The sequence below is a fragment of the Phacochoerus africanus genome, chromosome 13 (assembly GCF_016906955.1).
Source record: "Phacochoerus africanus isolate WHEZ1 chromosome 13, ROS_Pafr_v1, whole genome shotgun sequence".
Lineage (NCBI taxonomy): Eukaryota > Metazoa > Chordata > Mammalia > Artiodactyla > Suidae > Phacochoerus > Phacochoerus africanus.
This window is the reverse complement of record NC_062556.1, coordinates 16,727,389-16,860,163: the sequence shown is the minus strand read 5'-3', so window position 1 is coordinate 16,860,163 and position 132,775 is coordinate 16,727,389. Positions and strand designations below refer to the sequence as shown.

General features: G+C 49.3%; 2 protein-coding genes across 2 annotated transcripts; both read right to left on the bottom strand.

Moving 5' to 3' along the window:
• Positions 1–17,992: 17,992 nt before the first annotated feature.
• On the bottom strand, positions 17,993–76,836 carry LOC125113610 (guanylate cyclase soluble subunit beta-2-like). The gene is made up of 15 exons (XM_047756424.1): positions 76,768–76,836; positions 64,077–64,171; positions 52,077–52,237; positions 48,616–48,715; positions 47,610–47,788; positions 46,583–46,694; positions 45,294–45,397; positions 43,633–43,849; positions 39,522–39,842; positions 37,496–37,644; positions 36,824–36,970; positions 31,544–31,698; positions 29,034–29,185; positions 27,723–27,812; positions 17,993–18,291 (listed from the first exon to the last, which is right to left on the bottom strand). Exons 2-15 carry the CDS (start codon positions 64,141–64,143, stop codon positions 18,143–18,145), a joined length of 2,103 nt encoding a protein of 700 aa, XP_047612380.1. The 5' UTR covers positions 64,144–64,171; positions 76,768–76,836; the 3' UTR covers positions 17,993–18,142.
• A 12,741-nt stretch (positions 76,837–89,577) lies between these two features.
• C13H13orf42 (chromosome 13 C13orf42 homolog) lies at positions 89,578–109,341 on the bottom strand. Its single transcript, XM_047755813.1, has 6 exons — positions 108,934–109,341; positions 106,221–106,334; positions 105,630–105,875; positions 93,773–93,923; positions 91,573–91,804; positions 89,578–90,353 (listed from the first exon to the last, which is right to left on the bottom strand). The coding sequence occupies exons 1-6, from the start codon at positions 109,339–109,341 to the stop codon at positions 90,179–90,181; spliced, it is 1,326 nt and encodes a 441-aa protein (XP_047611769.1). The 3' UTR covers positions 89,578–90,178.
• Positions 109,342–132,775: the final 23,434 nt, after the last annotated feature.

Here is a 132,775-nt window from a genome sequence, read left to right as displayed (position 1 = left end):
GACACACCTCCGTTCCCACTGTGACACTGTCATGACCCTGCAGGGCCTTTCGCGTTCCCGCACCTCAGCGGCTGACGGGGTGGTGAGGTTGTGGGGCCTCCTGTCTCCAGACCCCAGGTCGGGGGGTCCGTTGTGGAAATCCGGATGCGAGCCACTCAAGAGGGAGCTCCGCAGAGATGACCTGTTTGAAAGCCAGGCCATGGGGACGGGTCAAGAGCCTGACCCGGTTCAGCATACAGTTGTGGAGTTCACATCTGGCTTGTTCTGCCTCCCCCTGCACAATCCCAGACGCTGTCTGTGGAGGTCCGTGTACATATATTTTGGACCAAAGCAACTGCTGATGCTGGAGTGCTATGAGCGTGTTCCGTGTCCTCCAGTAAATCCGTTCTCCATCCAGGACCACATCCCGGGACCCCCGTCTCCTCCTCCAGGAAGGCTTAGCCCGGGAAACCTGCACGGGCGCCCTGCTCCCGCCTGAGCTCCCCCCGCCACCGCCGCCTTGAGAAGGGCTTGGAGCAGCTCCGTGTCTTCGCGTGGCTCACCCACCACTCGCTCTGGCCCTGGCTCCCCCTTCCTCCCCCACTCGACACACACACACACACACACACACATGTGCTCATTGCGTCAAATTTAATCCAGCCCTTGGTGGCCTAAGCTTCGGGATACCGATGACACCTCAGTTGTCGCTAGAAGCCCCCTCTACCTGTGCCCCAGCTCCATAGTCCACTGGCCTCTGAATGTTGAACAAATACGAACATTTAAAATGTAACACACCTGAAATGACACAAATGTATTATTTTTTTCCTTACGCAAGTCATTCATGATGCTTCCTCCAAAAGTTAAAAAGGCAAAGTCAAGGCTGTCCCCACCGCCACCAGGGCTCCTCTAGGTAACTGTAGCCCCGGCCCTGAAGGAGGCCCTGGTCACAGTTGCCCAGGTTCCAACATCGGGTCCCGATCCTTCCTCTCGCCGGCAGCCCCAGGTCGCTGTTCATGCACTCGACCTCCTTGTTTTATCCAAGAATCCAATCCTATTGGTTCGCCCTTTAGAAACGCTTCCCGGGACAGGGATGCCCCCCAGGCCTTTCCCACCTGATGGTCCAGGGCAGCACTGCATGGCCCGGGTCTCTCCGCAGAGCCGCCCGCGCCTCCGTGTTGCACACTCAGCCCGCGCGTCCCTGATCCACAGATGAAATGAGATGCTCCTTCGCTACCAAATGGTCAAGGACTTTTAGAAACAGCCCTGCTGGCAGCCAGGAGCAGAGGCTGGAGGTGGGAGCTGCTGATGAGCATATAAAAAGGTGCTGCTTCCAGGGAGGCCAGCTTGGAACAAATGCCAAAAGCTTTCAACGTCCGCACTGCCTTTGCTTCAGCAACTCCCACTGTTAGAAACACAGGCCTAGGAAGTCACCCTGAGGGTGCACCCAGATCTGGCCAAGAGTGTTGGCTGTGGAAGCCCTATGCATGGGAAAAGACTGGGAAAAACCATTTTGGAGAGCTGAGGGAAATGATTTTTAAAAATTGGTATTCAACGTATTAAGTAATTTTATCTCTCTCTTTTATCTTTTTTTTCGTGTTTGTCTCTTTATGTTAGAAATATTCAATGACAAACATATTACTATTAACGCAAACATAATAATCTTAAAAAAACTCCATTAATTTAAACCATGAGCTCCTTAAGATTTTTTTCTTTCACGATTATAATTTTTTTAAATGTTTGAAATTAAGTGTCTTGGAGGAAGAACATAGATTCTTACTGTTGCGTGCTTAGTATTCAAGGGTATGTGTTTAGCAGATTCTCTAGGTAACCATACAGTTGCTCCTCTGTCCTCAAACCTTTAAGGATTTCGGCTCCTTACTATTGATTCCTTGGCTTCGTTCACCCAGTCAAAAATATATGTTTTGGAGTTCCCGTCGTGGCGCAGTGGTTAACGAATCCGACTAGGAACCATGAGGTTGCGGGTTCGGTCCCTGCCCTTGCTCAGTGGGTTAACGATCCGGCGTTGCCGTGAGCTGTGGTGTAGGTTGCAGACGCGGCTCGGATCCTGCGTTGCTGTGGCTCTGGCGTAGGCCGGCGGCTGCAGCTCCAATTCGACCCCTAGCCTGGGAACCTCCATATGCCGCGGGAGCGGCCCAAGAAATAGCAACAACAACAACAACAGTAACAACAACAACAACAAAAAAGACCAAAAAATATATATATATGTTTTGCTTTAAATTGTGTGCATTGGACATGTACACAGATGGTGAAATTCATTTTGCTTTAAGATTTACTAAGAGCCCCAGAAATTCGATGCAAATGCTCTGTGGTGTTTCACAACCAGATCTGAGAATGACCGCGTCTGTCTACAAAACTGAGGTGAGTAAAAACAACAAAAACAACAACCATAACTTTAGTCTCTCTGACGAGAGAGCGCAGAGGCGATAATCTCACAGTTGCTGCTATTCAGCCTTCTCTGCAGAAAGTAACCAAATTACCCTGCTCCGTGGTTCGAATGCAAGTCCTGTCCATTGGCCCCCACACAAGTCCCTGCTTCAGTTCAGAGGGTGTTTTTGCTTTTCTGCTTTGCTCGTTATGGCTGAACCTGCGGCATATGGAAGTTCCCAGGCTGAGGGTCAAATCGGAGCCACACCACAGCCACAGCAACACCAGATCCAAGCCATGTCCTTGTGGATTCTAGTCAGGTTTGTTCCCTCTGAGCCACAGCCGGAGCTCCTCAGTCCAGACTCGCTGTGCTTTCTCGCTGCTCTTGGGAGGAAGCCCCACATCCTCCCCGTGACGGGCAAGGCCTTTCCAGCCACAGCCCAACCCTTCCATCTCGGTTACAGCCACACTTCTGGCTCCACGGCCATTAGACCTGCTGTTTCCTCACCTGGAATGTTCTGCAAGCCCCTGCTAATTACCTAAGTGTTGATCTTCCCAAGGCGACTACGGTGGCCATTGGACAGCCCTAGGGCGGCTCCTTGACCTTCCAGGCCAGGTCAGACCTCTCTGCGGCAGCTTTTCCGGCACCCGGTCCCTTTCCCGGAACTTTCACAGAGACGTGCTGATATCTGCAGGCATGATGATCAGACAGTGTCTCCCTCTGTGATGACACAGCTTCAGGAAGGCAACAACCCATGCAGCTTAGCCTTTCTGCAGGAAAGAGTTCACAGCAGGCCCGAGACCCCCGTCCTGGCCTTGCTAGGTCAAGGTTGTCCCTTGGCTGGTGTCTGGGAACCGGCTGGTGAACAGCTCCTTACGCTGAGATGCTCAGAGCAGCCACGGAACCCAAACCGCACAAACACTGTGGTTTATGCTGAACGCCTGCTTTGCCTCCCGGGCTCTGGAATTTCAGGACGCACTGGCCAAGGCGTGCCCAGGTGACCGGCCCCCAGTAAGACCTTGGGTGAGGTCTCAGATGGGCTCCCCGAGCAGAAGCTGCGTGCACGGGGCCTTGTCTTCACTGCGGGGTGCAGGTTGTGTGACCCCTCTCGGGAGTAAGCCAAGCAGGAGCTCGAGGAGGCCAGCCCCTGAGGCCTGCCCGCTCCGCCTGCTGCCTTCCCCTCGCCACTCAGCAGTGTCCCTGCTACACGGGCATCATAAATCCTGGCTGTGAACACAGCTCATGCCGACTCCTGTGAGGCCTTGCAGCAAATATCCAATGGGCGAGGGGCCTTGCTCAACACGCCACTGTAGCCCCAGAACCTTGCACAGCATCTGACATTTCATAAATGATTTACTGCCTATTTTTGGAAATGCAAATGACCTCAGAGGACGAGGGCTAAGTCTATCCTGTAGAAATTCTCAAAAGAACTAAGAAATATGACTTAACTACATTCTAATGACCCAGATAAAGAATGTGCATACATCTGAAAAAGCCAGAATAAAAAATGATTCCGGAAATGTAGCAACGTCAAAGGCTGTCCAGAGTTCTTTCTCAGGAATGTGGGGGGTGGAGGGGTGGGAAGCGGGGGGGGCAGGACCTTCACCCCGATGCCGTTTCCCACTTTCCTGCCCCCTCCCTCCCTCTCCACGCTGTACCTTGACAGCCAGTTGGATCGGCCGGAGGGATGCTCAGTATTGGGAGCTGAGCAACTTTAGAATCATCTGGAAGCTTTAAAAAAGACTGATGATAGGCCCACCCCTAGAGATTCTGATATCATTGAGATTTGAGTGTGCAGCCCCTCCTGATACCCCCACTCCCCTTCCCCCCCCCCATCTCCACCTCAACAATCATTTTTCACAAAGTCCAGGCTCCCACACAAGGCCCATCTTTCTTGGTTTTGGAAGATTTCCTAAAATTTGCTTTCTTCCCTCATGGCCTCTAGGCAGGCGCACTGATTGGAGGAAAGAAGGGACACCTTTTATCTCAGCAGCACAGGAGGGGAGCCACTCAGACAAGCAGGCGGAACTGAAAACCATCAAAATCAGAGCAGGTCACCAAGACCATCCCGATGGTGCAGAGGCAAGTCGTTCCTGAGAATGTTTTGAACAGCGATTGGCTGTCTGTCCCCCCCACCCCTCAGCTGCCTGCTCCCCCCACGCATGCCAGACTGACCGTAAAATGAAGTTCATTCATTTTACTTGGACTCTTTGGTGAGAGCTCATTATCCGCAATGAGCGCACGTGTCATTTGCTGTCTGGGGACGTCTCTCCTCCAGTACATGCCAACCCATGCATGGCCATCTTTTTGACTCTTCTCTGGGGAAGGCATCCGGCTGAGATGCATCAGCGTTCACTGGCGGAGCTGTGGTTTCTGCCTCCGCGGCCGCACCCAGCAGCGCTGCTCTGGGAATTCGGGCGCGGTGGGTGGCACATTGGGTGAGGAAGTTTATCCAGGTCTCGAAAGCCAGCAGAGGGGTTTGGCTTTGAAGCGCACGCAAACGCAGGCTCTCACACCCAGCACAGGAGCCGGAGAGCGAGGGTGGGCTCCGTGGGGGCGGCCTGGGCTGCAGTGTTTGGTCAGGCAGGTGTGGCCTGAGGCAAGGCCCAAAGAAGCAAGAGAATTAACGGTGCGCTCCTACTGTGGCCCTTTGCTCCGAAGGGAAAGTAGAGAGAACTCCTGAGGCAGCCTCAGCTCTTCAGAGGATCTCTTTGGGAGAGAATTTCCCTTGTCCTCTGCTCAGGGCTGTGGCCCAGAGATGGCCATGGAAATGCCAAGATAGATTGGGGTTAGAAGCTCCACCCCCTGGGGGAGCCCACCAGGGGTGGCCAAGAGGCCGGGGAGGATGTGGCCTGTCCAGGGGCCCTGGGGTGGGGAGGCCCCGGCGGCCAGGAGCCAAGGCAGGAGACCTCACCTTCCCAGGTGCTGAGAGAGGCCTCGACTTTCAAAGCCCTCAGGTGGGTTTTCCGTGGCAGCCCCGCAGAGGTAACTAATCACTGAATAGACACGAATCATGGTGTGGTTCATTTATCTTCCCAGTGAATACTTTTCAACACAGGCGTGTTCATTTCCAAAGAATAAAGACTTGTAAAAAGGCTAGTGGAGTTTATGGCTGCAGGAAACTGGCTCCCAGGTTGCTCTGCTGACAGGTTTATAAGGCCAAGGAAGTTCATAAGGTAAAATGAATTTTAAGGAAATGTATTTTTAGGAAATGAACTTTTGACCTTTTTTAAAAAGAACAAGTACCAAGGTTATTTGCATCAGTTTCATTAGTGAACAATAAAAAATGGTCAAAGTGCCATATATATATATATATTTTTTTTAATGCAAGCAAAACACCTAAGGGTTTCGTTTGTCTTGTTTTTCAGACACGATCTGGGCAAAAGATGCCTGGGATCTTCAAAGATAGCGATTTGGTCTATTTTTACAGTGGATGACGTGCCCGCATAGCTTTGTTGAGGTCTTAGTCAATGAGCGCAGTGCCCAGAGCATGGCTGGGCGGGCCGGGTTGTGGTCCCCTTCACACAGCCTGGATTTGCCCGTCGAGGGGCTGAGAACCAAGGGGACCCCTGTTATTTTGGTTGCATTCAGGATTAGGCACTAAACCAGTACGTATTAAAAGTATCCAAAGGCCTGGTTTTTAAGTAATTGCCGTGGAGACGGGAAGGGAGGGGACGGGAAGTATTAGGGCAGCCCCCGCCTGGGAGGCAGGACAGGCCTCCACGCCTGCAAGAGGTGCTCTGGGAAGGCCAGGCGTTCCAGTGAGGCTCTGTCACCCCGAGTAAGGGCTCCACCTCGAGCCCCTTTACCGTGCCTCTAACGTGGGGCTGGTAATGAAGAGGTAGGAGGTCGATGGGCCCCTGGGCTGAGAACAGCTAGGCCTTGTTAGGCCAAGTAAACCGGACTTTGTTTCTCTGACACGACAGGAAATAGTTGAAGGAGCTGAGCTCATTGGGCGTAGAGATAAGATGACCGCTTCAGTCACTCCTGGGCTCAAGGAGACAGACCTCCCTACTTAGACATGCGCAGCAAGACTCCTAGGGTCAGAACAGGAGGGGGTGCCAGGCCGTACTAAGCCCTAATACCTTCCCGGCACCCTTTGCTCTGGAAGCCATCTTTGCCAAAAGATGCGCACGCTTATTGGGGAGGGTCCCATGGCCAGGAGGTGTGAGAATTCAAACAAGATAATTGGCTGGAGGTCCTGTCATGGTGCAGCGGAAACGAATCTGACTAGAAACCATGGGGTTTCAGGTTCCATCCCTGGCCTCGCTCAGTGGGTTAAGGATCTGGCGTTGCTGTGAGCTGTGGTGTAGGTCGCAGATGTAGCTTGGATCTGGTGTTGCTGTGGCTGTGGTGTAGGCCAGCAGCTATAGCTCTGATGGGACCTCTAGCCTGGGAAATTCCTTATGCCCGGGGCGGCCCTAAAGAGAAAAGACAAAAAAAAAATGAAAACAAAAAAAACAAGATAATTGGCTACAGGTCAACACAGACCCGGAAGAATTGTCCTATATGGGTGATTTAAGTCGCCTCTCTGGCACACTCCTCACTGAGGGGGACGCCCACACCCACAGTCCTCTTTAGGGTGTGTATTTCTTCTTTGCTTCTGACTTAAAACTACTCACTCCTCTGAGTGGTCTCCCACGTGTTGTATCCTGACGCTAACAATAAAGTTTATACGTCTTTTCACAATCTTTGCCTCCTTGACACATCTTGCTTTCAGTAAGAGCAAGAGTCAGGGCAATTCTGCGTCTACCCTCCAGTTCGTCTAGTGGCTAAGAGTCCTGGTTTTCATCCAGGCTGCCCAGGTTCATTGCCTGAGCAGAAAAGATCTCACTCCAGGCCATCACCCACTGCTGTCGCTCCGAGATCAATAACATCTGCAAAGTTCCCCGCACGGAGCCAGGCACAGGTCATTTCTCTCGGTTCTGCACTTCCCACGGCAGGGCCCCAAACTGTTCCCCCATCCAAGTATCCTCAGGTATCCGCCTATTCATCCCTCAGAAGTAAACCCTGCGTCGTCCACTCTGCCTTCAGGCTTTAGAGAGCCTTTCCCTTCATGGAAAATAGGAGGTCCAGAGAGACAAGATGACTTGCTCAAAAGATAAACCAAGAAAATACCCAGAATAGCGCAAATCCGAAACCATGGCCGATCATCCGTGAAATCCATTGCACCCTAACCTGTCTTCACCCATCAAGGTCATTTCAGTTGCTACTACCAGAGACACGTGCGTGTCCTACAAGAAGCACAGAGCCTAAACAAGATGTTTGCTCAAGTCATCTTCTAGAAACGTGGCGTCACCTATGTCTCGTTCCAGCCGAGCCACTTAAGGCTGGGTAGGACCCCAGGCCCTCCAACCGGGCCTGCGCGAGTGTCCTCCAGGCCACCTCTTGACGTCAGAGGGCCGTCAACTCCACCCTCAGGCCAGGCCAAGGGCCTGCATTTTGAAAGCCCAGAGGCCTGTGGCTGGTTAGCTTGTGCGGAAGGACAATTAGCGCAGCTTTTCTCAATCGCCTTTCCCCGCGCCGCCCACGCCCGGACCGCCCTCCGGCTTTGGTCTTTTTCCCATAAATACCCGCGGCGCCGGCCTCCGGGGCCCTATGTCTGAGCTCGCGGTTCTGTGCGCTCCCCGCTGCTCAACCTTCCTGCCTCCGCTTCCAGCTTGCAGAGTGTCGGATAGCACAGGCCTGGCTCTGTGGCCAAGCTGCCTAGCGCTTCAAGATTTCTTCTCTGTTCTATCCTTTGCTCTTTTTCTTAAAAAGATTTTTAGGATGAGCTATTTCGGTGTTAGGCTCTTTCAGAAAACCTCACGTCTTAAGGTAGTTAGGAAATTTGAAGACTTAACGTCAGTTTGTGGGATGAAGATGAAAATGGGGTGGGGGGAGGAATCTGTCTTTCCTTTTCAACTCTTTGAAGTGGTAGAGAACAAGAGGAAAATAAGGAATGAAGATGAAATTCCCGTTTATCAGCTAAACGTAGGAAGGCGTTAAAACCCAGAAAGACAAAGTGGGTGGAAAAACTTCAAGAAGGGGGGGGGGGTAACTGCGGAAATGGGACTCGGGCATTTGCGACGGGCGAGGGGAGAAAGAGTGTCTGGATCTCACGTTTACCACAGAGGGGAACGTACTACTGGGGGCAGCAAAAAATTCTGGGTGTAGTTTAGCTGCAGAAAGTAAAAGAGGATTTTCTAAAGAGTTCATGCTTGTAAGGAACATGCTACCTATCGGGAGCAGAGAAAAGATGCTCTTTAAAAACCTCTTTAGGCTGCTTCTCTTTTTTGACTGGCAAGAATATATCTAGAACCATCTGAAGACCCTAGTTCATAAGGAGAACTTCTACTAGGTTGGGAGGTGGCCCTGCAGACATGTGGTCCAAGAATAAACCTACCTGCCTCAAAGGTGAGAGGCCAAAAACTGAAGTTACTTCAAAGACTCGAGAAATAAACTAGAAGATTAGGGAAGGTAAATGGCAGATAACATGTCGCCAGAAAGCAGCTGAAAGCAGTTTAGTGTTTACTACAAACGTCAATTACTTGCCTCTACAAAGCAGAGATGCAGTAATTGGTTGGCCGCGGTAATAAGACAAAGAGACTACATGTGAGCTGGGGAGGCCCAGGGGTAGAAGTGGGAGGAAAGAAACTCGAAGATGAACCAGGAAAAGAAACAAAACTTAAGTGAGGAACTTGGGTGACCAAAGTGAGAAAAGCCAGCCGAACAAAGTAGATATGGGAAAGGCCTAATAAACAGATGAAAAGCGAGCAAAACATACAGAGACCTGGTAACAATCGTACAGTTCAACTTAAATACTGATGCAGAAATACGGAACAAAATCTCAGAGGCAAGCAACTCAATACAATGTGACAAAGCAGGGTTTATTCAATGCAAGAGGTTCAATAGCAAGTCTAATATGCGAGTTCACCGTATTGATCAAAGAAATATGTACTTTAGATGCTTAAAACTGAAAATACATTGATGTAAACAATTCAGTGGACTAGGAACAGATGTGTAGTTCTCCCACGTAAACCAAGTTGAAAGCCAACATTACGTTTAAAGGAGAGAGACCAATGGCATTCCTACTAAAGTCAGGAGTAAGATTAAAATGTTATAAACAAATGAGAGTTGCAGAAACTGCAAAGTTAGAATTTGTATGCTTGGATAACCCAAAAGGATCATCTGAAAAAGCTCACGAAAATATTTCAGGCTTAACAGAAAATCACTTTCAAGAGCTCTCCTGAATCTAAACTCGTTAAATACAATGCAAGAGAAGGCTCTTTGACACTTAACAATGAAAAATGCTGAAGTAACCCAGGCTGAATCTAAGCAATGTTGCAGGTCAATATGTAAACTTTGATTCTGAAACACTTAAAAGCCTTAGATGCAAAAGTAATACCATCTTCTTGCATAAACTGAACTTCATAAAGATGGCAAATCTCTCCTAATGAAATATCCCTGTGTGTAATTCCACTTAGATGCTACGAAGATAATTTGTTGCTAGTAACTGTATCCATCAGAACAAGTGAATCAAAGATTAAATGAATTTGACTTAATTCTTTAGAGCAAAAGTCAACAGAGCAAAATCCAAAGATAAGTAGGGGGAAAAAGGAGTTGTGCCTCCTATGACGTAGAATGACTTTCTAGAAACTGATACGTAAAAGAATAGAAAAACGGGCAAGGAAACGTACGCTTGACATGAACGGGAATCAGGTGGCAAATCCACTTCTCCTGTGACGATTTTCAGCTCTGGGAACTTTACTTGCAACTGCATAAAACGATATATAGGCAAGACTATTCATTACATCTTTTTAAGTCAAAGTTCGAAACGACCTACAAGGGGCTAACTAAATCGTGTAGCTGCAAAACGTGTTAGGGTTATTATCAGTTGCTATGTAACAACCTCAAAATATAGAAGTTAAAACACTGTATTCTCTCCCTCTGGTCCATGCCATGGGGTGATGGAGGTCAGCTGGGCGCTTAGGAGTTCTCAGGGCGAAACAGTTGTTGATACCAAATCCTCTGAAGTCCCTACTGTCGTCATTGGCTATGTCTGGGGTGTGAGCTGGAATGGAAGTAGCTGGGGACCCCCAAGGATCTCTCTGCAAGGTCTCTCTACATGACTGCTTTGGGCTACCTCCTAGAGCGGAGGTTTCCTGAACATCAGACCTCCCTCCAAGCACCTGCTCTCCCCACTTCCCCCGGCGGGGGCGGGGGGGGGGGGGGAAATGGCAGGAGGTGGGAACAGACCGTTTCTTCACCCCTGCAAGCCAAGCCTCGCTTGCTTTGTACTGTTGGCCAAACCAAGGCACAAAGGTCCCCACACAGTGAAGAATCCATCCACCTTTCAGTAGGCAGAGGAGTGCATGGAATTGGGGCCGTTCTTAATGTGCCACGTAAAGAAAACATGCAATTGTGAAAAACGAGGATACTCCCTATTACATGGGGAGAAACTCGAGTTCTATTAAGTTAAAAAGGCTTTACACTGGTTTCCTCTAAGCCTGTCTTCTGAGTAACACAGGAAGTGGGGAAATAGAAACATGTGTTGACTTTAATAGAAAACAAGCAAAAATGACAATGGAAGCGATGAGTGTACAGGTGCAGACGTGACACCATAATTTACACCTTTTTTGATCTTTAAGGTGAATTGAAGAAAAGATACTTGAATCTTATAAAAAAAAAAAAGTCCTCAGGTTGCTCAGCCTCGCTCCTTTCCTCAGCGCTGGAGCTGCTTGGGAAGTAATGGTCCTATTTGTTAGAACCCTACAGGTTTACCAAGGAATCTTTAGATTTTACCTCCACAATAAGAGAAATCAACCCCAAAAACCAGTCCAACCAGAAAACGAACCATGTACAGCTGATGGCCCCCACTGGTAATACAGCCTAATTAACTCGTTAGCACTGGCCTGAGGCTATGAACGGGCTTCACCCCCCCCCCCACCCCTTCTGGTCCCCACCCATCATTGTCAAACACAAACTGCTATTTAAAATGCAACTTAAAGTGTAAAATTTCAGAGAGGCTAGCCAGCAGTGTGCTGACTCATGAATGGAATTGTTAAATATTTGGGAGTGTCGCAGGCCATTCGTGAAGCCATTGGTAGCTTAAAATGAACACAGTGGCTGATAAATTAACTTGAGGTTGCCCTGAGTGTTAAACACTGGGACCCACGGCAGAGAAGGAATCTCAGATGCTTCTTGCTTTATACCAGGTGATCAGGCACTGTGGCACGTGAAAGTAGTGTTGGCCTCATCCGTGAGATGGGATTCCCACTTGTTGCCTATTTCTCTAAGAAGCCATACAGCGGTATAAGGGTTTTGTAACAGTTAACACTGATTGCCCCGCTAATGGGCAAGGCACTGCGTGCTTCGGAACGTCATCTCACTAATCATTGTAGCCTTTTTGAGGAAGGCACTGTGAGGTTTGCCTCGACAGAAAATTGAGTCAGAAATAGACGACGATTTGTACCAGCCGATAAGCTGCAGAGCCAGCCTCCGAACCCGGTGGCTCAGCTCCAGTGCCTGGTCGTGTAAACAGCTTGCTGGAAATGCACTGCATCATTAGGGTAAAACCAACCACATGAAGGAGGAAAAGTCGCCCAAAACTCCAGTTCCCCAGGATGACCATTATTAAGGTTTTGATGGAAGCCAGCGGCTTTCAGCTGTGCTCTCACCTCAACCCATCTGAGGCCTGTGGCTCAGTCTGAAGGTTTTCTCAAGGGTATGGCGATGGACATCTGAGAAATCCCACGTGGTTTTCATGTGGTCTGCCCACTGTCTCCTCTTAATAAAGGAGGTGGCTTTTCAAAGTTCCTGCCGCCCATGGTCAAGTGGAAAGAAGTTCAGTGCTTTATTGGAGTGGTTCTTGGGCACTTTCCTGCCCTGTGGCATCCCTGCTGATGTATCCACACCTCATTGGCCGGCAACTTGCTTTACTTGGCCTAAAACGCTTAGGCGTTAGGGATCTAGGGTCGGAGTCAGTCACAATCTGCTGAGGGCCTGGTTAATAGTCAAGTACCAAACACATCTTTCTGGAAGCACTGGGCCAAAATCAATTGATTATGGCAATCACCGTTGACTTCAAAAAAGTTGCGATCCTAAGATTATTTTCAAGTAAATGTGGTAAGAGGGGGAAAAGTAGAAGCCATTCCTTTTTAATCAGAGGGTGTTCTTAAAATCTTTTTTCCATCGTAAGTTGATGGCCACAAAGATTGTTGAGTGGCTTGCTAAGCGTGATTCTGTTTTGAGGAGGTTAAACTGACTAATGGCTGTATTTCTGATGCTCATTACTGGTCATGGTCAAATGAGTTGACAAGCTCAGGTTTAATGAATTATCTCTGCAAATTTGGGCATCTTGAACTTTGCAAAATGACATTTGAATCTAGGCAAGTGTTAGAAATTTCTCAAACCGACTTTTCTTTTGACCAAATGCTTAATTTAAAACTTTGTGGAATCACAACTTTATTTTGTGGAATGGATATGGTAGGCCAGTAACTGACCATGGACATTGGCCAGTTGAATCACGTTAGCTATGACTTGTATTTTCAGGCTATTAACCTCCACTTTTAGTTCTTGATCTAAAATTTTTTATGCAGTCCTCATTTTTAATTGGTTTCCCACTTTCTCCACTGATTTTTTTCATCTGAGTCATTAATTCTCAGCATCTACGGAACGAGGCCTTGCTGTGATGGCAGGTGACTCTGCCTGGCTCGTTCTGTGCGTGGGATGTGGCTGAGTAGTCCATTCTTAGGTCTCCTTTGTGCTTGTCACTTAGGTTTTCAGTCCTTTTTTTAACTCGGGTTTTTTGTTTTTCTTTTTGCTATTTCTTTGGGCCAGAGGTTCCCAGGCTAGGGGTTGAATCGGAGCTGTAGCCACCGGCCTACGCCAGAGCCACAGCAACACGGGATGTGAGCTGCGTCTGCAATCTACAGACGGCAACGCTACATCCTTAACCCGCTGAGCAAGGCCAGGAATTGAACCCACAACCTCATGGTTCCTAGTTGGATTCGTTAACCACTGTGCCATGATGGGAACTCCTTAACTCAGGTTTTTATTGAAGAAACATGAATAACACTTTTCTTCAATGCAAGTTTAATACTTTGAAACGGAACGGGTTCAATAGAGATGGGAAAAAGTCCAAATAATTTTTCCATGTGCAGAAACTTTCTTCCTTAACGTAAGACAAACTGATGCTCTAAAAGCTTTTGACTCTCCTGAAGGTTTCCAGCCCTTGAATAAGATAAAATGAGTCGTGATGGGACGGGGCTCCACTTGCCAAGCTGCCGGTGGACGTTTTCCTCGGCCCTGCTTTGGTTGGGGTATTCTCTGCAGGGGGGGGGGCCTCAGGGACCCTACACATTAGCAGTTTTTGAGACCGCATTAGAGATGCCTACATAAACCTATGATCATTTGCTGAAATTTTCTAAGAAAAATCTCTTCCCTTTTTCTCAGTTCCAAGTGGAACCAGCTTTCGTCTAGTCCAAGGGAGTGACGTCCAGAGTTATGGACCAAAGCCTGCTCTGGTGTTTTCTTCCATGAGCGATAAGAGCAATGGCCAGGATTTGGGAGCGCTTTTTGGTAATATAGATGGATTTCAATCCAGTTTGGGACACATCAAGTAAACCTTGCATGTTTCAGGCGCCAAATGAACCATTTGATTAAACAACTGGGTATTGGCGGCGGCAGTGGGGCGGGGGGCGGAATTCAGTCCTGAGCTTTTATTTCACGTTTCTCCTGTCCACTCTAACCCTGTGCATCTGACGTAGGTGCTTTCTAAGGGTGCTTTGAGTATCTCCCTGTTGAAACAGTAGGAGGGTACAACCTAGCGGCTGAGCACTAAGCCCAGAGTTGGGTGGGGGCCAGACCTGAAGCCCAGTTTTTCCACTTAACCCCTGTGCTCATTTTCGCATCTGTAAAGTGTGGGTAGTCATGGCACTTAACAGGCTAGAGCCTGTGGCTGGCGCCTGGCACATAGATACTGGACCAGTGGCAGCCACGGTAATACCACCACCCAAGTTGCCAGCTGAGCGCCTATGTGTTCAACACAGAATGACCAGAAGCTGCTCCACAGTGGGCACCAGGCTGTGACCAACCCCTCTTCTGGAGCCCTCTGGCGGCGGGGGGAAGCGAAACAGGAGAAAATGCCCTGCGTTTGAAAAAGACGCTTTGCAGTGGGAAGCGGGAAAGCACGCGCAGAGTGGCACCCACCTCTTTGCACACTGATGGGTTTTCTGATGCCGCTTTTTTTGCTTTTTCAAGGATGAGTTAAGCAGTTCGTTGACATATCATTATCACATTTTGAAGTTAAACAGCCACAGGATCTATGAACTCTCATCACGCAGTTAATTATTCCTGGATTTCTCTGAGCTCTTGAAACATATTCTATTTATTTAACCATCCCCTGGGAGCGCTGGCTGCCTTTGTCCCTGTGACACCGCCAGTAGTGTCAAACCTCTGCCTCTGTCAGGTTTCTCCATGTGGAGCGTAATTGCCTGATTTCCATTTGAAAGTACAGCCCTGACATTACAACCACAGAGACCCACCAATGAGCACAATGCTGTCCTGACACCTACAGGGGGACAGGGGCGAGGGGGGGGGGCCTGGTGCCATAATAAATGTGCTCCAGATGAATGCTCGCCTTCAGAGGGACCAGGTCTGAGTTTACAGCTGCAGATGAAGTGTTCCTCGGGAACAAAAAAAAGAATAAAGAAAAAGCAACAGATTAGCATCAGCGTGAGTCTGGTGGAGCCAGATGGCTCCGTGGAAGCGGCGCTTTGCCGCTTTCTCCCAGTCACCCTGACCGGCAGACAGCGAGTGTGCTCAGGGGGGAGAAAAATGATCTCATGCCTCAGCCGGGCACGTGATTCGCCTCTTTCTCTCACAGCTTGAGCTGCAGGGAAGCTGGAAAAGAAGGGGCGAAGGGGCCGGGGAAGTCACCTTGTCCTAAAGAAAAAGCTGGCCAGGCTGGTGACGGGAAAGCCAGGCAGGGAGCCACGCCTGGGGGGGGGAGGGGCAGATGGCAGGGAAGGGACGCCTGGCGCCTGTCAGTCCTCACTTACAGCCACCAACTTCTCTACAGCAGCTGGGAGTGTAAGAGGCTGGGAGGGGGTTGCAGAAGCCCTGGATTAAGTTCTGCCCTCTCTTGGAAGGACGGTGTGTTCAAATTCTTAGTAATGAAAATCGCCACCTCTCTTTCTGGGCTGGAGGCCAGGGCGCGTCTGTAATCATCCTTGGGCATCTGGGCCAGGTCCGGAGCCGGAGCAGCCACCTGCTTGAGCCCAGTCTGCCGTGTCCCCTGGGGACGGGGCAGGGTTACCTGGATCTAACAGGTTGGAGGTGTAGGCAGGGTCAGCCCAGAGGCACCCCTCCCTCCCTGCCGAGGATTTGCTGCTCGTAAACAAAAATCTAATCTGGAAGTGATGGCAAGACACTCAGCTGATGGATATCGGGCAGGCCACCAGATGTTGGTGTCAGCGCCCAGCACTGGCAGAGGCCCACGGGCTGCAGGGCCCCATGAGCCAATCTGCCCTCCGAGCGAGTGTCCACACACCCCAGCTTGGCACGGAGGCTCCCGGGCACTCCAACCCAGAAGGGTGCGACCAGGAAAGAATGGTCCCTCGAGCGTGCTGGGCTCTTGCAGCACGTTGTCCGCCTGGCGAGGTCTCCCCTGGCACCTGACCTTGCTCCCCAGTGTTTACGCCAAAGAATAAAAAGCAGGCTCCGGGGTGGGAGGGAGGGGGGGAGGCGCCAAAATGCAGGGTGTGGGCCTTCCGTTCCAGCTGGAAAAGCCGTAGGCGACCATGATAATCATGGCGTGAAACCCTCTCTGTTGTCAACCAGGGGCTGGGGCACCTGCTCCACCGTTGCTGGAGATCTTAGAGCTGGGCACTAACTGGCGGATTCCGGTGGGGCCAAAGAAGCAAAGGAAAGTGGCAGCTAGGGCTGCCGGCTCCTGCTTTTCTCCTTCCAAAGACAAAAAGCCATGGCACCCAGCCACATTCTGCCCTTCATCTCTCGGGCAGTGCCACCACCGCACAGTGTTCAGTTCTGGGTTGGCTTCTCGCCCTCAAAACTGAGCTAAAAGATTTGTTGGTAGGGGGGAGACAGCACACAGGGACCATCACAAGTGTGAACTGGGTAATTTTCCTTGGCCCCACTTTGGCCAGGAAGGTCACGATTATGTAAAAGAAAAACCCTCTAAATGCTGTGTGGTGAGCGCCTCAATCAAGGTCAGCTGCATAATCCTCGGGACACGCCTCGGAGGCAGATCCTCTGATCCCCATGTTACACGAGGAAATTGAGGTGCAGAGACATAAAGCAACTTTCCCCAACACACACAGCTGCCAAGGGGTAGAGCCCGGGATTCAGACAGGCTCTGCCTGGCAGCAGGTTCCATACATGCAGGTATCTGCTATTTCAGATGTTGCCCTAACACGGAACGGTATGTGTCCTGCTTAAGGCTCTTCTCCAGAGCCACTGGTGTGATCTTTGGGCAGCTGAACCTCCAGGTTTGTTTCCTCATCTGTCAGTCAGGGGCTGGAAGAGCGGTCTTCTTCCAGGGCTGTTGCCGGGAGTAGAGGTGGCATCACACACGTGAGGCCAGTGCCCAGCGTTTAGATAATTGATAAATGATAGTTGTTCCTGTGAAGATCTGCCCGATCGGGCACCCTTGTCCTCGCTGTTCCCTGAATCCTTACCCCCCAAAATAAATAAAACCCTGTGAGGCAGGTGGGGCCGCTGTCACTGACATCTTACAGGTAGAGATACCAAGACAGCGAGCAGTGGAGTCTGGACCAGAACCCACCCCTCTTGAGTCTGCGTTCGGTCTAACCCTGGCTTGCTCCGGGCCACACCACCTATGTCTAGACACAAGACACAGGTGCTATCTTGCAAGGACGGTGGAGCAAGGAATTCAACTCTTGGCACCTGCCCTTCCTGCTCCTGGGATTGACTGCACAGTGAATCACAATTACGTGTGCCTTTAAGAATTTAAGGAAGTTATTTTTTTTTTTTCACCAGAGCCATAGCCCTTAGGCCACTTCTCTGCCTCCCTTGTCCTCACCTCGGGCCTCTGAGCACATCCAGCAACCCCACCCCACACGGTGTCCCCAAGCCCACAGCGAGCAGCAGCAGCGGAGCCTCCCGAGTTCTGAGGGCAGCGGCCTGGGGACCTGGCGGCTCTTTGCCTTGTTGCCTTCTCTCCTGACTCTGCTCCTCCTGTGACTTTCACCTCTTCTCCACTTTCCTGGGGTGGGGGGAACCTCTGGGGATGGCAGCCTTTGTTCTGGTGCCTCAGGTAATTCCCAGGACTAGGAATGCAATCGACCTCCTCTCACGCCCCTGGCTGAGTGCCCTCGGCGGCCTGGCTGGGCTGTGGGGTGACAGACTGCAGGGCTCCCCCTCCTGTCATCCCTCTAGAACCAGACGCTGCCCACGACCAGCCTGGGGTCAGTGGGGCCTCTGAAGTCGGCTGCTGGGGGCTTCTGCTCCTCGGCCCCACAGTGAGGAGCAGGGCGGCCGCCCACTCCTGTTAGAAGGACACCCCACGGCCAGAACCTCTCATTCGAGAGAATGAGACACACAGGCCTCCCAGTGCCAGGGTTGGCCTCAAACTGAGAATGTAAAAGCACGTTTCCAAGCTTGTTAGGGTTGGATTTCACTTCTAGAATTTTATTCTCACGGGGACCACGAGGAAGAGATGCAGCCTCAGTCGAGCTGAGAAATGAAGTTGCTTTTCTTGGCCACCAGTAAGCTGAACAGGAGAAAAACTGACCCGAGGGGTCTGTTTCCCCATTACAACAGAGCACAGAAACCGGACGGCAGGGGCTCCCGGGCAAGGCGCTCTGTCTTTGTCTCATCTGAAGACCGCTGTCCATGAGCCGCCTCCACGGAGTCCTGTCCCGATGCTGCCGGACTCTCTCTGGGGGCTGACTGGTCAGGAGCTGAAACAAGACAGAGCCGTGAGCCCCACAGTCAGGTCAGGAGTTCTGGCTGCGCCCTGCCCCGAGGGACGGTGGAGACACGAGGGGCTGGCTTCCCTACCTCCTGAGCAGGACATCCTCACAGCTGAGGCCAGAAAGGGCCATTCCGACCTCTGCCTTGTTCCTCTGCCACAACTTCTGTCCAGGGTTGTCACTCCCAAATCTTTACTTGCACCTGCAGCCCTGTGACTCTGGTCTGAGCATCTGCACACAGGGGTCCCACCCAGTGCTGCCAACACTCATGACGAACCTCTCGGGGCCTCGTCTGCCTTCATCTAAAAGATGGGGAGATGATTTTACCTCCCAGGGCGGTTATGCTAAGTTAGATGCTTAATTATATAAAAAGAATGTATACATAATTACGCAAAATTATTACAAAGAACTTAGGTATGAAGGTTGAGTTACAAAGTTGAGTACACAAAACTCCACAAAGATGCCAATTGTAAGTGTGGGAAGGAGCCCATGGTGGAGACGTCAGAAAAGGCTGGTCCTGGGACTGTGAGCTTCGGCAGCGAGGGAGGGAGCAGGGCTCAGAGGAAGGGAGACCGAAGGGGAGGCCAGACGCAGCTCCTCCTGCCCTCCCTGAGGTTTCATTTGGGAGAGTCGGGGAAACTGTCCTCAGGCTTCTGTTCCCAAATGAGTGAATGGCTTCCTTCACGACCAGGGGCTGTTAGGGCCTCACTTCCTCTGGAACCTGGATTGGGGATGACCTCTGTTGTAAGATCCTAAAAGCAGTGGGTAATTTTCAGCTCCAAGCGTCAGACGGAGGCCCGTTGAATTTGCTAATGGACCGGTCAGGTGTGAACATGTGTGGTGACACTGATTGGGGAAGAGGGGGGCCCAGGAGCAGGTGAGAGTTTGGCAGAACCATGTCCCTGGGGCAGCTCTGGGTGAGGATGCCTATGGGGTGTCTAGCTCATGCAGGAGTTGGGGCTCATCTGACAAAAGGGAGCAAGGTTCATAGAGCCCTCGACTGTGGCTCTTTTTTTATATATAAGGTACGGTTTTAAACCAGAGCGGCCAAGTGAGGTATCATGAGCTACGGGTTCACTAGAGCATGTCCCACCCCCACACACATGTAAAGACTGACTCACGCTCGGCTTTATGCTCTTGGGAAATTATTCCAAAATGGGGTGGCTTTGTGATTTGTGTGTGTGAATTCTCTACTAGTTTGACTATTCCAAATACTCTTCAGCCCTTTCACTTTGGATTAAGAGTTTACTGCACTATTGTTTTTGAGATGTAAACACTATAAGAAGTTGGAAAGGAATTTTTTCAAAAATGGCAACATTCAGGGTAAACGATAAGGACAGTGTGTTTGAAAAGTCTGAGTTCAGTTTGGTTTTGGCATCAGTGCAAATAAAGGAGGAAGGAACTGGTTAGACAGGCGGGTAACTTTGCTATTACAGACATGGCTGGCTGCCTCCAGGTTGCCCATCAGCCCCAGAAAAGACGACTGACCCTCCCCCCTGTCCATTTCCCTGAGCCTCAGCTTCTCCAGATGGAACAAGGTACTAAGGAGACCACGCGTCCTTCAGGCTCCTACTCGACTCATAGGAACGCCATCACCTATGGGAGTCTCCCCGACATAGTACTGTAATCTCAGAACTGATCTGCTCTGCACCTTTGGGCCCAAAGTCGGGGTTACCCTAACAAAAATGAAAACTGAACAAGGAGTTGCCGGGGGCGGCGGGAAAAGAGTAAAAAAGAACGGTTGGTCAGCAGTCAGGTTCTGCTTCTGATGTGCTCCCCTCAAGGCGGCACCATGGTTTCTTTGTAACCAAGATGCATCATCTATTCTCTTCCCTAGCTTCTCACACCAAATTTTTGGACGTAAAGTCAACACTAGGAAAGATGTGTTCCCATCATGGTGCAGCGGAAACGAATCTGACGAGGAACCATGAGGTTGCAGGTTCGATCCCTGGCCTTGCTCAGCGGGTTAAGGATCCGGTGTTGCTGTGAGCTCTGCTGCAGGTCGCAGACATGGCTTGGATCTGGCATGGCTGTGGCGTAGGCTGGTAGCAACAGCTCCGATTCTACCTGTAGCCTGGGAACCTTCATAGGCCTCAGGTGCAGCCCTGGCGGGGAGGAGAAAAAGCCCACTAGAAAATGTCATAAATCTTAGTCTTGCATTTATGCAACACATTTTCATGCTTCTTTCTCATTTCCAAGTTTTCGACTTAGCTTTTCACTGCTGACTCACATCTCCGGCAGCCACAGCAGTTGCCCCTCTTCTAACCTGGCCACTGCTTTTTTTTTTTTGTCTTTTTGCTATTTCTTGGGCCGCTCCCGCAGCATATGGAGGTTCCCAGGCTAGGGGTCAAATCGGAGCTGTAGCCACCGGCCTACGCCAGAGCCACAGCAACGCGGGATCCGAGCCGCATCTGCAACCTACACCACAGCTCACGGCAACGCCAGATCCTTAACCCGCTGAGCAAGGGCAGGGACCGAACCCGCAACCTCATGGTTCCTAGTCGGATTCGTTAACCACTGCGCCACGACGGGAACTCCTGGCCACAGCTCTTAAGTGCACTCCCCCCACCCTTCCTTTTTAGGGTCACAATGCAGCCTGTGGAGGTTCCTAGGCTAGGGGCCAAACTGGAGCTGCAGCTGCCAGCCTACACCATCCGCATCCTCATGGGTACTAGTCGGGCGCAGCTCCTTACTGCTGAGCCACAATGGGAACTCTCAAGTGTATCTTAACTGTAGTTTTTCTCCTCTGCTTCTATTCCCATCTCCCTGCGCCTCTCTGAAACTCCCGTTCCCCTCTCCCTTTTTGTCTCCTTGAAGAAAAAGTCCCTGATGAACAGTCAGAAAAGGACAACCAGGTAGGATTTGTTGGGAAAAGAACTGAGACGGCCTGTTAAAAGCTGGACAGGCCAAACAGGACTCAATGAATCTGAAGCTGTCAGGACAACTCAAACAAGATGTCATCAGTATAGAATTGCGAGACTCTTGGAATTTCTACACATACGCCCTGCTTCACCCCAATCCAATTCCACAATCCAGATGGTGGAAGAATTTCCTTGTTAGATTCACATCCAACATCTTTTGCTCCCATGAGACGGTTGCTCAAGCCCCAGAGGGCTGCCTTTGAAGACCATTTTGCTACAGTTTAATGCTCATCATCAGAGTTGGAAAATGTAGCATTATGGTGAAGTCTTTTCTGATTGAGAATCACAATGTACCTCTTCCGTGGGTGGGTGACATCCAGACTCCAGGAATAATCTAAATCCCAAAACTAAATTGAACTAAGTTGGCCTTGAAAAATTCAGAGGCAGCATCAGGACTCACAGAATATCAGGGTCATCACAGGGTGCAAATGTACAAAAATGGGAGAATTGAGGGTTTCAATTTAGTGTAAATACGGCTTTTGTTGGAACAGTGCAAATTACAGGAGAGAAACGTACTGTGTCAAGCCCATTAGGTCTGTTGAAAAATTGGAGTGTTTAAAATGTTTAAATAGTCAGAGGAAAGAAACTCATGACCCACCAAGTTACAAAACTGTATGTGTGATCATCCCAATTCTGCAAGGGAAAGTATATATTACACACACAACACACACACAGGTGTATTTATCCACCCCCACACACGTTTGGGAAGATAGGCACTATTTTAACAATAGTTTCTCTGGGTGATGGAATTATAGATGCTTCTGATTCCTTTCAGTCTTACTGCTTTCTGGTTATAAAAAATATTCTATGATATAAATAAATAAACCAGTAATCCTTAGTTGAGCAAACCACAGCTCAATAATAGCACAGAAACACATTTCAATGTAGATTAAGAATGGATCCCATGGAAAGAATGGGAGCAGAAGAAATCTCCTGTTTGGAAAGGAGAAAACCACCACCGCACTAGCCACGGTGTCCAACTGGGGGTGGCGGGGGGTGGGGGGCAGAGAGTGTGTGTTGGGGCCCGGGGGTGGCGGGGGGTGGGGGGCAGAGAGTGTGTGTTGGGGCCCAGGGGTGACAGCAAGGTGGAGCCAGGAGAATGCTGTTGCCCTGGGGAACATACGTGGGATGTGGGTCATTGCCGGGTCGTTACAGGCTGGGCTCTGAGAGCCGTAGAGGATGGGATTGGGGGCTACAGGAAAGGATTCTTCATTAACAGAATTCCTTAGCTGCCTTTCTGCATCTGTTTGGAACCTCCCAGAGAGAAGCAAATGATGAGAAACCACACCTTGGTTTCAATACTGGTTCTCCATGACTGGGGCGGGGTTTGGCTTGAGCCTGACGTCGACGGTAGGATCTTAGCATCCTGCGTGGTCCTTCTCGGCACAAAGATAACTGCTGGCTGTCCTGCCCCTCGCTGGCCTTTACTCTTCAGGGTCTCCTTGTGTGTGGAGCCCTTCGGCTCCCACTTGGTTCCATGGGGGTTAATTTGCCAATGAATCCACCTGCTCTGGGAGAAGGACAGCGGACCACCCCATGCTGTTCATAGGTGTGAAAAGAGGAGCCACAGATTCTAGAAATACTTGTGGAGGGAAACTCCATCAGTAAGAGAATCTTGTCTTCGTAATAAAAAGGTGCAACGGGGTCGCTATTCTAGGATCCTCCTGCCCACTGGCTTCCTATCTCCCGATGGGCAAAGGAGGGACATGCCCCAAAGGAACTAGAGCTCCAGCTTCCAGAGCCCCCTCTGTAGTCTCTGGGAATCGGAGCAGAGGCCACATCACCTTGCAGTGCCCCTTCCTGCTATCACGTGCGCCTCCTTGAAGAGGCTTTCAAGTCATGTCTCCAGCCTCACCTGTGCTCACTGTCAGCCTATAACCCCCGGCACTGGGCAGGGGTCCTGCCCTCTGTGTGGCTTCCTGTGTGCAGCAGATCATTCGCATTTTGGGGGGGGTGCACCCTCAGCATATGAAGATTCCCAGGCCTAGGGGTCAGAGCTGTAGCTGCCGGCCTCCACCACAGCCACATGGGATCTGAGCTGCATCTGCAACCTAACACCACAGCTCATGACAGTGCTGGAGCCCTAACCCACTGAGCGAGGCCAGGGATCGAACATGCGTCCTCATGGATGCCAGGTGTGGTTAACCAGGGAGCCACGATGGGGACTCCCATTCTCATTTTTTAACACCTGTTGTACCTCTTACAGTTCTGTCCTAGACTCGCATTAAGCGAACAAATTCCCAACAACTGGGTCCGTAAGTGAACAGTTGGCCTGTCTGACCCGCCTTGAGTTTTCAGATATACGGGATCTCCTGTTCAAGTCAACCCTGCAAAGCAGGCACGTATCAGCCCTGCTTTCCGGATGAGAATGAAGCAAAGAATCTCACCCAGAGTGACACCGCTCGTTGCCAGGTGTCGGGACCACAGGCAGACCCAGGGATTCGGATGAGCTCATGTTCTTTCCGCGGGGATGGTGGTTCCAGAGCCCAGCAGTCATCAGACTGCCCTGCGGAGATGCTGAACAAACCCCCCTCTGGACCCGCTGAGTCGCTCTCAGCACGAGGCCCGGCCATCTGTGTTGTCACCCACCGGGGATTCTCGTGTCCTCCTGCCCACGACTCTGATGCCGCATCCCCGTGTGATACCGAAGCTGACGGCCGGTGACTTTGCATGCTGGCCCTGATCCAAAGTCCTCCGTTCCTCCCTAAGTAGCCTCATTCTTAGAGTTCACGTCCCCCTTCCAGGATTCTCCTTCTACAGAACATGGTGGGGTTAACGGCTCAATGCCAGAAAGCCTCAAAACTCTGCGGGCATCAGCCGGAAGTAGAAGAGGAACTTGGACCGCCCCGTCTATGAAGGTCTCAGGAAAGCTGCTGAGAAGCCCTTGGGGCTGAGAAGGGCCCAGGTTCCTCAGTCTGGTCTTCAGCCAGCTGGACCCCAGCTCCTTGGACAACTCTGGGGAAGGCACTTGTATCGTCAAGGAGCTGTAAAGCCAGAGGCAAGGACTCTGGCAACGAAGTGGCCACAAACCCATCCAAGAGTTAGCCACGGGCGTGGGGGCGTTGATGGGCTGGGAAAGTTCTTTTGGGAAGCGCGCATCCCACAGACCTGGACGGGAATCCGCCAACTCCCCGGGAGGGGGGCGTCCTGCTTAATCGAAAAGAGGGACCTTCACCGGGAACATTCTCCAGAGTGACGAGGGATTGGTGTAAGAAGCCCTGGGAGCTTGAACCCAGCAAGTGGACGCCTGGGACTGTGACTGAGGGCGGGGAGGGGCCGCCGCCCACAAGGAGCCCGGCTCCCTGCCTGAGCGCCTGTTCGGGTCAGCCTGGAACCCATTATGATAATTGCCGGGAGAATCGCGAGGGAGACAAGCCGAAATTTGAAAAACACATTAACAGGGGTCTGAAGAGATGCCAGAAGAGCCTGCCAGCAGGGACAGCTGGAAGGCCAATTTTTTAGTCAATACTGAAAGGTGGTTGCTTAAATATCCGAGTCAAACACACACTGATTTCTCTCCGGCTCAATACTCCCGTTTAATTGCGCTGGGAGCCTCTCCACCGACACCTCTGACGCCCAAATACGGCGGGGAGGGAAAGAAAGCGCCCTATTGACGTGCAAATGAGGTCCTGGCTGCAGTCGGCAGGCCGTCCCGCTGGAGTGTTCTCTGCGACCTGGCCGGTGGGGCTGCGCCTCCTGGCGGCGGGTCAACGGGGCCCCTCTGTAGGGAGGGCTGGGGACGGGGCCCTTGGGGGTCTGTGGGCTCTCCCCTCACCTCTGAGCTCAGTGGGCTGCCAGGAAGTTTTCGGGCGTGGGATCTCTCCCGAGGGAGAGGGAGGCAGGCGCACCTGCTCCCCCAGCCCGGAGCCAAGTCAGAAGGAGATGCGGGTCCCCAGAGAGTGATCTGTAAGCTCAGCAACCCAGTGAGGTGGGTGGCAGAGGTGCTCAGTGAGGGAAGCCCTGAACTGGGCAACAGGCAGGTGCCTGAGGCGGTGAGCTGCCACAGCCAGACCTTCTGAGCGAGTCCTGACGACAGATGGGAACGCTGTACTGTGACGGGGGTGGGGGTGCAGCCTCATCTCCCATGCAGCCCAGCAGGACGTTATCAGAGGGGGCTGCAAACCCGGGAGAACTGGGCCCTAAAATGCTGAAAAGGAAGACGCAGGCCCTGGGGGCAGGTGGCAGGAATCCTTCAGGGCAGAATTCTTTGTCAGCTGCCAACCATCGGGAAAGAGGCAGGAGCCTGGTGAAACTCCTAAGCCCCCAGGGAAGCTGTTAAATGCGCTTTCTGACTGGCTTAGGTCTGGGTTTGAGTAGCTAGAGGGAGGCCCACAGCTTTGTCACTTCTCCTTGGCTCACACCATGCAGTTTCCTATTCAGCCACAGCAAGTGAGCTGTTCACACCCAACAGTCAGAAATTGTAGAGATGAGGCCCCGAGGACCTGACAGAAACGTGGCTGGACCATCCTGAAGCCAAGAAGTCCAAGGAAGCTATGAATTGATTTGACCCGTTACCAAAGGGGGCTCACGTGCACGTGGTCTGCCCCAGACAGCCTGAGGGGCAGCACTTGCAGGCTGTGGGAGCTTAGATAAACTAGACAACCTAACCTTTCTGAAGGTCGAGTTGCTTACCCCTTAAGGGACTAGTCACGTGACTGATGTATCACATGATTTGGATGAGCTCAGGCAGGTAAAATGCTCAGTGCGACGAAGGTCAGTGCTCTAGTTTTCTCATTTCACCCCCCCCCCCCAAGAATGAGGGGGCCTCAATTTCCCCTCTTGTTGGGCGTTGCTTTTGTCCAGGAAAGCAACCGTTAGAGGAGGTACTGCATCAGGGGCCCAGCTGAGAAATTTTTGTCTCCCACCTCTAAGCAAGATGTCCAGTGCTGTTGGTCTCTGCTGTGAAACGACCCCTGCCCCGCCCCTTGCAGCATAAGTGTGATAAATGAATCTCCTGCAGCAGGAGGAGTTCTTAGGGCTCCCCTTCTGAGCTGCCTGTGGAGCAGCCACTGAAGAAGGCAAATGGCAGAGAGCTCCTGCTTTTGGGTGTCTCCATGGAGCCCTAGCAGGTCCTCAGACTGGCCTTAAATGCTGCCCCTCCAAGAAGCCTTCACTGGCCCTCTTCATTACTCAGCTTTCTCTCTTCTAAGGCTTACCACTTCTTGAAATCATCTCATTTTTGTTACTTGGTGTCCGTCTCTTTGTACTAAAAACCTGTGTGAAGTCAGGGACCTCACACATTTGGTTCAAGGACTATCACAGATCCCACGAGACTGCCTGGCCTCAAGAAATGTCAAATGTGGCAGCATCAAAAAAAAAAGTGTTGAACAAATCCATGAACGTTACCTTCTAGGCTACACTAGCCCGAGAGGACTATTCAGGGCTTGAGTACTGTCAGAAGCCCCTATAAGTGGGGAGGGCTGGAAAATGCCTATGGTGGGAAATCCACTTTGAGCCTCTCAGGTCCCAGAGTCCAAGGTGCCACCTGCCCCCTGATCAGAGCGAGGGAAGTTGTGCTCTGTCTCCTCTGGCTTGAACAGAAGGGAGCTGGTCATTCCCTCAACCTCAGGTTCCAGCATCAAACGAAGGGCCCATCCACAGGCCGTGGGGCAGCCAATGCCAAGGGCTCAAGCAACACCCGGCCTGAGAGATGTCGTCTAACAGGAATAACGACAGCTACCTCTTCATAGGGATCCCCAGGCTGTCCTGACTCCCTACACGAACTGTCTCCTCTGACAGGCTCAGTGACCAGGGATGGCTTTTGCAAAGTCCCTGGGTCCTGAACCTCTGTAAATACTGCTGCTTTGCCTCAAAAGCTGAACTCCATCTGGGTGGCCTAACCCTAAATGGGGTTTCCAGGCAAGGGGAGGGTGGCAGTGGCTGTGCAAAGCCGGGACGGGGAGGGGCTGCCGCTACTTGGTTGGGTTCTGCAGGCCCATCCCTGGCTGCTCTGGGTTTTGAGTGTGGGGTCCCGGCTGTGTCAGTCCCGAGACAGGCTCAGGGGGCAGTTGAGAGGAAGCAGCAATGGAGAGAAGCCCTCCTCCCCACCGCCTTCAGAGCCCAAGTGGAGAAGCGGGTCCCTGGGCCACACTGTGTGTGTGGGGGGTGGGGTGTCAGTGCCCTGGGGTGTCTAGGGAGCACCATGTGCTGGGAACAGAGTGGGGGGGTCTCCAGCTCTCCTGGTAACAGGCCGCACACTGCGGAGGGCACCATGTCCAGAAAAACGCAATTTTTGTGGATTTATGGACTAAGACGTTTTTCTGAATATTGCAGGTCATTTTGAAGGGGGGCGTGCAGCACCCTTTCAGAGTGAGGGAACACTTGGAGTGGGAAGGTGAGTCAGGGGACCATTAAAAAAAAAAACCATCAAAAACCTGCCCCAGGGGCCCAGGCTGCACCTGAGCCATCCCTGGCCGGCTCTTCCCACCCTCCCCCATCCCCGTAAGCCGGGTCTCTGAGCCGTCAGTGCCCCAAATCTGTGCCATCTGGGGTACTCACCTCGGGCTGCGTCACTCTCGGGGAGCCGCTGCCAGCTGTCTGCGTACCTCATGACAGCCAGAGTTCTGTCTTGACTTCCTGGAGCACTTGCTTCGGCAAAAACAAGAAGGGAAGGAAAAGTGAGAAGGGGTGTGAGCAGCGTCAAGCTGGGGCATGCCTTTGATGCCTCAAAGAAGAGGGCAAACACTTCATCCTCTAGCGGTCCCCCCCTCCTGCAGGGAGGCCCGGGGGATGGCAGTGGGCGAGGCGCCCGGAGCCTGGGCATTCAGGAACTCTAAGGAGGTTGGCTCCTGGTCTTTTATTAGCTAAAGTTATTGCTACTTTTAGATTGTTCTACCTCTAGTGTTTCCAGCAATAAGATGTGGCTCACACCAGTCGCAGCTCCCAGGCCGCCTATGGTGAGCCGATGTTAGAACGACGGGCCACCAAAGCCACTTAAGTTCCTCAAATTTCCTTCATTCATGTAGCCCCACTTTTACAAACAGGAACCATAATTCCTGTGTCCCAAGGAGACATCCTGCCAGTCAAACTACGGAAAAGGGGAGCCTCTGGGTTTCGATTTTCTTCTTCTGCCCCAGGAGCAGCTCAAAGATTAGCTCCTGTCAGAACCAATCCGTTTCCTTCTCTAGTTTGCTACCGAGGTTCTCAAAGGCTTGCCTTCTACTGGGCCTCCCCTTCAGGTCAGAATTTCCCAGGATCCATCAGGGTGGTGGTTAAGGAACCCCGATGGTATGGGGGCGATCTGCCCTGGGGCAGAAGGAGGCCTCCTTGGTGGATTCCAGCTGCCTTTTTTTTTTTTTTTTTAAATGTACTGTGATGCATTTAAATCAAAGTGGTGCTCTCTGAACTGGCTTAGCACTGGATTGTTTGAACATGAACTCACTCTTGTCATTCCTGGAGGCAGGTGAATCACAGAGTCTGTCCTTTGCCGTTTTGGACACCAACAGTGAGGAAGGTGGGAATTTGCAGTGTGTGAAGAAAGCCTGTTCTGGAGCCTCCCCTGAGGTTCAGGGGCAGAGGGGGAGGCTCTGAGATCATCCCCAGCCGCAGCAGAGGCTGATGGGAAACGCCCTCTGGACAGGGAAGGGCCAAGGGACCTGCAGGCTGGGCCCATGAAGCCAGCTCAGGGGACACTCTACCATCCGGGAGGCGAGAGAAGAGTGTTCAGGGCCACAGGAACTGTCACCAAAGGCTTGGGGGTGGACGGGTGTGATACCCACGCTGGCCTCCAGCCCAAGGACCTCAGTAAACGCCACCGAAATTGTTAGGAAAACCTTTGGGCCCGAATGACAAGGCTGCTTTTTCGCTCACCCTCGGGATAGAGCGGAGTCCGAGGTCTCCCCATGAGCTCATCCTCCGAGGCGTTCACGTTCCGGATCAGAAAGTACGTGGTCATTTTCCCTTTGCCTTTCACTTCGATTTCGCCCCTCTCCGTTATTTCGAAGCCTTGGTTTTCCAGGGCTCTGCACAGAGAAAAGAAAAATGCCCAGGGAGCGGAGGGCGAGGTCTGTCCCTGGGGCGTCAGCTGCAACGGGAAGGGTGACACGGCAGAAGGAGTCAGGGACCCAAAGAAAAGCCTAAAGGGCGGGGGGACCGTGCAGAGACAGGGCTGAGTGTCCCTGGGAAACGCTGACGTGTGGATGCATGTGCCGGCTGCTGAGGGACACTGCAGGCTGGTGACACCGGGGCTCAGCACGCAACCTCCCCTTGTCCTTGGCCAGTTCCATGGGGACTTCAGACCTTCATCGCCCTCCCGACTCCCAGGCTGCTGACTGCGCCTCCTGCTTTGTGAGCTGATCCATCCGCAAAACTCTCACCCTGGAGCTGAGAGCTGGCACCTTCATCATCCGGCACCCATTGACCCCCCCCACCCCAGCCTCAAGGGGGATGTGACCCCCACCCTGCTCCTGGCCCCCTGGCCACCTCGCCCCTTTAGCCTCCGCTCCCTCTCCATCTGCGTCCTCCCCCAGCCTGCCAGCATGCCAAGGGCTCTTCCCTCCTAAATAGAAAGAAGCAGCTTCTCACTCGATTTATCATCCTCTTTGATATGAATGCTGTCTTCCTTTTATCCTTCAACCCGCCATCCAGGCTCTATCCCCTGCCCCCGTTCAACCACAACCACTCCTGAAGATGTCCTAAAACGTCTGGCTTTTTTTCTGGTCCTTGTCACGATATTTTTATTCAATTCTTCCTCCTTAAAAATATCCACAACGGTGCTTCTCAGCCTGAACTCTACTCCCCCAGCCTCTTGCGTGGGCTTCTCTTCCTCCCCCTCCACCAAATTCTTTTACACCACATCCCTCCCCGGGGGATCTCGTCAACTCGCCCGGCCCAGTTTCTACTCCATGTTACGACTCCAAGTCTGGATCCCCAAACAACAATTGACTCCGAACTTCATCCATTTACCGGCATCCCGCCCTGGGTGCTCCCCCAGTTCCTTTGACTTCAATGCTTCCAATCCCGAACTCGCCGCCTGCCCCTCTGACCTGGAACCCCTCTTCCTTGTCCCATCTCGGGGGGGAGGGGTGAGATTCAGGTCCTGGGTGCCCAGGCGGGAGCCCTGGGAGATGCTCGAAGCGCCTCCCTCATTCTCAGCCCCCTCCACCCCCCACCCCTGTTTCCAGTGATGACCACGGCCAGCTGACCTGACACCACCCCATCCCAGCCACAAATGGTCTCGTTCAAACCAAGCTCCCAACCGGGTCTGCTCCGTCCCATTTCCTGGTGCTCCAACCTGCCCCTTATGTGGCCTTGGGTGGTCAGTGTCAAGCCGGACCCTAACCTTGCCCCTGTGTCTCAACTCCCACTCCTTAGGGGCCACCTTCCCTGCAGCCCAGGCCCTGCCCCTCAGTGAGGCCCGCACAGCTCTCACCACACTCCGCCTCATGCTTTCAGCCCCAGCAAATTAAATTGCTGTCATTCTCTGCACTTAGTCTACGTCTGTATTTACGCTATCTTTCTCCCTGCCCCCCCCCCCACCTGCCTCTTTCCCGATTATACCCCAGTTTGGGCTGACCTCCGCCCTAGACTCCTTGTTCAAGGTTACACGACGCCCTTGGCCCCGGCTCCTGTGACACTGTAATTCCTTCAGCATGGTGGTTCAAGCCTGACCCCCTCCAGGGGCTGAATCCAGGCTGCTTTCCTTCCTGGCCTACTTGTAGCCTGAGGCGAGTGATTAACCTTATCATGCTTGATAATTTCTTTTTCTCTGTGGATAAGAATACTACACCTTCACAAATTTGTTGCAACAGTAAATAAAGTAACATAGATTAAAGAACTTAGAGAATGGGGCCTCTTAAGTTCTCATGAAACCATAAGTATTGTTTCATGTCTATCTTGATCATTGTTCTTATCACACTTTAGAAATAATCTGAATACTTTTTTTTGTGCCAGACCATGGACTGGCAAACTTGTTCCTAGACGAGATAGTAAATATTTTCTGCTTCGGGGGCCACATAGTTTGTCTCAGAGCCACTCAGTTCTGCTATTGTAGCAGGTAAACAGCCATAGATAAGTAAATATTAAGATGACAGCTGTGTTTCAATAAAACTTTACTTAAAAAACAAGCAGCAGACTAGTTACCGCCTGTGGCTATAAGTCGCCAATCCCTGCCCTGGCCCCTATGGTCCTTGGTAGCAAAAAGGATCTTGGAGTAGATGCTCAGTATGACTTATTTGCTGTCACAGCATCCTCTGGAGGACAGTGTGGCGTGGAAGGGAAAAAAAAAAACAGGCTTCCTCCATTACTCTCGCCTGGGGCTGCTAGGCACTCTGTGTATTCTGGAGGAAAATGAACAAAACCGTGAATAAATGAGCGGCTACCTGTAGGCCGTGGGGCTGAGGTGCACTTTGTTGGGCAGCCCGTGACTTTCCATCCTGGAAGCTGTGTTCACAGTGTCACCAAACAAGCAGTACCGCGGCATCTTGTCCCCCACGACACCTGCCAAGACTGGCCCCGTGTGGACCCCCACTCTGATCTGTAGAGAGAGCAGCTTACTGAAAAGGGACCACGGAATACTCTCTACTCTTAAACTGAGGTATAAATTTACAGAAAATAGCTAGACTTTGAAGCATTTGGCTCCATGAGTTCGCCGGATGAATATTCCCAGAGCCACCATCAGAAATAAAATAGACTGGTTCCATCACCTTGGAAAATTAGTTGATGCCCCTTCCAGTTAGATCCCCTGCCTCCCTGCAGAAGTCGCCGCTTCCCTATTTCTTCTCCCGAAGATGAATGTATGTTCTAGAACTGCACATAAATGGAGTCACATGGTGTGTTTTGTATCAGACTTCATTTATCCAAATCAATGTTGGCGATTCATCCATAGGCATCAGGTCATTCTGTTTATAAATACCACCCTGTTGTAAGAATATGTCATAACTTATTTGTCCTCTCTTCACAAACCTTTAGATTATTTCCCATTTGAGCTGTTAGGAACCTTCTTGGACAGATCTTTACATGGACACTTTCATTTTCTCCCCAGGAAAATGCCTAGAAATAGAATCCTTAGATCAGAAGACAGATGTATATTTAATGTTAAAAGAATATTTGACCCCAAGTTCTCAAGTCTTGATACCATTTAAAAAGGGGCATTTTAGACCTTCCCACATTTTCGGCACCGTTTTCTTCTCAAGCAGTGGGTGTGAAATGGCATCTCGTTGTGCTTTTAGTCAGCATTTTCCTGATGGCTAGTGTTAAGCACATTTTCATGCGTGCATGGTCCATTCATAAATCTTTTTGTAAAAAACCTGATTTTTCTAATATAAGATTTCTGTATATGGGTATGTAATCTATACGTGTATTGAAATGTTTTTGCCACTCTGATTTTATATACGCATTTTCCTTAGCAAGCAGAAACTTTAATTTTGATGAAATGTATTAGTTGGCTCAGACGAGTAAAATACCACAAACTAAGGGCCTTAACTAACAGAAACTTACTTGGTCCCAGTTCTGGAGGCTGGAAGTCTAAGATGAAGGTGTTGGCAGGTTTGGTTTCTCCTGAGTGCTCTCCTTGGCGTGCAGGTGGCTGCCTTCTTGCTGTGTCCTCATCTGGTCTTTTCTCTGTGCACCCAAACTTCTCTTCTTATATGGTCACCAGTCAGGTTGGATAAGAACCTGCCCCAACAGTCTGATTTTTAGCCCCTCTTTAAAGGCCCGTGTCTCAGAATCCAGTCACGTTCTGAGGCTTGGAGATGGAGGTGGTTCAGCACATCAGCATATGAATCGCAAAGGGAACACAATCTGGCCCAGAACTTTGAAGGTTATCACTTTTTTCTTTGGTGCTTTTGTGTCCCGTGGAAGAAGCCACTGCGCACTTCAGAGTCGTGAAGCTATCTTCCTGTATTTCCTTTGAGAAGCTCGATGGCTCTAGTATTTATGTTTAGGTCTGTAATACACATCAAACTAACTTTTATAAATGGAGTGAGGTAGGATTGAGGTTCACTTTTCTTCCCATAGGGATATTGTGTTGTCACAGAACCATTGAAGAAGAGATTCCTTTCTGATGCAGTTGACAGGGTACCTGGTCAGAAATCAATTGTCCTTCAATGTGTAGTCCAGTCCTAGACCCAATCGTGCTCCAATGAGCCATTTGTGTCTCTTTCTGCCACTGACTCTATTACTGTAAACTTTAAAAGAAGTCTTGGGTTAGTGTATGTTCTCCAATTCTGTTCCTTTTCAAGATTTGAAACTAAGTTTAAAAAATCTATTTTGTCTTCGAATTTTTATCCTTAATATATACTAAGAGTTCAACTGTACTGTCCTTGTATCCTGTGATCCTGGAAACCTACTAGATCTGGGAGTTTACTGCAGTCTGCATAGGGTTTTCTAGGTGCAATGTTACTTGGTCTAGGAATAATGATAGTTGACTTCAAATTTGTCTCATTTTTTTTTCCTCACCTTATTGCACCAGGATGGGGCTCTTGGCATATCTGACTAGAAGGGCTTGTCTTTGTATGTCTGCAGTCGGAGTTCGCTTAGCTCTTGGATCTGGGCTTGACGTCCTTCGCTGTTGAGAAATTCTCAACCACTAGCTCTTCAAATATTCTTAGCACTCTGTTCTTCTAGGAGTCCAGTGCACATATGGCAGTCCATTTGATATTAGTCTAGAGATCCAAGATGTTCTTATGTTTTTACCCCATTTTCTTGTTTCAGTTTGATTAACTTCTTCTGTTCTGTCTTCAAAATCCCTCATTCTCTCATCTACCATCTAGTGCCTTCTATGCCCATAAACTGAATCCTTTATTTCTGACTTTTCATGTCATGGTTTTAATTTCCAAGAGATAGTGTAATCAGTTTAAATATGGTGTTCCCCCTCTCCACTAGATTCTTTAAACTATTAAAGCTTTCTTAAAGGCTGATAATTCCAACATCCATGCCATCTCCGCATCTGCTCCTACGATTTGCTCTCTAGGCTACACACCACAGCACCATTTTCTTGTTCTTGCATCTCATATTTTAAACTATTTAATTGTATAAAAGAGTGGAGACCAAAGTAGATAATATTTACCACTCAGAAAAACTGCTCAAGTGGAGACTGAATGCATTTACATTAACTTTTTGTGGCTGCACCTGGAGCATGTGGAAGTTCCCAGGCTAGGGGCCAAATCATAGCTGCCAGCCTATGCCACAGCAATGCCAGATCTGACCCACATCTGCAAACTACACTGCAGCTTGCAGCAATGCTGAATCCTTAACCCACTGAGCGAGGCCAGGGATTGAACCTGCATCCTCATGGATGCTATGTCAGGTTCTTAATGCACTGAGCCACAACAAGAATGCCCTGTATCTTAATCGAGTCTGGACTTTCTCCAGAGAGATGGCTAGATTTCATACAGCACTGGCTCCAGATAGTATGAAAGCTGGATCAGGATTTTCTCTCCACCAGAGCAGAGAATTTGAGTTCCACCAAGGCTCTGAGAACCTCATTAACCAGCCAAGCCTCCAGCTTTCTGAACTGTGGGAGATCTCCTGCTTTATAGCCCAACAGTGAGGTTTGGGTGGTTCTCCTTGTTCTTCAGTCCTACCTAACACTCTGGGAGATTTCTCTCTACCCTTCTTCTCTGCCCCCATCAAGGGGTCATTGCAGTGCACAAGGTGAAGGCCAAGAGTACCTTAGTTCTCTAACTTTACCCTTCTGTGGGCCACCACCTTGCATCTGGGGAAGGCCACACACCCCTCAGGAACCAGGATCTCTCTGTGGTCTACTCGCCATCCCTAGCCTTTGAATGAATGAACCTATGCATTTGGAAAAAGGCCTGTGGGAAAATGGATACAGACTCTGTGGCTAGCGATTAGCAGAGACAAGATCTGTGGGACTCTAACCTGTCATTCTAGCTCCCAAGGTGGCCCTTAAAAGTTCACTAAACCTGAGACTGCTTTCTTCTTCCCCCCGCCTCTGGTGGGTCACGTCTGTGGCTCTTTTGGGGATGGACATAACGGTGCGTGTCCTTGAAGGGCTTGCCCCTTTCTGGAACTTTGTTCATTTATATTTCTTTGCTCTCTTTTTAAACTACTAGCACGGAAACAATTCTTCTGAAGCTTTCTGGACCCTTACCAGCTTTAACTTGGCTTTTCATCTTTTCATGCTAGACTTTTCTTCTTAAAATGAGATTACAATTCCTTCAGGAAAAAGAATCTGCCTTTTGCATGCACAGGGTGACCTGAGCACATGTGTACTAAAGGCTTATAAATGAAATACTAGATCTCAGTGAGTATTAATTTTAAAACTGTAGAATTAGCAGCATAATTCTCCTGAGAAAATGTTTCTACCCCTTCCCCTACTTCTTTAAATAAACCCACATGCTGTGTTTCTGGTGGATATTTAATATGTCCCTAACTACGTGCCTATTCTTAGGATTGATAACATCTTTTTTTTTTTTTCCTTGGTAAATCCACTATTTCCAGGAATTCACTATTTAATTTCATTCTTATTGGTGTGGCATTATTATCTCTGTTGCCATGCTTCTTTGTCACACGCACTTTAATTTCACAATGGTACCTTCTCAGCTATTTTTTCTTCGGTGGCTTCCATGAGAATTGAGTTGAAACACTTTCTGGGTATCTGACCTTCTTCTCTCTTCTCTCTCATGACCTCCCATCTTGACTGACTTAGAATATCAGGGGTTTCACTGAACAGCTGTATCCCTGTGTTGACAACACGCCAGTTTCACAGCCATGGTACGCGGCCAGCTTTGACTCTGAAGACCGTCGCGGATGCCGTAACCAAGACCTGAGGCGTCCCGTAGCTTCTAAATCACTGCAGTGAGGACGAGGGGAGCACATTTTCAAAATCTCCTGCGTAAGGGTTATCATGTGAGGAAAAACCCATTCCATCTTACAACGGGCTCTTTATTTTCAGTTGGCTGTTGAGTTTATTTTGCAGATCTGCCTGAAGGGAAGGGACCTAGATTTTAAAGGACAGGCACTGATCTAAGTCACCTTGGATGGTTGGGATCAACTGAGCAGACAGAAGAGGGCATTTACATCTCATCGCCACATGTGCCCAACTTCTATAGTGGGAACCAACTTGCAGACTTGGAAGGGTAGCTTCCTGTGTTCCTGGGAGAAAGGCGAGCAGATGTCTCCCGCATGGCCACGTGGTGGAAGGAAAACGACTCTGAATATCTTACGGCACCACGGTGTCTGGCCTGCGGGCTGGAGGCAGTTTTGCATCTCAGGCAGGGTGTTGGATATACAACGTCCCTGAGCGAAGAGACCTTGGCTGTTGAGTAAACCTGAACTGCTGACGTGCGTGCACAGACAGGCAGGAGGTAGAAATGAGCTGGCGGTTGATGCTTCGAGCCCCTCACAGTCGAGGAGGCAGTGTGCTTGGCACTGTCCTGTCGCGGACAGAGGAAGCTGGCGGGTGATGCGCTGTCACCACCCCCAGCTCCGTGGCCGCTTCAGAAATTGGAAGTTGGGACCAGAATTACTAATATCTCGATTCCTCAGGAACACATGCAAGAGAAAAGTTGGGAGAAGGGACCCATTTTAATTAGGGTCACATACCCAGTAACTGCCTAAGTGGACTAATAAACAGAATACGACGTCTTTGGCGTGAGATGATGAGTAGGAAGCAGAAAGGACCAGCTGTCCTCTACCTGGATGGGTTCACCAGTAACAGGATTCATGACTTCTTTCGCAGAAATCTGCATCCCCAAGGCGAAGTTGGCTACTCTCTGGGCGTGGCTCCCAACAGGCACCGGAACACCCCCGACCACCATATAAGCGTCTCCTATTGTTTCCACCTGAAAGGGGGGAATAGAGGGGACTCAGTTTTCTTAATGCACTAAATACTTTTTTCATTTTCCATCAATCGACGGAAGAACCACAGGAAAGCTGTGGTTATTTGCTAGGGGTGCGAGGAGCATGGGACAAAGGCGGGAAGAAAAATGACTGTGGAAACAACCAAGGAGGGAACCAAAAGGGCTTCCGGCTTTGGGTGGAGATCAGTCTCAGAAGACAAAGTTCTTGGGGTCGTCAAGTGACGCTGTGAGTCGGATCCTCGTTACTCAGGTTAGACCTGCTGCTGAACCGTAGGAGGGGTCTCCTCTGAGAAGACAGTATGCCCCGCAAAGGCCACCTGAGCACTGGGTGTTCTAAAAGGACTCCTGAAGAATTAATAATCCCCAAATACCTCCAATTCCTTTGTAGCTCTTCCTCCCACGTGCAGCCGGATCAATGTCAAGCCCCAGGCAGTGAGGCGAGAGGGCAAGGACGCCCCACCGCAGCCACAGGGAGGCCCCTGCAGCAGCGGGCATGCAGGTGCTTACTTTGTAGACCTCGTGGACGCTGGTTAGCCTGTCAAACTTGGAGTACATTGAATTCAGCATATTCACTATCTGGATAGGTTCACAGGCGGCACAGATGGTGGTAAATGTCACCACATCGCTGAAGAGAATCGTGCAGGTCTTAAATTCTCCTGCAACATAAACTGGGTGTCAGTGATAGCCCAGGGTGTCGAATAATCCTATTCTGGATTCCAAGTGCCCTTCGGGAACCAAATCCTGACGCTGCCTGGGAGAAGACAGCCAGATGCCCATCGCTTCACCATCCCTGCCATGCTGGTCAGCCTGCTGGCAGAATCACAAACCATGAAGCCAATGGGGTGCCCTCCCACAGGAGCGCCTGGTCTAGTGGAGGAGACAGAGTGCAAACAAATAGTACGATGAGCAGAGTGCTGTGGGGTGACAGGAAGGGACTGGGTGGGCTCTGACTCACAGAGAAGCCCCTGGCAGGTGGGCCTGGGCAGCCCCTGAACTATGGGAGACCCAGGATCAGGGCTGATAAGCTGGTCACCATGTGCCGGGGAAGCTGCCACAGCCTCTGCACGTCCTCCTGACTCAGCGGCTGCTTCTACCCTCACCCCGGTTCTTGCTAATTTCCACTTAGCAGCCAGATGATCTGCCCAAGTCAGACCCCTGCTCTTCTGACCCAAACCTCCCCCGACTTCCATCACACTCGGTAAAATACAAAATCCTTAGCGTGGCCTCTAAGGTCCCCCTCTGTCCCCATCGCCTCTGACCCTGTGTCTCCCTGCCCTCCCTCTGGCTGACCCTGCTCCGGCCACGCTGCCTCCTAGGGGTTCCTCCAGCTCCTTAGTGCCTCAGCTTCACGTTGTCTCCCCTTGGCTCTTGCTCTGCCGTCCTTGAGGAATGGCTCATCCCACCCCCTTGTAGTTTCTGAAATTCAGTGTCAAGACCCAAGCTAAGTTCCACACACTCTACACCAGCCTTCACAACCACCTCCACCCCCCCCGTCTTCATTTTCTGACATCTAAATAGCAATTTCCATGCCAGCTATGTTTCCACAGTAACTTAAATGGTGCGAAAAGTATGAATTTTGGAGTTATATGGACTTCTAATGGTTTTTTACTCATGAATGGGAGAGAATGTTAATTTGCTCAGCTCCTACAGCTAAAACACCTTCACAGAAATGTTCTAAAAATGAAATAAGCCATATGTAAAATACCTAACACCCTGACAGTAATTTTCCTTCGTGCACGTTAGTTTCCTTCCTTCAGTCTCCCTGACCCCCATTAATTTACTCTGTATGTAACTGTCAAACCCCGAAGACGACAAGCTCCTCTGGGTCCCCAGGACCTGGGACAGCACCCTGGCACTCAGATGGCCATGTGTGTCTGGTAAAAGAACACTCGCCAAGGACAAATGGAGAGCGAGTCCAGTGGGAACGTGGCGCTCCTCCCTCGAGAAATAGCTCGTTCTCCCAGAACGGTCCTTGGAGACACCCCATGATTTACTTAATGTGCAAGTGGATCATATCCAGTTATAGGGAAGAACCCTATCCAGGGTCACTGAGCAGAGGCCAGTGTCAGGACCCAGCTTTAAATTTTCTTTAATGGCCAAACCCACAGCATATGGAAGTTCCCGGGCCAGGGATTGAATCCTAGCTCTGGCAACTCGTGGTTCTCTTAACGCACTGCACCTGGCAAGAGATCAAACTTGTGCCTCTGCAGCAACCCCAGCCACAGCAGTCAGATTCTTAACCCACTGTGCCATAGCAGGAACTCCTAAATTCTTAGAGCATATAACATGTGCAAGTCATTGATAGTAAAAATACAGGACCCATAATACAGGCTAAATAAAAACTATCTTCAATATACAGAGAAGAAAATCGAGGCTATGCAACCTAAGTACTTAGCCCAAGGCCACTTTCCTAACAAGTGACAGAGCCGGAATCCAAACCCAGATCTGCCTGGTTTCAGCGCCGATGCCCCTCACCGCCAAGGGACACTGCCTCCTGCCCAGCGGCCGCTGTGAAGGGCAGGGCATGGCTCACCTGCAGCCACCTTCCTGCCCTCCTTCAGCTGGTTGGCCACGTGTTGGGGCAGCATGGCGTACAGCAAGGCTTCTGTTTTCTGCTTCTCTATGGCCAGGTGCTTGGAGAGGACCCGCAGCTCCTCCTTCTTTCTCTCCAGCTGGTTGGACAGCTCCATCTCTGCCAGGCGCTGCTGGTTCAGGAGGATGAGGTCCCTGGTGGTGTCGTGGGGGGCGATGTCGGAGAGGTGCATCTGATGCTCCTCCAGCTCACGCAGGCTGCGGAGCTTGGGGGAGCACAGGTACACCATGCACCGCGTGGACTCCATCCAGATCATCTGGCCTTTTCCCCATGGAGAGAAACGGACAAAACATCATGTCACCAGCAGGCAGTGACACAGCGCACCAGACCATCACCCGCACAACGCGCAGCCTTCTCCAGGGCATGTCCCATTCCCTCCCTTCTGGCTGAATGCCATGAAAAGTTATCCAGACTGTCTCCACGGACTCCCCTCCCCTCTCTCCAAAACAGCTCTCTATGGCTGCTTTTCTTTTCTTTTTTTCCCCCATTTCTTAAAAGTATAGTTGACTTACAATGTCGTGTCAACTTCTGCTGTGCAGCCAAGTAACCCAGTCATATGTTTTTTCTCATACCATCTTCCATCATGGTCTAACCCAAGAGACTGGATATAGTTCTGTGTGCTATACAGTAGGATCTCATTGCTTATCCTTTGTCAATGTAGCCATTTGCAACTACCAACCCAACTCCCAGACCATCCGTCTCCTTCTCCCTCCCCCTTGGCAACCACAAGTCTGTGAGTCTGTTTCATAGAATATCTTACGTTCCATGTATAAGTGATATACGGCATTTGTCTTTCTCTTTCTGACTTTGAGAATTTCTCCGCTTCGATCCATGTTGCTCCAAATGGCATTACTTTGCTTTTTTAAGACTGAGTAGTAGTCCATTGTTTATATGTACCACCTCCTCTTAATCCATTCATCTGTCAACGGATATTTAGGTTGTTTGCATAAATCCACAGCTGCCTTTCTTGCTCTTCATGGCCTCCAAACAACCTCCCCTAACACAAGTCTTATCTTTTCCTCATTCAGCCTGTCTGTTTTTAGAGACTCTTAGGTGAACCCTCCTTCCTGGAATCTCTCTTTTGGGGACTCTCCTGACACTGCTTTTACTCAGATTACCTCTTCCAACTTGCTGTCTAGGACTTTGACTTGTTCCTTAGATGCTGCTATTCCCCAGGTTGTGTTATTTTAGCCTTCCTCACCTGCACCCCACTCCATGCTGACAGTCAACCTGAATTTACAAGGAATCCTTGCTCCCTGGACTCAAGATGCGTATTACTTTTCAAAATGTTTATAATCGGAGTTCCCATTGTGGCTCAGTGGTTAATGAATCTCACGAGGAACCATGAGGTTGCGGGTTCAATCCCTGGCCTCATTCTTTGAGTTAAGGATCCGGCGTTGCCATGAGCTGTGGTGTAGGTTGCAGACTCAGATCCCGAGTGGCTGTGGTTGTGGTGTGGGCTGGCAGCTGCAGCTCCGATTAGACCCCTAGCCTGGGAACCTCCATATGCTGTGGGTGCAGCCCTAGGAAAGGCGAAAAGACAAAAGTTAATGATCTTATAAAAGCCGTAGCCATTCACTCCAAAAAAGAAAAAAGTGAGAGAAAATAATAATCACCCATAATCATAGATAATGACAATACTTTAAGGTAAACATTATTACCAGAAAAATGGGATTATTAGAATTTTGTAATCTGAATTTTTCATGTATACACTAGGTGTTCGCCCACACCATTAAATGGGGATGTGCATTATTGTGCTAGCTACCTTCATGACTACTGTATTTCACTTCAGTAATAAGCTACCATTGATTATATCTTTTTATCGTTCAACATTGCATTGAACAAGTTTGAAGCATGTCATTGTGCATAAGTGTGGCTGTTAAAGGACATATTCTCAGACAAAAATGCTCATTTTAAAGATTGTAAAATATATATTGCCAAATTGCCCTCTAAATGAGGATGATTTTCATTCAAACAACGACTTTTTAAATGACTATTAGGTAATACATGGATGTCTGCTAAAGAACCCACTGCAAATCTCATTAATTTTATCACATGCGTTTTTAGTTCCTACCATGAGCCAACCACACTGTTCTAGGCATGGAGGATACAGCAGAGACTCAACCTGACAAAGCTGCCCTCTTTTCTTAGGCAACTGGGTCACGAAGCTGTGATTAAGCAAGAAAGCTAGTAATTACCCAAATGTTTTTCTACCCCTACCTCTAGTCAGCAATTTCTCTCTTCATGATCTCCTGAATCTGTTCCCCAGTCACTACTCCAGAGCCCCTGGTAGACTGCATTCAGCACCCAAAAGGTTTGGCCTGCTCCCCAGAGGCAGCCACCCCCCTCAACCTTCCAGACTGACTTCCCTGCACTGGTCCCTCCTTCACATGTGTCCAGAAGGATAATTGTAAATCTCCAATCTGATCACGGTAGACACTTAAACATGTTTCCCACTACATGAGAGCTCAGTCTCTCATCACTCCCTGCTACGATGCACGCAGGTTCCCAGAACGTTTCATTTTCCTCTCTGATGTCTCTACGGCTCTGCCTGCACTTAGGCATAAAACACCTAATAGTCTAACAGAAAGCTCAAAATATGTGCCCCCTTATGCCACATCCAGAAATTAACTCAAAATAGATCAAAGATATAAGAACTAAAACTTCTAGAAGAGAACATTGGAGAAAAGCTTCATGACACCAGATTTGGCAGTGATTTCTGGGACATGACACCAAAACACAGGCAGCAACAAAAACAGGTAAACTGAACTACATCAGAATTAAAGGCTTTTGTGAATCAATAGAGGGAAAAAAGCAATCCAGAGTGGGAGAAAAGATTTGCAACTCATAAGGGGTTAATATCCAGAATAAATGAGATCCTACAACAACAAAAACCTGATTCAAAAGCAAAGGATTTGAATAGATACTTCTACAAAGATCTACAAGGGGCCAATAAGCCCATGAAAGATGCCCCACATGACTAAACATGAGGGGAACGCAAATGAAAACCACAGTGAGATGCTGCTTCACACCCATTGGGATACCTACTGTCAAAACAGGATAACAAGTGTTCGTGAGGATGTGGAGAAATTAGAACCCTCGTTCACTATAGGGAATGTAAAATGGTGCAGCAGCTATGGAAAATAGTATGGCAGTCACTCAATAAACTAAAAAGAGAATGACGCTATGATCCAGCAATTCCTCTTTGGGATATAGGCTCAAATGTCTCAGTGAAACACTGGTGCTCCCATCTTCATAGCAGCATTTACTCCCAATGGCCAAAAAGTGGAAGCCATCCAAACATCCACTGGCAGATGAATGGACAAGTACAATGTAGTGTATACATCCAGGGGAATCCTCTAATACACTGATAACTCAGCCTTGAAAAGGAAGGACATTCTGACATGCTACACCGTGGATAAACTTTGTGACTGTCTTTTCACTTATCATAATGTCTTCAAAGGACCAACAGGGTATGGTTCCACTTCTCTGAGGCACCTAATTCAGGCAAATTGAGAGACGAAGCAGAACGGTGCCTGCCAGGGGCTGGGGGAGGGGAAAATGAGGAGCTGGGGTTTAATGGGCATAGCGCTTCCGTCTGGCAGGCTGATAAAGTTCCGCAGATGGATGGCGGTGAGGATGGCACAAGAACATGAATGTACATGTCACTCCTGAACCCAAAAATGGTTAAAACGAAATGGAAACAAAACCAAAATGTGGGCCCTATGAAGAGTAGGTCAGATGATCCTGTTGCTACAGAAAGGGCAGGTCATTACATGAATACAAACAGTCCCATCTGCCTTCTAGACATTTGGGTAACAGAGGCCAGGATGTCCTCATCACAGGAAGATAATTGGAGCACTTAAACATCCAAACCAGACAGAGTTGGGGACGTAGCCTGACAGACCAAGCCAGGTGGGGGTGGGGGGGACACTGCTCTCGATCTCGTCCCCCACTGTTTACCCATCTTGGGCAGAGGAGATGAGAAAGCCCTTCTTCCCTCGCGGTCCAACCTCCCGGCCGCGGGGAGCGGGGGAGGGGCGGGTCCTACCTCGGAGCTTGATTGGCGGCCGGCTTCTCCGTGCCTCCGGCATCCTTTCCCCTCGCGCCTTCAGGACAAACGGGCTGTTGATGAATTGGCAGATGCTGAAAATGTCGAAGGCGACGGGGGGATGGACGATGGAGAAGTACTTGTCTAATCGAATCTTCGGGGTTCGGAGTCCCGGGACGTACTTCTGAATATTCACTCCGGCTTGTTTGACCCGCAGCTACCGCGGAGGGGACACACGTGTGTGAGACCTTGGAAAAGACAGCAACCTGCACCTTGCACTCTCCCCTGGACATAGCGTCTGGCTGTGCCCTGTGACTCACCAGGGGGAAGGGCCAGCCATGGAATACATGCCTGTTTTTAAGATCAAATCTGCAAGAAACCGCCAAAAGGGCAAAGAGTAAGAGCCCGGGAGTGGCCAGGGGTGCAGCATTTCTCCAACAATAGAGCGGTTAAAGCTGTCAGTGGGCATGATAGTCCTTCCCCTGCTTGAGTCCTGTCTTTCTGTCATGGGATCTGCTCTGTCCGTCTCTCTTGGGAACTAATGAGTAGAAACTAGAATATCCGATAGCTTGGATCTGACATCCAGGCCTGGGTGAAGAAGTCTGTCAAGAAGGGCGACAGACTGTTGTCTCCAAGGGACACACAGAAGGAGAGAAACAAAAATGCGTGTCCTTCACATAAAAAGTCCAATGTCAGCCCAGGCTGCCCAGGAGTGTTCAATTTACCTTCATTCTGTCAAGCTATAGACATCAGTCTAACCTGATGGAATAAGTGTCAATAAACTTACTGTTTCTATGCCCAAAATTTAAAAAGAAAAGTAGTGTTTGAGTCGATCAGAACTTTAAATACTAACAGTATCCTCCTCAGGACATTGGGAAAAAGCCACAGAGAACATAGCTCCATAATTCCTTAGTGGTTTCACATCGGGGGGTGTGATTTCCTCTGTGAGATGATAAATTCTCTGCAAGCAGAGATGCCCCTCAAGGAAACATCATCGAATCTGTGTCCAGCATCCACTGGCAGGTGATGTTAACACCTCCACATAAACATCTGAGAAAATCACAACGGCTGATGCCTGTTGGTTGATAATTTTTGGACCACACTTAGTTTGCCTGACTGCCCTTGAAATGCGTTCATGATGAATTCAGTTGACACATCTTATCCAAACGACATTGATAATGACCACACTCAGGCCACCGTCCCACAGAAGAGTGGCATCCGTGGGCACAGGTCTGTCCCCCACCCTCAAGATACAGAAGGAGAAGCTTGGCGGAACGGAGCCATCCAGGGTGGCCACAAGGATGAGGCATGGTCACATTTAGAAGTCCACCCTGCCACTGCTACTGTGTTCTTTTGTCTCTGGGTGCAGTGATTTTAGAGTCAAACCCTTTTTCTCTAACAGGGAACTCCCTCAAGCCCTAGCTAGTTCAAACCGCTTGGCACTGCTCCCTTCCAAACCCATCAAAAAGAGGTGGCATTCTGGTCTCTGGAGGATGCTGCATTGAAAGGGAAGGCAGTGGTCCTGGCAGGCTAAGTCCTAGTCTCCCAAACCCTGGGTCCTCCACGGGGACAAGAAAGTCCCCACCAGCCCGGAAGGCGACACAACAGACTGCCCTCCCAGCGGGTCCCCAGCCGAGGCTACAGAGGGAAAGGCCTCTTACTGACGCATCAAACACAAGGTGGAAGGGGAAAGCATTGCAGAATGTTCTCTCTTCAATCCAAAGCCGCTCCGGATAAATCAGTTCAAAGGTGTTCCTGAGATGCCCTGGGTGGAGGAAAAGGAGTCCTGTGCACAGGCAGCTCAGGCCACCAACCCACAAGTGTCCCAAATGTTTCCTAGGCAAAGCGCGGTCCCTGAGCTTGAGCACAAACTCCCTCGGCGTCTCCAGATGGCCACGGCGATTCTTCTTCCAAATTAAAACAAACAAAACATGCTACCAGGTTGAGAAGCCCCCCCCCCGCCCCCTGCCAAGTTTCTGCCCGGCCGCTGAAGAGCTGCTGGGCCAATTGAGTGTGTCTCGCTGTGAAAACAGGGCCCGCATTGAAACGCTGACAGCCAGACAATGAGCTCGCCGAGCAGAGTGTGCGCGCCCGGCCCCGCGTCAGGGACATTTGCCATGGAGCTTTGGAGACTGACAGTTTTGGGTGGCACATGAAAATGTAACCAACAGCCCTATTTGGCAGGAGGTAGGGATTCGAAATGGAGCCTTTTTGATATGAAAATCTCCTAGACAAAGGATGTCAATTGCATGTTTGACTTGCTTGCCATGGCTGGAGGGACTCAAAAAGCAGTCCTTTGAGCCCTGCAGACCTGCCCCCAGACGCATGTCATCATGACCCAGGGGGCATGACAGGGCGTTCCCAGTGGGCCAGAGCCCCAACTATGACCCGAGTCCTAGGTACCGATCATGAAAGCAGCTCAGGGCCACAGGGGCACCTTTGAGAGCCTAATGCCTTCATCTCGCAGATGGAAGACCGAGGACTTTATTCAAGGGGATCAGGCTCCCCACAGGCAGAGCCAGCAATCTGCTTGCCTGGCTCTTGATTCAGTGTCCTTCACACGCCTGGACACCAGAATTCTTATCCCTAGACTTCCAGGCCAGAAATGCATGCCAGCCCAGAAGGCCTGAGGAGCTGTGCAAAACTCACTCTTCTTCCTAATATGCCGCTCAAACTCCTTCTCAACACAGTCAGCAGCAGGGGCCCATTCCCGTCCCCTCGAAGCGGCATCCCCTGATGACAGCGGAGACTGCGGCTCTGTGTCACCCCCAGCACAAATCGAAGGGCAGAAAGGAAGGCAAGCTGCAGTCTGATATTTTAAAGTTAAAAACCATGCCTGCCAAACCTGCAGACATCAGTGACACCCTAATTATCGAGGACTTTGCCCATTCGGGTGCACGGAGCCGACTTTCTGCTTTGAGGGTCAAGGTTGGGAGAAGGGCCCACTCACCTTTTCCAAACATGACAATGCGTCTCACAACTTCCCAGCGGGACTTGTTCACAGGGCAAACGGAGACACTCAAATACTTCTCTTTCATCCGAAGGAAAGCTGCCTCCAGCGCCTGCAGATGGTGGGAAGGAAGCAGAGATGTCTGGTCACGTGACTGGAGATGCCTGAGCCCCACTTGCGGTAAAGGGGGCAGAGGAACAGTGAGGTCACTCAAGGTCAATTTTAGCAAGACGTCATCAGCCCCAAGCTTGTTATTCAATTAATTCTCACGCTGTTTCTCCACCAAAGACAGTAAGAACTTTGTACAAAATCTCAGGAGGGGGCTGGCAGGAAAATCATGCAGGAACAGCTTCTCTCCCTGTAGTTGAAGATTGTGTAGTGAACAGACGCTGAGGTGGGCTTTGAAGGCTCTGTGACATAATAAACACTGCCCCGGGAATCAGAGACCTCCGTGGACACAGAGAGCCGTGTACCTAATAGACGTGGCATGTAAACAGATAATGTCACTCCACAGGCTGCTATGGAGACAGCCAACCAGGCTTGCGAGCTGACTCCAGACTCCGGACTGGCCTCGGCTGCAGAAGTGGGCAGTGATGACTTGAAAGTGGGCCTTTCAAGGTCCTTTCACATCATAAGAGAATTGCAAAATAAGCCGCCAGATGACTTAACTTTCAAGGCCTAAATGTATCGTTAAGGTCCAATCCAGAGAGCCTCCCGATTCTTACCCACATGGCCTTACCCCAGTGGTTCTCAACCAACAGTGACTTTGTCTCCTACCCTGGGGATACTTAGCAACGCCTGGAGACATTTCTGATTGTCCCAGCTAGGGCGGGGGAGAGTTGGGTGCTACTAGCATCTAATGAGTAGACAAGGGATGCTGTTAACACGCGCACGTCAGTCTATCATCGCAGAGATGATCTGGTCCAAAATGTCAACAGTCAGGGATTGATTTCTTTGCCTATTGTTCCAAGACTGATTGCTCTGCCAGGAGGAACTGTGCTTTCTGCAAACACAGCAAACCCTGTACCTCTTGGTCTCTCTGGCTGTCCTTTGGCTTTGCCCTTCTCATCTGTCTGTGTGACTTCTGTACAATCAAAAACACAACGTGCTCCTTCTTTGCTGTCCTCTCCTCCTCCTGATGCACGTCAAGGATCTCCAAGGTCACATCAATGTCAAAGAAGTCTTTGGCCACAGCCTCAATGATACCTGCAGCAGAAGGATACCTACGGGTGAGGGGTGGCAATAGGCAGCTGTGGCAGCAAAAGACACAAAATAATCAAGTTCTACAGCTTTGGACAAACATTTCAGAATTCATCAAGACAGGCAGCTTATGACAAATGAAGGGATTAAAAAATAACTTAAAGGCAGAGACTTACACAACTAGATACTAAATATATCCCTGCCTCGTTGATTTCTAGTTTAGCACCTATTTATTTTTTTCAGGAAGGCATTCAATTCATTAAACTCTGGAGGTAGCATAAGTAAAATTCAATTGTCAAAGCCTTAAAGAATCGTGTTCTTAAAAGTGGTCCCCTGGGAATCTATCCCAGGCTTCTAATCTGAAACACAGGGAAAGCGCGCATGAAGATTCTCATGAGGGCACGATTTGCAATAGCAAAAGAATGGTATCAACTCAAAGTTCAACGATAGGGGACTAGTTAATCACAATACAGAAAATGCTGAGTCATTCACTATAGGGGTTTTATAGACTCTGAAAGGATGCTTTTTCTATAATGCTGAATGCAAAAAAAGATAAAAAACATACATGCAGAATTATCACAACTATGTAAAAACTCACGTAATATGTTGAACGAAAAATGAAAATTATTCCTTCTCCCAGTTCTTTGGAAACATTTTAAGGCTCAAAGCTTTGGGAGTAATGGTCAAGAGAACAAAAAGTCAGGCTATACAAGAGATGGAACCTCGACTTCCTACCCATAGCCGGCTATTACTCATTCTTGGGAATTTGTGGGGAAAGACACCCTTACTGTGGAGACCTCACAGCTCTGGGTCAGGTTAAACCACATGCATACCTGGCACGATGTGGCATAGACCACTTCTGTCAGAGTAGTAATGGAGAAGCATCTTCTCATCGGCTGCTCTCTCCGCTCGGAACGATGGTGCATTCATCTCCTTATTAAAAGACATAGCACATGATCCCCAGCAGATGCATAACTTAGCTTTTGAGACTTTGTGAAACAGTACTTATTCAATACATCACACAGGACGGTAGCCCCGAGCCCCCTCCAATCACATGAAAATAAAATCTCTCACAGCTTCTACGTCTGTAAGTCAGGAATTTTGTATCATAGCTAATCCCCCAACCAACTCTATATGGCAAGTATTAGCTCCATTGTAAAGAGGAGGAAACTGAGGGTCAGGGAATCTCAGGATAGGCTCATGGCAGAGAAACATCAACCTCAAGTGAGCCTTTCCACCAGCGCTCACTTCTGCCTACACCCCAGTGGGTGACTGGCTGCCCCACTTAGCCTGTGACCAAGCGACCATGGGCATATTCAGTCTGAAAAGTCAGAGGCTCAGAGGACTTGGTGAGTGGAGAAAAGCTCCTCTCTTATTCTGGAAGGATGATGCCGTCTGTCATGTGACATTGCACATCTGGAAAAGCAAGGATGCATCAGAAGAGATCATCTAGCTCCAGGAATAAATGTTGGCATCCAAGCATGTACCATCTCATGGTAGATTATGTCAGGAAATGAGGATAAAGACTTTGCCTGGGGAAATCCCAGAGAGAAGCACGTTTCTCACTCAGTTGATTAGCAGGCAGCTTAGCACCCTGGTTCTAACCTTTTGGTCTGAGTGAGAGAAGAAATTGAGGAGGAGGGTTTCTTCCAAAAATGTTGGTTCTCTACCAAAGTGGCAGCGGTAGTTGGGTTTTGGGGGAGGGTTGGGGAGGGGAATCAGTTAAAATGAAGGTTTTCCTCAAGTACTGATCTTTCCAAAAGCACATAAAGTATATATTTGTGTGTTTACATTTTGACTGAATCTAAAGATTTGAGGCAGCCCATAGAAAAAACATAAAACAGAAAACTTACTTCAAAAAATTCTATCCAAACCCTACATGGTGAAAAGAATGACAAAAGAGTACAAAAGAGCTAAAATTAAAATCCACAAGCTTTTACTACCATCTCCACTCTCACATCTCACCCAGCCTAGGCCACCTCCAGACACACTTCTCAAAGTTTATGCTTTTAATGCTTCTGATCAGTGTCTCCAACCCTCTAAATAATATTCTACTTTTTATTTTTAAATTGAAATAGGGTTTGATAAAAGGGGCATCAGGACAATGGGAAAACAATGAGAAGCCAACCAGAGCATGGTCTTTGGAGCCAGACACACCTGGGGTTGGGTCTTGGCTCAACCACCACCATCTGGGCAACTGGGGACAGTTACCTGACCTTTCTGGACTTCAGTTTCCCCATCTGTATGATGGGAAAAATAAGAATGCCTAATCTTAGGGGTAAGAGGATAAGTCAATGTTTTTATGTAGCCCAACATCTGTCTCATAATTGGCATTTAAATGAAAGCTAAAAAATAACAAGATTAAAGGCACAACTAAAACCAGAAATGTATGCAAGCCTTAAAGCACTGCCACATTAATCGGAATAGACAGGAAGAGAAAATCAGCTTTATCTAACCGTATTTTTGCCTAAAGAGAAAATCTACCACCTTTTGCTCAGGAGAAGGCATAATCTAGCTATTGGGTATCATTGCATGTATTTCATTTCAGCTTGTAAATGATATTTATATATTATCTCATATGAAAAATGTCCTCACTGACCCCAGAGAAGCTCTAGTCTATTGCTTCTCCAGCACTGGTTTTAGCATATGAAGGAATGACTATCAGAGTGAGGCTAGCAGGACTGGGTATAAAAACAATGGACTTGGGACTTCAGAACCTTTATTCTTCTCATCATATCCCTAAGAACGAAGTAGTATGGTGAGAACAATCTCTGGAACATAAAAGTTCAGATTTTTTTATTTAATGGATAGAAGAATATTAGTATATTTTCCAGAACTGTGACTTAAAATATTGGCCCAATTTTCCAATGAAAGATGTGATATTTAAAAATACCATGGAAAAGTATTTAAGGGGCTTAATTGTATTTCTTTTCATACTAATTGTAGGGCTTTAGCTAAGAAATGGAAAAGGAAGTTGCCATGTGAATTTTTGTAATTTTAAAACTGGCAATATAGAAAAAGGAAAAGAAAAGTTATTAACTATGGAATGCCTTTTCTGGAATGATTACAATGCTAGACTTCATGTTACTGCTTTTTAATCTACACATCACTATGGGAAAATATTTTTTTCCTATTCCTTTTTGTTTGTATCCCCAATGCCTAAAAACTGCTTGGCACAGAATAGGTGCTCAATTCATGTTTATTAAATAAGTGGAAAAAAAAATGAGGTTCAGAGAGTGCAAGTAGCTTGCTGAAGATCACACAGCTAGGATGTTGCAGAGCTGATCAGACAGCATGGTAGGCCCCTCTGACCCCATAACCAAGGCCCCCTCCACTCCCTCTCTTCCTTAGTAGTTCAGCTGATAACAGGACAGCCTGGACTGCTCATCCTACTTGAAGTCAATAAGTCTCCGAGGCTTGCTTGCATTCCTTAACTGAAAAATGGAGAAAATAATCATTTTCCCATTTAACACCTAGAAGGTACATCATAGTTCAAGAGGTACTTCACATCCATAAACCTCTTTTCTCCTTGTGACAATCCTTCAAGGGTAGTTAGGAGCACTCAGTATAGAAATAGTGAAGAAAGAGCTTAGCAAACTGTAAAGGGCCCTAAAAATAAATACTATCTTATATAAAATAAACTACTATGTGCAAATGCTACGTTGCCTTTTCAATAAAGCATTTTTTTTTTTCCTAAGACAAGGGAGTCTGGCCATTTAAATTTCCAATGATGTCTACAAATGAGAAAACCAAGGACTCAACTCCAGAAGGACATATCCCAACAGGGAAATTAGTTTCTTAACACCTCAGACAGTCACTCTGTGGGTTAATCAGAGTTGGATGGTTTCCGCTTCTAGCTCTTGGCCCTGTCAAGTCTTTCCTCTGATACATGAATAAATGAATCTGGCTGCAGAAGCTATTTATCAGCTCCTTCCAGGCCAGGAAATCTGAGGAGAGATTTTGCAAATCCACTGAAACCTCACTGGTTCCCAGCCTTTGTTCCCGTGGTGATCAATCTTCTGGAGTGAATGTCAGATCCACACCAGTCCCCATCAGAACACATCCTTCAGCACAAAGCCAACCTCTCCAGCTTGCCCTTTGCTCACTGCTGGCCAGTCAATAGGTTTGCATCCATTTCTTTCCCCAGAGAATTCAACCTGCTGACCCCAGGTACCAAGGACTCGACAGGCCCCTGGCGACTGCATCCTCTTGGGGGAGGCATCAAGATGGCCCAGAACCACTAGAGGCGTCTGCTTCCTCTTAGGGCCGCCACATCAGCCCCAGATAGGCTTACCTGATAAGAGAGCGCCAGGTAGCTGTGGAGGGCATCTAGGTTTTCAATAAACTCAGTGAGATTTCCTCCCAGTGTCCGTAACATCCTGTCATAGCCAGACTTCTTACAGAATTTAAAGAAGTATTCCCCAAAGAGTTTCAGAATGGCTTCCATGGAGATACCTGTGGAACCCAAAACAAAGTCACCTGCCAGGTGTGTGTCCTCATTGGCTCAGTCTTCATTGGTTTCCAAAGGGTTCTGATCCCGGCTGTGTAATGTTACTGAATTCTAAGGCTTCACCTTCCTCATCAGTAAAGGCCAATAATACCATCAATATCAGAGGGCCACTTGCATCTAGTAGGTGCTCATTAAACTGGTGAGCCCACCCCCACTCCCGGAATCCTACCCTTGTCTTTTCCATAGCTCCCATGACAGAAATTTTTCTGGAATCCAGAAGGAATTGAAAGGGTTCAAAGCTGTCCTATTCCTGTGACAATCTCTTCTCCCACCTCTAGACATCTTCCAAGACAACTGCCTTTAAGTGGACTGAAAGGCGACCTCTGAGAAGTAACTAATGACCGCAACGAAAAAATAATACCAACACATGTATGTCAGTGGACCCCAGAGAAGATACCATATCTTTTCAGTGGCTTCCCTTTCTCAGCCTCTCTGCACCCTGATCTTCTTTTCAGGGGCAGTTTTTACATCTTCCAGAAAGATTTCTCTTGTGTATCCCACTCATATGGACATCTCTTCCTAAGCGTCCGAAGTTTCTTTTCTTCTAACTGGATGTTCATCCTGAAGGGAGGTGACCTCACTCTGCATGTTTTCTGTGCTGGACACAAAGTGGGTGCTTGATAACTCCTGGGGGCAGAGGCGCAGTGTGAATGGGGGCTGCCGCCCCATCTGCTCTGCTGGGCTAGACAGCGGCCCATCATTGTTTTATGGGCGGGCAGCAAGTGTTTAAGAATATTTGAAAGTTCCCGAAGCACTCATTAATCGATGTGACTTGACTTGGTGCTTGCCAAAACCTTGTAAGACAGATGCTATTATCCCGTCCCCTATTTGGCAGGTGAGGCCACTGGGGCTGAGTCACTTTTGTGAACGGGCCCAAAACACCCACAAGGACAGAGGCTGTAACTCTCAATGTGGTGCTGTCTGTGCCACACCCCACAGCCTCTGGAGTGGCAGAGAGACGAAGGGTCTCCCCACAGTAGAGGCTGCTTATGGGACTTCATAACTGACACAGGAGAGGGCACATCTATCGATGCCCATGGCCTGGCGCGGCCATGACAGGACATTCTCTTTGTGGTGTGGTGGCTCATGGTAGGTCCTGAGGCTGGGAGAGTCCAGAATACCCAGGTTGATGGGAGACCTGCCGGATACACAATTGCCAGCATCCTTGGCTGGACTCTTGAAGGTTCTATGATGCCAGGCTGGGTCTGGAAATCACAGGTGGCTTTTCAGGTCTCTTGTGTTCTCCAGAACCAGTTCCTATGGGGGTGGATCTGAGGAGGTCTGGGCACTTTCCAGCCTCCACCTGCTTCTTAAGATGGTCTGAACAGCAGATTCCCTACAGCTCATTGTCCACAGCCAGGCTCTTGGGCGGATCATTGTTCTGGAATCTGAGCCAGAAGAGAGTCCTCGCTGAGCTGGTCTGGTCTCATCAGAGATGAGTTTTTATATCTGTCCCAAATGCTGTGTCTTATGAATCCAGACAAAGCTTGGGGCAGCAGGGTGGGAAGTGGCAACGGCTAATGCTAATTGCCTCTGTTTGGCTCTCTGCTTGGGGGTCCACCCTGGCTGGATGCAGGCAGGATTGTCTATAACAGCCATCAAGAGCGACCAGCTAACCCCCGAGGGAGCTGAAATAATAAATTCCACTCACGTCTTTGCCAAAGCTGATGAGTCCCTGGGAGAAGAACTCCTGGGAAGTACACAGACAAGTGTGGAGTTTTTCCTTTCACCCTCCCTTCCTGCTCAATCCAGCTAGTTCAAGCTAAGGGAAAAAAACCAGCTTGCTCTGTGTCCCCTAGGCTGGAGTTCCGAGCAGGTGCCTCCCGTTACCTGCAGGAAAGCACAATCCCAGAGGCCCCCTTCTCCCAGGGGCCTCTCCCAGGAGGACTGGGCTGTCTGCAAGCCAATTATGTTAAAGTGGGAGCAGCAGCCTCCTGTAAAAAGACTGTCTGCTTGACTTTTAGGTCTATAAACTTATACAAATCCATGGAGCTGCTTGTTCCAGAAGGTGCTTATTTTGTTTCTGGACACCCAGCTCTGTTAATAGGAAAGGACCTCTGGCTGAGAGGCTGACTGTTCCTTGAACAAGCGCATAAGATTTGGGTGTGGTCTTTTCCATCTGGGTTTGGGGCTTCCTCTGGGATTTGTAGTTGAGAATGCTTATCTAGCAGAAGATAAAGGTCACTTTTTAAAACCAACACCTTGATACAGCTTCCCCCTCCATTAATTTAGGATTCCATGAGTTTTCTAAGTCACACGGAGTCGGGGAGAGATAGGAAAAAACAACAAAATGCAAGAGAGAATTAAGCACAAGTTGTAGATGCCTTAGCATATTTTTGACACTGCATAGGAGAGTCTATATAGCATGCTTCATATTCTGTTTTCAGCGCAGCAAAGGGAAATAAGAGAATACACATCTATGTGCTCATTGGTGCAAAAATAAACACCAAGGACTATGGAGATTGGTTACCTGCAGGGCACTGGGGATGAGGTGGACATGCTAGAACAATTGAGTGGGGAGGGGCGGGGGGTGGACACCTCTGAGCAAAATTTTTTGCACAGTTCTGGTTTGGGGAATCATTAATGATTCATTGACTTAAGATCAATAAGGATGGGGACAATTCTAAAATGGAATACATGCAGAAACAAATTAATAGAATGGTTCTGAATAACTGAATTGCCTAGGGGGGGAAAAGCCCAGTAACATTGGAACTCTCTCATTAGGCTAAAGACAAAACGAACTTTAAACAAATATTTGACTGTGGGAGTAGGCGTCCTTCCCACAGCGGTGCGCGTTAGCAATTCTGAAGTGACTTTCTGAACACGCAAGGCTTAAATCTATAAGCAAATATGTGGTAGAGGATGGGAACCAGGTTTCTCACTGTGCGACAATGAAGTTACAACTACGGAAAGAAGAGAACATGAAACCTGCAGTGTAAATTAGGAAATCTATGGTCATAAGTTTAGACAGATAGATAGATGGGGTGTGTGTGTGCTCAGGATTCCTTGGCAAGATGGCAGATTTCAGAGCTGGGGCAATGAAATGATAAAATGAGTTTGTAGCATCTTATCACTCCAGAAAGTAAAGGTATGATCAATGAGGCCATGTCCAAAGGACATCGAGGCCAGCTTGGAGGGGCTTCCACTGGCTAAATCTTGGAGGATCTGAACATCAAAATAAGTAACAGTTTACAACTTACTAAATAATAAGCAAGAGTTTGCATGGCGATGGATGGATAGGTAAATAGATAGGGAGAATTCTTCCTTATAGTAGAAATTCAACTAATAAGCATAAAAGGAATGATACGCTTAGAAAGTCACCATTTGACCACCTTCATCATTATTCAGACAAGAACCACCAGTGAACACGAAAGGGAGGGAGCGGTTGGAGAAGCGACAAGATCTTTACGTGGTCTGAGAGCATCTTCTCTAAAGATACTCATTTCAAAGGGAAGGAAAGAATAACCTGACAGTGGAGAAAGCTGGCAGAGTCCGTGTTAACCAAGCAAGGTTAACACCAGTAATGGCGCCCATGGACATAAGACGCCTTCGGATAAGAATGGAATGGGATAAAACGTGGCTCTGGGGTCGTCTCACCAAAAACGCACAACCAAATTGAATCGTGGGAGGATAGCAGATCATCCTGCATGGAGCATGCTGCAAAACAGATGACCAGAATTTTCCAGAGAGATTGATGTTATAAGACACACGGACTCGGGGACTACTTGAGACTGCAGACAAAGAAGAGATGTGACAACTGAGATCAGCCAGGGTTTTGCTTTGTCCTCAAGGGCATCCTTGGGAAAACCGGAAAAATCCCAGTCAAATCTGTAAGTTAGATACTAGCACCACATCCGCGTTCATTTTCTGAGTTGGATGGTGTTCTGTAGTCACATTAAGAGAACTTGAAGGGATAGGGAGACATCATGTTCTAACCTACCAGCGATTCAGGGGGAGAAAACATAGAAGGACAGAGGCAACGTGGTAAAATGTTAACACTTGGGGAATATGGATGAAGCATGTTTGGGGACTCTTGGTGCTATTCTTACAAACCTCCTGGGAGTTTAAAAGGATGTCAACAGAGAAAGGTTTTGCTGATGGTCCTGCAAAGACCTTGGGAAATCTGATATGAGAAGACCGCATTTGCCCACAGCCAGCTGGGATTCAGCTGCATCCTGGGTCTCCGTAATAGTCTGCATTTTGTTAGGTAGGACCAGGGCTTTCTGATTATGCCTGAAAATGTCTTTATCCCATTAGAGACTCCCACTGAAATAATGGTACAATGATGGGAGGAAACCCGAGATTCCCTTTAAGACTTTGCAGCGAAAACAAAACCAGGGGGAAAAATAAGGGGCGGAGGAATCAGAGGGATGAAGTGAGATTGGCCAACTGTGAATAATGATCAAAGCTGGGTCCAGGATAGATAGGTGGGCTTCTGTGTACAATCCTCTTGACATTTGTGTCTGAAAAATACTATTAAAAACGGGGGTTTGGGGGAGTTCCTGTTGTGGCTCAGAGGTTACAAACCAGACTAGTATCCGTGAGGGTGTGGGTTTGATCTCTGGCCTCGGTCAGTGGGTTAAGGATCTGGCATCGCCATGAGCTGTGGTGTGGGTCGCAGACGCGGCTCAGATCTGGTGTGGCTGTGACATAGGCCGGCAGCTGCAGCTATGATTCAACCCCTATCCTGGGAATGTCCATATGCCATGGATGAGGCCCTAAAAAGCAAGAAAAAAGTATGCTTTTTTTTTTTTTAATGGAGGACTTTTTCGATGGCAGAAATAAAACTGTCACCAAGTGTCCATGCTTGGCTTCTCAGGAGAAGTGCAAAGCCTTCTGAGAAGCTTTTCCATGAGGATGATGCCATCAAACTTGCTGACTTGGGCTTGGCTCTGTGGCACCACTGGGAAATGTTTACCTCTTGCTGGGTGACCGCTCGAGGGACTGGGAAGAGCAGAGGTGGGCCATGGAGGGCGTAGGGTGGGGACACCAGAGCCACAGCCACCCAGCTCGGCCTTCTGGGCAAGGGGCCCACTCAGGCTGGACTGCCCATGACCCCTGCCACTGCCCCCCATCACCCAGAAACAGGCAACAAGAGCTAGTTCTTAGATGATCCCCACGAGGCCCCCGGAAAAGCATGTGCTCCTCCAGAAGACAGGGCAGTGATTGTTAGCCATTTTAGGGAATTTTCCACTGAAAAACTTTCATCCTAAAGCTTTGGTGTCCAAAGGAACAAACTTCAGGGATCTGGAAAGAACCATCTGCCCAGAGTCCTCTCCTTTTCAGAAGCTACTGCTCCAGCCAGGCATGAGATAGCCAGTGGCAAACTCTTTGTGAGTTGGCTAGAGAGGCGTTGAAGGGAACTCTGTCCAATCTCTTGGGATAGAACAGGATGGAAGATAGGAGAAAAAGAATGTATATAGATCCATGACGAGGTCGCTGTGCTGTACGGCAGATGTTGACACAACACTGTAAATCAACTAGACTTTAATAACAATAAAATTAAAGGAACAGCTTCCTAGGTTGAGAGCATGGGTTGCTAGGAGAGACTCTTAAGATGGGCGGCTGGGCTCCAGGTGCAGCATCAGTTGCTCACGTGATAGAGAAAAAGGAGCCAGGAAGTCGATGCAGGCAGCTCAGGGGGGAGTGGGGAGGGGGGTCGGGGGGCTGGGTGCTGCTGCCCCCTCTCAGGCCTGGTACAAACTGCCTGCTGCCCCTGGAATGAACTTTGGAGCAGAGAAGGCAGCCCAGCGGGGAGCCCGCTGGGTGGGCTCAGGGGAGGGGGCCCTCTTGGGTGAGTACCAGCTCTGCGTTCTGCACTCCGCTCACGTTTCTGGACTTCGTCTGTGTACCACCACCCTCCACCTACAGGTAGATGGGGCAGGTATTGGTGATGTGCTCACCCACGGGGAACTTGCCCCAGCTTGCACTGTGAGGAGACGATACAGCCAGGCAGTGAGCTGGTTCCAAAGCCCTTGCTAGAGACCCCATGCTCCCCAGCCAGCTGCTCCCCAGCCAGCTGCTCCCCCAGCACCCGGGCCCTGGCCTTGGGGTCCGGTCACTGAGGTCCATCTCCATTTTTGGTTGGTCACATGGCCTGAGTTACAGATTCTTCCTTAGAAGGTCTCAGGAGAGGTCAAATATGCTAAGGCCTGATTTCAGGACTTGGTAAAATTTTATGTCGCTCTTGGTTTTTCAAGAGGTAGGTGCCGCGAAGGCTTGTTGGCCTTTGCTGAGAGCTGACTGTTGAAATGCGTTTTACCCCTGGTTTCTTAGCGAGTGAGGTCTAGACGGGCACAGCTGTGCCAAATGGCTGTTTGTTGTTTTGAATTTTGTCACTTCAGATCCCTAATAACCCACTTACACACTAAGTAGGCACTTATTCATGTACAGAACAATTCTTACGCGAGGCTCAACCTGCCATCTGCTCCCATCCTGAATTATGCCAATTAGAAAGCGCAGAGCGGTCTGGAAAAGCCCCAACAATTGCTGAAAGGTAGAGAAACGGCATTCTGGAGCCCAACTGGAAGGCAGAGCATTAGCCGGTGGTAACTGAGCACGCTTTTCTCTTTGTCTAGCGGAAGCGTTTGTCTCAATTGACCAGGGCCTTTTGTTAAACGGCCCTCGGGCAGGGCCTTCCTCTCTCTGTTTCATGGGAGGTAGATGAGAGACAGTCAGACAGACAGATATCCAGCCAGGGCACTCGCCCAGGTCGATTCCAAAGCCTTTGCTAGAGACCTACCCACCCTGTCAATCTGTATCTCTGTCTCTACCTATGCTGGTCCATAGATAGATGGAGAGAGAAGCCACACGGCCCATCCCCCCCCCCCCCCCAGGGCCATCTTGATTCCAGATCTCATATCTGTGTTTACAGAATTTTGAATCCTAACTTTTTATTTGAAAACTGTACTCGCCATACTTCCACTTGTTTAGAGCTAGGCCAGCAGGTGTTACTGAGATAAACAAGAAAACACCCTTCTGATCTCTGCAGCTAGCCAGGGAGAAATCACAGTGATAGCCTTTGGCCTTGGGTAGAAGGCGGAGGAGGGTCAGCCCACACATTGGTCTCTTAACTTGCGTTGCTGCCCCAAAACCCATTGGCCGTGTGGAGCTGTGATGGGAGCTCTGCTGCAGGTCCCGCCACGCTACAGTGTCCACAATCACACATGGTTACAAAAACAGCCTGGGTGCGCTAAGAGATGTGTGTTTTCTTTCTGAACATCTAAAAACGTCTTAGAATTTCTGTACTGGTCTGCTAGGGCTCCTTTCCCTAGACTAGAAAGTGGCCTAAACAACAGAGATTAATTTCCTCATAGTTCTGGAGGCTAGAGGTTCAAGTTTAAGGTACCACTATGGCCAGTTTCTAGTGAAAGCGCTTCTCCCTCTGTCCTCATATTGTGTATGTGGAGGGGGAGGGGGGAGAGAGAAAGAGAAACAAGCTCTCTGGTGTCCCTTCCTAAAGGGCACTGATCCCATGAGAAGGGTCCCACCCCCATAACCTCCTCTAAACCTAATTATCTCCCGAAGGCCCCTCCTCCAAATACCATCACGATAATGGGTTAGGGCTTCAACATACCCATTTGGGAAGAGACGCAATTCAGTCCACAGTAAATCTTAAGTAAAAAGATTTAAAAAATCTTGGAGGGGGGGGATCTGTTTCTTACAGATCCATGCTCCACATCACGAGATGACTAAACTTTTCTGTAAGTTCAAAGAGGAACTCCTTTAAGTTTTGCAGATCCTGTGGTCTGTGGGGTAGTGCATGTTAGAATAAAGTGTCCACATGATTTTAAGAAACATATTTAACCACAGGTTAACATAACCACAAGTTAAAAAATACTAAAAAGCTGGAGTTCTCCTCGCGGCTCAGTGGTTAATGAATCCAACTAGGACCCATGAGTTGCTGGTTTGATCCCTGGCCTCGATCACTGGGTTAAGGGTCCAGCATTGCCCTGAGCTGTGGGGTAGGTCACAGGTGCAGCCCGGATCCCCCGTTGCTAAGGCTGTGGTGTAGGCTGGTGGCTACAGCTTCGATTGGACCCCTAGCCTAGGAACCTCCAAAAGCCGCAGGAATGGCTCTAAAAAGAAAAAACACATACATTAAAAAGCAATGTTGAAGAAAATGAACTCCCTCCCCCCAGGAAGTGCGTTGGACAAGGAGTCGGAGAGGTCTTACGGTTAGGAGGAGAAGCAGGGTCCGGGCTCCCAGCCCAGGGGCAGCCCAGTGCTGTAAAGAACAGACACCCTGGAGTCAGCCTCCTGCAGAAAATCCTCACTCCACCTGCCTTTTGACAGCTCAAGTCCCCTGGCATCAGCTGCGGGGTGACAAAGAGGTCTGGGAGCCCCCCGCCCCATCAGGAAGGCCAGGTGGGAGTGGGGTTTGCCCGTGGTGTGGATGCCGCCCAGGCCCCAGCCCACTTTTTCCCTGGAAGCTCTCTGAGCCCCTTTGGGAAGGGGTGTGGGGGCGCCCACCTGTGGTGCCGGGAGGCCTCCGGAGCCCTGCCCACCAACCGCCTGCCGCCTCTCTCAAAGGGTCACTGCCAGGGGAGGCTGGGCACTGGCTGTGGGTGGTGTCCGGAGAGGTGTTGCTGCGCTTGGAGCCCAAACTCAAGGAGCTGAAGGGTCAAAGGAACATTGCACTCCCTGCATCTTATTTCCAGGCTCAGAAAGCACCTTAGCAAGTTCTGTTAGGAAGTGCAGGTGACAAGTGACTGGGCGCTGACACACATCTGGTTGGAGGTTAATGACCAGTTGGCACCCTGGGTTCCTCTTCACTCCAGGTTCCTCCGCTGGCACCTCTGACCCCTGCTTGGCTCGGACAAACCTGAGCCAAGGGCAGCAGGTGGCCACCCAGCCCGGAAGGGACACTATCTGCTCCCTCCCTCAGCCTCCGCCACACCCCTCCCAGCTCTGTGGAGTCTCCTGCTTCTCCTGGATGCAGGTGCTCGGAAGGTTTTCCACATCTGGGAGCTGACCAGGGACATGAGAAGGGATGCAGATGTCATGCAATTGCCGTGGGAAAAGCCAGGGGGGAGCCCTCTTTGCCAGCGGGCCCAGGTGTATGAGGCTAAGGATGGCATGTTTGTTTCATTTTTAATCAGTGAATTTTTCTGAGATTCAAAGGCAAGGGAGATAAACACGACACCTCACTGGAGAAGGTGCACTACACATGACTGCCGCCTTCCGGTGAAGCCACCTGTCCCTGTGGGCTTAAGGGCAGCTCGCTGTCCTGGTGTGTTCTCACGCGCCCCCACTGGGCTGGCCAGACTGTGGCCTTAAACTGCGACTGCCTCAGGAAGGGTTCCCTGGAACAGCCGGCTTGCTGGGTCCTCAGAGGTTCCATGAAACGAGCTGGCAACCACACCCCTGCCTCCTGAGCCCCTGGGGGCAGCAGGGGAACTGGCCTGGAGGTCTTAAGCTTCCGGGCTCCACCCACATTTCCAAAAGGCCTGCTCCCAGGCCTCGGGTGCCTGGCCAGGATGCTGACGCAGTGTCCCCCTGCAATCTTCCCTCAGTGCCACCCCAGCATGACCCAAAGCCACGTGGCTGTGAGGAGCGGGCGAGGGACTGAAAGGGGGGTGTTATCAGAGGGCCCCGGGAGTGCTTCCTGCAGGCCAAGCCCTAGAACCTGGGATGGGAAGGCCACTTCCTTCCTTGCCCTCCAGTCCCACCTCACTGTGCCCCCAGTGCTGGTGACATGGAAGGAGGATGGACTGGGTTGAATAGTTCCCCCCTCCCCAAATCTATGTCCTCCTGAAACCTCCAAATGTCACCTTCTTTGGAAATGGGGTCTTAGTAGACATCACTAGTTACAAGGTGATGTCATGCTGGGTTAGGGTGGGCCCCCCATCCAGCGAGGTGACCGTGTAAGAAAGCCACATGAAGACACAGGGAAGGAGGCCCTGGCAGGATGGAGGCAGAGGCTGGAGCCACCAGCTATGAGCCAAGGGCAGCTCTGACCAACAGAAGCCAGGAGACAGGCTTGGCACTGCTCCTCCCTTGGGGTTTCCAGGAGGAACTCGCCCTGCTGACACCTTGAATTTGGACTTTCAGTCTCTACACCCGAGAGGATAAACTCCTGCTGTCAGAAGTTACCCTATGGCAGTACTTTGTTAGAGCAACCTCAGGAAATTAACACAGAGGGAAGGAAAAGAGGTTTTGTTTTTGTTTTTTGTTTGTTGGAGCTTATTATATGATGTCACATTGAGGGCACTCACATCCATCACCTCCTTTAATTTTCAAACCTCTGAAGGGTGGATCTTACTGTTATCATTTGAAGGATGAGAAACTTACAATTAAATAGGTTGTCCTGGGTCATTACGCTATGAAAGCAAGTTCTCTCTTTGTCCTGTGCCTTTGCCCCTTAGAGCCTGGGGAGTGAACAAGTTAATACAATAAACCATCCCTTGCTGGTAAATCCATTTTGCGAGTATATGTGTCTTATGAGGGGGACCCCACCAGTGGTATTCTAATGTCTCAGCAGATGGGAAGATGTCCCATGGCAGAGCAGATGGGGAGAAGGACCCTTGGCACCCACAAAGCACACCATGTCCATTTGCAGGTAAACTCAATGGGACTCTCCATGCTGCTGCTCATGACACCCAGAAATCACTGTGACAAGCCATTTCCGAGATGTTACAACATCCGTCAGAGTCGAGGGCAAGGCCAAATATGACCGAGGTGATGCTGAGGATGAACCTCAGTGTTGCTCACGATGTTTGTCTACGAGAAGCCTAGAGTTACCCAGTGGGAAGGATGGATTGCCAGATGAGGGTAGACCAGAAACCCAGTACGACTGCAGTCCTTGTGGGAAGAGGGGGCTTTGGACGTAGAGAAGAGACAAGCTGGGGGAGGTGCCACATGAAGATGGAAGCAGAGACTGGAGATACGATGTCCCAAGGAGCACTAGGGGTCACCAGAACCTGGGAGAGGAAGGATTCTTCCCTGGAGCCTTCAGATGGAACGCGGCCCGCCCAGCACGTTGACTGTAAACTTCCAGTCCCTGAACTATGACAGAACAAATGTCTGTTGTTTTAATCACCCAGCTTGTGGTAGAGTTGATCCTCACCATTTGTAGCTTCGGTGTTTGCAGGTTTACCTGCTGCCTCCAGTGTATTTGGAAGCCCCAAATCAACACAGAGCTTTTGTGGTCACTCATGGATACACACAGCAGAGAAAAACTGAGTCACCAAACACACATGTTTCCAGCGAAGGCTGAACCAGACACTGCTCCCTTCTGGTTTCAGGTCTCAGACTACAAACAAGTATGTCCTCTCAACCAACTATTGAGTGCTGTGGTTTTGTTTGTGTTTTTGCTTTTTTTTTTTTTGGCGGGTTGTGTACTTTTTATTGGTGGTTCTGCCGTTTAAAATGTCCCAAGCATGGTGGGAACTGCTGTCCAGTGTTCTTGAGCCCAAGAAGGCTGTGATGTGCCTTAGGGAGAAAATACTTGCCTTAGATAAGATTTCTTCAGGCACGAGTTACAGCGCTATTGGCCAGGAGTTCAATGGGAATGAATCAGCAGTACATAGGAAATAAGGTGTCTTTAAACAGATTTAAACACACAAAAACAAGATGATGTATTTATAAGTTATGAAAATGAAAATATGGCCAGAGGCTCTCAGGAAATTAACCCTGCCTTTCCTCTAGAAACAATGGCTCGGTATTTGCTAATTGGGTGTTTGCAGAGACTTTATAAAGCAAAACTATGGCAAAGAATAGGAATTGATTGTACATTGGGGCTTTTTTGGTTTCCTGGGGCTGCTTTGACATTCTGCCACTTACCAAGAACACTGCAGGCCTCTTGGATGAGCTTAATGGTGATGACGTCATCATAGACCGTGTAGGTCATGAAGGCATCTTGCACGTCCGCACAAGCTCTGAAAGATGAATCAAGATGCAATGAGAACACAGCAACTGGAGCTTGGCCCCGGGAATGTGTCCACCAACCCAGCAAGGTACAGCAAGACCACTCCTGGTCATAAGAAATGAAAAGCATTGGAGTGTGTGGGTGTCAGCTTTTCAAAGACGCCTTCCCTGGACCCCAGTTTGGGCCCAGAGCTCCCTTCTCGAGTGCCCACTATAGGCTAGGAGTTTTCCCAGCTTCAATCAAGAGTATTGATCTTACTTACCCCCTAGGATGGGCTCCTTGAGCATGACTCTTGTGACTTAGCCTTGAGGCCCCTGCAAACAGCACTGTGCTTGGCACATGTGAAAAAACCTAATACACGGTAGTGAACTTAGAACTCCGTGGCCATGGAGCCGCCTCCTCTGAAGCAGGGAGAGCAGCTGCCTGAGAATCTCGTGGTTTTGAAATGCGTTCAGCTGGAGAGACTGATAGATTTTGGTCTTGTAACAGCTCGCCTGCCTGGTGAAGAGTCAGAAAGCTGGCACTCTTGGCTTGGTTTTTGTGTGAACCACGAAGTGGCAGTTGGCAATTCAGGGGGAAGGAGGCTGGTCGGGGAATGGTCCCGTAAGAACGGGAGGTTCCATTGAAACTGAGGACTGGGTAGGCAAAGAAACAGGAGCCTCTGGACAGAGAGAATGCTCTTTGAGGCAGCAGAGAGCATGTCTGAAGAACAGAGAAGAGCACAGAGCATTTGAGTTCTCCCAGAACACATCACAGGATCTTGGAACTGGGAGAGAAATTTCCTAATTGTCCAATCCCAGTCCTTCACAAGACTTTTCTTCTTAACAAGAAGCTCACCCTCTGCAGGGGAGTATATTCCATTTACAGCCTGTTGTCTCTGATAGAAAGCTCTTTCCTATTGTTGAGCTGAAACCTACTTCTGGGCCCCAATCATACCTTCTATTTGTTGAGCATCTCCTCTGGGCCAGAGATGACAGATGATGTCTAATCACCCCCTGTACTGGCAAGGAAATTGGCGCCCAGAGAGGTTGAGGGTCTCGCCAGGATCACACAGTTGACAAATGAAGGATCTGGGCTCTGAGCTCCGAAGCCCATGTGGCTCCTGCCTTTCGCTGCTGCAACTGACTTGAGTTCCGCCCTTGGGGGAAAAAGCAGACTGGGCTGGTCCCACCTCCAGATCCCAAGCCCTCTGTATTTGAAGATCCTTAGCCATTCCTAAATCTTTAAATTTTTCCAGGCTAAGCACTCCTTTCTTCTTCTGGAATTCATCTTCCTCACTGTAAGATGGGGCAATGACCCCTGTCCTGCTTTTTCCGACAGGAGCAGATGAGGGTGAAACAGGATGACCAAAGGGAAGGAGCTGGGGAAACTGAGAAGCTCTGTCACAACTGCAAAGAGGGCTGCGACAGTACAGAGGACACGGAGGTGGCCTGGGACCCTGGGGGTGACTCAGACTGGGAGGCCAAAACTGTTCCAGGCCGAGCCCGACGCAAATGAGCTCCAAGGGAAAAACCCTCCCCCCTTTTGGCATTTGGTTTCCTTATCTGTAAAGTAAAAGGGAGTGGGCGATGAAATCCGTGTTCCCCGGCCTTCCTCCTCCTCCTCCTCCACCTCCACACACTCACTGGGGATCCTTAGCCCCAGGAGCCCTGTCCCATAGTTGTGCATCACAGAACTAGAAGCTCCTCAAGGGCTTCCTGCAGTTTGTAAGATTTCCTGTTGGGTCCACATCTGTCCAGGAGGGGTCTCTAAGCCTCAGCATGTGCAGCTGTTCCAAAAAGGTGGACGAGGGGCCTGGGCAGATGGGGGATTGAAACCACCAGGGCTTCCTTAGGCAGGGAGCGCTCTGCCATGTGGCCAGAACCCTCCACCTCCTCCCCAGGGCATATGCCTATGACCATAGCAGAAACATGGGCAAGACCCAAGGTCAAACTTGATGTGTTGTCCTGGTTTGTCCTTAAAACCCCAGAAGGCTTATGTTGTCTCTAGCACCTCTGGAAATGGAACAAACTCTGTGGCCTCCCCAGGCCTTTGGTGGGACCAACCCATTCATCTTTGTCTGGGCCTGGCAGCCTCTTCTTTCCTGTAGGCTGAGCTGATAATACTTGAGCCTCAAAGATGGACATGGTTTCTATACAGGTTGCATGTTTCTGGAAAGGAAGCCAGACCTGCTCACACTGTTACGATTACGGAGACCGTCAGGCTTGTTCATCGACCCCCAAGATTTTGCAGAGAAGAGTCAGTGCACACCTGCACACAGTCATTTCACCTGCGTTAGTGAAACAACGTGGCGAACCAAGAATGTAAAAAAATGAATCAGCCAGTTGATATCTTTCTAACGCGATGGCAAAGCCTCGGGTAAGAAGAAGGGAAAGAGCGCAAAATGGCCCAAAGAAAATATGTTGTCGAGAGCAGGGGTTGGAAAATCCACGAGTGTGGGAAACAAAGTAAGAGGTTGTGAAAAATGCCAACCACGTAGGTGGTCAGAGAGACCCCTCTCCAGGAGATCTGGTGAGGCCAGTATTTAACTACAACCGTCAGCCCATTAAATGCATATTCCTCTTTAGTTCCAACGAGTGATATCCAAAATATCTGGGCAGGAAACCAGGGCCGGGTCCCTGTTCCAGGATAACTTGGGGAGCAAAATAAATGTACAGATTCCTGGGCCCTGGAGGTGGTGTCTGGAAACCCGTACTTTTTTGGGAATAAGTTGTCTCGATGACTCCCCCAGGTTTGGTGACCACTGCTCAGAAACACTTTCTAGGATTCAATCTGGCAAGGCAAAGGATTTCAAATTATAGATCCTGCATCGTTCAACATGACTAGGCTGATGTCACGGTTTCTAAGAGTCCGGAGTGAGCCGTAAAACCCACAGGAAAAATAAATAGCACTTGGTAGCAGGTTTCAGGCCAAGAGAATGGGGCTGCTTCTAACGCGTGGGAAATCATGGCCGCGAGAGTTCCCTTAGGGCAGGTGGGGAGTTCATGTAACAAAGCTGAGTGTCGCTGCGGGACCCCAGGGGGAGCTGGGGAAGGCGAGGCTCTGCGATGGAGAGGCCTGTCCTGGTCGCATGACCATCTGGTATTAGGAAGAAGCACCAGCCTGTCACTTGGGCCCGTCGCCAGCGGGCACCCACAGCTCCCCAGGCTCTTGTGACAAGTCCAGACTTCTTGGGTTGACCTCGAGACAGTCTTCCCTTCTCTCCTCCAGCCTCTCCCACCCCCCAACTCCTCTAGCGCCTCAAGGTCCCAGCCATGCCCGTTCCTGGCCCCCCATCTTCCAACAAGCCCTGCCTCCACTGGAAGGGCCCACACTCCCTTTCCTGGCCAACTTTTTTTTTCCATGATTTTTATTTTTCCATTATAGCTAGTTTACAGAGTTCTGTCAATTTTCTACTGTTACAGCAAAGAGATCCAGTCACACACACACTTGTTGCTCACGTTATCCTCCATCGTGTTCCATCACCAGTGACTAGATACAGTTCCCAGTGCTCTACAGCAGGAGCTCATTGCTCATCCACGCCAAAGGCAATAGTTTGCCTCTCTTGGGCCAACTTCTATTCCGTTGTCCCAGCTCAGCCTGAGACTGAGCTCAGAGCCTCCCCGTATTTATCCTTCTCAACCCGCTGCAAGGGAAAGCCTGGCTTTGGCTGTCCACGTGCTCCCTAGACTAGAGTCCCCAAGGGCAGGGAAATGTCATTTGATCTCGCATCTCCAACATCTACTCTTGCGCCTGGCACACGATAGGGAGCTGATGGCTAGTCTTAGAGAATTTAGGAGACCCCAAACTTGATAGAGGCATACACGTCCACTGCATGTGAGTCAGGAGTCCCGGAAGCTAAATCCTGGCTCTGCCAAGGTTCATCCAGATAACTCGAAACAAATCTCACTGTGCCTCCTTTTCTTCATCGTTACAATGACAGTCCTGGTTCTGGTCAGTGTTTCCATGGAGATTTTGATGTATATCCCTCCCCTCTCCTGCCCTTTGCTGTCCCTGAGCCAACACAGGATGTGACTCGAGAGTTGCCGCTGCTTAAACCAGCAGTTCTCAATCTGTGTTCCAAGGAACCCCTGGGGGTCCCTAAAATGCTTGGAGGAGTCCATGAGGACAAAACCATTTTCATGATAAAAATCAAGACATTATTTGCCCTTTTCCCTGGCTGATGCTTGTGCTAACGGTGCAAGAGTATTGGTGGGTAAACTTCTGGTGCCTAAGCATGCAGAACCAGGGGCACTCAAAGGGACTAATTCGTCACTCTATTCTTCACAGCTACACATTCATGGTTTTTAAAAAAAGAAAGATGCCAGCTTCACTTCAGATCATCCTTTATGACACAGTAAAGAAATGTCAGTATTACTAGATCTCGGCCCCGAAACCCATCTTCTGAACATGCAGCATGACAAAGTGGGAAGTGCATGCACACAGAACTTTGCTGTAGAGGGGTCCCTGCAAGGAAAAGCACTTTGACAATTGTTTTTCGGAACTGAATCAGCCCCCTTTTGCACAGAATATCATTTCTACTTGAAAGACCCACTGACAGACGAATAACGGTTACTCAGACTTGGATATTTGGCAGACATTTTCTTTTAAAAAGAACAAAGTTAGCTTGTCATTTTGGGGAAAAATAACTGACAGAATTTGTTGCCAATGATAAAACTCAAGCTTTCAAGTGAAAATTGGAAATTTGGAAAACTTGGATCTGCTACTGTGAACCAGCTCATTAGCTCCCCAATCCTAAGAGGCTTTGAGGAGAATGGCGGTGATAGTGACAAATGTGCTTTTGCTGTTGCATAACCTGCATCATGTCAGCCTTCATCACATCAGCATAACTCCGGGATCCAGGACTTTCCAAAGGACTAATGCCTGACAGCACAGAACGAGGAGAAAAGATTTACTCCAAAGGGCAACACAGGCCACGGGACTCTCACGTAACGGAGTGCAAAAAGGTTATTGGTGTGGTTTCACTCTCAATATTGGAACTGATCTTTGAGAAAGGACCACTTGGGGAGCTTTGCTGAGGTTTAAAAGGATCTCCACAATTACCTGAAAAGAGCGTTAAAGTACTTTCTCCTAGATTTTCTTCGTGTAGTTCAACCAGAGCCCACAGCTCACAACAGATGGGGTGCAGAAGAGAATATCTAGGTATCTTAGCAATTCAGATGTTAAAATGATTTTGCAAAAATCGAAAGAGTGACAGTTCGCTCTTGCAAGTTTTTAATCTGGACGATGCGCTTATTTTTCACAACGTTTCTGACATGTAATAGGTTTATTGTTATTTTTAGATGAATTAATAGCTACTGTTTAAAAGTTTCTCAGTTGCAAATTCTAAGATAGTAAATACCAATAAATGAACAAAAGCTCTTGGGGTTGTCAACAGTTTCTAAGAATAAAAAGGCTACCTAAGACCAGAATGTTTGAGAAGGTCTCACGTACACCCAGAGGGATCAGATGTGCTTGAGAAGCCAGTGAGGCTGAAGTTTCTGCGCAGGAACCAGCCCTGCCCAACCCTCTCTGGTTTGGAGCCAGCCTCAGCCTGGGGGCAGAGGAGGGGGACCCTGAAACCGTGCTGGTCCCAGGTGCCCGTGGGAGGGACTCAGGCCATCCAGCCTCCAGGGCCACCTCCCCGGGGAAGACTCAACAAGCATCCACACCTCAGCGTGACCCCAAAAAAGGCGTCAAAGGAAAGGCCACACTTCCCTAACTGGGGACCACCTCATGCCAGAGGATTTGTGGGGTTGGAAAGGTGAGGGGAGAGGGGTGTTGTCCTCATGGGACTCGCCACCAGGAAAGAAGTGTGCCTTGACAAGAAGCTGCCGAGACCATTGCAGAGGTACAGAGGGAAATCTGCCTAAGCGGCCCCTGAGAACACCACACAATAAAAAATACCCTTTAGCCAGCCACGTCGGAGGGACGTTCATTCTAGTCTCTTCGTGGGAAATGCTCTTACGGAATCAATGTCATATGAACGGGCGAACCAAAAGCAGCTGATGAAGCGAGCAAAAGCATTACAGAAGCGGGTCAATAGTTAATAAGCAAACATTACCTTTGCATGTTTTATTATCTGTCACCTTTTAATTTTTTTCTTATTCTAGATAAGTGCTCCCTTTTGTAATGAAATTTTTATGTGCAATTTTATATTCTCTTTGGAAGGAGGCTCTTCCAGTGACAGAAGCGTCAAGTCTTATAATGTTTCTACTCCTGTTAAATCTACCTTCCCTATCTTCCCACTAGACAAAAATATTTCTCAAGTTTTATTTTCCGTCACCTTTATTAGAAAACCAATTTCTTACATATACATATATATAATATCATATTACATGTGTATTTTTAAATTTTCTGAGCCCTTGAATATTCTGATAGGACCTTTGAGGGAGGAAGTCCCCCAGTCGAGATGTCCTAACCGAACTGATTTCTCTGGCCCTTTTAGTTCTGATGACAGGATTTGGGGCAGCCAGACAGAGCAGCAAACACATTCACGGCCAAAAATGCAGGATGAGTTATCAGGCGGGTAGCATTCCCTGATAAAAGTTAAAGAAATAGAAACTCTCAGACTTTGGCTCCTTTTTACTTGGCCTTATTTATGGGGCAAGGAGGGAACTTGAAGGGTGTGGGTGTTCTCGCCTCTAAGGCCGGGGTGAGAGGCTTGGGAGTCCGTGGAACGGAAGAGTTTAAAGGGAGGGGCCGTGAAATGAGGGCCCATCCTCACTCGTTTCTGACACAAATAGTTTTTTAGTGTACTTGAAGGGCTGCGTTTCAAGAAGTCAGAATGTCGGGAGCGTGTCTTAGTGAGAACGAAAGTCCGAGAATGTATAAAGGCAGAGAGCTCGTGCAGAGTCTAATGACCACCATGGACCCTCTTCCCAGAAAATACATGGAGACACATGCACACATTTTCGTAGAGGATTTCGGAGGTTCTCAGACCCTCCCAAGCCCATCCACGACCCTCTGGCTAAGAACCCCTGACCCAGACAGAAGCCGTGTAACCCCATCCACCTCACCCTAAATGGACTGGTTTGGGCTTGGCAGCCACCACCCACCTGCTGTTCATTGTTCACCTCCCTTTGTACACACGCAAGTCCTCGGCCCTTCACCCCTTCCCATTGTGTATTCAGTGGAGAAGACACGTCTGTCAATCACGGTGGCCCCACTCATAACCTCTCCCTAGGGACCCTACCCGCCAAAGTCAGCCTGACTGGGCGCAGTATGGGCACCTGACCAAAGCTGGCCCATCGAATCCTGTCTTGGAGCATCTGGAATTGAGACACTGAGAAACCGAGCCAATCCGAGGACGGGATCTCTCGAATCCACAGAATGTTACAGAAAAGTTTGAAAATAGCAATGAAGAGACTTTCAGAGCAAGAGCCAGGAAAAGGGAGTCAATAGGAAGGGAGCTACAGAAATGGAGCAAGGCCTTCTGATCTGCCGCCTCCTCTGAGGTCTCGCTGCCCTTCCTGCCGCTGAAGATGTGAGTCCTCAGAATCCTTCAACCGACTCCTCTCAGCTTCTTCACACAGAGGGAATCGCTGATCCTTGCAAGCAAAACCCTGGACTTGGTTCTGCAACCACAGTGCCAGACCCTTTGCCTATGTCCGTCCTCATAAGTGCACAAATGAGAACCTTTCTATCCCCATTCACAAGCGAGCGTCTGAGGCTCAGGAACCTCAGTCACCCCCTGCAGTTAGAGTAACATTTCACCTTCTGTCTCCTCCTTACCTATATAGTCTGCTCCTTAGCTACTTGTCCACTTGCATCCCCTGCCAGCCTTTGGCTCATGCTCCTCCTCTGTCACACTGAATTTTCAGCTGGGTCTCAAATTCACCAAATTCAGTCCTACCTCAGGCCCTTTGCACTCGCTCTTCCCTCTGCTGGGAACACAGATACCTCCCTGAAGCAAAGATGGTTCCTTCTTTGGACTTGTGCAGAGAAGCCTTTTTCTGATCATTTCAGGGAACCTGGCATCTTTCTCCCTGGTCACTATCAAGTAGCTTATACTTTTATAGCACTGAGCACAACCCGAAAGAATCTCATTTACTCATTTTGTCTACAGTCTGTCCCCCTGCAGTGGAATACGCATTCCCACAGACAGACCCGTCCATCTATTTACTTCCTCACTGTTCCCAGTGCCGGGAATTCTGGTCAGCACACACCAGGAGCTAAATAAATACTCGCTGAGAAAATAAACTTACCCAAGTCAAACAGCTAGTAAATGATTTGGGCAAAAAGTCAAAGTTGATCTGACTCCAGGGGCCTTCTCTTCTGAAGCTATTAGTTGCTTCTCCTTGTTGAGTCTTGATACACATTTTAGCCAGGACGTTATGAACGAGTGGTTCATAATTAGAAATCTGTAAATCTCGGTTTTGTGAGAGGGAAATAAACAATGCGAAGGAGGTTGAACATCTGTTTCTGATTTTTTCATAGAAAAAAGAATTTATGTCACAAAGTCTGGAAACATACTTCATTTTACCCAACTGTTTCTTCTTAAAAATTGTTGAGGAATTGATGGAGTTTTCTTCTGCTAAAATCCTCTTTTAAAAGCACCGGGGAGCTTGTTATTTAAATGTAGCCCGAAGGAGATCTTTTTGCACACAAATAATCTTGCCTTAATTTGCATTTTGTAAGTTGAGTTTTCTGCATTAAAGATCTTTTTTTTTTTTTTAATGAGTTCTAATATGTAATTTTTGTAGCTGGTTGGGCTTGTTATATAGGCTTTTTGCTTTTGGTTTCAAGATTCACTTCCAAAATGACCGCATGGGTGTCTAGTGCTCTAGATACAAACACATCCTTTGAGACTCAATTAAGCAGGAAAAAAAATGGCACTTCAAGATGAAAGAGGTGAAATCCAGTGACACATGCTTAGAATACGGCCCCCACTGGGTTCTCTGTCCATGGACAGGTTTGTGATGCTCTGGCACTTTTCTGCACCTCTTGTTCAAATGTCCTGATCACCTCAGCGTTCTTCTGGACACCAGGGCTTGCCGTTCTTTGGGAATGCCACGGGAAGTGCCACTTCTTTTAGTGAGGTCACACCAACATCCAAAATGGACGAAGCTTCTTCTATATACTTACATACCTACTTATGGGTTGTTTTTTGTTTTTTGTTTTTGTTTTTTTGGTTGGGGGTAGGTTGTGGGGATAGTTTTTTGTTTTGGGGGGGTATTAGGTTTGCAAAGATACGTTGACTATCACAGTCAGTCAAGGTCTGGTCACCAGTCATGCTCTGCTCCACATGTACAGGAGGGAAAGAGGCCTTCTTTAAATAATGCCACTTAGCTGCCTGTCACAGGCAGACTAAACATCCTGTGGCTTCATCTGCATTGATGTCTAAGTGTTCTAGCTATTTCTGGTCCCTTCCAGTTCTTTCCAGAGCCCTGACCTCCTCCCTAGTCAGGACAGACTCTTCTGGGCCACCAGCTAAGGCTCAAGGTCCTCACCAAGAGTTTGGATGGTGCAAGCTTTTATCAGTCAAGAATCAATCAACTGGGAGTTCCCATTGTGGCTCAGTGGAAATGAACCCGACTAGTATCCATGAGGATGCAGGTTCGATCCCTGGCCTCACTCCGTGGGTTAAAGGACTTGGGAAATCACGGACATCCACTCCGATCACACAGCTTACATTTGTTCAGTGTTCGCCGCTGACCAGGCATTCCCCCCCCCCCCCCGCCTCCCCCGGTCTCATTCGTGTCCTCTCATTTAACACTTGCAACAACCCCTACAAGCTCAGCTGCTTTTAGTATCATTTTATGTTGAAGCTGATGCATCTGGGCTTTGACCCCAAGCATTGTAGCTCTGGCGCCCCTGCTGCAGCCCAGCACGGCTCCCTAGGGACGTGTAGCCACTTCCAGAGCCTTCTGAGAGTGCAAACAGCCCCTGCCCCAGGTGGCTCCCCCGCCCGGCAATGTCCAGCCAATGGCCTCTGCGCTCATCACCTCTCTCCCTCCTCCTGGGACTGACCACACACTGGGAGGGGCGGCTGACCCTCTGGCAGGCAGAGGGGCCATGGCTGTGGAGGATTTGCTCCTGTCCAGTTTTCGGCAGAGCCAATGATGCCCGTTTCCTGTCTGGAAGGGGCCTTTGGCACTAGTCCCTAAGTCCCAGGTAACGTGTCTGCAGATTACAAATCCATCCAGGCAAAACGGGTTATTTGATTGATAAGCCTTCAGTGCTTCTCACTGTACCAGGCCTTCCACAGGTGCTCAGGAGCACACGTTTAAAGAGATCCCCTCTCTCTTCATCCAGAGACTCGGTATGAGGGAAGACTCATTGCCTTGCCAGCCACTCTTGCATCCTCCAGCTGGTATAGCCTATTAGGAAGAGGAGCCTTTGCAGTCACTGGCCTGGGTGCGAGTCCCAGCCCTGGGCCTCAGCCTTGTGGCTGTCAGCAAGGTCCTCTCTGGGCCTAAGTTTCCTTCTGGGTGAAACCAGGCAAAACCCTGCCTTGCGGTGTTCTCGCTGGGCTTAGTGAGATCACTACCAAAGGGCTTGGGCCCAAAGCAAGTGTTTCTATTGAGACTGTTCCTTTCCTTCCTCTTCTTACTGACCTCACCCCTTACAATGAAAGAAGCATTTAAAAAATGGTCTTATGGTGTTTAAATGGTTCTTTCCAAGGCAACTTAGGGAGGCAGAAAAGAAGCACTTCAAGATTCTGACAGTGCCTCTGGTCCTGGTGCCCACTTGCTGTGCAGTTTTGGGCAAGTCCCCTAACCTCTCTGGGCCTTAGTTTCCTCACCTGTAAAAATGAGGGGATCTGGGCTAGGAGGCCTTTCAATCACTCATCATAATGAGACAGCCTTCCTCCTCGAAACACTTGGCAATGAGTATGCTTTGCCTGTGTGAGGCCAGAGCTCCTTTTCCCTGCCCAAACATGTGACAGTCTAAATCACCCCGGGGGTGCTGGGGAAACGGCCTGGGCTGCCTTTGCCTAGATGAGGAGGTCTGGGTACACTCGTGTGGGACGTTGTCTGCTGTGACGGGGTCAGAGGAGCCGAGACCGTGGGGCCATTCAGCCTCCCGCTTACCCGTGTCCTGACTCGCAGCTCTAACGACTTGGTCTCTAACATGTGGGCGAGGGCGAGGAAAGTCTGCACTGAGCATTTGCCGTTGCTTAGTGTATTTCAGTCGCTAAGTTGCGCCGAAGCATTTTAAGATTACAAAAGCAATGAAAGCACATAGGAATTAGGAAAAAGCCAGTGATTCAGCATTTTATCTTTGTAATTACAATTACTATCCAATTACTATGAATAATAATTTTGGTCTTTTTTTCATTTGTGTGTTTATCCAATGGCTACGTAAGTGTACACCTTGTTTGGGAGAGAATTTTATTTGTTGTTTTTACTTACGCGGTCATAAAACTTGACAGGTTTGCTTCGTGACTTTTGCAAGCATCCCAATAACGGTGCATATGTCTTTTGCCATCCCATTTGTCTGTTGATTTGCTTTCGAACATTCTAAGGCAATTTTTTCTTTCATCATTTATAAGTGTAGGGCTATGCTGCATATTTGTACCTATATACGCATATATGTTGTATGTGTTTCTAAGGGAATCCATTCTCAAGAATCAATTTTCAAGAATGAAATTACACTGTCAAGAGCTTTCCCCATTCCCATAGCTTTTGGTACGTGGTATCAAATTGCTTTCCAAAAGGGCTGCACTAACTGACAGTGCCATCAGCCATTACCCGTTTTGCTGCATGGTAACCAGAATTGGTTATTATCCACATTTTTTGGAGATTTAATAGGCAAAGCAGCACCTCATTGTTTGCATTTGCGTGTTCTTGATTAACCGGGGAAGCTACTCATTTTTCATGGGACCAGGAAATTTCTGAGACCCCTTCAACGCCACCCACTACCATTTTAAGGCTGGGGGCTTCTAATAAAGCCGAGGGACAGCGTTAAGTGCGAAGAATCAGACGGGGGACTCTACAGAGATGTAAATCCCCACGTTGAGGGTTTCTCAGATGGAGGCAGAGAGGAAAAGCTTGTAAGAGTTATCCAGGGAACACCTACGGGCGGATTCTGGCTAAACTTACAGGCTTAGATGTCCCCTCCTCTGTGGGTTCTTGGCAGTTCCATTTATGTGCCATGGAAACAATGCCTTTGCTTTCTCTTCCATGATTAAACAGAGCAAATGAGAACTCACTCATGAAACAAAAGATAGAATAATATTGGTATTATTCACAGGGGAACCCTGTTTTGAGGTTGGTTTTAGGAATTGAGACTAAAGACTTCCTTAAAGACAGATATGATACCACAGGCTTTTTTCTGTATTTACTTGATACGTTCAAGAACTTGAATTTGGAGTTCCCACTGTGGTTCACTAGGTTAAGAATCCAGCTACAGCAGCTCTGGTTGCTGCAGGGGTGCGGGTTCGAATCCCCGGCCCGGCTCAGTGGGTTAAGGCTCTGGCACCATAAGTCACAGCTATAGCTCAGATTCCATCCCCTGCCCAGGAGCTTCCATGGGCAGCCGTAAAAAACAAACCAAACTTGACATGCTCTCCCCACTAACAGCCAAGTGGTTTAATCCAGAAGTTAGTAGAAACCTTGTAACCTTCAAAACACTAGAGCCTTTACCAGTTGGAACAGTCTGTTTTGCCTTTAATGTACTTACTTTAGTTTTTCCCAGGTCTCTTCACCAAATTTCTCTATCACCAGAGATTGCAGACAGGTGTTGATGAATCCATACTAGAAACACAGAACAAAGGAGACCTGTGGATAATGAAGCGTGCAACCCCCAGGCTCAGACACCTGAGTGCTTGCTTTTAGGAAACGTGCAATTGCATCCTCTTGGGGAAACAAACTATCCCTGTTCCCTGTTTCCGATGACTTTCCTGTGCTCATTCCCAAATTAGGGAAAAGTCACTTCCAGAGAGCAAACACATGAGCAAAAATTGAACTCGGATTAGAACTTGAATGAGGCCGATGCCACCAGGAAGGACAGGGCTCTACACCCCCAGCAGCTCTTTGCTGGGGACAGGATGTGCGTCCTCTCTGGCTCCCCACCTCCATGCCACCTTCGCCCCTTCCTTCATCTTCCCCTGGCTCTCCCTGTCCTCGAGTGTGACCCATTGACAACACCGCACTCTGGCCTGGCATTCAAAGCCCTCTCTCGAACCGTCTTAATTTTTAATTTTATGGCCACCCCCATGGCATATGGAAGTTTCCTGGCCAGGGATTGAACCCGAGATGCAGCTGTGACCCAGGCTGCAGCTGCAGCAACACTGGATCCTTTGACCCACTGCGCTGGCTGGGGATCAAAGCCACATCTTCACAGCGATCAAGCTGCTGCTGTGGAGATGCAGTCGGATTCTTGACCCACTGCACCGGGGTGGGCACTCCGGTAACTGTCTTAATTTACATTCTATTATTGCCTGTTCCTCCAGCCTCAGGCTTACTCAAAGTGCCTCCCACCCTCCCCCAAACAGAGGGCACCTCTCGGATGTCTTGCCCCCTTTTGCTCAGTCACCTGTGGCAAATCTCGTCTCCACGGCCAGCTTGTCTCTGAGATGGTTCCCGCTCCCTGTGCCAGACACCGGCTGGCCTTCCCTGTGTCCTAGGTGCACCACTCAACCACTGTGTGTCCGTATTACCATGGGATTGTCTTGTTAAAGTATCATGTGCACACACACAATGCCTAGCTAGCTAGCTTTCCATCAACACAGCACAGGAAATGCATGTGTGTACATGGATACATACATATAGGCTATTTCCCCCCACCCCTTCGCTAAATTACAAACTCCTTGGGATCAGGAAGTAGATATAATTTATCTATTTCAACTAAAGTGCCAGGACAGTCCCTGGCACATAGGATGTATTTAATAGATACTTATTGAATAAAAGAGAATCGAAGCTTCAAGTCTAAACTCAAGAAAATCATTAAGTACCTTTTAAAGGCATTTAAAATCAATCCAACATTGACAAAGACAGCCACCGTTCACCCTACAAATCTTTGCAAAAAGAGTGCCAGTTCCAATGGAAAAACAACACGCCTAAGCCTCCTACTGTGTGACAATGGGAACCCAGGACAAAGGAACCCAGCCATCTGCCACTTGGTTATAACCACGCGGGGTAATGGAACTGGGTTTGATGACTTAGGGTCAGTCCAGCCCTTGGCAATCAACAGCCCCCCAAGCTGATGGTGTAGCTAATCACTGGGGAGCCAAGTGTATGGTTCAGAGAAGAGCCCCTCACCCTCTGCTGGTTATAAACACACCTTTTTCCTGGGCACTGAAATCAGGGGGACTTCCTCTGGCCCCAGAGAGAGCAAAAAGGGGCTGGTCCCGCATAATTTGTCCAAAGTGTGTCTTAGGTCTTTGTATTGACATCTCATGGACAAGATGCTCTGTGAGGCGCACTCCTTGTACCTTTGAGGGCCCAGGTGCAACGGGTGAGAATGACCACCAGCAGCCATGGTTTCTAACACTTGGGAACTAGCCCTGGCTACTAGTCAGATCATCAAGCTGGTGGCACCCAAAGCTTTGGGGAGATACTCGAGGAGTAGCTACGGCACCCAGAGAAACATCAGCATTCAAAAGAAGCAATGTTTCTACTTAATGTCCAAAAAGAGGAAGGTTTAGCTAAGTCTCCTGTAAAGACGACGCCACAGCCCACATCCAGTTCTGCTTTCTGGGCCCCCCATCTGTTGGGAGGGATGGAGTTCGGGATGGGGGGGTGGCTAAGAAAAATGGCTTGGGCTCTAGAGCCAGAGGGGTTTCTATCTCTATGCTTTGCAGCTGTGTGGCTTTGGGTAAGTTACCTAACCTCTCTGAACTCAGTCTACTCACAAGATAAACGAAAGAGTAACACTCACTCTTGGAGGACCGTTGTTGGGGTTCATGGTTCTGGAGTCAGACTGAGGGTTGACGGCCGACCCCACATCTTACCAGCTGTTTGACCCCAGCCCTTCACCAAAGCTCACTGGTCTTACTAATTGTCTCATCTGGGGAATGGTGATGAGAATGGACCTCTCCTCGCAGGGTTGTCGCAAGGATTAAACGGGCTAATAGGTAAGAGACGCTTGGCGCTGAGCAAGTGCTCGGGAGAGGACAGCCGTTCTCAGATAATAATTGTCATGATGAATAGCTGCCGGGCATGGGAGCCGGGGGAGTCAGGACAGAGGACACTGAAAGCCGCTTACCATATTGCCACGGAGGTATCTTCAGTCCGGTCTGCTCCCAGCAGTTCAGGAGAAGCCCAGGTATCTGCCGAAGCCTGTCCTGTAGAGATGGGGCGGCCCCTGGGGAAATCAGAGCTGATCTTCATTCACCAAGGGAGTAAAAAGGAAGGCTGCCCCTCCCACCCTGGCCGAGGGCTAGGGACCTGCTACCAGGCGCATCCCCAAGGCTGACCCTGAAGGTCTCCCGGAGGGGCCACCCGCACGGAGCCTGCAGGCCTGGAGCCAGAAGACCTCTGAGCATCTGGGAGGCGGCCCTCGCTACCTTCGGTGGGAGGAGGCTTGGAGGGCGAGCACAGCCTCATCACGCCATTCCTTGGGGCTCGTGGGCCCTTCCTCCTCCTGCCTCGCACGGCAGATGCGGAAACTCCCTGGGCTCCTCCCCCGCGCGGCTCATCCTCACTAAGGTGGGCACAGGCTCTGGAGAAGCCGCCAGCCCTGGATCGGCTCAGGTGCGAGGCCAGGACACCTGAGCCACGGAGGCTTCGGCCAAGTCGTTCCTCCTTTCACGGGAGAGACTGTTGGCCACCGACCTGCGTGAGGGCACCGAGACAAGCCCCGAGGGTGTGGGCTGGGCTCCCCGCAGACCCGTCATGGCCCTGGAGCACTCCCAGAACCTGAACTTGACCTCGAGGACACCCCTGGGATCCTGCTGGAGGATGGCCTCGTAGATGAGAGATCTTTTTAATTCTTCAATTAACCCTATTGGAGGCGGTCCAGGAAAGGCCTGTCTGGACCTGAGCCTGACTACAGAACGTTATAAAGCGAAATTCCCTGGTGCCTTGAAGCCTTATCCTCCCCCTCCCCCATCTCGGCTCCATTTCAGGCTCTGGAAGCCTCTTTGCTAGAGGCCCACCTCCCGAGGGCTGGGATCAGAGGCCAGCCACTAGCCACGTCTAGTGAATGTTGCCTGCAGTTGTGCCAACAGACATACCAGCTCTAATGTAAAACCACTGTCTCCAAATCAAGGGGTTAGGTAAGCCCTCCGGGCTGCAGTGCTCTGCGGAGGTACTGGGCCACCACAGGGGTGTGACTCATGGGCAAGGCAGCATCTCACGGAGGCAGAGGCGGTCCCCTGCCGCGAATTCCCCAACAGCTGACAGCCCTTCCGAAACTACAAAGCGCCTTTGTCTTTGCATCCCCAGCCTCCAGCACTTAGAGTAAATCTCCAGACACGGTGAACTGGGCACTACTTTGCTGCCCCCATCAGATCCCTCTCCTGTCCTGCCTCCCCCACCCCCACCCCAGCATCTCCCTGGAGAAAGCCCTCCTTGCTCCCCGTCTGTTAGCTCCCGTCTTATTTGCGCTGCCCTTTCCATGGACAGACCTAATACTCAAGAGGCTGGGGCTTGTTGAAACTCCCTGTGACACAGAGACTGTGCTTCTTCTTGAGAGCCGGCCTCTCTCTCTGCTGTTTCTGTGTGGAAGGAACATGTGTTCAGGAGGAGGAGAAAAAAAAAAAAACAACGCTCTGGAATAGGTGATTTCCATAATTATGCTTCCCAAGCCTTGTGCCACCATTCAGCTGACAGCCTCCTTTCTCCCCTGCCAAGCGGGCTTGCTCTGGCTCGCTCTTACGGCACCCCCCACCCCCCAAACCGGCCCCCACCCCTGCTTTTGCAAACGCACCCGCACGCTCACACTTCACAAGTAAATGGTTAAAAAAAAAAAAAATCTCCATTTTCTTTCTCATGCAGCAGATGGCAGGTCTCAGGAACTTGGTGGAAATGAGGCTTTCTGATTCTCTAATAATTTCAGCATCTCGCACAAAAAGCACAAGCTCATTTTGATTCTGATGTTAAGTACCATATGGCATCTCATTCGCGAGCTGTGGCAGCTTCGTCCTCGGGGTAACAAGGAAGGGGGGATCTTTCCTAGAACAAGGGCTTGAGCTGGTAGGGACCAATTGGATTCCTCGGTGAATGCCATTTGATAATAATATTGTATATGGCAATGGAGCAATTATCTCTCTTTCATGGTATGTGTTAATTTTCGCTGCCAGTTTTCCTAATTACCACTGCCACCCAAAGGACGACTTTCTGTAAATACTCTGTAAACATTTGAAAAGACATAGGCCGCGTGAGCACCAAGACAAACGTCCTTGGATTTTGAAACTGTCTGGAAAATTGGCTGACGTTTTATATGTTTTTCCACTGCGCAGACAGCCTGCTGAGAACGTGCAGTATGTGGAAACTCCCTCCCTCTCTTCTGTGCCATGAGGGGCCTCCTTCCTGAGGTTTGGGTTCTGAGGGCCATTTCTCACGGCTACCTCCTCTTTTTTGGGGAGGGGGGCTTGCGGCGTGAAGCCGCTTGATGCGGGATATGAGTTCCCCCAAACCAGGGTTTGAACCTGGGCTGCAGCAGTTTCAGTGCCGAATCCTAACCATTAGACCACCAGGAAACTCCCTCTCTGCTACCTCTTTTGATCTTCAATGTGCAGTTCCATGACCTTCGACAAAGGTCTGCAGCTCTGTAACCCCATGGAAAAGACAGAAGGTTCCTCTGAGCCCCTTCTCTGCCCGCCCTACCGCCCCCAACCAATGCTATTCCCTTGACGTGCGCTAGAGATTAGTTTTGCTCGCTCTTGAACTTCATATGAGTTGAATCGGAGAGGATGTTTCTCTTCCGTGTCTGGCTTCAGAGCGTTTGACTCCTGTTTGGTGCATGAAGAGTTCGGGGCTCACCGCCCACGTTAGACGTGGGCCTGTAACGACGCAGCCTCATTCGAGGCGCCGTCAAGGATACGTCCTGAGATCCCACAAGGCGGCCTTTCGTCTCTTGTGGTCTGTGTCCGATGTGCAGTGAGAAACCCCAGCCTTTCCCTCATGTGACGAGGCGGGCAGGGGTCTCAGAGGAAGGTTCCTGGGGTCCGTCTCTACAGATTGAGGAAAGAAATGGGGGTGTGTGTGCCAGGATCCAGCATCTGGAAAGAAAACTTTCTCTGATAAAACCCAACTGCTACTAGTTTTATTTGCTTGCTTTTGAACTCCTGGGACCATAGTGGCCCTACTCTGGGTGGGAGCCCCGGGCTACCTCGGTTCCCTACCAGGGCCACCAAGAGGGATGTGGCCAAACCCCTAGCCTCCCAGAGACCCTTCTGATAAAAAATGTCCCCCACCAGGGGCCTGCCCAGTACCTGAAATTCTCATCACCTTGGCTCCAGCTTTGAAAACTCTGCCAAAATGAAAACAGCATGTATTTCCCGGGCTAAGGGAATCAGCTAGTATGCAGTGGGCTTTCAAAGGGGCAAAGAGCCACAGAAGAGAGAAACTGACGGGCGTGCATCCGAGAGATGTGTCAATACCGTCCCAGGGGCCAAGCGCCCTTCGGAGAGGCAAGCTCGCAGGAGATGGAGGCGGAGGCCCTGAGCGCCAGAGGCGATGAGGGTTCAGCTTTACTCGGTAAAGGGGTGGTGCCATGACGGCTGGCCCTTCACCCTTGCTGGGAAAATACCTCACTGAAAGGCAGCGTAGATCAAAATGGCTTGGCTCGAGGCAGAGCTGTGTGCATCTAGGTCTCATTCAGGCCTGTTTTCATGATTTGGACTTTAGTCCAGTGAAACAACATGATCACGCACTAGTAAGAATCCTCAGGAAAAAATGTCCAGAAAACAAATCCGTTGATCTTCCAAATGATCAGTCAGGGCTGGTTGAACTGTCATGCTAGCTGTGACAATAACAGCTCACTGCCACCAAGCCTGGCACCAGGCACTGTCGGACGGACCACATGGAAGGACGGCTCTTGTGGGTCAGAGATGGCTGGAGAGCGGTAATTTCATTTGGCTCCACTGAACATGAAGGCATCCTCACCGCAATCCTCAAACGTAGGATTGGGAAGATGACACCACTGAGGCACCCCGAAGTTCAGGCTCCCCAAATAGTCACTAGTAAGCTGCTATTGAAACTCAGCCTCCAAGGAAAAATGAAAACAATGAGCAATAACCCCGCTCTCTTTTCTGGAAGAAGCTTAGGCCCATCTTGGAGTCAGGTGATGTTCGTTTTAATTTCTTTTTCCAGCAAAGTCAAGACGCTGCCTCATTCAGGCCCGCTTTCTCTCACGCATCACGCTGGTACATGACGTTTTACTTAGTATGTGGAATTGGGGCAACGTTGTGGGGGGAAAACAACTGGAAAATGGGCTCTGAATGTGTGGAACGCTGGGTCTTTTGAGTTCAAACCAGAGCCTTCACCCTTCGTTGCGAGGAAACCAGCAAGAAGAGAGACTTTTCCTCAGTTACTGAACCCAGCTCACCGCTGCTCCCCAAGACCCCTTGCTCGCTGGCAATGTTAGGAGCGCGGCTCAGAGAGAGGACTCATCTCCTCCCCCTTTTCCTTTGAATTTCAAGCCTTCTCTGAGCCAGAAAGGGAAGCAGTGTAATTGTTGAGTTTGAAGCGCCACCGTGTGGCCAAAGGACCACATGACATAGGCTTCGGAGACAGTAAGAAATTCCTCCCTCAGAGGAAGGCCTCTTCGTGGAGCTTTGAAGGCCCGTAAATCCTGATCAGGGGGAGGGACGCAGCTCAGAGGACCTTCGCCGCCTGACCTCTAAGTGCTGGGTACTCCCACCGGGAGGGACCTCCACCTCCCTGCCCCCTAGGCCTCCACGCAGCGCCTTGGGAACTGCCTCTCCCCGTGGCTTCCAACCCCATCACTGCAGTGGCAGCTCAGCTTTAGGCCCCTGGACCCGCCCTCTCTCCTGCCCTCTACACACAGATGGCTAATCTCCCACTGGGCTCTAATAGAAAGATCTAAGTTAATTTATACAAATAGAACTTTTGATTTCACGTCCCACCCCAACCCTCCTGCTGGCCAACCCAGCTTACTCAGCTTAATCATCCATGGTGGTACCTCCGGTTTCCTTGGGCCAAAACCCCCAAGCTGCGTGTCCACTTCAGGGCAAGCCTAAGTACCTGTAAGCCCCACTCCAGAGCTGCGGAAACCCAAGCATCTTGAATCACCCCTTCCCCGCCCAGGCTCCGGCCACCGCCATCATTTGTCTGGGCCACTGAGCAGCAACCCTAGGGTTTCCCAAGCGTTCCTTCCGACCCCTACAGGTCAACCACCGCCCACCCGACAGCCAGAATCATCTTTCAGAGACTGAATCGGATGAGGTCAGGCTCACACTCAGAACCCCCCAGGGACCCCCCAGCATGTTCCCTTCTGCATCCCCAGGGTCACCCGATGGCCTTCAAGTTGGCTCCTTCCTTTCCTGGCCCTTTCCCTTGTCTCACGTAACCTCTCACTCACAGGTCCCTCTGTTCCAGGACCACCTCCTCTGAGAAGCTTTCCTGACCAAAGCCCCACCCCCGCCGCTCCTCTAGCCCTTTCTCTATTTTGTTTGATAGCATCCGTCATTCCCTGGCACTTTATCACACTTAAACACACACACATAACATGTAATTGTTTATTACCTGTACACGCGTCCTCCCACATTTATAGGGTCTGAAGGTAAGGCTCTTATCTTGCTGTTCTGCTCTCAGGGCCTGGAAGCATTCCGGGCAAGCCCAGGTGCTCATAACACCTTAGGAATAAGTGAATGACGTCTTTGAATTCCCTCAGACGTGCCGTGCTCCCTCCAGCCTGAGTTTGCCCTTGACATTTGCTCCGCCTGAATCTCCCTCTGCGGCCCCGTCCCTTTACATTGTGATGCCTCATTTTCTCCTGGAGATCTCAGCTCACGGTCACTTCATCCATGGATGCCACCTGACAGTCAGGCATTCAGTCAACAAACAGTGGTTGGTACGGGCACCGTTCTGGGTGCTGGAGCATGGACAGGAGGGACCACATGACTGCTCTGGTGGGGCTCATGGTCCAACGGGGATGTGCATGTGCCCTTGTGTTACAGCAAACCCAGTGCAGCCAGCTTAAGCCCAGAGGAGATGAAGAGCAGCCATGCTTGAGACAGGGTGGTCAGCAAAGTCTTCGAGGAGGTGACATTTGAGAATTTGAGTGGGACAAATGAAGCCATGCGGGGTCCAGAAAGTCCTCGCCAAGCCACCCTGCCAGGACCAGCTCAGACCCCCTTGTACAAGTTCCCGTGACCCTGAGGGACTCCCTCATAGCTCTTAGCACGATTTGCATGAATGGTGGAATCCCTTGACTCCTGCCTGTCTCCGCCAGCGCTTTGAAAGCTCCGTGAGAGGCTCTGTTTATGTTCTTTCCCCAGACGCAGGGCTGGGACGTAGGGCATGCTCGACATTCTTTGTCAAATGACAAATAAATGGATAAACAAACACGGGCAATTCCCCCAAGAGAACGTCCGCAGGCTTGGGCATCCTCCAAGGTCCTCGAGGTCAAGCAGAGCGGCCCTGTGAACTGGTGTGCCCCTCGCTGCCACCACGGCCTCCTGTGCCTGTCCGTGATAGCTTATTCCGAGATAGTTCCTTGCGCTGTATGGGAAATCCTTGTTACTTACCTATATTCTAAGTACGTGGTTTGTGTCTCTCTCTCTCATACTCCTAATTTATCCCTTGCTGCCCCCTTTCCCCGTCAGTGACGATAATTTGGTTTTCTATGTCTAGGTTTCCGTTTTGTATACAGACTCATTTGTATTATTTTTTTAGATTCCACATGTAAGTGATCTCATAATTTTTGTTTCTCTGTCTGACTTCACTAAGCATTGTATTCTCTAGGTCTATCCATGTTGTGCAAATGGCAACATTTCATTTTTTTTTCTTTTTTTGTGGCTGAGTAATATCCCATCGTGTATATCCACGCCACATCTTCTTAAGCCTGTCATCTGTGGATGGCACTTGGGTTGCTTCCATGTCTTGGCTGTTGTCAGCAGCACTGCTATGACCACGGGGGCATGGCCGGCTTTTCAAAGTGGAGCTTTGGAGTCCTCCCATCAGATCAACGTAACGGTTCTCTTTTGACTTGCCCCAGTCTATCCCGTCTGGCTTTCCATGGCTACTCAGTAGAAATCTTGCCCTTCAGTCTGCTTCCTGAGACTGTCGTGTGACTGTCCTTCCGCATGCTGCTCCCGTCCTGGTATGCCAGCCTTCCAGAGTGCTCACACGCTTGGACCCGAGTTTGTCCTGTCTTCCCCCTTGGGGCTGCCAGTGGCCCAAGGGCACAACGTGGGGCTTAGACTATTTTGCTTGGAGCCTAGTAGGTGCTTAACTGAGACTTGATGGCTTGAATAAAGGAAGACGTCACTCTTGACTGGGAACTGCAGCCCGTTCCCCATCCTTACAGGGCTGAAGTGCTATGTTCTCCCAAGTGGGAATTTTGTACAATTGAAAAGCCTTCCTGGAGTTCCCGTCGCAGCACAGCCTGACTAGGAACCATGAGGTTGTGGGTTTGACCCCTGGCCTTGCTCACTGGGTTAAGGATCTGGCATTGCCATAATCTGTGGTGTAGATCACAGATGGAGCTCGGATCCCGTGTTGCTGTGACTGTGGTGTAGGCCGGCAGCTGCAGCTCCGATTGGACCCCTAGCCTGGGAACGTCCATATGCCACGGGTGCAGCCCTAAAAAAACCGACAAAAAAAAAAAAAAAAAAAAGCCTTCCTGAAATAGGTACCTGTCAGACAAGACAGAAGTTCACTTTAACAAAATGACAGGGTAGCAGCGAAAACCAAAGGAATTTGGAAATGGAAGCTAAGTCAGAGTTTGCCATGGAGAGCAGGTGGTTACAATCAAGCTTAAAAGAAAATCAGGGAGTTCCCGTCGTGGCGCAGTGGTTAACGAATCCGACTAGGAACCATGAGGTTGCGGGTTCGATCCCTGGCCTTGCTCAGTGGGTTAACGATCCGTCGTTGCCCTGAGCTGTGGTGTAGGTTGCAGACGCAGCTCGGATCCCGCGTTGCTGTGGCTCTGGCGTAGGCCGGTGGCTACAGCTCCGATTAGACCCCTAGCCTGGGAACCTCCATATGCCGAGGGAGCAGCCCAAGAAATAGCAACAACAAAAGACAAAAGACAAAAAAAAAAACCGGGCCAGATTACTAAGAACTCAAACACCTTGTGCTGGTATGTGTGGTAGGCTGCGTAGTAGCCCCCAAAGACGTCTGTGTCCTAATCCTTAGGACCTGAGGACATTACCTTATTAGGCAAAAGGGAATTTAAAGACTTGATTAAGTCTGGTGATGGGAAGATGAGTACGGATCATCCAGGTGGGAGGGAAGCAGGAAATCAGAGTAGTTGGAGATATGGGGACAGAGCAAAAGGGCTGGGCTGATGCAAGGAAGGAGTCACATCAGAAAAATGCAAGTAGCCTGTGGAGGCAGAGAAAGGCTAGGATCTGGATTCTCCTCTCATAAACCTCCAGAAGGTACCAGCTCTGCCCACACCTTGATTTATCCCGGTGAGGCTGATTTTGGTGCTTCTGACCCTCCAGACAGTTAGAGAACAAACCTGTGTTTTAGCCCCCAAGTCTGCAGTAATTTGTTAGTTACAGGTAACTAACCCTCCGTATGACAAGGGGACTGTGGTTAGAACCACTCCAGGCTCCACAAGTGGGTACCAGAGACCTCTGGCCTGGCAGCCATGTTCTCAGTTGCCTAGCAACCAGCCAAACGGCTGGATGTATTCAATTCAAACCAAAGGCTCCTATGACTCTTCCCTCATTAAGGAGAAGACATTTGTGGTGGGAGCTAGAAACCCACCCAAAGAACTAGGCAGAGGGACTCCCATCCTCTAGCTGGACACTGTCTAGGAATAGGCAGCCTTTCATATATCAAAATAGAGACAGTCCTGGGAAAGCTGGCACCACTAGCGTAGCTGCCCAATGATGAGCTGCTTAAACATCTAGGCAATTCCAGGGGCAAGAGAATCACGTCAGCTGATTTTACTAAACTGACTTTCATTGCCTCAAATGTTATTGATCTGAAGAACCCAGGAGACACCATCTCAGGATTCTCAAGACAGAGCCCAGGTTCGGGGGTTTATCACCAAATTCAAAGACCTAAAATCATCCCCAAGACAGCCTGATGTCTCTGAATCATGGGATTTTTTCAGGCAGTCAGTGTATAGTCTCATTAAAGGCAAAAAGTATACAAAACATGAAGCAAAAGAGAAAAGCACAGCTTCATGTCCCCTTAAGCAATAAAGGCTAAAACCAAAAACCAAAAGCAAGACTCCAAACATCCTCTCTCTCCTGTTTATTTTTTTTCTTATCTACATAAGCAAAATATATACTGCCTTCACTGCATAATATCAGGGTTGATCTATGGTAAACTCCGGTTGGATAAAAGGCAGAGGGAGGGGCCTCTGTTCTGAGACTCCTGCAGTGAACGCTCATTTGTGGGGCTTCAAAACAAGCAAAGTTTGGAGAAAAGAAAGCTACATGGTGATGTAACTCGCTGTGCATGAGTGCAGTTTATAAAACAAATCTCCCAAACATTTATTCTTCAGACAAGCTTCTGGCTATAGCGGGCTTAATATAAGCAACAAAATGAAAAACTCCCAAACATTGACATGGATACCCAAAAAGGCAAGTATTAAAACATTTCCAATATATTTTCATTCTGAAAATGTGTTGATCTAAAATATCTTGCTCTGCATCCCCCTCCCCCCACCACGTGGTCCTCTTTCAACACTGAAACCTCTAAGTCATCAATTCTCCGAGTATGGACCCCAGCCCAGCAGAATCAGCATCACCTGGGACCTTAAAAAAAAAAAAAAAAAAAAACCACTTTAAACTAGAAAAAAATACAATTTAAGGATGCCACAAAATTATTAGGGTTTTTTCCTCATAAGCGTTACAAATACTTAAATGCGGAGTCATCTTCATACAAATAAAAGGTTCTTTCTGAAAAACTTGAATAATGAGAATATAATCACATGGACAGAAGGGAAGCTTTATTCGGTTCTCAGAGCGACCTTGGCTTAATCTGGATTATTGGTTTTTCCTAGTCTGTCTCCCTCCTTTATTCCCACAAACACTCCCCTCGCCCCCAGGTGACTAATTTTTTTCTTATAAGAAAACACCAGAAGAAATCGGTCGGGCTGGACAAAGTGCAGTGTTATTCTGCACGCGGGGGATTCTCAAACTTGAGTGGCCACGACTATAGGCAAACGTGCAAAAAGTACGTGAGAAATGCAGAGAATGTGGTAAAGACATAATTCTGATTCCGACAGGTAACGGAAATCAGAAATCCCTTCTGCTCCAAAAGGTTCAACGATTGCCCTCCTATCTGGGGGAAGGGAGAAGCATAGCTCGTCATACAATGGCTGCATGGGGAGCTGTTCGGATTTGGGGTGAGAATTAGGGAAAAAAAAAAAGATTACACTATCTCTCTCCACAAATAAGCCCACTCTCTGTGGGAAGCAGAGCTGAGTTTTGAGGCTGGTCCTGACACAGCCCTCCCCCATCCCACTGCCCAGGCACTGGCTGCATCTTTGGCCTAAGCCGGCAGAAGTTTCGAGAATATTGTGAAAAGGGTTACGGTGAAAAACTGCTTCCTGAACTGCATTCTACACAAAAGGAGGCAACCTCAGTATCTGACCCAAGGGTTTCTCAGCCCGTAGAGAGGGGAGCCGTCTCTTTGAAAACTGTGGCCCAGAGATCCCGGTGGGGGTGCGTTTCCTGGTTTCCTGTTCCAGGTGTGATGCTCGAGGCCACCTGGATAGATGCGTGGAGGGCTGGGGAGGCAGGGGGCGCCCAGACCTTCCATTCCTTCCGCTCTTGAGGACCAGCAGGGCTGTGATGACAGACCAACCTGCCCGCGTGTTGGTCCCGGCGAGGAAGTGGCAGCCGTGTTTGGCACCGTCCAGGCACCTGCAGACAGTGAGCTCGTGGCCTGTTACCTTTTCCATTTTTCCTTTAGCTCTGTCCACACCTCCTTTGTGCTGAATGCAGCCACCTGCTGGGGGACCCAGCCTGAGTCAGGCTGCAGGGCCAAGGCTGTCAGGGCACCGTCCGCTCCCAGAGTCGCTCCCGCAGCAGCCACTGGCCTCTGGGGTTCTCGGCCTCGGGAGATTCCTCTGCCAGGGACACCAGGGGCTCGAGCGCAAAAAGCTCCGCATCCCAGTCTGTGCCTTCTCCCGAGAAGTTGAAGAGGATCTGCCTGGAGCGCCGCAGGCTGGAAGGGAAGAAGGAGGCAGAGGGGTTAAGGGTGGCTTGGCTGCCGCACAGAGAAAGGAGGCTCCAGTTTACCCTTCTGCCCATCTGACACTCCCCTAGAGCTGGGCCTCGGGAGGACAAGGCAGTGTCTTCGTGGGGGCTGTGGGTGGACCTCGGCGGGGCCTGGCTTTGGAGGGGAAGGATGGGTGATGGGGGCTGGCTCCAGGTTTTAATATGTCCAGTCCATAGTTGATTATTACAGAAGGAAAACACCATTTAGAAAACCCCTGAATCCGTCAGAGCTGGATGGTCCATGGAAACCAAGGAAGACACGTGGCCAAGCCTAGTCAGGCCCTTGTGTGTGAGAGGTGGGCTCCCTGCAGCACGGCCTGGGGTGGCCAGAGCAGGATCGCACACACTTCTCTGAAGGAGTGAGTCCTGGTGACTTGGGGCTTAGAGATGGGAACTTTCTTGGGAGAGGAGGAGCCGGAGGGAGAGGGCCAAGAGACGATGGCAAGAGGGCCAGGAGGGGCCCAGCCAGGGACAGGTTCTCCATCTGAGCCCAGCCAGCGCCTAAGGCAGGGCCACCTAATTGGTTTGATGTGGCTCCCACATGATGCTCTGTCTTTTTCAACCCCAAACTCTCATTAAAAATCTGTAGCACAGGAGTTCCCGTCGTGGCGCAGTGGTTAACGAATCCGACTAGGAACCATGAGGTTGTGGGTTTGATCCCTGCCCTTGCTCAGTGGGTTAAGGATCCAGCATTGCCATGAGCTGTGGTGTAGGTTGCAGATGCGGCTCAGATCCCGCCTTGCTGTGGCTCTGGCGTAGGCTGGCGGCTACAGTTCCGATTGGACCCCTAGCCTGAGAACCTCCATATGCCGCGGGAGCAGCCCAGGAACTGGCAAAAAGACAAAAAAAAAATCTGTAGCACAGATAGTGTCAGTGACACTGGGGGCAAGAGTGAGCGAGGACGGCACAAAGCCTGAGGGCTAAGGGGCCAGAAAGAAAGGGGGGCAGATCTAGAGCTGAAGGGGACAGTCAGGAATGGCCACATCAGTGAACCAAGCTAGACTGCGAGTATAGACAATCAAAAAAAATTTTTAACTAAGAGCTTGCTTCCCCAAAACACAAGAATTTTTCCATGCAGAATGGGTGTTCAGGCCACCTAAGAAGCACCCCAAAAGTCCAGTGGACCTGAGAGCATCTTGGTTATACTATGTGGCCCCAACACTCACTCTTTTTTGCAGGCTTTGGGCTTAAATTTCAAAGTGCTGAAGGCTCCCTCCACGGCCTTGGGCAGGTAAATGGGGTGCCGCTCGAGCCTCCTCTGGGTGCCAATGGTCCTGCAGTCTGTGGTCCTGTGGAGCTGGCTGTCCATCACGGGCACGGTGACGTCCTCTGAGTGTCGGCGTGGCGCCCGCAGGATCCAGTTGGAGTGTAGACTGTGCTCCCGGGAGCTGGTGGCCACTAGCAGGGAGAAGCAGGGACCCGGGGGAGGGAGGACAAACCATAGGGAGGAGTAGAAGGTGCCCGAGGGGGCACGTCTGGATGAGAACTCACAATAAACACGTATCCAAACAGGGCAGTCTTAGGAAGGCCGGAGAGCCGAGCAAGGGGGGTGATTCGGCTCTGCAAATGCGGCACCAGGAGACGATGGGATCTCCCGTGCATATTAAAGACAAGCACCTAGACCTGCCCTTACTCCCTTGGAAAGATGCCCATGATGGAGTGTAAATGGTTAAGTGAACAGAGTAGAGGACAAATTAGCAAAAAGGTCCTATTTTTGCTTAAAAAAGAATAATTGCGTGTGTTTAAAGCCTTTTTGAAGGACATACACCAAATGGTTAACAGCGATGATTATCTCTGGGTGGTAGAAATACAGGTCAAATTTTTTCCTTCTTTATACTTTGGTGTGTTGTTTGCGTCATTGGATTTACAACGAACACACTGTTGTTATCAGAGAAAAAACCCATAAATCCATTTCTGTTAAAAAATTATAACTGTGGGGAGTTCCCATTGCGGTGCAGTGGAAACAAATCTGACTAGTATCCATGAGGATACAGGTTCAATCCCTGGCCTCTCTTAGTGTGTCGGGGATCCAGTGTGGCTGTGGCTGTGGCCTACCTAGGCTGGCAGCTGTAGCTCTGATTCGACCCCTAGCCCGGGAACTTCCATATGCAAAAAGCAAAGAAAAAAATACATATATATAACTGTGAAGATGACACACTTGTTCTCAACAGATTTTGTCACCCTTTTACCAATGTCTTGGATTTCCCAGGCCTGACGCCTGAGTTGAGGGCTGGTCTTTGTCAGGGACCAGGCGGCTGTGGTGGAAGGCAAGCCAGTGACCCTGCAGGGTCCAGTGAGCTTGGGGAGTGGGAGTCCCCTTCTGTGAAGTTCTGCAGAACCCAGTGAGAACTGAAATCTCACAGATACATGTCTATCAGGGCCAGAACAACACGGAAAATGTAATTTTGAACATCAGATGAAGTACTCAAGAATTATTTAGTATTGGTAGTAAAGCTGTTACCTCAATAACCAGGGGCTAGTAACCCCTAAATTAAAACATTAATTACATCATGAGGGGCAGGTCAAGGATGAAAGAAATTGACAGCTGAGTAGACTCAACTCAAGAATGGGCTTGAGTTACTTGCTCTCCATCAGGAGACAGCCAGTGATACACCTTGACAAGGAGAGAAGCATCCCCTTCAGCCCGCCGCTCACTCCCTCCCCAAATATCCAGGCTGGGCTTGAGCAAGCACCCTGGCTCTCTCCTGTCCTACACATCCTTGCAGAGTGGTGGCCGTGAGGGTCACAGAGGAAGTGCTGGGGGAGGGGTGCAGAGGGGTGGTGAAGTGGGTGAAGGGTCAGAGTCCGGTCCAGCAGACAGCACTACCTGGGAGCCAAGCTAGCTGAGGTAGGGTCACGAGCTCGATTTTTCAATATAATTTGTCTATTCCCTTTCCTTCCTCTTCTCTTTTCCAATTGTGGTAAAATACACGTAACATACAATTCACCATCTCCGCCATCTTGCAGTGTCCAGTTCAGTAGGGTCGAGTATATTCACATCACTGTGGGACAGATCTCCAGAACTTTTTCATCTTGCAAAACCGAAGCTCTCTACCCACTTAACAACTCCCCATCTCATCCCTTTCTTTAGTTGTCGCCCTATTGCTTTGCCTCCTGGAGGCTTACAAAATTCCACCCCATCCCATTTGTGCTAAAGGGACCACAGGGAGGAGTTTTTGTCTAAATACAGCCTGGAGGGCTGAAGGGGTAGCTTGGAGTGGCCACAGCAGGGACAACGAAAGCAAGGGTCCCCAAGGAGTGGAGCAAGCTGGGGGCCAGGCTCTGGCTTGATGTTCACTCCAGAGACCCCAACCCATCCCCCCACTCCTGCCTCCTGCCCCCCCCCACCCCCGGGGCGGCACTCACCATCGAAGTCCACGTCTTCATTCTGCCGGTCTGTCTCAGCAGCTCGCGGCCACTTCTCCATATCCAGCTCTGCGATGATGGAGTCAAAGAAGGCTATAGCCTCTGCCACATCCGTGCTGAATTGCGAGTACTTCTTCAGGGTTGCTTTCTTCTAGAGGAGAAGGGCAGAGGGCAGGAGGCGGAGCTGCCTGAGCCAGCCTCGGAGCGCCCTCACACAAGTAATGTTGCCAAGGACTAAATGTCGCTGAAACTAAACGTATGTGAAGTTACAAATTTTGAAGTAAATTTGAACAAGTGCCCTTGGGAGGAAGATTATTGCTGTAGGTCGATGGATTTCCAGTTATGATGGATTTCCAGTTATCTCAAAGAGGGGGAGTGAGAGGGTGAGATCTGCCTCTTCTTGGTCAGGGGCTTTTACCAACCATTAGGCAAAACAATTAGTCTTCCTTCGACCGATTTCCTGCTGATAAACCCAAATATGAGACTGTTACAGTTCCTTAGGTAGGTGAAGAGATGCTCACGGCAGGAAAGAGGAGACAAGATATGCTGAAAATAAAACACTCCAGAAGAGCAGTCAGTGGCTCAAGTGGCCAAATTTGGGTTGGAGCATGGAATCAATTAAAGACAAACTGCTATGATTGTTTGAAAAGTGTAAGGAATAATAAAAAGTTCCTTTAAAAACCTACGGAGTGCCTACCTAGGTTCAGGTTCTGTCCTGACTCAACGTCCTTGATGATGTCACCACCATCAACTTCACAATAGCCCACAGTCGGTCACCAGTGACTGACATTACAGAAGTTCAGGCCACGTGGTGGAATTCCTTGGAGAACGCATGATGAAAGGCACAGAATCGATGTGTGAGCTAGGCAAAGCTGCTTCGTAGTCTTCCTAATAAAGAATTTAGGAGATGAGAGAACTCGGAGGGAAGGGAGAGACAGTATGTGTTCACCTGGGCTACATTCAGACCAAATGTAGAGTCCATTTCTTTTCTGTGGGCATTTTGGAAGTGGAACGGTGTTCGCGGAAAGTGATTTAATTACAGGTTTGCATGTTAGGAAAACTAAAGGCTGAGTTAAGGGTGAAATGTATGAATTTTGTGCCACTAGGAATCATTTTTAAATGGAGGATTTTGTTTTTCCTTTCACATTTGTAAGGAGCATTCATAGAGAAAATGGTGAAGAACCTCTGTTAAAAGTGGAAAACTATTCCCCTGTAGTTATCTTGTCTCCTTCAAAGAGCCCACTAAGATGAAAGGGACAGAGGACAAGAGCAAGGCCATCAGTGAAGGAGGTGGCCCCGAGCTCCTGGCAGTTGGAAGGCAGTCGAAGAGGGGATTGATGTCACAGCAGAGGGGTCGGCCTCCCAGCGTACCCCGAGGCGGGGGACGTGGCTCAGAAGGGGAATAACTTGACCCTTGGAACCAGAAATGGTGCAGACTTGGCCACACCAGGCACACCAAGGGTTGGGATGAAGAACTGAGGGGCTGTTGAAAGTCTGTAATGAGCACAGTGGGCCAGGCCACCAGCATCCTTCCTGCAGGCAGGTGACAGGAAGGCTCGTCTCTGGAGGCTGGCCCATCCTCTTTTATTATCCTCCCCGCACTTTCTCTTGCTGCTCCCTCTGCCTTGACTGCCTCGTCTGGCTGCCTCCTCTCTATCCATCAAGACATGGCTGAGACGGTTCCTTCTCCAGAAAGACCACCCTCTCGTGGGCTCTTTCCCTCCTCCAGGCTCCATGGTCCTCCATACCTCATCTTATTCCATGAGGACCTGTATCATGTTAGAGATGTGTGTGTGTGTGATATGGAAGAGAGAGAAACAAAGAATGGAAAAACTCCATGATCTGGACTGAGCGCCCAAGGAAAGGTGAATGTTGCCTCATAGGAATGCGAGGTCTGTAGGTTTTCCCATTTCAAAACCCATCTCCACATGGAAGGGGCAAGTTCTGAGTCTCTGGTAGCCACCCCCATCAGTGTTTGGCTTAAAGCAAGAGCTTCAACCTTGCTCGTGGGCACCCGACTCTTTTCCACGTGGGTAACCTGACAGTTTGATCTAAATGAGAGCTCTTGCCTCAATGACCTTGGTCCGTTCCCCCAAACTCGGCATGCAATGAGGGAGGAACACGAATGAAAAAGAACAAACAATGGTTTTCCTGCTCCCTTAGCTCTGCCTCCCTGCCCTGCAAATGAAAGCCACACCCCTTGAAGGAGTCCAAACCAGGGGGTGGGGGGAACAGTGGTACGTCTCCCCCTCGTGCTTGTCCGCAAGACTCTAACAGAGCAGCCCAGTCCCAGCTGGACACTGGCCTCCCATGGGCTGCTCTTAGCGAATCGCTACACCTAGCCCTTCCCCAGACCCAGCCATTTAGATAATCAGGAGATTCTAATACAGAGCAGTTGAAAACCTCTCCTCTCCAAGGACCCCGGCGCCGGGGAGGGGGCAAGAGAGCCTGTGGATCCCCCCTACCCCCAACCTGGGGGGTCTGGTTTAGGATGAAAACCGTAAATACCACTGTGACTTCCTGGATTTGCAAGAGCAGACAGGATCATCTTCATGAAAATAAGGACACGAAGGGATAGGACGCAGGTCACTGAAAAAAGAGGACAAAGCACCTGGGCCATGAGACCCTGACCCCTTATGTCCTGAGCACTTCCTGCTGCTCAGCACCCAGAGACCAGGCAAAAAGGGACCCCGCCCACCCTCTGCCCCCTTCCCTTACCCGCTGCAGGTAGGGCATCCCACCCATAGGGGTGCACCCAACATCTTCTCCCACCCAAGTCCCCAAACGTGGCCTAAATCACCTCCTGGGCGTGGGGGTGGGGGCATTTCCTCTGCTCGTATTCATGCCGTTTTGTGTGCTTCCTGGGGTTAATTCATTTGGGCACTCATCTCTGCTAACGTTCCTTTGGGTTAGACATCAAGCTTTTTATTTCTCTCGCCGTCATTTCATTTTGAAAACATAAGCAAATGTATATGAACCCCCTCTTTAAAAAAACAAAAGGTAGCAGACAATATCCACTCGCGAACTGCTCCCTTCACCCAGCGTATCCTGAGGATAACTTCATCTCAGTAAACAGAGCTCCTCCTCCGTGAACAGCTGCTCGGCTCCCCACTGCGTGCGCGTACTTGCGCACACACACACACACACTGCGGGGACAAAGTGCTCCACTACTGTTAGATTTGCGGGTTGTTTGCGATGGGTCCTTATCCATACATCAGTCTGCATTTTCAAATAATAGCCCGATTTGGGATAGGCTGCTAATTGGGAATCCTCAGCTTGCTGTGAGTACGCTTTACAGAGTGAACGATAAGCATCAAGTCATCTAGCAAGTTAGTTGAGATCTGGTTCACAGAGCTTCTATTGTACTTCATAAAACATACTCTTTAGTGGCTCCCAGTGAATTTTTTTCATGATTTTCCTGAGTACCAGTGAAACTGGGGGGCCCTAGGTCAAATCCCTTTCACCTGGAACCTGCCTGCCAATCAAGGTCATTTATTGTTGCTACAAAAACTTGCGGGTCCTCCAAGCAGCACGGAGCCTAACGAATAAGATGTTTGCTTGAATTGTTTCCTGGGCGCTTGGAGTCACCTGTGTCTAGTTCAAATTGAGCCAGTTAAGGGTGGATAGGACCGACCTTCCAACTGGTCACGGGCAAGTGTCCTCTAGGTGACCTTTTGACATCAGAGGTCCGAGAACTACACCGTCAGATGGTGCTGAGCGCCTCCATTTCTGACTGTGCAAAGGCTTGTGGCTTAGTGACATGCGGACAGAATGACAATTATCCCACCTTTTCCTTATTTCCAATGACTTCTACCCACACTCCTCCCACCCCAGACTGCCCTGCTTCTTTTTTTCATTTGTAGCAAATGCATAGTTTTATTTTTTAATTGTTATTAGAATACCGTTGATTTACAGTGTTGTGCCATTGTCTGCGGTACAGCATAGTGACCCAGTCATACATATACACATTCTTTTTCTGATAGTATCTTCCAGCACGTTCTGTCCCAAGAGACTGGATAGAGTTCCCTGTGCTTAATTCTTTACCCCATAAATACCTGAGGCCCTTGCCTTCTGGGAGGCGGATTCGAATTTGCTCTTCTGTCTCCTCGCTTGGTTGCAAACCTCGAGGTCTCAGCATCTGGCCTCGCCGCGAATCAGCTGGATGAACCTGAAGCTACCAGTCCAGGCTAAGCTGCCGGTCCAGGCTCTCTGGGGCTTTTCAAGTCTTAGTTTAAACTCAGGCCAGTTCAGACTTTTCCTCCCTTTCTCGCAACTTCCACAGGCCATCCTCACCTCGGCTATGACATCCTCTTGGTCCCCAGCTGAGAGCCCTGGAATAGGGGCTCGTCCACTGAGGCTCAGGGTTCAGAGCCCAAGCTAATATCACAGAAAATCTACTTTTCAAAACGGGTGGCACAAAATGGAAGTCAGTCACCCACACCTCCGAGTGAGACCCAAAATAGCCCTCCCTCTCTGAACTCAGAAGTTTAAAAAAAACAAAATTTTGATTGCTTCCCTCCTGATCAATTTTTTTCTTAGCCGGGAACTTACGAGGTCCTTATTTACAAAGGGTGCATGTAAGGCAGCCTGCTTCCCATGGCACCAGCTCGGGCCAGAGTTTCAGTTTCCTGGGGCTCCTGTTCCTTCGGGGCAGCCCCAGGGCGAAGCGTTCTCTGACAGCAGCTGTATTGCGTTGCCGACTTCACTCCAGTTCACCTTTCACATTTAGCCTCGGTGGCCTGAAGGTTATCCTTTTCCACGCCTCCCTGTTCCGCCCCCTCGCAGCAGGCCTGGGTCTCCGATTACTTTTCCCAGACAGAACCTTTGCATTTTTCCAAACAAACGCCACTGCATTTCTCATTTTAGTTTTGGAGGCCCCCAAGGCAATTAATTTTTCTGCATTTCACATCAGCTGCCACCCTGCCTGGTGCTCCAGTCTGTTTGCCTTCTTCTGGGATCTGTCAGGAGTTGTCTACAAGAGATCTGGATGCCACAAGATGCTACAAAACTTCCAACTGTAAATAGTAATATTTTTGCCAGAGGTTCAAGTATGGGGGACATTCTAAACCCACCTAAAGCCAAGAGGACATCACTAAACATCTAACAACCTCCCCCTCACCTCCCTAGAGGGCCAGGTCACATGGCACTTCCTCTTTGCAGCCATTGCTCGTGTGCATCTTTTTCATGCTCTAGTCCTGCCTTGTGGGGACAGCAGTGCTGTAGTATACTCTCATAGCCTTGCACTAGACCTGTGATCCTTAACCTCTTTTTGGAGATCGCTTTGGCAAATAACACTCAGAGATACTGTCTTTGGATGGATGCTCACTGCCAGCGCTGCCTGTATGAGACAGGTTGTAGGAGCAACCAACACTCTGACACACTTCTCCCTGTTTCTCTTCCAAGGAATAGCAATACACCAGGGGGGGAGTCCAGGCAATGATGCTGAGAGTTGCAGCTTCAGATTATGGGCTGCATCACGGCAGAGGACCCAGAGGACCGACTTTCCATCTATGAATGTCAAGCACCTAGTTCAGTGCCTGACACAGGGTTGTTTGTTGAATGAATGTAGATGCTCTCATTATCTGACATTTATAGTCTCCCACCAGTTTTCATGTTGCTAATGTATACTTTTAGTTTTGCAAGTCTCGAGAACTTTATGCTTATTTTGATGGAGTACTGATAATACTCTCTTGAGTTAATGATACCTGGGATTCGGAAGGTCAGTACCTTGCGATGGAATTTCCAGGCTCAAATGTGGAATGAATATGGATTGGAGGCATCATTTTCCTTTGGCTCATTCAGCCGGGTGAAATTAAATGCAGAATAGCTCAAATTAATCTACGAGCAATTTAAGCTCCTCAAAATAAGATTTTTTAAGGATAAATCCTGAAGGTGCTACTGGATCCTCTTTGCTTCTACCATCCTGGGAATGGCTATTCAGGGCCAAGTGCAAAGGGATGCTTATCTTACCCCTTGTATATTCCAAACACCTAAGGAAATGTATACCCACCATTGAATAGGGGTTTGTGATGAAAGAATGGGAGTTTAAGAAATAAGAACTCTATATCTGAGAAACAACCTGGAAAAAGGTTTAATCAATGAAATTTAAATTTATAGGTACACCTACCCACATCCAAATTTTCAGTAGATAAGTCACGTGGTAGGCTTATTAGAGCCGAAGGAAAAAAAAAAATAGTGACATGGACAATAGAGCTGATAAAACTGGCCCAAAGAGATTAAAAGAGAGATGAGGTTTGTCACAAACCGTAGGACAACTAAACCTGAGAGGTACCTGTCATCGATAAATATCGCAGTTGTTTTGGAAACATGTGGTAGACACACCAGTCTTATAGGCCTAGTCTTTTTCTCCAGCTTTATCATCTTAAGGCCATTATTTCCTTGCAACGCCTCCCCTTAAATGGCACCTAAGTGATCCTTTCAAAACACTAAGTGGAAAGTTTTTGCTCATGTTTATCAGACTGTTATAGAAGCCTAAAAGAACTGAATCAGCATCCCTGAAACATAATATAAAATCTTCACTTAAGAAAGGCAAAACATCATAATCCAAAGAGAGAAGAGGTTGGGGAGTTCCTGCCGTGGTGCAGTGGTTAACGAATCCAACCAGGAACCATGAGGCTACGGGTTCGATCCCTGGCCTCCCTTAGTGGGCTATGGTGTAGGTTGCAGACGCGGGGTTGCTGTGGCTCTGGCCTAGGCTGGTGGCTACAGCTTCGATTCGACCCCTAGCCTGGGAACCTCCATATGCCGCGGGAGCTGCCCTAGAAAAGGCAAAAAGACAAAAAAAAAACAAAAAACAAAAACAGAAGAGATGGGTTTGTTAATAAACGGTGTTGAAAGTTTACTCTTTGGGAAAATTTCAAGTTGGATTCTCACTTCCCACTATGGGTAAAAATAAATTGCTGATAAAAGGGTTGGGTTTCTTAAAATGGAACCATAAAAGAGAAGAAAAATGGCAAATATGCAATTGACCTTGAGACCTGGGACTTTCTACACATGAAGCAATGCAAGAGGTATCAAAGACAAAACTTGAAATATTTGACTACAGGAAAATCAGTAGTATTTGTAGTGACAGGAAAAATTGTACCCTCAAGTAAAAGATGCATAACCTTAAGAAAATATTTTTAACACATATGGCAGACAATATGTTTACAGCTTCAATATAAGAAGTCCATACGAAAAAATAAAAATCCTTAACAGAGCCAGAAAATTTATAAAGACATGAACGGGCAATCTATTAAACAAGAAGAACACCTTGGTTTGATAATGTAAAAGGGTCATTCTTTGCTCAAGCAGTAATCAAAAGAAGTGCATAAAATAATGCAGTTTATCTATTACATCAGTAAACTTTGAAAATTAATGACACTTCTGGGTGCTGATAAAATGCAATAAGAAGGGCCTCTAATTCACTGTCAACACAAGTATAAATTATAAACTATTTCTGGAAAATAATATGTAGATGATTTTTTATGAATGACCTTTAACCTTTGATGCTTTTAGAAATCACAGCTAAAAAAGAGTAAGACGAATGTATATTCTTTAACAATTGCTTAAAGGAGGTGACAATTTTTGGTCATCAAAACGTTAGCTTTCAAAAACTAAATATATATTAGTAAAATCTATTCCAAATCTTATATGGACATAATTAAACTTAAAAAAATTCATCTTTTGTCTGAATTCAAATTTAAATAAGCATCCTTCACTTTGGCAACCCTAATATACCTATCAGCAACTATTCAAGAAATAAATGATTGAAAGAAAATATACTTAAATATTTTATAGTGATAATCTCTGGATGGCAGGATTCTAAACTATGTTTGCTTTCTTATACTTTTCTGTGTTTCATAAATTTCATTAGCAAATATAACTTAATCAGAAAAAATGTTACCTAAAAAAGTGTCCTTTTGATGGAAAACTCCAATCCATGACACATGGGATGTTTAATTTATTGGACTATGATTGCATTGAAAATACGCAAACTATATTCTAGGCCATTAAAAACAAGATAACTTTCCACTCACTGAAAACCACAGACCTATTGCTTTTTCCAGATCATCCATCAAACTTTGTGACAGCTTCTTTCTTAAATTACAACTGGAGTTTCTCAGGGTATGAGTTTAGGCATCTGCATGCCTGGAGCTGCACCAGAGATTAGAGATAAAATATGGTGCCCTGATTCGATGAGCTCATGGCCAGTAGCAGCAGACAAAGCAAATGGACAGACAATGACGGGGCCATGTCCTGGGTGCTGGGTGCTGAGATAAGGGTCAGACCCAGAGGGGAGGGAGATTGTGGGCCTGAGAGATGGCTTCCTGGGGCAGTGCTTGCTTTGCTGTCTTAAAAGACAAGAAGTTAGCCAGGCGAACGGCACGTTGGTGGAGAGGAAAAGGGGAGGAGGAAGTCGTGTTTCTAGGCCGAGTGAACAGCTCATTGTCTGAGAGACAGACTGGAAGATGTGATTCCCTGTCTTGTGGCCTGACTGAGGGGCTGCAGGAATTGGGTGCTCTCTTACCTATCACGGTGTCCCTGTCTGCCATCTTCTGGGGAGCTCTGCCAAGCCTAATGGAATATTCTCTGCAGCTCATGCTGAGCGTTCACGGCCCTTCAACTCTGCAAACCAGATACAGGCCAACCAGTAGAGACCTCCAGTAATGGATGCTCTCAAAAAACCTGCCTTAATATCACTGTGTGTCCACAGAGTCTCCCCAACAGACCTGAAAAACAATTCCCAGTGGCACAGAACAGATCCCAGAAGATGCTCCGCCTCACATAAGCAATTTAGACACCAGTGATCTGGAATCTTTTAGAAGAATTGGATTCAGACCTTTCTACCATAGAGGAGGAAAAAAAAAAATCTCTTTGCTGCTGACATGGTCTTATTTCATGAACCAGGACTGAATGGCCTCGATAGAAAATTGATTCTGAAAGCTAACAATTGTCAGGACAAAACTACTTTAAATAGAAATGGATCACTTTTGGCAGGCATTCTCCAGGTTTCCACTGGTGGTGTTTAAATCATTCTTGTAGCAGGTGAATTTCTTGGGGTGGGGTTGGAGGAGGGGCTGGGGCAGAGAGGGGCGTACATTTTGCAGCTAATTCATCCTGGCGGCAGACGTGTCTATCGGGAATCCATGCTGCTCAGATGGAGATGCTCCATGGGAGAAGTAATGCAATTTCCCCTGGCTGCGGTGGCTGGCGAGGAAGACTGGCCTCGGAAAATGTCAGCCCCAACCTTCTGGGCAGCCAACTCCCGACTGCCCCCCGACCCACCAACAGGCTGGATGCGTAGCCAGCTTCCCAGAGGCTCTTCGCCACGTCTGCCTACCTCCACTCAGGTGGCCCAGTTCTCACAAAGGGAAGCTGGCTGTTTACCTGTTCATCTGGCCCTAAAAACATGGGGAGCCATCCTCAGTGAGGACCCCAAATGCTGAACACTCGAGGCAAGTCAGAGCCTCATCTCAAATTGTTTCTCCTCATCTCCTATCAAGACCCAGTAGCTATAAAGCAGAAGTTCTGACACAAGTACCACATGGATGAACCTTGAGAACATTATAATAAAGGCAGCAGTCCCAGAAGGACAGATACTGTATGATTCCACTGCTAGGAAGTTCCAAGAACAGGCAAATTCATAGAGAAAGGAGAGAGAGGTTACCAGACCGGGGGGTGGGGGGGGGGTCACTGTTCGATGGAGGCTGACTTTCCGTCTGGGATGATGACAAAGCTGTGGGGGTGGAGAGCAGGGAGCTGCACAACCCTCTGCTTCACGCCAGTGAAACCTACACTCAAAAACGGTTAAAATGGGAGTTCCCTGGTGGTCCGGTAGTTAAGGACTTGGTGTTGCCACCTGCTGTGGCTTGGGTTGGCTAACTGACCCAGGAACTTCACGCCATGGGTGTGGCAGGAAATAAGTGCTTAGAATGGTAAATTAAAGCTGTAAGTGTTTTCCTTAAAAATTCTACATTTTAAGCAATAAAAGCTACTTGTCAAAGCTCTTACAAAAACCTTCTCCTAATTCCTAAATGAAGTAGTTTTAGAGCCTCCTTGACCTCTTAAGAAATTCATTTTCTAGTGTTCTACTTACATGCTTTTGAAAAGTATTCTGCGAAGATATTAATTAGGCCCTAATAGTCTTTGGAATGAATGTTATGGGTTTATATAAATGATCATTTGGAAAAGCTCGCAGAAGTCTCACGCACTCTGATTATTGTCTGGAAATCAACCATTTGAAAGGTGTCCAGGGTTACACGTTTTTCTTTACAAGAAATTGATATAATATCAAAGAAAAGCACTTAATTTCTTAATTGACCAGCTGTGATAGATTTCATTGCCCATGAGCTGAAGCCACTAAAAAGCACTCATTTAAGGAACGATGTTGAAAACGGTAAATACTATATTATATTTATTTTACCACTTAAAAAAAAAAGCCAAGCTGAGAGAAGTAATGCTTATGAGTGAAAAGAGAAAACCCAAAAGCCCTTGAAGCAGCTTCAAGAAGTTACCATGGGAACGAGGTGAGGGGAGAAACGCACAAGGCCAAGGCCAGTCATGTACCAGACAAGACCCATGCCAGGTGGCAGGGGAGAGGTTTGCTTTTCAAGATGCTAGAGCCAGGGGAAAAAATAAATAGCAAGAAACACTTCAGGACCGTTTTGTTTCTTCCCTCTCAGAGGGTGCACCACATCTTCGGAGGACTTTTGACAAAGATCTCTGCCGGTGTGCCTCTGGCATCTGCATCTTCCGCTGGGTCCAGCAGGGACCTGCAGAGGTTCAGGGCCCAGGGGCCGATCCCAGGCCGTGACAACGGACGATGCCTGCAGCGCTTCGCCCTTGGCTGTCACAGCAGGGGCCCTGAGACTTCACCTTCAGAAGTCTGTGTCTTGGGTTACTGCCTGCCTGGCTTTCCCGCAAGAGTGATCGGTCATGAGGACAGGAACTTCGACTGGCTTACCAGCATCTAGAAGAGTTGCTGACACGTAGTATGTGCTTGATAAATACGTGTTGGTGAGGGAAGGGAGGAAGGAAGGAAAGGAGGGGAGAAAGAGGGAGGGAAGGAAGGAAAGACTTCGGGATGAATTGTTACTAAAATACTGGTGAGGACACTACCAACCACATCATGCACAGTTCCCCATGTCAGGTCCCACAAGAGAAATTTTGGAATTTAAAGCTGTGAAAAATCTCACTTCCCTTAAGCAGTGGATACGGTTCTTCCTCTCAGAGAGGCAGAATTTTGAAACGAGTCCAGCTCTTTTTCTCTTGCAGCTTCCAGGACGTGCAGAGCCAAACCTAGCTGTAGGATTTGCATTTTTTTGGAGGGGCGGGTAGTCTTGATTTTCTGTGGATGCTTTTTCTCTCCCAATTTTCTAATTTCTGGTGCTTCCTTATCCTGGTGTGGTGTGTGGCTCATCTCAGACCCCTTGCAGAATGAGTTAGGGAGGATGGAAGTATTTCTGCTAAAAGCATTCAAAGACAAGACACCTATTCATTATGAAGTTCCTTTTGCAGCCGTGCTCACATTTCGCCAGTCTCCCCTAGTACACGAGTCACTCATACGAACTCAATATCTCAGTGCCTCGGAGAGCACGAGTGACCATGGGATCAGAGGTGGCCATGGGGAGAGGTCAGGCTGGAGGGGCTCTTCCCTGTGGATCATGGAGCCGGGAGGGCTTCAACTACGCCTTCCAGTCACGCCTCTGGTCCAGGTTCCTCCCTGATCAGGAGCCCTGGGCCAGGTCCCACCGGAGAGCTTTAGCCCAGCCCAGAACCCATGTGGGGCAGGAGGCAGGGGTCCCCCTGAGGACTCTCCCTGGCCCAGGTGGGCAGGATAACGGAACCTCCTGACCTCATCCTGATGTATATACATGAGCTCAGAATACGTCTTCCTCGGGAAAGGCACCGTGGACACAGTAATGCGGGCCGGCTCTGGCATCACCCAGTTCTGGAGGCCATGCCCTCTTTGAGAGCCCCAGGGAAGTGGGTGCTCCAGGGCCCTCTGCCAGCTTCCGGTGCTGCCCTGACTTGTGGCAGCATAACGCCAACCTTCACCCAGCACGATGCGGGGCGTGTTGCCGAGTCCCCATTCTTCCTCCTTAGAAGGTCACCAGAGAGGCTGGATGAGGAGGCCACCCGATAACCTGCAGTCACCCTAACTAATTACTGCTGCAACCACCCTACTTCCAAACGAGGTCACCTTCTGAGGCGACAGGACCTAAACGTAAGATTTGGGGAAGACGATTCAGCACATGGAAGGAGGTCCGGGCGAAGAACGGAGTTTGCCCTGAGCCAGAACATTGAGCGCCTTCTACCAACAAAGGGAGGTGATGACATTCCAGAAGGCAGGGGCTCTCCTGGCCCCCTGCCACTGCCATGCGTGAGAGCCAGGAAGGCCACCTAGCCAGCTATAGAGACTGCACCGTCCGTTTCTTGGGCACACCCAGCGGACGGCGTCCTTGGGAGCAGCAGGGGTGGAGAGCAGCTTATCCCCATGCGCCTCCCGCACCTCGCACATCAGAGCAGCAAACACTGGGCCGCCCGGTAGTGCCACCTCCTGTCACAGGCCGAACCCTGCTTCCTCCCCACAAGGTTCATTCTTATTTCCACATGCACACTCCAACAAAAGAGGCCCAGAGAGGTGCCTGAACTTGACAAAGGCCCACAGCTGATAAATGCACAGCTCAAATTCAGGCCTTGGTCTGACTGACTGCAAAGTCATTGAAAAACTCTTTCCTGACTTATTTCACTACACACAATATTCTCTAGGTCCGTCACATTGCTGCCAATGGCAGTATTTCATTCTTTTTTGTGACCGAGTAATATTCCATCATATATAGCTCACACCTATCTTCCTAATCTAAGCATTTGTTTTCTGGACACTTAGGTTGCTTCCATGTCGTGGCTATCATAAATAGTGCTGCCAGGACACATTGGGTGCATGTGTCTTTTCAAATTAGTGTTTTCATGTTTTTTTCAGATATATGCTCTGGAGTGGGATTGCTGGATCATATGGAAGTTCTATTTTTAGCCTTTTAAGGGCTCTCCATACTGTTCTCCGTAGTGGCTGCACCAATTTACATTCCCACCAATAGTGTGGGAGGGTTCCCTTTTCTCCCAGAGAATATTACACTTAGTGAAATGAGTTAGACAATGAAAGACACATACTGGAGTTCCCATCATGGCACAGTGGAAACGAATCCAACTAGGAACCACGAGGTTGCAGGTTCCATCCCTGGCCTCGCTCAGTGGATTATGGATCTGGTGTAGCTGCGAGCTGTGGTGTAAGTCGCAGACGCAGCTCAGATCTGGCATTGCTGTGGCTCTGGCATAGGTCGGCGGCTACAGCTTCGATTAGACCCCTAGCCTCGGAACCTCCATATGCCGTGGGTGCAGCCCTAAAAGAACAAAAGGCCAAAAAAAAGGAAAGACGGACAAATACTATATGACAGCACTTACATAAAGAAGCTAAAAAATAATACAAATGAAGGTATATGCCAAACAGAAAGAGACTCACAGGTATAGAAAACAAACTCGTGGCTCCCCAATGGGAGAGGGATGAGACGAGGGACAAATTGGGGGTATGGGATTAACAGATATAAACTAGATAAGCAACCAGGATTTACTGTGTAGCACAGGGAATTATACTCATTGCGATAATCTATAATGGAATATGTTCTGTAAAAAAAAATACTGAATCACTATGCCGGATGCCTTAAACTAACCCGATAGTGTAAATTGACCATACTTCAATTAAAAAACCAAGTAAAAAGCTCTATCCTGGTTATACCACGGTCAGAGGCATCCCCTGAGGAAATCCCTACTCTGCAGGGCACCGGGGCCCCTCTTCCAGCCATTCCTACAGGACTTGAGCTGGTGTTCTGCCTCTAACCCCTTCCTCTGTCTTCAGACACTGCACTAGGCAGGGAGCCGGGAGAAAGAGAACTGGGTTCTACCAGGAAAATGCAGTGTCCAGAGGGAATCTACCCAAAGTTGAGCATCCCAGGATCCACAGGCCGGGAAGAAGCCCAGAAGTCACTACAGCTCCCTCTGTTATCGGAGGCCCCAAAGGAGAAGTGTCTGGCCACAGGGTTGGTACCAGGACCTAGGGCTAGGACACTTTGCAAGGGCCCCCGACACTGACATACTTTTAGAGATGAAATGGTTATTTAAACTGCCCCCACTCGGGATAAAATACAGACAGTTGAAACCAGGTGAGTGAGGCCAAGCCATAGAGATCTGATAACCAACCAGTGATCAGTCATTCAGTGTTAACAGGACTTGCAGGCCTGCAGGACACTCTGGGAGGTGGCCAGGATGGGGCCAGACAGGCCTGCTCTGAATACTTCAGGGCCTAATCCTCAGGAGAACAACTGATGGGAACTTAAAACAGCCTCAAACTTGACACTTTTTTTTTTTTATGATTGAGGAAAGGAAGGAATAACAATGAGTTGAGGGTCACCAAGCCCCAGCTTGCTCTTCTGCCATCCAGAGGGACTTTCTCCCACCTTCTCTTCTAGCGTTATTGGAATTCTCTCCAAAAAGCATAATGTGTGTACAAACGCTGTGATAAGTACAAACGAGGAGATAAGTTCAGGTTTCCATTCACTAATTTCTGGCTGCATATCCCTGGGCCGGGAGCCTCCGGTGCCCAGCAAAGCTGTCAATCTCCTTCCAGTCTCAGAAGGAGACTGTGGGGCTGTGGCCCAGCACACACCCCACTCCCCCATACCTGGGCCCACTGGACAAAGCAAAGCCTCCCAATCCAGTGTTCACTTTCCCCGGGATTTTAGGTGTGATTTTAATGATAAAAACAACACCTTGTTGAGAAGTGGTTTGCTGTCACCCAGGAAGTGGGCAGGAAGTGACAGATGGGCCCTGCAAGCAGTCTGCCGGACCCGAAGCCCTAGGTCCCCCATCGCTGCACTGCTGATGCCCGACCGGCTCCTCCCCGTGGCCTCCCCGTGAAAACTCAACTTGGGAACAGCCCCCCTTTCCAGGCAGGAAGGTGGCGATGGAGAGACCCTGGGGTCCACTGAGCGCCTGCTCCAACGTGCTCAGAGGGTGCTGAGCGTGGATGAGCCAGGGTTCCACGCGGCCTCAGAGGCGCTCCGGAACAAACGCTCGTGCCCGTTGCCCTTCTCGGTGGCACTTACCTTTATGTCTTTGGAGGAGTACTTTTTTCCTCCCCTGGAGGATTTCGAGGAGGTGGAGGAGGAGATGTCTGGGGCGCGGCTGGGCTTCAAGTCGTTGAGGCTGCTGAGATATTTTTTGCGCAAGGCCAGCAGCTCCTGCAGGTACTGCAGGCAGTCCTGGGTGCGCGAGTACATCCACGCCCGGTCGCCCTCCTGCTGCAAGTAGCACAGGCTGGTGTCCATGCTGCTGGCGCTTTTGTATTTCTTTAAGGACTCACTGAACTTTTCTCCGTGGTCCCCGACCACGTACATGGAGCTGCTGCGGATCAGCCGAACCCCGGGGCTGGCTCCGTCGTAGTAAAAACCCTCGGCCACCTCTGCCTTCCTCTGCGGCCCCGAGTGAAAGACCGAGTGGAGCTTTCTGAGCATGGTGCTCAGTGTCCCTCCGCGGGTGCCTTCCAGCCGCCTGCGCGGCGCCGCCACCTGATCTAGCTGGCGGCACAGGAGCCAGCGGGCCGGCCTCCCGCATCTGCCTTCCAGGGCGCCTCCGAGGTCCCGAATCTCAGCCAGCGTGGGCTCGGTCAGGCGGGCGACCCAGGCATCTCTCATCGGGGGGACCTTGACATCCAACAACCAAGATGCCATAAACCACCTGAGGACTGAGGGAGGGCAGCGTGCACTTAAAAGCAAGATCCCTGCCTGGCTTTGCGCTCACGCTCTTGCTTGAAGGCCCCAGCTGGATGCGGAAAGCGTGATATTGGTGATACTGCGTTTCCTGCTCAGCTATTTTCTTTCCTTTTCCTTTTTCATTTCTGGATGTGGTCTCACTCGGTTTGACTTGATCTTGGGTGTGGATTTTTTGCGTTTCCACCTCGTCTGGGCTGGCCCTGGTCCTGAACTCCCAAGTGAAATCCTACTTTGCAAAGACACCACCAAGCCAAAAATAGCATGTCGCTTGCAGTAAAATCCAGTCCCCTGAGATGCGCTGGGTGGACACAGCAGGGGCCCTTGGCAGGAGGCTCTCAGATACCCGATAAGCTGGGCTCTGAGCAGCATCCCAGCGCCCCGGAGGCGCCTCACCCCTTGGTAACAAGACCTCGCTGCAGTTACTGGATAGCAGCCCATTGTGGAGGCGGAGGATTCAGATATCCGGACCACAGCTTTCTGCACAAAAGCCTCGGTGAGCTGAGGCTGGCCACCTATCTGGGGCAGATCCGTTCTTGAGAATGAGCACATTTTCATTTAAATAGACTCACTATAGTCAGACGCGAACTAATTTTTCAAGAGCATCATTTGAGTACATTCGAATCTCAAGGATGTTCCCTCTAGAATTTTTGCCAGGCAAAGGTTAAACATCATTACTGCATTCGTTTTTCTACGCAGTCTATTTCTCTCCCAAACTTCAGAGAGCTGAAGCCTGAAACTCCCCAGCACAGGCATTTTTCTAAAGCTGAGATGAGCGTTAGAGGAAACTCCAAGCCCCCAGAAATTGTAGTAAAATATTATGGGATATATAAGCATGGTTTATATTTGCTAAGTGTTTTGGGGTTTGGTTATTGTTTTTCAGAAAGTGTTCGTGGTGTTATCAAATGTTAAGAGATCAGTGATACACAAAATTTTTAAACGTTTATATCCTACTCTAGAACAATAACCATGCCTTTTTACATGTAGCTATAAAAAGGATACTCTAAATGTATTCTTCTTGAGTCTGTCCTCTGTGTGAGCCATTCCCCCGGACACAGCGGTGAGATGGCCCTGAATACATAGAAGCCCTTATGCTTTACATCTGCAGCGAGCTCTAGGGCTGATGGAGCAGTTCCACGTGTGTTAGTGTATGGAATCCCCGTGGGTTCCTGGAGAGAGAAGCATCATATCCATCAGCACCATTATTGGTCCTCAATTCACAAATGAGAAGGTGCGCCTGGACCTTGAGCAGAGATGACAAGTGCTTTTGCAGGAAGCATGGAGGAGGGCAACCGAGCTTCTGTCTGCTCCCAAGTGAGCCTTGTCTGTGCTGCTGGAGCCTTGGTGATGTTCACAGACCGCTTAGAATGGGGTTCAAGTCCCAGATCCAGCACCTACCACTTTGGGAAAGTTACTTAAACTCTGTGTGTCCGTCTCATGGTCACAAGTAGATGCTACCCATTTCAGGGAGTTGTCATGATTAAATGAGGTTATACAAAGGACCACTTAACAGGTCACATTTGTCCAATCAAAAGTAGCAGTTATTACTTTTGTGAAAATATAAAAATAGTATTACTACTACTATTTTGCAGCTTCCATATTGTCCCAGGCAAATATTTTGCATCCAGGTTTTTCATGCATCAATATTTTTAGAGATCAAAGGTTCAGGTGGACAAGCCTAGCAACAATGAGTTTAGAAATAGCTAGTTTTGCTGGGGATTTGGGATGGAAATGCTATAAAATTGGGTTGTGATGCTCATTGCACCACCATAAATGTAATAAATTCATTCAGTAATGATAAAAAGATAATATGAGAAAAAGAAAAAAAAAATAGCTAGTTTAGGTTGGTGCCCTGAAAAATGCCATGCTTCACGAAGGGGCTAGTTGTCCTAAGCAGCCCCCCCTGCTTAGCACAGGATCCCCTTCCAGCAGGACGTCAAGGGAGCAGCCCATTACCTCCCTCCCCCACACGCGCGTGCGCTGGTGACAGTCGTTGACTGTCCTTTTGGCAGTGGAGGCGCTGGGGGTGGGCAGGGGACGGAGGATGCTCTCAGAGGGACACACATCTCAATGTACTTGCTCCTCCAGTCCCGTCAGAGAATCTGGAGTCAAAGAAAATCTGTACACCGAGATGCGGGTGTCTAGAAATCCCCTTGGCCGCGTCCCTGACACGCACTTCCCACGCAGAAGGCGGGTGAGATGGAGCGAGGCCCGGGGCGGGCGGGGGGGAGATGCAGGGAGAAATGCAGGGAGAAAAGGGGGAAGCCGAGAAAAGGAAGGGATCGAATCGTCTGTGCTGAATATTTAATAGCGGGTAAGATTACAAAGTTCGACAACGTGTATCCCATGTCACGCGGGTGCCTTTGCACAGCCTACTGGAACATTCCGCTTTCTGGTTGTACTGTGAATTGGGAGGAAAAGAATTTCCCCAAGAGACCGGCTTCCAGGACCCAGACGCTGTGCCCTGTGCCTGTGGACCTCTGTTCCCTGGAGCTCAGCCCGGGGAGTGCGAAGGCGCTGCTACCCCCCTGTGCTTGCACCTGTCCCCCCACCTCCCCTCCCTTGCCACATCTGGGGCACAACAACAGTGGTTTTGCTCCCCCCTTATTACTTTAATATGCTTGGAAATCCCTACAAAGTGTGCTCGCGAGTAAACATCAGCTCCTCTGAGGTTGGCAAGACTAAAAGCATCCTGGCGGCTGAGGACACGGAGCGCTGGAGGCTGCCCTTGTGCCCTCGCCTGGTAGCCCCCAGTTTGGGAACCGCGGCCCATGGGCGTGTCCGAGGGCGGGGACAGGGCCCTCAGCCGGGTCAGGACTGGAGGTAGGAATGTGACAGTGGGCTGGAGAAAGTCGGAGCCAGAAGGAAGGTGGCATCAGGCGGCTAGAGAAGGCTTGGCGGCCAGGCCAACAACTTTGGATTTGATCCAACTTCATACTCTTGGTCAGAGACATCATCACGTGATTTAGAGAGCCTGCCCTCTCTAGGCCAGGCAAGCCGTCCTCGTTGGCCCTTGGCGGGGTACCCTGGTGCAGTGCACAACCCGTGTCACTGTACATGACAACCCGGACTGGTTAAGACCATAGAGAAAAAGATGGTGTGGCAAATGGGATGGCGAGAAATTCCATTCGGAAACCTTAAGCAGGAGCTCTGTTGGACTGAGGAAAGTTAGTGCTTCCTTTCTCTATGACTCTGTGTAAGCCCTCCCAAGACTTAGGGTCTTCAATCAGCAATCATTTTATTTGCTCACAATTCTACAGTTTAGCTGGACTTTCAGTGGCTGTGCCTGCATTCATCCGTGGGCAGGCTGGGGCTGGGCTCAGTGGGGGGCTGCTGGGAGGGCACAGCCCTGCCTTCTCCATGGGGTCCCTTTGCAGGGTAGCCAGAAATCCCATATGGCTGCTCGGGACTTCCAGCGCTGCGAAGGCACTGCCGAGCCTTTAGGCTTAAGAGGGGAAAGAGCACCCTGTTCTTAATTCCACTGATTAAGTCAAATCACAGGAGCAGCTCAGATCAAGGGGAGGGGACCCCACGAGGTTATGAACACCAGGAGCCACAGTTCTTCTAGGCCCCACTGTAATACACTGCCACCGTCTGCCAGGGAGCTGTGGTGACCAGCCAGGGGCAAGGGTGTTCACCTCACTGGAGGCGGGCAGTCAGTGAATAGTTTCTCTTAAGAATCATCCCCAAGTCATTTCTGTTTGACTTGGAGTGTTTTCTCTCTCCCAGTCCGTTTACCTTCCTAAGTCCACTCAGCTGAGATTAATGGCAAACTAGATAACATTAGCCCAAATCAAGCATCATAAATCACTCTAGGATTAGATCTCATTTTTCCTAAAATAGAAAAGGAATGTGGATAATTAGGAGTGAATGATATAATGCTTGGAAAGATAAATTTAGGGACAAGACCTTATTCTTAATTACTTTCCTGGTGACATATTGCAGCATATATCAGGACTCAGAAAAAAAGTCTTCTCACGAAGACTTGCGTTTCTTTATCCAATGTACTATAGCAACAGAAAAATGGGGTGTGATTTTTCCAAAGCCCAAGTGGAAGGCTAAGCCTGATAGTGTGCTGGGGGTTGGAATGGAATGAAATATCTGCCTGGCCAGGTTTTTCCATCTTCTGCACCTCATCGCCTTCTGCCGTCTTCCTTCCCCACAGTCGCCTCACACTTCATTTCTTCCTCCTTCCCTTTTCTCTCCAATTGGAAGGTCTTATACTAGAGGATCAGTGTGGCTTCCATTACAGAGATGAAATGTGAGCATTCCTTTCTCTCTGTGTATCACGTTGGGGAAGGTAATCCAGGGCCGATGCCTCTGCTCCACATGGCCATTCAGGGGCCCAGGTTCCCCCCATCTTGTTTCTCCTCATTCCCTAGGCTCGTTGCTCTTGGCTACATGGGTGACGATGATGCAAAGTTAGTTGCCTTTATTTTGGCCAAAGACAGGAAAGAAAAAGGTATGCAAATCCCTTCCCTTTTACTCACCTCCCAGAATGTACTCACATGGCTGCCTGTGGCTGCACAGGACACTGGGCAATGTGGGTTTTCACTCGATGGAGTGGTGATGGCTCCAGCTTCTATTGCCACAGCAGCTGCAGCTGCAGCAGGGGCCACCAGCAACCTCTGTGAGAATGGCTTGGTTTCATTTATGGTATTAGAAAAGCAGATGGAAGAAATTTTCTCTTTCGAGGATTCAAGTAGAGATGTACAGGAAAAAAGACTACCTTCCAGGCTTTGGCAAGAAGATGAAAGTATTTCTGAATTTTCCTTCCAGACAGGGAATGGGCTTCCAGCTGCCTCTTCTGCAACAATCTTGCAGAAGAAGCTTCCTCACTGCTCCCTGCTCCCCCCATCCCGGACTGCTTGCTTCCTAGGGCTCTCAGACTAGAGCCAGGCATTCACTGCAGGATAAGCCTTGGCAGTTTTTTCCCAGAAGCAGCAGGGAGCCAAGACAGGGACAAAACACTGCAGCTGCCCTCATGGAGCATTCCAGGAGGTGGTTCAAGGCTGCCTCAGTGATGTGCTTGCATTGACCAGCAGTGGTGACTCTCTTCTTGAGGCAGTGGCAATAACTCAGAAGATGCTTAGGTGACCGTGTGGCCAGTTCATCTCTCACTGTCTCTGGCATAATGTAAATAGCACCCAAAAGAAAGCTTTGTATTTATAGCTTCTGCAAAACCACCGTGGAGCCTGGGGTACCAGAGCCGCTGCCGGCAGCCCTGTGATCCTCATGCCCAAACATAGCATGTGCCCTGTGGCTCCTGCGTGTGGAGGGCAGAGCGCAGCAGTTTTCAGGGACATTTCCATCAATAGCACTGGCGTGCACTGGGAGAGAATTTTCTGGTGAGAATTAAGGGCTCTTCACTCAAACTGGTGAATCACTGCATTCACGGGTGAGGTCAACAGGTGTAAAACGCTGAAAAAGAGCCTACTTGTGTCTGATTACTGCCCAGCCAGCCAGAAATGTTCTCTCTGAGGATGCCGTGTTGTGTGGAGTCAGAAGGAAACAGCCAAACGGTGGAAACAACCCAAATGTCCATCCACAGATGAATGGAAAAACAAGATGATATATAAATGCAATGGAATATTATTAAGTATAAAAGGGAATGACCTTCTGACACATGTTACCACATGGATGGATCTTGAGGCTGAGTGAGACGTGCCTGTCACAAAAATGACAAAGAGTGTATGATTCCACTTAAGCCCCTAGAAGAGTCCTGTTCAGAGAAACAGAAGTAGAATGGGGTGGCCAGAGGTTGTGGGGAGGGGGAGGGGGAGGGAGAGGTGGTGTTTAATGGGGACAGAGTTTTGATTTGGGAAGATGAAGAGGCTCTAGAGTTGGCTGTGCAACCATTGTATGCTTAAACATGGCTAAAAAGGTAAATGTCATGTTTGTACGTTTTATTGTTTGCATTTAAAAAACAGGTTCCCAAGCCTCTTTGGGGGAAATCCTGACTCAGAGAGATTGGGGAACCTGGAAATTTTATTTTTTAAGAGGACATTCTGGAGATTATTAGCATCAGGGAAGTCTGGGAAACACCGCTGCTTCCTGATGAGTGGACAGATGTAGAGCATCCACGCTTGATGGATGGCCTCTCAAGTAATCCTGGCTCCGTCATAGTTGCTGTTGTTATGAATGATGGAAATGGTTTCCTGGGCAGAGTGTGCATGTGAAAATTACCGTAATTATTTTAGTTAACATTGGCCAGCACTGCTAGGTTTGCTGGGCTTTTTTTTTTTTTTTTTTTTTCTTAATATGTGTGCTCTTGTTTCATTCTCACACCCTTACCTGTAAGGTGAGATTGTCGTCCCCATTGTAGAGATGAGAATGTTTTGGAACCGACAGCTTAGTCACACATGCAGCATCATCCTGAATCCATTGCCTGGCAAAGCTGAGATGTGGACCCCAGATGCCATGAACTGGAAGCTGGCGTATTCACGAGATAATAAGAACCTCCAGGAGGGCGGGAGCTTTTGTTTCTCTTGCTCATGGCTTTAGCCACTCTGGTACATAGTAGGTGCTCAATAAACAGGGGTTGAGTCAATGATTCAACATTTTCGTGGCCATCCATGAGCGTTATCTGAGTATTTGCCCAACAAGAAAGGTCTCAAAGCCAGGAGAATGTTCTTTTTTTGAATTGGGGGTGGCATGCCAAGCCTCTAGATCTGACACCCTGGTTCCACCACCCCCAAGACCCCTTTCATGTCCCTCTGATTCAAGAGGCCCTGAAAAAGGCACCAGATATGAGTGGAGACTGAAAATCAGAGTTCTAGTTTCAGAGGGCTCAATTATTGCTGTGTCCTCAGGAAAGCCTTTGGCTTCTTCAATAAAATGCCCTGCCCAGAGTTCCAGTTGTGGTTCAGTGGGTTAAGAACCCAACTAGTATCTATGAGGATGCGGGTTTGATCCTTGGCCTTGATGCGTGGGTTAAGGATCTGGCATTGCCTCAAGCTGCAGCATAGCTCGCAGATGCAGCTCAGATCTGGTGCTGCTGTGGCTGTGGTGGAGGCCGGCAGCTCTGATTCGACCCCTAGCCTGGGAACTTCCATATGACACAGGTGTGGCCCTGAAAAGACGCCCCTGCCCCCCCCAAAAAAGCCCTCCTCTCTTCTGCCCCTTCAAGGGGGCGGGTTTATGGGTTCCTGTGCCTCACGGGCTAGGGAGGTTGGTAGCTGAGCTCAGGGCTGAGGGCAAGATAAGGAATCACCCACCTGCACTCCCAAAGGCCTGAAACTGTCCTGAGGGACGCGGCAAAGGATTTAGGCAGATCCAGAGCCCAGAGGCCTTGAACTGTGCAAGGGAAAAAATGGAATTATTCCAAATAGCAGACTTCCCTGTGGGGATCCAAGCACATTTAAATTACAATAACATTTATTACTTGTCTGAAAAGACTTTGAGAAAAATACTATAAAGTGTCATGAAGGTGGGAAAGATTGAAGGGAATAAAAAAAGATATCTAATAACTTATTAGTAAAGGTGCATATTGAATAACTTTTATCAGAAGAGTTCAGAAACTCGTATCAAAATCCCCCAAATTGTATATTCACTTCGATCCAGCCATTCCACTTCTAGTAATTTATTCTACAAAGATACATCATGCATGTGCACAAATATTTGGCCAAAATTTCCTATAACGGCAAATTAGCTAAATAAATTATGCACATGTGCTGGAACATAGCACAGTTATTAAAAAATGATGCCCTGGAATAAGTTAATAATAAGAAAAGATGTTTACATTGCAACAAGGGAAGAATCCAATGTCAAACAGGGTGTGTAATATCCTGCCTTTTGCATATGTCTGTGTAATGAATGCCCCAGGCATTGCTTTTGTATTAAGTACAAATGTGTTATCATTTTTGTTATAAGTACGAATGTGTTATTTTTAGGTCACATAGAGAATGTATCTAAATACACTAGAAATATTCAGTCTAAGAGAAAAGGGAAGTTGGAAAATAGTCAGAAATAGCGATTTCGGTGAACGTCAATTGCTGACTATACATTTACATACTTATATAAATAATATATATCAGAAATGGATATGAGTAGAATATATGATCAGAAAGTGAAGGATTTTATAAATTAAAAAAACAAGCCAGTTTTTGAAGCCCGTCATCCTCTTGTCCTAAAGGCTTCGCTCTGCAGTTTTGTGCTTTAATTATCTCGCGCCCACGACCAGCAGGTGTTACTGCCACACCCCCAGGGGCTTATCAACTCTCCCAAATCATCTATGATGCACTTGCTCCCCAGCCAGTCCTAAAATTGGACGTATATCCTGGGACTCAGCGGATCTGTCCTCGGATCACCTCTTTCTTTCAGCTCTGTGCTTGTTTCGGACGAGCGTTTTGAAACCCACTTTTTCAAAACCCTCTTCTTACGTGACCCTCACCCATCTTGTATCCATCAGTTGTGTCGTCTACAGTCAGACCAGGGGGAGGGGCTGTGCCACTGAGACAGCAGGCACAGAGGAGGGTTTGTTCTGTGGCTTGTGTGTTCACTGCTGTATCTCCCTCACCAATCAGTTCTCCTTGCTCATCCCCAGGGCGTGAGCCGGTCAAAGCCACCTGAGGTGAATGACAAGTCAGCACAGCAGACAATCCAGAAATGAGAATCCCTCTCTCCCCACCCCCACCTGCCCTCCTCCCACCCACTGTGCACGCTCACGTGTTATGTGTCAGTCAGCCTGGGCTGGTTTTGCTGCAGTAATAAACAATCCCCCAAACTCCGGTTGGCTCGCTTCACAAATTTTGCTCTCAACCACACTGCAGATCCATCAAGGGTTAGCCACGGGTTCTGCTCTTCTGTGTCCAGAGGACTCAGGCTGACAGATGCTCCATCCAAACAAGTTTCCCATGGCGAAAGGCACATCATTCCTAACCCTTCCCAGAGCAAGTTACATGCTTCCTTTATGCTTTCACTTCATGGACCGAAGCAAATTGCATGGCCTTTCCCAGCTTCCAAGCACCTGGGAAGTACAGTCCTAGTGTGGTCCTGGAGGAGAGCTGGACCACTTGTGCACAGCCGAATAACTTCCGGGCATCCTAATGCTTTGTTCATACCTCCTGCCTCCTCTTTCAGTACAATGAGAAAAAGAACCAATTCCCCTATCTACTTGAATCTGTTTCCATCCCCTAACTCAGCACCCAGCGCATAGAAAGTAGTTGCTACAAATGGATAAACCTGTCTCACACAATGAGGAAGCAAATCAGGATTCAGGGGTTGCAGGCTTGTGTTATATTGTTGGTTGTCATCGGTGCTACCACTGTGACGTCTTAGAGGATCTTCCTTTCCCAGAATCCCATTCCTTGTATGGATTTAGCTTAGTTTCCCAATGGGAGGAAGCTGAGCTTAGTTTCCCAGTGGAATGGAGCTTTGGAAGGTGGAAGTAAAGACAGGTAGTCATGCTCAGGAGGCCCCGGGGCCAGAGCAGACACAAGTTTCACCATCATTTCTGGGCTTCTTGGCAAGGACCAGATTTGGTGGGAGGTTATCCAGAGATTTTTGGGAATTATACCAGTTTTCTTACCAAACTTTAGAGAAGCCCTCACTTAAGGGTTTCGGTCTGCCCTTCCAGCTCTTCCCATGAACCCCCACCGCCACCCCGCAACGTCTTTCCTTCTCCCAATAACTTCTCACTTCCTGTAAACCCTCATTCCTATCTGAAACCTTCTGCGGCTGCACAGAAGGTCTTAACAGGGCCTTCCTTTTGCCTAAGACGGAAACGAGAGTTTTGCCTTTTAATCCTCCTCCAAAGAAACCTGTAACTTTTGCTCGGCAGGAAATACTCTATGTAAGATTAGCAATTTTTTTTTCCTTCCTCAAGTCTTAGCTGGAAAGGGGGACCAGGGAGACTCTGAAGAGGGCCCACTAGCAGCCTGCCTGCCTCTCCCCCCAGTGACGGCCTCTCTCCTGGGCAGAGGTGCCTGTCTTCTCTGTGACAAGTACATTAGGAACAGGTGTAGCTAGAGGCAGGCAGTCTTTCAAGGTTTGCAAGAAGATGGGCAAACGTGCCAGGGGCCTGAACATCCTGACTTATAATTGCATTACCTTCTGATTAAATTCTCTGCTCCCAGGCCTGCCCCTTCTAGCAAAGCGTGTTATTTCCCTCTTCTTAGAATCAGAGTGAAACTGCTACTGTGCATCAAATATTTGATGCCTGCTTGAATGGAGGTTCCCAGGGCAGAGGCTGCGCTGTTCAAGAATGCATATTTCATCTCTAAGCCCTCGAAACGCCCTTTGAGTGGAAAATGGCTGGCTGGTCAACGCTGAAACCCATAGGTCTGATGGAGAGCTGTCTCACACCCCTGCCACAGTGCTGGGTGGATTAAGCGATTACTGGAAATGAATATTGAAAAATGTCCAGATTCAGCAGGATTCTTGGTTGCATGTGTGGAACCAGTCAGGTCACCTCAGTGGCAGGCACTGAACTCTACCCCCTTACCACCCCCACCCCCCCCAAAAAATATACAGACTTTGGGCTTATTTTTTCAATCAATCAACAAATATTTACCAGAGGCTATTCCATATTCATCACTGACCTAAGCTCCATGGGGATTTTCCTGTGGCTGCCTCTTCTCTGTCTCCTTCATAGTTTCCTCTTCCTCTGTCGGTCATTATAAATACAACCACAGCACAATTAGTTAAGATTTACTGAGCTCTTAAAACGTGGTGATTGTCATTTCTCTCATTTGGCTGAGCATGCACGTCTTAAAAGTTCCACCAGAGGGCAGCACGTGCACACACTTACCCACAGTTCTGGGCAGTGGGGCCAGCAAAGCAAGGATAATCCATGATGCTGTCATCAGGCTGAGCACAAACTGGAGGGAAAGGAAACCTGTCCAAGTTAGTGTGTCCAAATTTCATGTCTGTGCCTGTGTGTATATGCGTGTGACTGGATGGAACTACATGTGTATATTTACGTCTTGTGACTTGCAGCAAATGTGTGGTCACTCTTGAGCATGCTACAAATTGTGCTTGTTGCTTTAATTTTTTTCTTTTAATAAGGAATGATTTGTAACTAGTCCCTTACGTGAAGACCAATGCCAATGAAAGGCATTTGTCGTAACACATAAATAAGCATTTCCCTCTCATCATGTTGATCCCCATTGAGTTGGCTTATTAAGCATCTTTTCTGTTAACAATAACATTAGAAAAAAAGCAATTGCATTCTGGAAAAAAAAACACAAAACCCTACTCCAGCGATCTGGTGGTGACAAAGGAATGAAGAGAATATTCAAATTATTTATTGAAGTTAGGACATTTCCGAATTGAGCTACAATTTTTAAAAGCATCAGCTTCTGTTTTGTTCTGCTTTTTAAATTGTCCACATGCACCCAACGGGTCTGTGATGCTTTATTTGCAAACAGCAATGTATTTGCATAGGGAGGGTGTTGTGCAAAAAGTAAGCCCTTCTCAAGGTCTAAAATAGAGATTTGCGAGAGTGTTGACTTCATTATTCTGGCTTGGAAAGTGGCCTCCAGGGGACCGAGGGCCACGGGGGACAGGAGAGGATTGCCAAGCGGTTCTGGCCCAAGCCTGGGATTGGCGGTTGCTGGGTTTGGGATGGACAAAGACCAAGGCCGGACATAACCAATATGACAAATGACCCCAGGAGGTGTGGAGGGCTGAGCTTTCTGCGGGATGTAACAAGACGGGGGCGGAGGGACGGGGAGGAGTGGGAGGGAAATTGTGGATGCCTCGTGAAGCAATAACAACCTCCAGCTACAGAGTTCTAACCACACGCCAGGAATCGCTCTGGGCAATGCACTGACTCAGTCGATCCTAACAACAGCGATGAGGTGGATCCAAGCTAAGCTCCTTAAAATGCCGTTTAGCGGCTCTACGATTTGGCCTCCACCTGCTTTTCCAGCCCAGTTGCTCAGGCAGGAAACCACCCATCTTCGGTCCAGCCTCGGCCCTCAGGGCAGTGAGAACCCGGGAAGCGATGGGGAGCAGGGCGGGAGGGAAGCAGAGTTCAGCACCGGACCCACCCTGTCCACAACAGCGAGGGAGCAGGCCCTGATGCAGCCCCAAAAAGGGAGGAGGAGTGAGGCGCTGCCGGCCCCGCCCACCTCCTGCCTCCTCGGTTCAAAGTTCGCCCGCCCCACCCCTCCGGGCCCTGGGATGCCGGATGCCGGTACCACGCCGGGACGGGTCCGGGGTTGGAGGAGGCGGGACCGCGGTTGCCCCGAGGGTAGCTGCTCCTCCTCGGGCTGCCCCAGCGACTAAAGCTGAAAGCAGCAGGGAGGAGGGGTGTCTCAGCATCCGTAGCCCCCAGCCGCCTCAGCCTCCTCACTTGCAAACCTCCAAGCCCTCCTTCCTGGAACCCTGCCCCTCTGCTTTTTGCAAGGGCCGGAGGGGCGTCCGCCTACATCTCCCTCCCCGGCTGAGTCCCGGTGGTTCACTTCCTCTCACTGCTTTCATTCTATAGCACTCCCCCTCTCTGTCCCTCCGAATCTCACCAAAGCATAGGACGGACTTGCACATTTAAAACAGGGGGGCTGGTTACGGGGACGGAAGAGGCAAGAAGGCACGCACGTGACTCCGGCAAACCACAGATGCTCACTTAGGGAGCCGCCTCCACTCCTGGGGGCGGAGGGGGAGGGGCTGGGAAGGCCTGTGTTCAGTGAACCAGAGTCTGGATCACTGGGAGGAGCCCCGCTGCCCACCCCCCCCCACCCCCCGTCCCCCAGCCTGCAGGGTCAGCACCCCACCCTGCAACCCGCTCATCGCTGGGCACTTTCCTCTCTTTCCTGTGACCCTCCCAACCACCCTAGGGTGCTTTGTTTTCCTTCCACTGATGAGGAGACATAGCTAACACCCCACCCCACTCCCCAATCAGAAGTGAGGTGAACCCAGATCAGATCGGATCCAGAACCCAAGCGGATGTGTGCTCCAGAGAACCCAGCTGCTCCTCACGCATCCTTGTCTTCCTGGACCCAGCATCCTGGGCTCTGTGACTAGTTTTTGAACTAATCAGTTTCTGAGTCTTGGGCCCCGGGATTGAAGGATGTGGGCAGGTCTCTTCCTAAGAGCTGGCAAAAGAGGGGAAAGGCTGTTTCCCAGGAGGGCCACCTACTGCAGAAGCTGCTGATTATAGAGCCGGTTCCAGGGCCTCACCCTCGGGGGTCTCACGCCCCCCCCCCCCAAACGAGCCTTAGGCATCCCGGAGTCAGTCTCCACTAAGGAAGAGGACCACCCAGAGGGTAAAGGGCACCCGGAGGCAGACCTCCTCCCAGACCTTGGGGGAGAGATGGTCCTGTCGGGGGGGTGTGTGAGGCCAGGAGGGTGACTACGCGGACCGGGCCTGCTGTCACCCAGAAAACACAAAACCAGCACCCAGCATGCTCTGCGCGGGGAGACAGTGGTGAGCAGAAGGTGTGGTCCAGCGCCTTGCTGCCCCACTCTTCCCTTGAGGGCTGCCTGGTGGGGCACATCTTGCACACCTGGGTGTGTGTTAAAAGCATCTGTTTGTTAAACAGAAACACGTAAAATGCACCCTGATTTGTTCGCTCATTTTGGAATTCCTAAGTTGTTTCTGTAGCAGGTGTTTCAAAAGTAGAGGTGGCCTCTTCCTCCTTAGCGGACACTCAGAACCCCTAATAAGTGGGCATCTGCAGAAGCAAGAGCTCGGAGACCCCACCGCCATCTCAGCCAACACAGGACACTGACGTGCATCAAAGGGAGTTCCCACCCCTACATCATGAGCAAAACAAGCCTCTTGTGCCCCCTCAAACAAAGAAAATTGCCCCCTTGCCAGGGGCTCCGGGCCCTCCTTCCAGGCTGTGCACCTTCGTTCCTTTTAAAGGGATGCGGGAACGCAGAAGCAGCACTTAGAGTAAATGGAACTAAGCAAATGGAAACAAACGGCACTTGAGAGCGCTTTGCGTTTGAGGAGCCCTCGGCCCCCTGCGATTTCCTTAACCGCCCCGGGGCGGCGGATCGTGCGGCTGCTCGGACTTGCGGCGGGGAGGGGTCCTCACCATCCTTGGCCACCCCCACCTCCCGGTCCTGGGGCTCAGCCTGCCGCTCCTCTTGCAAAGGCTGGAGCCTCTAATCTAGGGCAGGTTCCCCCCCAGACGCCGTCCCCGCCTGGTGCGGAGACGGCAAACTGCTGCGGACAGACGCGCAGCTTAGGGCGCCTGTGACAAGCACCGCGGAGCGAGCCTGCGGGGGGCCAGCAGGGAACAATGGTAAAGGCTTCTGCAGGCGGTGGTGAACGTCCCCCCAGGGGAGGTGATATTTAAGCTGAGAGCTATAAACTGAAAGGGAAGCAGGCCTGCCAAGAGCCGGAGACTCACAAATGGACAACACGCTGCGTGGATGCACCCGGGCCTGGCTCGGGCGCGCGTGACCCCCGGGGGGCCAGATCTGTGGTGTCTGAGCGTGGGGGGGGGGCAGATCTGTGGTGTCTGAGGAGGACGAGAAGCTCTCCCTCCTCCACGTGGCGGGGCTTCCGGCTTATCCACTGGAATCCACTCCCCCGGGAAAAGACCTGCCTCAGGAAATGCAGGTAAACCCCTTTCACTGCCAAGGGCACAAACCCCCTTAGACCCCTGGCATCAGGGCCCCTGATGCTCAGGCCAGACCAGCCCTAACTTTCCCCGCTGGCACGGCCACGCTGTAGCTGCCCAAGGCTGAGGTCCCTGGGTTTCTGGAATCTTCCAGGTTCCTCTGCAGGCTCACTGCTCCTGACTCCCTTTACTCTGCAGAGGCATCCTCCACGCCCCACAGAGAAAGCCTTTCTTCCTTCCCTTGACAAAGCACCTTCTGAGGGCCCGATCCTGCGCCACACACCCACAGAAAAAGGCTGCTGGTTTTGGATGGAGGCCCCCTTGGGCTGCACAGGAAGAGCTGGGCAGGAATGTCAACCATCCTATAAATTTCATTCAATAACTGCAGTGGCAGCTTCCTATTTTCCCACTAGATGGGGTCCCTGATCTCTACAACTCAGAGTTCCAATCATTTAATTTGGCTCTGAAGGCAGCTCAGAATTTTTTTTTTTTTTTTTTCAAAGCACACATAGCTTTTCTTTTATGGGAAGTAGCCTTGGGCTGAAATGGGAGAAGCCCTTGGAAAACGGATATCATCTGTATCTTCCTTAGTTCGCAACTGCAATGGGGGTGAAGCTCTTTGCAAAAGAAACCTGGCAGATCTGAAGTGGGGATACAAATGGGGTCAGCTAGGAAACGATTCCTGTAAATAGAGAGCCATTCTGGAAAGGGCTCCTGCTGGCTCTGCCTCTTGAGACAGGCCAGAGACCTTAGCTCTGGACAATTGTGCCAAAAAAAAGCCCTTTTGGGCTGGTCATTGTCCTCATTTTGCTTGGTCAACTGCAGCCTGTTGGTTGAGCAACCCAGGCCCCAGACACACAAAGCAAGAAGGCCCCCCCCGGGGGTGGGGCAGGGGAATTGGACAGTGAAGCTTTCTTGGACATTTTTAGGCAGTTGAAAGAGTGTCAGGCAGAACAAAAATGAAAAGAGTCTACATTTTGGCACAAGAAACAGATCTCTCTAGAACACAGTATAAGAGAGACTTGTTAACAGCATTTTAGAACTTCACATGTATAAAGAGAATCCTTGACCAGCAAACTCAATCTTTTGAAGTGTAAAGTTTTCATAGATACAAACCCGGTTTAAAGAAACCTCTTGTCGGGGTTCCCCGGTGGCGTGAGCGGTTAAGGATCCAGCGTTGTCACTGCCGTGGCGCAGGTTCAGTCCCTGGCCCCAGAACTGCCACATGCCATGGGTGTGGCCAAAAAAAGGAAGGAGGGAACCTCTTTTTGAAATGCTGTCATAGGACGCCACAAAAGGTGTCATCAGCAAGCTTTGAGGTTGACTATGAGACACAAGTGCATGATAGACCAAAACAACAACAAAAAATGAGTTCCTGTCATGGCGCAGCAGAAATGAATCCAACTAAGATCCATGAGGTTGTGGGTTTGATCCCTGGCCTCGCTCAGTGGGTTAAGGATCCAGTGTTGCCATGAGCTGTGGTGTAGGTCACAGACTCCGCTCGGATCTGGCGTTGCTGTGGCTGTGGTGTAGGCTGGCCGCTACAGCTCCAATTGGACCCCTAGCCTGGGAACCTCCATATGCTGTGGGCACGTCCCTAAAAAGACAAAAGACAACAACAACAAAAAAAGTGCATGATAAACTTTCACTGTTCACACTTTTATTTCCTGGAAAGCTGTTTGCAGAGACCCTCCCATTTCCCCAGGATGGGGGAATATTTTGGACAAGTGGCCTTTGGGCGCCTGGCCCTTGTGGGAACAAACTCCTGGAGTGCTTGGTCATCAGATTTCACCCTTTGCACTCAAATGTATAGCCCTAGGGAGTGCCTACTGGGAACACTGCAGGGAACAGATAGTGGGTTTCATGTTCATTACATGCTGGGAACAAGCTCAAGAGAGTTTCTTAGGGAGTAAAATCAGAACGTCAGTCACTTGGGAAGGTGGCCTTGAACACAATGTGCTTTTCTGAGCGCTCCGGAGACAGACGGTGGGGATGGTTCCACGACGGGTGTGAGCGGACATGACACTACTGAGCTGTACCCTAAAGTGTGGTGAAGAGGGTAAACGTTATGTGTATTTGACCACAACTAACATTTTTAAATGAAACTTTTAAGAATGTGCTTCCCTCAACACATTTATCAGTCCTGATCACAGACTACAGCATATATCAGCTCAAATCTGGCACACATGCTGTGTAAACTGCATACACTTTCGGCAGAGCTACAAGCATCTTCTAAGAAGACTGTCTGTGTAATGGTGCCTCTGGTCCTCCAGAAAGCTGCCTTGGCCATCCTGTCAGTGACATGGACTGACTCAGATGAGCCCACTGATTGCGTGGCAGGGACACCTTGTGTCATCAGAAAGATGCTCACAATAAGCCCAGGGACAGAGATCATCTCTCCATCCTAGTTCTTGGCCCAGCATGTAAACCAAAACTCAACCAGTGCTTGCTGAAGTGAACCAAATTCTTTGGGTTTGTGTAGACCTGGCCCATGCGTACATGGTGAGACTCAAGGGGCTCCCAACAGCTTCTGAGATGTCAGCTGTCAGACAGAATTCTGGCTGAATGAAAGAAATCCCAAGAGGGTCACCAAAGGGGCCACAAGAAATTCAAGCCGTAGAATCCTCTGCTCTTCAGGACCTCTCGGCTCTGAACTCAGCTCCGAATTCAAGCATCGTGGTAGACAGAGGCATGAGACCCACCCTCAAGAAGGTGTCCATATCCTAATCTCCAGGAGTCGTGGGTGCGTTACCTTACCTGGCAAAGAGGAGTTAAGGTTGGGATGGAATTAAGCTTTGCTATGGGTCCCCATCCCTGCCTTCTAGGATCCGACAGACTAGGGCACAGGTTTGCAAAGTGGTCCATGAGATGATTTCAGGTAGCACATAAAACTTTTACTTTCAGTAGATGCATATTTATCATGTGTTTAAAAGTATACATCTAGTGCATCAAACCCTCAATTCTTAAATATTTCTTAGGGTGAGGCTCCATTTAAACAAAAAGAAAACTAGGTAAACATAAGTCAATGAAATCTAAGTTAAATATTTAAAATGTGAACAAATAATGCATGACTCGAGATGAAACAAAAATCTCGAGATTATAAATCAAATGACTGCATTTTGGAAACTTCTTAAGGATTTTACAGACACTTATGTGTTTAAAGGGATATAAACTTCAAGAAGACTGTGGCTTGGGCAAAGATAAGCTAAACCCACGGTACAAGAGAAACATCAAGGGTGAGGGGGGGTCCTGATACATTTTAGGGGATCCAGGAGAGGCTTCTTAGAAAAATTTTTTTAATGAATTGTCTTCCTCTTAGTTATCCAGCCCAGGTGTATTTGCTTGGCCTCCTCAGGGACTAGTGGTGACCCACTGAAAAAGCCGTGGCATTTACAGTTAAGATGCTTCATGTCTCACGGTGGTCTCGGGTCTCAGACAAGCTTTTCTGCGTTTCTGCCCCTTGTACCTGCTCTTCCCTCTCTCTTCTCGAGGTATTTCCCAGAACACAAAGTGGAAAGTGGCCGCCTGCACGCTTCAGCTCATCTCTCTTCCGTGCAAAAGACCAGCTAATTTGACATGAGCATTCTGTTCTTCCAAACCCTGATTTCTGGGGAAGTGGCTCCTCTGGGCCAGTAACAGGTGACCTCAAAGGCGGGGTCCTGTTTCCACGAGACCCACAGTCACCGTGTGCCTCGGGAAGGGGGCAGTGTGCAGAGTCAAGGTGAGAACGGGCTTGGAGATCCAGGCAGAGCCTGATGGCACCGGCTGGGAAAATCTCCATTCCGTCAGCTTCCGGACTCCTTTGTGTCCCACAGGAACGCGGGAACTACCTTCAGGCCCAAAGCAACATTTTCTTTCGGGTCACCTTGAGGATAACAATGGTGTGATCAGAGAGCTGATGTGACAAGGGACCCCAAGCCCACCAGTGGCTGTGACCCAGGAGGTCTCCTGGAGAAAGAGGGAGGCAGGACCAGCTGCTTAGGGTGTCTTGCTGTTTATCCTACAGGAGAGCAGGCAGAGAGCAAACTGGTTTTGCTAGGCCTGAGCATTTTGTTTATATCTCTGACAATCACAGGATTTAGCCCTTCCACTTTTGAGAGATTGTGTCATTCAGCAGAAAAAGTGCTGGTACATTTCTAGCCCTGACCGTGTGCCAACTGCGGCACCTAGATTAACTCACAATATCCCTGTGACACATCGCTGCCATCATTAGCTGCGTTTCTGCCGATGAGTTAGGCACCGAGAGGTCAAGGGGAACTCACCCAGGGATACACAGCCAGGAAACTCGGAATCCAGGCACTCTGTCTGTAGAGCCTCTGCTTCTAACCAAGAGGCCAGACAGACCAGAGTTAAAATCTTTTATCACCACTTACTTGTTACAAGGTGTCTTTATGAATTCAGATGTAAAATGGAACGAAAGATACCTACCTTATAAGTAGAAAGACTAGAGAAAAAAGTATGTATGTTATCTATACTTAGCTCAAAATAGATACTCGATCAAAGGTAGTTGTCACAGTTGTTAAGGAACAAGAGTGACTCCGAAAGGCTTTCAGCTCCCCTGCAAGTCTAGGGATGGGGCGTGGTCCCATTTCCCACAATGTCACCTCCTCCCTGGGCCGGCTCCCACTTAGACTGGCTCACTCTGCTGTCAGGGACCAGCAGTCTGTCTGTTACCTGGTGCTGTAGGTGGGTGAGTACAGTTTACTGCTTCCAGCCTTCTGTACGATTAAGATTTAAATTCTCCGGAACGGGAGGTGGAGCACAGGTTCGGTAAAGGGCGCGATGGTCAGCGGACAGCTCGTAAGTTATGTGTGCAAGTGTCTAGATCTGGGCAGAGAACATTTCCAGGCCCCCAAAGCCTCCCTCTGTTCCTTCCCCATCAATTCCCACCCCCCAGGCCCTGAGGGAGCCCCCTCGTCTGACTTCTATTGTCTTAGATTAGTTTTGCCTGCTCTTGAACTTCATAGAAGTGAGATTTCCGGGTTTTCCCTGCCAGCATCTTCATGGGTGCTCCTTGCCTTCTCCAGGCAGGTGACTAAGTGACCCTCGGGCGTTTTTCAACGTTGAATGAGTAAAGCTGGCTTCGTAGATGCTTCAGCATGTCGTACGCTAATAGACCTTCCCTGCACCGTGGAGGTGGGCAATTCAAATGACACCCGTGTTCCGCCTCTCACAGAGACCTGGCCAAGGATTTGTACATGGCAAGGATGAGGAAAGGGGAAGGCTTGTAGCCATAAAAGAAGTTTAAGAAATCTCACGTCACTATTTACTGATATAACTAAGAATGAGGGTTAAGGAAAAAACCCAGCCCTTTCCGCATTTATAACCTCCCACTCTTTACACCGGGGACTCGGTCTATATGTTGCTGCAGTGAACAGATATTATTCCCATTTTGCAGATGGGAAAATGGAAATTCAGAAAAGTTGTCAATGTCACCAGGTCTCACAGTAAGTGGAAGTGCCAGGATCCACCTCCACCTGTGTTGGATGCTGGAACCTGTGTTCTCGGCCACCAGGCTCCGCAGAGAGAGGCAGGTGGGATCCTGAAAAGAATGTGAGCTTTGACAATGGACAGAGGTGGGTTCGAATCCTGCCTCTGCAGCTCCCTCTGCTGGCTAATCACCTGAATGGCATCTCTGAAACCCACAAGCAAGAGAAGAGTAGGGAGGGACAACAACCCCTGCCTTGCTGGTTTGTTCAAAGGTAAATAATACTGTTTGTAAAGCGCCTCTCTCAGAGAAGGCCCTTGGCATAGGTGGCTAGAAAGATGATTAGCCATTGTGCCCGCTAGAGACAAGCTACCCGCGAGGACGACAATGGCTGCACGTAGCAGCACGGTCAGCTCTGGGCAAAGAAGGCCCCAGGGGCCACGGTGAGCATGCCTCCTCTGTCTGTCACCGTGCACTTGGCGGGACTTCCAGGCGAGTCTGCCTCGGCCCGAAGTTCCTGCATGACGCTTTGCAGGCAAGGCAGCAACTGAGCACACAAGCCAGCAGATGAGTTTAAAGGGCTTGAAGTGACCCATCAATTCAATGAAACAACTGTTATTGATTTCTGGATTTTTTTCCTCCCACTGGTTGTTTAACTGAATTGATGGGTGTTGGGTGGAATTGATTGCACCAGCCAGTCCTTTCCATGTGATAGAGACAAAATGATAGTGTTCCCCAGAAAATGAATGAATCTGCTCGTTAAAGGGAAGGTTCAAGCAAATGATTTTTTCCTGTGACACTGGCTTTCCCCCGTGGCTCCTCCTGCATAGGGAATGAGGGAGTATTTAGGGGCTCCCATTGCATGTCAGTGTGCTGACAAGCTGGCTCCCTTTCCATTTTCTTACTTCTCCCAGGGACTGATTAGATGCCAGAATGAATCCACCAATCTTTCTCTCCCCACACTCAGACTTTTGCCAGTTCTGAGTCACCGAAACCCTTGTGTTTTATCTACCCTGCCCCCACCCCACCCAGAATCAGACACATAAAAAGCCGATTTTCAGCATCCAATGAAAATACAGGTGCTCGTGCAAGTTGACAGTGTGCCAGCTCTCGGGAGTGATAAGTCACACACCTATATGACTGATACCTTCTTCCCGGGAGGTTGCTCTTTGTGGGTTTCAGACAGTGCCACGCTTGTATTCACTGAGAGTGATGAAAAAACCAGATGTCAGGACGAGGATTGGAAGGGCGATGCGAGTGGGCTTAGGGGGTGTAGCATGACTAGAATCGAAAGGGAGCTGAGGCCAGAGGATTCTGAAACCCTTCTTTGAGTTGCTGAGTTCTTAAGCTTCCTCCGGCCGCCGCAGAGGGGCGAGCTAGGTGACCCCTTTTCAGGAAACAGATGATAGTTGAATTTTTATTGACTTTCAAAAAAAAAAATCCATCTCTTTCTCTCTCTCTCTGAGTCTTTGCTGCCGTCATCAATCCCATTGTGCTGCTGAGATCTCAGGGGTATTGTAATTAGCGGCACAACTGAAATTCTCACATACGATAAAGAGGGAAATACCCTAGGGATCCAGGGGCTCCCTGACCACACAGCTCCGTTAAGTCAGCTGACTTGGCATATGCGATGTGTATTTTGCATTTTTATGGTTTTATATTGCATGGATGTCTCATTCCTGGCAACTCACACGTAACACACCGTGACATGAAGACTGAGTCAACACACTGCCGATTTTTAAAAATTCGATTTGCTCCTCCATATCCTGCCCAAAAGATAAGGCAGGAAATGAGCCCCCCCCTCACGGAAAACTAATGAGGAATTGTGAATTCGACTCTGAGGCACTGGGAAGCAGACGATTTCTCGGTGGGGTTCAAAGAACATCTCTCAAAGTGGCAGGTGTAAAAATGAGTGGGGTACCCATAAAGGATATTTAAAAAAAAAATGTAGAACAAAAAGCCCTCTTGGACTTCCCACTATGGGGGCAGCAGGTTAAGGATCTGGTGTTGCCTCTGGCAGTGCGGGCTTGATCCCTGACCCTGTGCAGTGGGTGAAGAATCCGACACTGCTGCAGCTGTGGTATAGATTCCATCCTTGGCCCAGGAACTTCCAAATGCCACAGGGGCAGCTACAAACAACAAGAACAAACAAACAAAAACCTCTTAGCCCACTAGAAATAGAAAAGTCCTTAACTCAATTTTTTAAATTGTCTACCAACATTCCACAAAGAATAATATTCATATTGGTAACTGCTAAAAGCATTCTCTCTGAAATAACAGGGCAAGGAAAGCTGGGGCCAGCGCTTCTAGTCTACACTGTATTGAGGATCCTGCCAGCAGAGTGAGAAAAAGAGAAGAAAATCTGCAAAGATTGGGAACAAAGAAACGGACTGGCAGTTTTCACAGTTGATATGAGTGCCCAAAAAAGAAAACTCAAGAGACACTTTATAAGTAAGTAGGATTAACAAGCACGTTGCACACTGCTATTCAATACCGAGATGCCAATATCAGTTAGCTTCCTTTATCCATTTCGTGGAGCCAGTAGATACTTATTGAGCACTTAGTATGAATAAAACAGGCAAAAGGCCCCATCTTCTTGAGTGCACCAGCTAGAGCCACACGAATAATGTAATTAAGTGAGGTGAGTGGGAACAGGAAGCCTAAATGGTCAGCAGAACAGAGGAAGCTCATAAACATCAGGGTTCTGATTCCCAGCAGTTCACTGTGCCGTGTATTTGTCAAGATGTGCACCTGCTCTTGGATCTTCAAGATCCAAGTGCAGTAGAACTCAGACCAGCACAAGAGCCAAACGTGACCTTTGTCTGGCAGACAAAATGTTTTGTTTTTTAGAAAACACACCCCTAAATTTAATGTCAACATTATGCAATCCATATTCAAATTTCCCTAAATGTTCTAATAAAGGTTGTTGATAGCTGCTTTTAAAGATCTAGGATCCCATTAATGCTCAGACATTCATGTGTCTGTCACCCTGTCTTAGTCTCCTTTCATCTAGATCAATCCTCCCACCTGTGCTTCCACCTGCCTCAGAGGCCATGCCTCCCATCTGTCGTCCGCTCACTCAGCCACCCCTCTGGGTACTAGTAACCACTCCTGCTTCTCGCTGTTTCTAACTCCAGGATACTGGATTATTGATTGTGGATGTTGCCAAACTGTGTTCACATCTTCATACAAAATTCTGTTATTAAATGCGCCTCAAATTACCAGGATTTCTCCT

What these genes read in the sequence shown, in the direction of transcription:
- LOC125113610 (XM_047756424.1), bottom strand. Translation starts at nt 64,143, where the DNA reads ATGACCTACACGGTCTATGATGACGTCATCACCATTAAGCTCATCCAA. An exon ending in TTACTGGTGAACCCATCCAG is followed by an intron (nt 31,699 to 36,823) that starts GTAGAGGACAGC and finishes CTCTCTCTACAG; the next exon opens with ATCAGAGTGGGGGTCCACAC. An exon ending in CGAGAGTGACGCAGCCCGAG is followed by an intron (nt 18,292 to 27,722) that starts GTGAGTACCCCA and finishes GTCTTGTTTCAG; the next exon opens with CTCCTGACCAGTCAGCCCCC.
- C13H13orf42 (XM_047755813.1), bottom strand. Translation starts at nt 109,341, where the DNA reads ATGCTCAGAAAGCTCCACTCGGTCTTTCACTCGGGGCCGCAGAGGAAG. An exon ending in ACTCCTCCAAAGACATAAAG is followed by an intron (nt 106,335 to 108,933) that starts GTAAGTGCCACC and finishes GGCCTGTGACAG; the next exon opens with GAGGTGGCACTACCGGGCGG. An exon ending in CCCAAAGCCTGCAAAAAAGA is followed by an intron (nt 90,354 to 91,572) that starts GTGAGTGTTGGG and finishes CTTCCCTTCCAG; the next exon opens with CCTGCGGCGCTCCAGGCAGA.